Here is a 144,179-nt window from a genome sequence, read left to right as displayed (position 1 = left end):
GCTCAGCCCTTGGATCTCCGGGTGATGTCCTGCAAAACGAAAGCGTCAGATGTGGCCCGACCGCTGGGGTCGAGAGTCCACCTCCGAGGCTAAGTCAGTTGATGAACTTAATCACAAACGGCTCTGCTAGAAGCGCAGAGCTAAGGAATGAAGAACTGGGAAAGGTGATCTAGATAGCAAATCGCTGATAGTTTAGGTCTATCAGTATGTATCTGAACCTGAGTCTCAGATAGTATTCTTTTTGATCTCCCCTCACCTTGTATGGCAGTGAGGTTTATATAGAGTGTACCTTCGAATCTCCTTCATTGGATGCACTTGAGCCTTCTTCGGGTAGTCGTTGGATCTTATCAGTGAGATCCGTTGAGCAATAGACTTCTACTTGTTTGGGCTAGTAGAGGACTCCTGAGATAACCTAACTGATGTTTATCCCTTCGATAATGATTATCCGCAGCCGTCAATTCGAGTCTGCCATCATTAGGGTGATTACCCTAATCCATAAGTAGGATTAGGGCACGCTTGCAGCCGAATAAGCTTTCTTCTTCAGCAAGCCATCTTTTGGATCCGGTTTGCTCGGGAGCGAATCGGTTCTTTCCGTCTCGACCGGGGTCGAGGGTCGGACCAGGTATGAACCCGGTCTGATCATAATCCCTCCGTATCACGAGCCCCCCGCACAAGCGTTCGGTCGATCCCGAGGGCTTGGTTTTTAACTGGGTTCGTCGTCAGATGATAATCTCTGCGTGCTTCATTAAATGTCATATCACATTTAATGCGGTGGTCACTTTTCCTCGAGCATTGTGAGTGTAAGGCCACATATCTCCTTGCAGTTGATCTGTCGTGGCTCACGTCATCCAAGCGACGGTTTTCGAACGCCTATTTCGGATTCGTGAGTTCAAACTTTCAAAACATCTTTAAATCTTGATCGCTGATTTTGAATCAATCTCGATCGTTCAGATTCCCGAACACTCGTGCGGGAGTTTTAAAAGCGGTTCGTTGTCTTCATAGGTTTCATTCTTCCCGTCCGGAATTTGAACCTTTGTTGTCCGCTTCGTGCCTTCCTGCTCTCAAGCTTCCGTCTCACCTGAATCGGTAAGTTTACTTGGTCTTTTTCTTTTTGTAGTTTACTTGAAACGAGTAATGGCGGACGATAGGGCTTCTTTAGTACCCCGTGTTGGTAATAGCAGTGATGCTTTTGCTTCTCCTGCTCCCCGAACAGTCGGATAGTGATAACAAAACCCTAATCGTCCTCTGCGCGAGTTCGCTGAAGTTTCTCAAAAAGGTTTTGAAAGAAAAACCGAAACTTCTCCCCGTCCTTCTCGAGTCTGGATCTTCCAAGATTGTCGAGTCTTCTAGGCAGCCTCAAACCTCCGGGTCCAATGGTGGACCTGGCTCTGTTCCCTCCATTTACAATGAGGAAACCCTTCTTTCAGCTGTCCAAGATTTTGATCTTCCTTCCTCATATCAGGTTAGGGCTCCCCACCCTGATGAGAGGGTTGATTCATCCCTTTCGGGTGAATTTTCTCTCGTATATAGATGCACTGGAAAGCGGGGTTCGCTTTCCCTTTTTTAATCCTTTGTTCTCCGCAGTTCTGAATCATTGGAACATTTGTCCCGGAATGCTCCTCCCCAATAGCTGGCGTCTCATCGTCGGCTTCTTAGGTTTGTGTTTTGAGCTTGGCATTACGCCATCTCTTTCTCTCTTTGTACATTTTCATGTTCTTTCTATCTCTCATCCTCCCGGATGGGTTTTTCTGTCTAAACGCAATAAGGTTGAACTTGATTGGAGGGGCAGCATCCTTGTCAAAGGAACTTGCCCTTCTAACCACAAAAGATGGCGCGAACGATACTTTTTCTGTCGAGCGCCTCCATCAGATCTTAACTTCCCAACCACCTGGAGGAGGTGTACTTCTTCTTCCGAGAGTAACCGAGGCCTTCCCTTATCTAGAGAAGACGAGGCGGCCATCAGGAAGATCAAATCCATTCCGTGGTATCAAGAGATACATGGATTTGAAGTGGAGTATAACTCCATCCTTCAGTACTGGGGCTAGGCTCATTGTGAGCTTCTAACCATCATCCTTTAATTTGACTGAAGTGATATGTTTTGAATTCTGACTCTTGTCCTTCTTCCTTGCAGTGCCTCCAAGAATGAACCCTGAAAGCCTGCGGGTGAAGGCCGCTAGGGCCGTTGTGACAGCCGAGCAACGATCGCCCAGGGTCTTGACCGTAGATCAAGAGGCTTCTCTTCCCTCTCCCGATCCCTCTTATAGGGGTATCCGAAATGTCAGGCCTGTAGCTGATGCTTCGGGTAAAGGGAAGAAACCGATGGTGTAGAGGTCTAATGTCTCTTCCTCCGCCCGAACCAAGAGGAGGCATGACACAATTGATGCTCCCTCCAACAAAAAATCCAAAGCTTCAACGGATGGTGAGGAAGTCTTCATCCCCCAGTGGACCCTGAAGCTGACCGACAGGGTGACTCGGGATCCCGAGAAAGCTGCAGAATGGAGCTCCCTCGCCTCTTGCTCCTTCTGATCGCCAGGAGTTTGAAGCCCTGGATGACACCTCCCTTGTTAGTCAATCTACAAGGTACCGGTCTTCTTGCTTAGTTATTTTCTCATAATTCCTTATAACTTCTTCTGATATTTTCCGCCTTCCCAAGAATGTTGTGTTGAGCTTTTATCAACACATGGAAGCATTGAGCCGGGTTGGTCGCACCAGCTCCTTACTGCAAACCTGTGAAGAGAATTTGGCGAAAGCCAATTCTGAAATAGACCAGCTGACTGCAGCTGCCGTGGAGCTGCAGAAAAAGTATGAGGAAGAAGTGATCTCCCTCAAGGAGGCCCTCGAAGCGTCGAAGATTCGTGCCGCTGCTGTCGAGCGCGAGGCCAGGAAGCAAAAAGCAGCTGCCACGTTGTTTGGTGACAGCCTTGAAATCAAATGTAGGGAGCTCGAAGAACATCTGAAGTTGGCGATCCCTAGCAAGCCCGAGCATATAAAGCCAGAGCTTCGGAAGGAGTGCATTCGGAAATACCTGAACAGCATACCTTTCTCCGAACTGCTAGGTCTCTACAACCTTCAAGCTTATCGCATGGGGCAGAACGACGTTTGGGAGCGCATCCTTGGATCGATCCCTACCTTCGACACTGCTCCTTTTCGTGAGGTGTGCCACAAAGAGGTCTTCGGGAAAGTTGGTATGGATCTCCCGGACTGGGCTCAGGAAGAAGTTGATCCTTTTCCAGCTGACCCTCAATATGAGGCATACCTGACTGACGAGCCGGCACTTCCAGAGGAGAAATCACAAGCCGAGTCTCAAGTTGCTGCTGTAGAGGACTCAGCCGATGCCATTCTTGAGGAAGGCTCTTCTCGTGATCCTGAGAAAAGTCCTCCCGACCAGGGTCCCTCGGGCAACAATGAAGAAAAGGCTTAGGGAGTTATCTTTTTGTACAGATTTACCCTCTATTTAATGAATAGACATTTCTTTCTCATGTTGGCCTTTATATTTCCCCCGTCTCTGCCGAAATCTTGCCTTGAATATCAAAGTACTAATGATAAAACTTATCACTTAACTTTTCATTCCTCGCCGAATAATAATCTTGTAGAAATATTGTGAAGATGCGTTTCGGGAAGATGCATTAATCTTCCCCACTACTTCATTTATTGCAAAGTCCGCACGTTTCCCTTCTGCGAAATTCAAACGTTTTCCTGCCTTTGTATACCATTCACTGTTTCCAATGAATCGGAAATACATCCATTATTTTAATGGCGGTGCGACGATTGGAGGTATCTCTGCATCAGGTGCTCGCTTCCACATGTTTCCATGTGGCATCCCTCCGACCGTTGATCTTGCTTTCTGCGGATTTCGAAGCGTCATTTCGATCTAGGTCGTCGGTTGTCCTTAGCCTTCAACCGTCGTCTTAATACCTGAGGCTATTTAAAGCCTTCGTGGGTATTCTCCATCTATCCTGACTTCTACAAGTTAGATTTGCTAAAGTGCTAAAGCAACCTTTCGTCCTTCGGCCTGCTTCCGTATTCCTCGTACTCCAACAACAGCTCTATCAACTTCTGAACAAGTGAGTTTTTTGATTACTCATCTCTTTCCCCACTTCCCCCCTGAGTAAGCTGCATAGTAGTTATACTTGGGGTTTAGTTTGTTGTTTTGTCAAAAGTTATAGAAAACTAGGGTTTCCCCCCCCCCCCGTTGTTGTCGTTTATTTCTGTACTGATACGGCTTGTTTTTTTTTTTTTGCATAGTGGCTCCCAAGATCAACCCGAACTTTATCAGAGCAAAATCTAGCAAGAAAATCGTTCCTTCGGTGGTGGTTGGGGCTAGTGCGGTGGTTTCAGCTAGTGAATCCTCCAAGCGTAAGGCGACTGCTGCCGGTGAATCTTCAAGTCAGATTCCCGCAGCTTCTATTGATGTCGTCCCTGCGCCTCCTTTGCCCGAAGTGATCGCTCGTCTTTCCCAGGAAGATCTTGATCACTCCGTTGCCGATGGTGCTGCCGGCGCTCCTGCTGGTGAGCCTGTTGGTGCACCCCTGAAGGAGACTCTTCGGGCATCTGAGGCAACTATGTTGGCGTCTGATGAAGGTGTGGTCCCAGCAGGTGTTGCTCCTATTTCTAACTCTAGTGCTTGTTTGGCATCCTCCTCCTCTCCTTCCGAGTTGGAGGATTTTGCCACTAGGAAGCGCCGTCAGGTGACAAGTGATGAAGCTCATCCTTCGCCTGAATTAGTGTCAAACGAGTTTGACAGAGCGTTGGAATGGTGTACTGCTGCTCGAATGACTTCGAGAGCGCAGTTCTTTCCAAACTTCCAGATGAAGTCTTTACGAAGTCACTGGTGATGTAAGTCTTTCTTCATTATCCTCCGATTCTGAAAAATTACTTTTCTCGCTCCTTGCTAACTCGGAAGTTGTTTGCGGGAATCTTGCTTGGTAACTTCCACAACCAAGTGGAAGCGGTTTCTAGGCTCGATAGATTGAGCAATGAAGTTTCTAGGCTTCGGGAAATCTCCGAAGCTAAAGATATTGAGATTGCTCGCCTTCGGAATCTAGCTTGGGAGGTGGCGGGGAGAAAAAAATTCGATGATTGGTCGTCTTCGGTCAGACTTGGATGATGCCAGGGAGAAGATCCGGCGACTGGAACGAACAGTTGGAAAGTCAAGAGCCAGAGGATCTGAAACGTTACCTGAAAGGCAAGTTGTCGTTCCTTTGCCCAAATCCCTTCCAACTGATGTTCGCAGAGCCTGCGTCTTCAAGTATTTACACAGTAAGCCTTTTGTTGATATGCTGAATGCTTATAACTTGCAGGCGTACCGGGATGGTGAAAACGAAGTATGGGAATCAATATTAAGAAAGGATCCTCATTTTGATACGACTCCCTACAGTGTTGTTTGCCATCCTGAAGTATTTACCGACCTGGGTATTCCTCCTCCCGACTGGACCAAGGATAAGATTGATCCTCCACCTTCCGATCCAGATATTATGCAATACCTGGAAGATTCTCCTGTTTATTCTCCCCTGGAAGAAGTCAATTATGACGAGCTTGTACTGAATGCGAGTTTGGTCGAGGACCATACTTCTCCTGGACAAGTTGGACAAAGAGTATGAAATTGCGGAGGATTTTATGCATACCGAAATATTTTTGTAATCCTCATTTCTTCTCTTCTTTTCCTTGAATCCCCACCAATGGTTGACTCATATGTTTGTTCTAGCAAAGTCGCGTTAATCTTGTATAACTTCTTAACAGTCACTTATGATGACTTTCTTTTTTGATCGAAGATTGTATCCAGCTCTTGTAATTGTTTTGATACTGGCCTCTTTGGATCTTTTGAAGAAATAAGAAATTACTTTATCTTGAACTTTGCTAGCCACTTGAATCGCCGTTGCATTAGGTCTTAGTTGTTTGAAACAATGCCTTTACTTAAGGATTTTCGAAGAAATACAATAAGTCTGAGAAGGAACTCACTCGGGTTTTAAACCGATGCCTTTACTTAAGGATTTCCGGAGAAATACAATAAGTCTGAGAAGGAACTCACTCAGGTTTTAAACCGATGCCTTTACTTAAGGATTTCCAGAGAAATACAATAAGTCTGAGAAGGAACTCACTCGGGTTTTAAACCAATGCCTTTACTTAAGGATAATTCAAAAATTCAATAAGTCTCGAAGGAACTCACTCAGGTTTCAAACCGACGCCTTGCAAAAGGAACTCACTCGGATTTTCATCCGATGCCTCGACTTAAGAAAGTTCGAAAAATTTCCATAAGTGTTGAAGGACCCACACGAATTTTCATCCGATGCCTTATAGTTGGATCTTGTTCTTGAATGTGGTGTATGATGCCCCCCAATCAAAAGATAGTTTGTTGAAAGCCAAAAATTGCATTGATTGAGTTGAAAATGATTACATCGCGAACAAAATTGAAGTCATCCTTAAGGATAAAACTTTTTGAGATGCCTAGCATTCCACGAACGATCCAAATCTTTCTGGGTATTGATGTTCTTCAGCCTGTAAGCTCCTGAACCGACCGGTTTCACAACCATATAAGGTCCTTCCCAGGAAGGGTCCAATTTTCTTTGGTGACGTGGGTCGGAAGCTAGGGTGTTTCTCAACACCAAATCTCCGGCTAAGTACCGACGATTCTTCACTCGAGTATTATAATGAGACGCTATCCTTCTTTGATAATGTTGAGTTCGTGCTATTGCCTTTGCCCAAACTTCGTCCAACAAATCAAGACTATCAAGCAGTCCTTGTTCATTTGCTTTTTCCTCGAACTCACGATCCCGTAACGTCCCTGCCATTATCTCCACTGGTGCCAATGCTTCGGATCCATATGCCAACCTGAATGGAGTTTCTCCTGTGGGTGTTCGAACCGTAGTTCTATAAGCCCACAGCACATTATGAAGTTCTTCGACCCAAGAAGCTTTGTCAGCTTCGAGTCTTCTCTTTATTCCTTCCAGTAGCGTTCGGTTAGCAACCTCTACCTGTCCATTGCTTTGGGGGTATGCCACTGAAGACATACGATGCTCGATCATATATGTTCCACAGAATTGCCCAAATTGTGGACAGTCGAACTGAGTACCATGGTCAGTGACAATAATCTTTGGAATCCCAAAGCGATATATGATTGATTCAAGCACAAATTTCTCCACTTTTTTCTCAGTAATTGCCGCCGGTGCACCGGCTTCTACCCATTTTGTGAAGTAATCAATTGCTACTATCGATATTCCCGTCCGCTCTGATGCCTTGGTGAATTTGCCCATGATATCAATTCCCCACATTGCAAAGGGAATGGGATTTAGAATTGAAGTCATAGTTTCCGCCGGGCGCTTCGATCTTGTAGCATGAATTTGACAGTTACCACATCGACGAACTTACTCCATAGCAGCCTCTTGGACCTTAGGCCAATATAACCCAAGTCTTAGAATTTTGTGGGCCAGGGCTCGGCCACCCATGTGAGCTCCACAAATTCCTTCATGAACCTCTGCCAAAGCTGATTTTGCTCCTTCGGGGCCTATACATCTCATAAGGGGTCCAGCATAAGATCTTTTGTATAGTCTCCCATTCGAATGACAAATCTAGCTGATCGAATCTTGATCAACCTTGCCTCTCTTTGGATCCTCGGGTAATTTTTCATCCCTTAGATACTCGATTATTGGATCCATCCAAAGAACGTTCGCTTCAATATAAGAAATTTCTTTCTCATGATAACTTGGAAAAGTTATCTCTTCAATGTAGACCGAAGGGTCTAGATTCTTTTCCTTGGCATTGGCTAGTCGGGATAGCTCATCTCGCCACTGAATTTTCATTCCTCGAAATCCGAGAGATATCTTCAAATTCCGAAATTGGTTTTGAAATGCCCGCACTATCTCCCGATATTTTTGCAAGCGTGGTTCTTTAATGCCATACTCCCCCTGGACTTGGTTGACTATAAGTCGAGAGTCACTATAAATAGTAACATCTACAATAGATAATGCATTTGACAACCGAAGTCCCGCTATCGAGCCTCATATTCTCGCTTCGTTATTACTTGCATCAAATGCGAATCTCAAAGCATATCGAATAATAAATCCTGCTGGACTTTTTAATAGAATTCCAGCTCTGCTCCATCTTTATTACTCGATCCATCCACATATACCTCCCAAGTGGTTGGTATAATGGGATCCTCAATGGTGGGTTCCATCGGTGCGTAGTTTCTACTACAAAGTCGGCTAATGCCCGAGCCTTGATTGCAGCTTCGGGCTTAAAGCTCACTTGGAACTCGCTGAGCTCAACCGACCAGGACACCATCCTTCCGGACAAATCGGGTTTGTTAAGAACTTTACTAAGAGGAAAAGTTGTAAATGCCTCAATTGGATGAGCTCGAAAAATATGGCCTTAGCTTCCTGGCGGCCATCATGAGAGCCGAGCACGCTTCTCAATCTGCGAATATCTCGTCTCCGCATCTAGCAACACGTGGCTTACATAGTAAATCGGCCATTGTTTTTTATCTTTTTCCCGAGCAAGTACTGCACTGATCGCCGAAAGGGACGTCGCTAGATATAGCAGTAATATTTCCCCTTCTCCCGGTGCCCGGACAGGATCGGTGGTTGTCCAAGTGCTTCTTTTAATTCCTCGAAAGCTTTACGGCACTCTTCAGTCCACTTTGCTTCCTTCTTGCCCTTCAGGTCTTTAAGTGCCTTGAAGAAAGGCAAACATTTTTCTCCAAACTTGGAGATAAATCGATTTAAAGCACATCTCTCCCCCGTTAAACACTTGTACATCTCGAACGGTTTTGGAAGCCTCCATATCAATCGAGCTTGTATTTTGGCAGGATTAGCCTCAATTCCCCTCTCGTGATACCATGAAGCCCAAAAATTTGCCCGAGGAGACTCCAAAGGCACATTTTTATGGGTTTAGCTTCATTTGATGTTTCCACAAGATCGAGAAAACCTCGATCAAATCTGCAATATGATTTGCTTTTGTAAAGCTTTTCACTAGCATGTCGTCAACATAAGCTTCAACATTCTTTCCTATCAGCTCTTTGAAAATCTTGTTGACGGCCCTCTGATATGTTGCTCCTGCATTCTTCAGGCCAAAAGGCATGACCTTGTAATAATAGCTCTCACGATCAGTCATGAAAGCCGTATACTTCTCATCCTCCTTATTCATAAGGATCCGATTATACCCCGAGTAGGCATCCATGAAACTTAAAGTTTCATATCCTGCGATCGCATCTATCAAGAGGTCAATCCGAGGCAACGGGTAGCAATCTTTTGGGCAAGCTTTGTTTAGGTCTGTGTAGTCTGTACACATCCTCCACTTCCCATTCGCCTTTTTTACCATTACCACGTTGGCCAACCAAGTTGGGCACTCAATTGGTTCTATGAAACCAGAATTCTTAAGTTTTTCAACTTCGCTTCGAACGGCTTCATACTTTTCAATGGAGAAATTTCTTCTTTTCGTATCACTTGGTTTCGCCTTAGGGTCTATCCGAGTTTGTGCTCTGCAATGGCCCGATCGATTCCGGGCATGTCCTCGCAGACCATGCAAATACATCTTTATTCCCGTTGAAGAAATAACTTCAACTCATCTTTAAACTCTTCCAGCTGTTCAGACTCGATATAAGTAATCTTTTTCTCATCCTCGGTACACAGCTGGATTTGCTCCAGCTTCTCCACTGATTCGGGTCTTTGCATCTCTGTCTCTTCCAGATCATCTCGAACTTCTATGGGGAAGGCAGTTACCTTCCTCGGACCCTCCTTGTCTTTTAAATAGGCAACATAACACTGCCGAGAGATCTTCCGGTCGAGAGGAGACTTGACCAATTCCCATATCAGTCGGGAATTTTATCTTCAGGTGTTTTGTTGAAACAATAGCACCTATCTTGGATAAAGATGGTCGCCCGAGAATCATATTATAGCCTGGTAGTTCCCGAACCACCAAAAAATTGATTAGGACAGTTGTTTCCTTAGGAAAACTTCCAATGGATAAATCCAACTGGACCAATCCTTCCGCCACTGCAGATGACCCTGCAAAGCCATATAGATGTGTGGATGAAGGCTTCATCAAGTCCTAATCCACCTTCAATTTTTGATACACTTCGTAGGAAATTAGGTCAGCTGCAGACCCTGTATCAATCAAAACTCTATGCACTTCCCGCCGTGCAATCTCTACCTTGATGACTATAGCATCATCATGAGGTAAACAAACATCTCTTTCGTCTTCCTCGCTAAAGGTGATAGAATCTTCACCATTCAGCTTCTTCCGCTTCTGCGTCTCTCCGGTTCCAAAAAATTTGGATTTTGTTTTCAGACTCCGAAGTGATTCGGGCTCTGGTCCTCCGAAGATGGTAAGGATCGGTGACCGAGTAGCTTCAATCACCTCCTTGCCTTTCTTAGACTTCGGGGCCTGCCTTGATCGTTCCGAACTAACCGAACGATCCCTTTTTGGAGCAGCCGCACGTGGCTCACGTGGCTCCTCCCTTCTCCTGCTAACAAAACTGGACAGATGTCCCCGAGATATCAATCTCTCAATATCCGCCTCAGATGACGACAGTCATTAGTATAATGACCATAATCCTTGTGGAATCGGCAATACTTTTCCCGATCCTGCTACTCTCCGGGTTTCAAAAGAATTTTAGGCGGCCACTTTAAAATATTTTTTCTTTTGAGGATATTCAAAATATCAACCCGAGGAGCATTCAATGGAGTGTACTCACTTTTACCGGGGGACCTTTGGCGCCAAGGTTGGGATTTTCCAACCCGATCGCGAACATTTTTCTTTGGCTTCTACTTCTGCTCAAGAGCCTTTTGTTCCTTATTGGAGACTTTATTATCTCCTTGGCACGCATCTAGAATTTCCATGACTTCAGCCGCTTCGGCATCTCTGTACCAACTCGGCATAAGTCGCGGGGCATATCCCGTAGTAATAACTCCAGGAGTTTCCGATTAGTGAGTCCCGTGAATAGAGCAGTTACGGCTACTTGTTCATCCAAATTTTCTATCTCCATCGTCACTTTGTTGAATCTTTTCGAAACTCTCGATCGATTCGCTCTTTCCTTGTTTGACAAGAAACAAGGTTTCTTCCGTTTTCTTGACCTGTATCCCACTCTGGAATCGCCCTATGAATTGGCGCGCCAATTCGTCAAAGTTTGCGATCCTTCCAGAGGGGAGGTTAGAAAACCACTTTTGTGCTTGCTCCGAGTTAGAGATAAACCAAAAACCCGCATAAAATTTCATCGAATTACCACGAAACCGCCATGGTCCGTTGGTAATAGCCGATGTGAGTCGTTGGATCTCCGGAGCCATCAAATGTTGAGAAGGTAGGCAAACGGAAGTTATGGGGAAATCGATATCCCGCAATTGGCTCAAAGAAAGGGAGTCTTCCGAATGACCGAGTAAATATCCTCGCTTATTCTTCCCTTAGCCAACCGCCCTAATTTCTCATTGATGTTGGCCAATTCTTGACCAATCTGGGTCGGGTGATCTTCAGCAATATGATCATGACCTCGATTAACATGATCATCCCGTGCTACTCGATCATCACGAACAGCCCGTCCTTCCCGAGCATTCCTCTCGTCGCGAACCGCTCGATCATCACGAACGGTTCTTCGACGGTGGGTGAGTGAGTTCTTACCCTCGTATCCAGCCTTGTGTTTGAATCGGTTGTACTCTCTTGCGGTCTGTCGAACCGATCGTCTCGCCTCGGTTGATCATCGATCCTCCGAAGTCCTCGGTCTCCTTCACGGAAATTCCGATCAATATTCCGGTCTTCACCGATCTCTCGTCACGTGGCAATGCAAGTCTCCCTGAATCGCGCCGATCGGGCTTTTGTGGTAAAACTACTCGTCCGGTGAGCATGCGGAGTGCTTGGCTCACCTCCAAGAGTTGAATCTTTACCCGATCCAATTGATCTTGGATTGTATCGGGGAGGAGGATTACGTCCTCCCCGGCCACCATCCACCTCGATAGGATTTTGGCTTTCCCGAGGAATATCCGGATTATTCACTCCGTGGATCCGAAAACCGGAATTGCGTTGTGCGGCGGCTCCTCCCGATCTAGTCACCATGGCTTTTCAAGTCGTTTCCCACAGACGGCGCCAATTGATGCGTCCAAAATCTGCTCAGCCCTTGGATCTCCGGGTGATGTCCTCGCAAAACGAAAAGCGTCGGATGTGGCCCGACCGGCTGGGGTCGGGAGTCCACCTCCGAAGGCTAAGTCGGTTGATGAACTTAATCACAAACGGCTCGCTAGAAGCGCAGAGCTAAGGAATGGAGAACTGGGAAAGGTGATCTAGATAGCGGATCGCCGATAGTTTAGGTCTATCGGTATGTATCCGAACCTGAGTCTCAGATAGTATTCTTTTTTATCTCCCCTCACCTTGTATGGTAGTGAGGTTTATATAGAGTGTACCTTCGAATCTCCTTCGTTGGATGCACTTGAGCCTTCTTCGGGTAGTCGTTGGATCTTATCAGTGAGATCCGTTGAGCAATAGACTTCTACTTGTTTGGGCTAGTAGAGGACTCCTGAGATAACCTTTAGGTTATCTGATGTTTATCCCTTCGATAATGATTATCCGCAGCCGTCAATTCGAGTCTGCCATCATTAGGGTGATTACCCTAATCCATAAGTAGGATTAGGGCACGCTTGCAGCCGAATAAGCTTTCTTCTTCAGCAAGCCATCTTCTGGATCCAGTTTGCTCGGGAGCGAATCAGTTCTTTCCGTCTCGACCGGGGTCGAGGGTCGGACCAGGTATGAACCCGGTCTGATCATAATCCCTCCGTATCAGTAGTTACAATGTTTTTTTATTACTATGATTTTGAATATCGTAGTTAAAAATACTTTAAATTACTACAATACATAACTGTGGTTATATTTTTGGATACTGTAGTAAAAAATTGTTCGTATTACTACAATTTTTAGTTACACTTTTTCAATTACGTCTATAATTATATTTGTTACTGTAGGTGCTACCTACTATAGCAATAATTGTTTTGTATTACTGCACATGGAAAAACTGTAGTAAGAAGAGACTAGTAACTTCGGTTAAAAAAATCGTAGCTAATTATCTATAGCAATAAGGTGTTTTTGTTGTAGTGAGTCATTTCATTTTGTAAAAATCCCACCCACTTTATAGAAATCAAGAACTCAAATAATAAGTAGTAACATAGAAATTGCAAACTTATTCCTTAGGCTCCATCAGATAGTCTTGAAACAAATCTTCAAACCAAAAATCCTTTTAAACTATAACTTGTGCTATGATTGGGTTCTTGTTTTATGAGAATGTTGATTTTTTTCCCCCTTCTATACAGGGGTGAACCCATTCAGGGGCATCTTTATTCAGGGGCATCTTTATTTAATTAAAATACCTCCTCAATCCCTATTTATTCTCTCCTCTCTTCTCTTTCGCATCTTTTCTTCCAATTTATTCTCCTTCTATAAAAGGGTTAAGGGAAATTTTTGAAAAAAAGATATTATTAAATATTCAAAATGTCATTTCTAATGGAAACTAACTCCTCAATCCCTATTTATTATCCCTTCTCTTCTTTCTCACATCTTTTTTTTCTATTTATTCTCCTTCTATAAACATGGGTTAAGAGAATTTTTTGAAGAAAAATATTATCAAATATTCAATTTATTCTATAAACGGATTAAGGAAAATTGGGGAAAAAACCTTCTCCATAATTAGGTTCTCTCTTTCTCAATTTATCTATTATTTCTCTTTTACTCATTTTCTTTTGTTATTCTTTATTTAATTCTATATTTTTTATTTTTTTTATTTCTTCTGCAATTTTTTTATTTGATTTTATATTGTAAATAAAATGTCTATAGTTAATAAGGTAACTAATTACCATAGGTTTGCATTTCTTACCTAAAAAAAATAACTTTTTAGGGTTGGAAGTGTTTTTTTTTTTTTTTGTGGAACTGATGGTTTAATTTTCTTATATATGGTTGAAAAAAATATCATTACCAATAATTTACCTATTTTTGTTAAATATATGTAGGCCCCACAAAATATAAGTGGACATATTCCTTAATATAATAAAATAATTCATAGGTGCAGAGGGGCGGAACCAAGATTCAATATGGGGGGTGAATAATGGAAGTCCAGATCGAAAAAGCAGCTTATATTTTGCGGGGCCCACATATATTTGACAAAAATAGGTAAATTATTGTTAATGCTATTTTTTTTTTCAACCAGATATAAGTGTATTAAAGTATCAATTCAAAAAAAAAAAAAAATACACATGACTTTAACCCTAAGAAGTTGGTTGCAAACTAAATTTCTTTTTTTAGGTAAGAGATGCAAACCAATGGTAATTAGTTACCTCACTATCTATGGACATTTTATTTACAATATAAAATCAAATAACAAAAATTACAGAAGAAATAAAGAAACAAAAAAATATAGAATTAAATAAAGAATAACAAAAGAAAATGAGTAAAAGAGAAATAATAAATAAATTGAGAAAGAGGGAGAACCTAATTATGGGGAAGATTTTTTTCCCAATTTTCCTTAATCCATTTATAGAATAAATTGAATATTTAATAATATTTTTTTTCAAAAATTTCTCTTGATCCACATCGGCAAGTGGCCCAAAACTGACATCAGCTGGATTTTGCTGGAAAATCGCACAGTATAGCCAAAAACGGCGAATCGGCGAAAACTCGGCCAAAATCGACCGTAGAAGACTAAAGAAGAGGTAGAAGATGCGAAACATCCTCATCGTTCACTTCTTCTCTTCTCTCAGCACTAGAATCACTGAAACACTGTTGAAATAAAAATCTCCGCCAGAACCACCGCCTGGTTCTCCTTTTTTTATTTCAGTGAAGTGTGAACTGGCGCAGATGTGAAGAATATAAATTGTTTAACTATTGCACAGAGGAACCAAGTACAGAACCTCACCACCGAACAGAGAAATTGAGGAACCACCGCCTGAAATGAAATCCGATTATCCAAAAAGCATACGAAGTAAAGAACCACCGCCTGAAGTCACGCACCACATTGAAAAAAAATTGAAAAATGAAAAGTCCTCTGAGTGAGATGGGATTATGGGAATGAGTTGGGAAATATCTCTAACACATCAGTTTTTTAAAAAAGAAAAGACATTGCGTGAGAGGGGAATGGGTTGGGAACTTGGGAATTGAGATTTTGAAGTTTAAAAGAGGAAACTGGGATTGCGTGTCATAAAAGTAACAGGATATTTTAATTTGTATATGGGTTTGGGAATCGAGACTGGAGAATTAAGTTAAATGAGGACTGAAGAGATCGGTGATATTCGGCTAGATTTCTCCAGTTCGCTCCGGTTTGCTGCGATATCCAGCGAAATAGAGATTGAAGAGTTCGTTTCCACTAGAAATGACATTTTGAATATTTAATAATATATTTTTTTCAAAAATTTCCCTTACCCCGTTTATAGAAGGAGAATAAATAAGAAGAAAAGATGTGAGAGAGAAGAGAGGGTAGAATAAATAGGGATTGATGAGGTATTTCTAACTATAAATGACATTTATACCCATTAATTTACCTTTAAAATTTCTTTTCAATTTGGGGGGGCCAAATAGTGATATTTCACATGTGAAAAGATAAAAAACGAAAGAAATTAATATAAAAAATGAAAAAGTTAAGAAATTATTAAAAAAAAATTTAATCCGGGGGGCATGGCCCCCGCCCCTACATAGGTGGGACCTCCAATGGGTCTTATAAGGGCCCACACAATATGTGTCGCGAAAAAGCATTGGTGCTTCCCCAATCTGGACTTCCATTATTCGGCCTCTCCAATATTAAATCCTGATTCCACCCCTGCTTCTATGAAATCCGTCTCTTTTTTGGGTTGGTATTTAGTTGATATGCAAAAGAAATACCTCTCAATAAATATAATCATACTTGTTTTTTGGGTAAACAAATATGTAATCATACTTAATCAACATTCTCATACTTGATAAATATTTATATAATTTAAACAAACTTTGTACATTCAATGGACATTCATACTTAATTCTTCTAATTGTATCTTATAAGTACGTAGTAGAATGACTATTTGATCTTTGAATTCATGCACAATTTTTCTGATAGTCTGTACCAACTATTTAGCGATAATATGATGATTTAAACAATATTTAATGTTAAACTATATAATGGGTTGTAAAAAGGGTTATAACAAGTTGTGGTTTGGATTTGGGTTGGTACGGGCGCAGCCACCCTCAGCTCAAATACAGCCCATTATGGTTCGGTTTAGGCCGGTTAAGGCTATAACAGGCCGGTTCGGTTCAGTTTAACAGTTTGGGCGGTAGAATGACCCCTACATTTGATATATCATTTTGGAGTGTGTGTGAATTTTACCACATATTTTGGGTGTCCCTAAAATTTTTCTCATAATGTACTATGAACTAGAATCAAACCCACGATCCCTTCACTAAAAAATGTTGGAAAAATTACATGATTAGCCACTTTTAGGTTTTCTTTTACAAAAATAACCACTTAATATTTCACTTAACAAAACTGGCTAAAACTAAGTTTTAGTTTACAAAACTAGCCAAAATAGTAATTTTTTATTCCTTTGACATTTTTAACCCCTAAAATTAACCACAGTAAATAGGGAAAATCACTATTTTGTTCAAAAGGAAAAAATCACTAATTTTTCATTGACATTTTTACCCCTATATTGGGATAATTAATTTTAGAGGTAAAAATCTCCAAATGGATGAAAAATCACTATTTTTGCTAGTTTTGTAAATCCAAACTCAGTTTTAACTAGTTTTGTTAAGTGAAACTTTGAGTGATTACTTTTGTAAATGAAAACTTAAAACTAGCTAATCAAGTAATTTTCCCAAAAATGTTGGAGTTATCAACTAAGCAACCCTACCGTGCTAAGAGCCACTGTTTAGTTTCTTCAATATGTGCATCACTGGCCGTTCATCAAGTCCTTGAGTAAGTCCTTGAGTGAATTAATCTACTGGTCTGACGGCGCAACATGCAATACACCGTCCCCAGAGAAGTTATATACCAATCTAATGGTTGCAAAGGGTTGCCTGATGATGAAGTCGACCTCATGGAATCATTAACATGCAACGAGTCCTAATAGATGTTCCAGAAACACACGAATACAAGAATGAAACTAAAACCCTAAAAGCCTTCTTCCGCTTGTCGATTCTCTGCCTGAATTCCAGTTTCTAGGTGTGTTAGTGTTTGCGGTGATCATGGCGAGTACAGTTGCGAAACGTAATGGAGATACAGGAGCTCGAGTCGCTCCAATGGTCAGATTTGAAGGACACGGTGTCCTTATCGACTTGTAATCACTTCTCTCACAATCTATTTCCGGTCATTGATCAGTATCATAACTTGATTTTGATTCATATACCAGCTTTTAGTGAATCTAATTGTCTGATTTTTCGATTGCGATCGCCTCTTTACGTTGTGTAGTAAAGCGATACTTAATCGATTTTTTAAGAACGGGAATCAATCGAAAGAGACAGGTGCTGGCGCCGTGCAGCTTCTCATTGACGATGAAAGAGAGAAACTTAGGTTGGTTATGAGTCCGTCTACGACGCTCGAGATCTGTTCTAACACTCTAGGTCTGGTGTTTTACTTTTTTTGTGTCGGTTTGTTGTTCCGTGATTTTTTTTAAAAATATCGTTATTTATTTGTTTACTTATTTACTTGCAGGCTTGCCTTCGATTTCTGAGCAAGAACACGTTGGGAACTCTTACGGACAATTGAAAGATAATACCGTTTCAATCCGGTTTACTTCGGTTGAGAGTAAGCATCATACCTTGCGCTTACTTCTGTTTTTAGTTCTTCTCTTTGTCATCTTCATCTATTGGAAGACTACACCCATCGTTTTCTGGTTCAGTGTGGTATGAATCATGAACGAATCATTTTTTATTTTTTTTTTGTTAAAATTCAAGCTACGAATGTAATGTTTGGTAGATACGAGGTGACAGTAATTCTGAAGTTGATAAATCTACTGCATTTGAGATACAGAGAATCTGGAGATGTGTGGTCTCTAGTCTACATGTCTCATTTTAGTATTTTGTTATCATCCCATATGTGAATTATGAATATGTTCATTAGAATTCTGTCATCTTAAACGACTGTATCTGAAAAACACTGGGTTTTGATGCATTTCAGTCAATACATATTGTTCAGCCCATTTAGCTTAATCTCAGGTTCTAGTTAATCTTAGGTAATTCATGTTTACTCATGTAGTGTGTTGATGCAACCTAAGGGGGGGGGGGGGGGGGAGGGGTTGAACTAGTGGATTAATTTAATTGCACATACAAAATTAAGTAGGCAAATTTAAATGTAATGAAAATAAACTTAGTAAAATTTGCAAACACTAAAACCACAACACAAGGGTTTTATAGTGGTTCGATTTTATAAGTTGGTTACTCTAACAATCTTTGTTTATGGGCAAGTGCACCAAACAATCTTTGTACTTTGACAAGAACACCAAAACACCTATTTTAATCTACTAAGATTAGAATTCAAAGCTTCATATGCAAAGTTTGATAGTGTGTGACACTTTATCCCTTGTGTGTGAATGATGCAATGAGAGTGAATGTCCAACTTGAATGTATGCTCCACAAAGAAGTTCCCCAAAAATGCCTTTTATCAAGCTTTGCTTCAATGAGCTTGTTTGTTATCCTTGGTATGTACTTCAAGGGATGGTGTGGGTGAGAGGTAGGAACCCTGGTTAGTTTTGAGAATTAGAGAGCTTGAGAGCTTGAGAGGGTATATGGTTAGTGTATTGAATGTATAAGGAAGAAGCTATCAAATAGGGTGAGTTGGGCTTATATAAATGTCCTTTAAGTGCCTTAGCCCAACCCAATGGATAGATTTGATAGTCATATTCTGACTGAGACGGTGTGCCTTTTGGGAATATAGTCATTGAAAAAGTAGCTGTTAGACTTAAGTGATTTAGACGGTGCACCTTCTCATTTAGGTAGTGCACCATCTTAGCAACAGACGAATTGATCCATTTGAGCTAATGTGATGCACTCCTTTTCCCAGGGTTCACCCTTTGAGTTGCACCGTTGCTAGACAATGCACCTTCTTATTCAAGCGGTGCGCTGTCTAGAACAACATGTGGATTTGAAGGGGGGTTTTTGGTTCTCCTAAACAACCCTCAGTCCATACATAAACTCCCAACGTGTCCTAAGTCATTATAATGCACATGATTCCATTATTTAGATGTAATTACAAGTATGAAAGTGCATGAATATATCCTGGGGCTTAAGTGCATTAAGTCTTCATCTTGAGCTTGATTTGATCTTCATTCTTGTTCTTGAGTCTCCTTGTACTCCATGCTCAGTTTAACTTAATCTTCATGTTCATCTTGACTCCAATATCACTTGGACTTGGACATGGACATATCCTTTTGAGTTGGGCTTGAGTCATTGCATTCTGGCTTGGTTTAAAGCATACACAACTCAAAGCACACATTAGTATCTTGTGTTTGTTATCACCAAAACCAATGGAGGTTGACGTGGCATTGATGTGGCAATGTTGACAAGGCATTTTCTCGACTTGTCAGTAAAGGATAATATGGTCTTGATTTTTTAAATAAAAGTGGAAAATATAGCCTCAGATATTATGGGATGGTGGTAGTTGGTTAATGTGGCCAACTATACTGCTTATATTTCTTACTGTTACTTTGATCCTTGTATTCACTGACCTCACATCATATGTTTTGGCAAAATGTTGCAGTCTTGTGGTTTTAGGTGATTATTTATTTACTGTTGAACCTTTGTAAAATGAACATGGATTCAACATAGGTCGACTCTGCTACAGATCTGGTGTTCATGTTGCCAATGCATTTCTTGCTTTCTAAATGAATTCATGATGCATTACTTTAGCAAACCATGTAAGCTGTACTTGTTTTAGTGGTTTTAAGTTGGATGAGAGCCAAAGGTTCTATCAAGATTAAGTAAAGCTGATCATTCAGAGTTGGCTACTTATTCCAGTCACTATGGAGCTTCCTATAAGAGGGAGACATGAGAATTTGGCCCAGAGAGTTGTGGATTAAAAACTTTCTGGCATCTTAGAGCTCAGTACTTACCCAAAACCCCAGTTTTATTAGTGTCCTACGCATCTATCCCCCAGAGAAATTTGGGGGCCTTGTGCAATGGATACTAACTTTATTAAGAGTATTTGATGGATAGTTTGAATTTTTTGGGTCAGGCAATAGTTTTTATTCATTTGTTAAATAATTAGTATGTTTCTAGAGCAACACAGTATAATTGTTGTGAGATGGACATTTTTCTATATTAATAGTGATATTTTATGCCTGTCTACAAAATGAAATATTAGTTTAGTGCTCCAATTCCTTAATGTTGAATCCACTTGAGTATTATCCGATAGTAATATCATCTGTATTTATAAGCTCTGTTTTTGTCAGATTGCAATAATATCACAGAATTGATACCATTTCTACTACTGAATCTAGTACACCGGTTGACAAAAAATTGGCACAAGTGAAAGCAAAGACGAAGAAAAGAAAACTGAAGGCAAGGTAGAATATTTTGAAGGGCTGATGTATTAGAAGAGGGATCTGTGTAGGAATTGGTATCAAATCAGTCGGGTCAAGTGGGATTTTGGTTAGGTTTTTAATGACAATGGCTTCTCTCTTCCCTCTGCAATTGAAGATCTGATGTTGTTTGGTCTGGTATGGTCAAGATTGATCGGCTCTGTCTTTGTGTCATTGAAATCCGATTTAGTTTTATGTCAAGGTTCTTGTTTCTTTGCTGCAGGTGCGGCTTCAGTTGGTGCAGTCACACAAAAAAATGTTTTTAAATGATTTTTTTTTTGTGTCCAAGTATCAATTGTTTTTTTAGTTCTGTTGAATGGTATTTATTTTATTTTCTTTGAGGTGAAACTTGTCTTTTCCTTGTGTCTTTTTTGTGTTGGATTCAGTTTCCCTTTACTTGTGGTTGCATAAGAACTCAGTTTTTTCATTACTGGTTCTGGAGGTTTTGCTTGGTCGATGATGGGCTTGTTTAAAAACCTGGAATGGTATCTGGTTTAAGAGCTCAGTAGGAATCGTTTCTAAACGAGGCTGGTTTAAACAGAATAACGACTGGCTGATTCTGATCTCAGATCTGCATGTTTCGCTCAGGCATTGCCATGCATTGAATCATGGGTTTCTCACTTACAAGAGGAAACAGATGCGATTAAGGAGGGATGAAATTTTCATCTTGTACAGTTTGATGGACATCTAACTCATCATTTGATTAAGAAAAAATGCTGAAAGTGGAACCGAATCTAGAGGAACCTAATTTTATAGATTTGGCTTAGCACGTCTGCAATTTCATGTCACATTCTCACCATGAACAAGGTTTAAAATATCTCACAATACATACGATACTAGTCGATACGGATCTATATTTGACCAAATCGATACGATACGTCTCTCTATTGAATTACACTAAAATACAATAGTCAAAGCGATACAATACTCGATACAGGACGATACAGTCTCTTAAAATCACTTGATTGATACAATAGTCGATACCGATACTTTAAACCTTAGGAATTGTTAGCAATAGTAGGGCATTGAGTCCAAGAGTTCTTTGCCATAGAATCAGGTTCTGTAGGCTCTACTCAATGTAATTTTGCTTCAACAACTCGATAAGGTTACAAACATGGTTTCTAGATTGAAGAGGTGGGGAGGTTTCTGATGGTGGTATGAGGTTTCTGATGGTGGTATATAGACCGGCAAAAAAAAATGCAGGAAGGGCAGTGGATTTTCTTATAAAGGTGGGGGTTGACTCGACAGAGTTGGGATCCTCTCCCTTTGTAGGTAGACGATTGCGCTTCCTTCACATCACTACACCACATTTTTAGGAGGAAAATTCACCTTTGGTCTGTTCTTGTCAGTGATTATTAGTAAATCCATCTATTATGTACGGACTAGACGTGTGAAGGAAGCATGATCCTCCACTCCCATGGGGTAAATGATCCGAACTCATGGCTGGAAGGAGGGTGGTCCAAGAACAACAAACAAAGAATTTCAGGTGGGGTTGGATGGTGGGGGGGGGGGGGGGGGAATGAAATCAGACACGAAATTTAATTCATTATAAATTTTTAAATGGGATATGTATCCCTTTCATGTAAGCAGAGGGTAATAATCATCATCCCCTAAATGTGTTGCAACTTGCAAGCATCAGTCACACTAATGACTGAGAGATTCATCAAATATCAACAGAACACACAAGGCCTATTGTCAAGTCAAGGCCAATGCCTCATAATTGAATGAGATCAAGAGTTTGAATCACCTCAAGGCCAAGAACAAAACCCCACCTTGTACTTAAATTATATATAGAAGCTAACTTCTTACGAATGTAATCAACTTGTACACAAGTTGGCCTTGCACAATTCTCAGTTCCAGAAAAATGTCTTGCTTTTGACCAGAATCCATTTCTACTTAAAAAAGCATCCTGATTCATAGGGATACATAGTTGATAATGATCAATACCTCTTAACGAAAAGATCATTCAACTCTTTGATAGTATATCAGTATATAATAGTCTTTACCCCCTGCTATACAAGCTACCTTGTACCGACAAAGAAATATAATAAATAAACAAATAAGAAGGAAAAAAAAACAAAAACAAAAAAATGAAAGTTACCAGTTCCCAAAAAAGAAAACATCTTGATTGGTGATTCAGGCTCAAATCAGATTTGGCTGAATTCAATTTAGATCCCATTTACAAGTTTTAAATCGATTGGAAAGAAGCAGAAAACACAATGATTTACTGCCTTCATCCCACTTTTGCTAAGATAAGAAAAGAAAAGAAAAGAATAACAGACAGTAAACTAGGATGGCAATATCACTATTACAAATCATTAATCAACCATCGAAATGCAATCACTGAGTTTTTCTCCATGTTGTTGCAGAATTCGGTCCTTCCCGTACGATCATTCGAACCTGCAAAAACATGCTCGACCGGTGTGGTCGAGTTTTGTCTCCATACGGGAAAGACTGAATTCTGCAACAACACTCCAATCTGTCTCAAAAAAAATCATTCTAGTCTTCCTAACATAAATATGTTTAGTTGGCTTCTTAGATGTCTGATTAGTTCCATCTTTTTAAAAGAAAAAGCAAAAGGAGTAGGTTCTAAACCAAGAAACTGCCACAAGAGAAGGCGGATTGTTGGAGGTATATCAAAAGAGATTCTATCCCTCACCGTTTTCTTGAGGGATATCTTATGTGCTATTGAATTTAAAATTCAAAATGATTTCAATTAGTGATGAAAGATGTGATGTCAAGCTTAGGAAAGACATAGTGACTTTTATCTCACCAACCTTATGTGCAAAATTAGTTCTCAATCAACCCTAAATTATCCTTTCCTTTGTTGACAAAAATAAAAAATAAAAATTTTTTTATCAACTCTATTACTCCCTTTATTAATGAAGTATTTTTTGCGATTAAGGTATGTAACCGTTATATATGTTTATTACCATCAAAGATTATTCCATGGTTATTTCCATAAAAGTTGGTTTTCATTAGAGATCATTATCATTTTATCAAAGATTACCCCCTTTGACTTATTACTATTAAAGATGATCACAATTAAAAGTTTATTGCCATCAAAGATTCTTGCCGATTGTGATTATTCAATCAAAGATTCTTGTTGTTAAAGATTAAATAATCAAGGCTTTTTGTCATTTAAAGATTATGATCATTTTGGGCACTACCCTATAAATAGAGGGGTTGGTTCCTAAGATACCTCGACTCTTATTGACTCCAAAATGATTTCTATCTTCTCCCATTTCTTTCCTTCTGTCTAATCAAGGGACTTTCTCTGATGCTCCTGGAGTTCCTCTAACCTTGTGCTTGGATCTAAGGGGCTACTGCAGTTGAATCCTGGAGGTTGTTTCGGTTGAGACCTAGTAGCATCAATTCAAGGATCGAGGGCCAAAATATTCCTTAGGCTGCCTTTGTTTGCAAAGGTGGGGTGAGAAAAAAAAACATGTGGGTCACATGTGTAGTGGGGTGAAGGAGAAGGAAAAGGAAAGGAAAGAGTTTTGTGGAAAAGTGATAGGGGTGGGTCCCACTTTTTACTTTTCCCAACTTTCCCACAAAATCCCACCAAATATGTGGGGTTTTAAAATGGCATGGGGTGGGAAAGTTGGGCTGCCACATCAACAGACAAGTTTCCTTGATTCAAGGAAACGTGTCTCCCACTTTTCCACCCCAAGCAACCAAACAATGTACCATTTTGGGATTTAAAAGCAAAGTAAGAAATCTATGTTATAAAATAAAGAAGATATTGAATACAAAGAAGAAAGACAAGATGAGTTCAATCAAAAGTGATTCATTTAGTTGAGTGCATTACATATTTATAGTAGAAGGAGCATCTACTCTGATATGGAAATACAATATATGATTCTTGCACACAATAAGATATTCTTGATATGGAAAGATAGATTGCCGCCCAAGGTAGAAGATGCATGGAATGGAAATATTGACTGCCAACATTGTGTGTTGAAATCAATGTAATCTTCAATTAAGATGGGAATGTGAATCACCAAGATTGTATGCTGAGGTGGTTGAGATTTTCAATTGGAAGTATTGTCTATTGGGGGATGATGGATATCCACAATTAATATTATTTATAACACTCCCCCTTGGATGTCCATTAATAGATAATGTACCTCGTTAAAACCTTACTAAGAAAAACCCTATGGGAAAAAATCTTAGTGAAGGAAAAAGAGTATACATATCTAAATAATACGTATTGGTAGCTACCTCATTAAAAATCTTACCAGGAAAACCCAGTGGGTAAAACCTTGGTTAAAGGAAAAAGAGTGCAACACGTATTTTACTCCTCCTGATGATAACATCATTGAGTATCTTTGAATACGTACATTCTAATATCATATACCAACATCTCAAGATTTGAAGTATGCAACTTCTCAATAGATAAATCTGTCAAATTATCACTTGAACGAGTTTGTTGAACATCGATTTCAACATTTCATTGAAGACCATGAATGAAGAAGATTTTCGATGAAATATGTATCGTTCTATCTCCTTTGATGTATCTTCGCTTCAATTAAGTTATGCATACAACATAATCTTCATATAATATTGTTCAAACCTCTTCTTCTAATAGAAGACTGCATGCTTCATGAATGTGTTGTATCATTGATCTAAACCAAATATAAAATAACTAACATTCACTTGTGAATAAATAGCCTGTTTGAGATCTAGTTGTATATAAATCAAATAAAAATCTTGCATCTGCATAATAAGTAAGTTGATGTCCACATTCATAAAATAATATCATATCAATAATTTCTCGAATATACTGAAATATATGTTTTATAACATTTCAGTGTTTTCATATTGGAGAAGAGATAAATTTTGCTAATACACTTATAGAAAATGCTATATCTGGTCTTATACTATTAGCAAAATACATTAATGCTCCAATTGCACTAAGTATGGTACTTTATGACCAATAAATTTTTCATTATTTTCTTGAGGTCGAAATGGATCTTTCTTTATATTGAGCGATCTCACAACCATTTGGGTACTCAATTGATGTATTTTATCTAGATAAAATCTCTTCAAAATATTCTCTATATAAGTTGATTGATGAACGAATATTTCATTCGTCAAATACTCAATTTACAAGTCAAGACAAAACATTGTCTTTTCAAGATTTTCATTTCAACTTTCTTCAAATAATCTACTGCTTTTGAAAACTCTTCAGGAGTTTCGATGATATTTAAATCATTATCATATATACTTACTAAAATTAGATCCATATCCTTTAACAAAGGCACAATAATAAATTTGATCATTTTTATACTTTTCATTTAGTAAATATCCACTAAGGAGATTACCATATATGCCTTGATAATCTTTGAAGCCTTATTGAACAAACTTCCTAGGAATTTTTATATGCTTCAGTCATTTTGAATTCTTCAGGAATTTTCATATATATTTCACACTTGAGTGAGCCATATAAATAGGTTGTAATAATATCCATTAGACGCATGTCAAAATTTTCATATCTTGGTCGATTAATAAGATATCTGAAGGTGATTGACCACAAAAGAACATGTTTCCATGTAATCAATGCCAGGCATTTGCGAAAATTCTTGTGCTATAATTCATGCTTTATATATCACGATTTCATTCTTTTTCTCATTTCATTTTTCGCAGAAAACTCAATTGTACCCCACTGGCTTTATACCTTCAAATGTTGGACTATAGGTCCAAAAACTTTTATTTTCAAGCAAATTCAATTCTGCTTGAATTGCGTCTCTACATTTTGGCCAATCATTTATTGATTTATATTCATCAACAAATTTATATTCAAGATCTTCGTCTTGTTGTATTATTTCAACAATAACATAATATGCACAAATATTGTCGACAACTTTATCTTTTCGGTTCTATCTTTTTCCTGCAATGACAAGATCTCTTCATTATTTTCAGGTACCTAAACCTCTTCTAGGGTTTTATAGAAAGTTATGTCTTCATGATTTTCATAATCGTCTCAATTTTATGACCATCTTGATCATTTGCTCCTTTCTTTTTCTAGGATTTTATCCTTGGAACCGATTGATCTTCCACATTTTAAACGTGGTTTAATTTCATTTGCACTAATAGATTGTCCTGCTGGAACATCAATTTTAATTGGAGCATTTGCAGCTGGAATATGAGATTTAGTAACTCTTAGCAGTCAGCAAATCTGGCAGTTGATTTATAATATTTATTGCATTATCCTTTGAACTTCAAGGTCACAGTGCTCAGTGCGAGGATCTAATGAGATAATGATAATGCATACAATCAATCTCTTTTTCCAACTGTTTATTCTCTCCCTCTCATGTTGGAAAAACTAATTTATCAAAATAATACTCAGCAAGTATTGCATTAAATAAATCTCCTATCCTTAGCAATATATTGAATTATATAAGGAGATTTATATCCAACATATATTCCCAACTTTATTTTGGGACTCATTTTTGTGCGCTGTGGTGGAGCAATTGGAATGTAAGCTGCACATCCAAAAATTTTAAGATGAGAAATATTTGGTTTCTGACCATAAGCCAATTATAATAGGGAGAATTTATGACAACCTTTTGGCCTGATGCGTACAAATGATGCTTTGTTCTCATAAACAATGGTTTAGCTATTAATTGGAGACAATTAATAAATAATTTTACAAAACCATTTTGGATATAAACATGAGCAACAGGCTGTTCAACTGTGATCTCAATTGTTATACAATAATCATAAAGCCTGAGATGTAAATTCACCAGCATTATCAAGACAACTGTCTTGATCTTATAATCCATAAATTATGCTTTTAATCTCATTATTTGAACAAACAATCTCGCAAATACCAAATTGCGAGTTCATAATGAACATACATGTGACCACTTTATAGATGCATCTATTAAAATCATATATTATCTGAATGGTCCACATGATGGGTGAATGGGCCTATATATTTCACCATCTATACGTTTCAAAAACGTAGAATGTTCAATCTTAACTTTAGCTGGTGAATATTTAATAATAAATTTTTCTTGAGAACAAGCAATACAAGAAAATTCACTTAATTGAAGAATCTTCTGGTTCTTCAATGGATGACAATTGAATTTTCAATAATTTTTCGCATCATACTTGATCCGGGATGGTCCAACCGGTCATGCCAAATAATAAAATTATTGGAATCAATGTTCATTTGATTTACCCAAACATGTGTTTCAACTATGCGATATTCGTGTTGTACAAATTGGGAGAAATATCTAATACAAATTTGTATAGATATTTACTTATACCATTATTTGTAGTCTCAATCTGATAATCATTTTGGCAAATAGCTTTGAAACTTATAACTTAATTAGTTTCTTTGCGACTTACTACAAAATAATGAATTATTCATAGCCAATTTTATCTCTCAGATAATAATATATTATCTCTTCTAAAGGTTCCAATCAATGTTGTACTACCAATTTTATATAAACATTGACTTCTGCATCATCAAATAAGAGAAATATGTATATTCTTCTCTCAGTATAATATGCATCACAGCATATAAGAGAATATTCACATTCTTCATCAAAATGAAACAAAATATATTAAAAGATAAGGATAATTACTATTGCCCCCTTGTACTTTTGTTTTATTACTAATCAAACATCTTTCTTTATGAAATTATTGTTGCCCCCCTCACTCCTAACGGTGTTTAGTGGTTGTTAACATCAAATATGTAATATCTATTTTGCCTTCATTAAAATTAAGAAGTTAAAAAATATGACATTACCCTCATTTTTAGAAACTATATTGAATGTCAATTATATCCTAAAAATCTTATATTTTAGGATAAATTTTGGCTTTGGTGGGACCACACACTTTGTACAATGGTTAGCATATATTAGGAGATTTTTAATTTTCAACTTTGAATTACATTTGATATTTCCTAATATTTTAGTTTCTATTTTAAGTTTTATTTAATCACATATTTCCTTATTCGGCGATTTCTTTTTAGAGAAGAAAAATCAAGTCTTTTCTTTATTCGGTAGTTTCTTTTTAGATTTAATTTAATTTTTCTCCATAGTTAATTAAGGATAGTATTATAACTTGCAAAAGAGTAAATAAGTAAAAAGATAATTGTAGGGTTATTTTTGGATTTTTGAAAAAATATATAGATGCCACATCATCAGTAAACTAACTAAGCTTAACGGAAGGGGGCATTAGTAATTTTAGACAAAGTTAAAGGCTGGATTAGCAATTTTAAAAAGTAGAGGGAATAAATTAGTAATAAAATCAGAGTACAAGGGGGCAACAGTAATTATCCCTAAAAGATATATAGAAAGTCAATAAAAAAAATTATAAAGGAAAAAGATTAAATTTAAGATAAACTAATATATGAGATGAGATTTGAAGAAAAAAGAATTACATAATCAAATCTTCAACTATTATCTTCAGAGGAGTTTGTAGCATCTAGATGTGTAGTATCTGTGAAGTCATCAAAATAATCACTTTAATAGGCAAAAATTGCTCAAGTATCATGATTTTGAAAAATCCAATTTATCTCCACATTATTTTTATTTTTTTAATTAAGGCTTGACATAGCTTAATTAAATATTGTGGAGTATGACAGATGCATGTCTAACAGCTTTCATACCACATCGGTAACAAATATTATCTTCACTTCTTGAATTGTTATATTGAAAATCCTTATTGTTCTCTTATTTATTTCCATAATAATGACGATAATTATTCCGTCTTTTGCCTCATCCTCTTCCACAGTCATGACCATAATTTTAATTTTGCCTTCTTTCAGGCATATCATGAATTGCTACATTCACTTCAAGGAATTGAGCAAAACTAATAAGATGAGCTTCATGACTTTTCATTAATAGTCCATTATTTTACTCAGCCACAAATAGCATGATATCATTCAAAGTATTTCTTAAAACTCCTTTTACAATATTGTTATTGTAACAATAAATCTGAAACTTTAAAATTTGCTGGCATATTTTCATGAATAATATTTTCTCATAATTTCAATAGAGAATTAATTTCAAAAACTACAGAACTGTATTTATTTACAGTTTCAAATCTTGCAGTTTCAAATCTTGCAATTTCATGTGCATCTGCAGAACTGTATTCATTTACAGTTTCAAATCTTGCAACTTTAAGTGCATCTGCAGAACTGTACTCATTTACAGTTTCAAATCTTGCAACTTCATGTGCATTTGTAGAACTGTATTCATTTACAGTTTCAAATCTTGCAACTTCAGGTGCATTTAATAATATTTGTGGTGCAAAGCTAGCAACCACTATATACAATAAATAAAATCAATTGTTAATAACAAATCACAATTGTTAAGGAAATCTAATATCTTATTATTTGTTTGATTCTTAGATTCAATAAAACACATACATTTTTATCATTATGCACTTACATTTCAAGATAGACAAGGTAAATTCCATTGTTTACAAAAACGTGTGAAGAGGTTGATCATTGTTTTCACTTTGGAATAGAAAACATAATGATACATAGTCTGGTGTAATGATATATAGTCTGCTGTCTTTCTTCTCAAAACGCAATACTTTGAGAGGAATCGTTCACAATTACTTCGAGCGGAATCGTGCTGATAACGTGTTATAAAATAAAGAAGATATTGAATACAAAGAAGAAAGACAAGATGTGTTCAATCAGAAGTGATTCATTCAGTTAAGTGCATTACATATTTATAGTAGAAGGAGCATCTAATATGGAAATACAATATATGATTCTTGCACACAATAAGATATTCTTGATATGGAAAGATAGATTGCCGCCCAAGGTAGAAGGTGCATGGAATGGAAATATTGACTGCCAACATTGTGTGTTGAGATCAATGTAATCTTCAATTAAGCTGGGAATGTGAATCACCAAGATTGTATGCTGAAGTGGTTGAGATCTTCAATTGGAAGTATTGTCTATTGGGGGATGATGGATATCCATAATCAATATTATTTATAACAATCTACACTTTTTTCAAGAATTTTCCTACCCATCTTTTCCCACCACACCTTTATTTCAACAAACAAACGCAGCCTAAGGATCGTGAACTTCCTGCCTCAGCAAATAAAATAGGTTGTTCCAATTTAGTCTTTGATTACTTTTTTTAAGTTGTGTTTCTCATTTGCTACTGTTTTGATATTTGGATTGTCATCTCTAAGCCTTTTCAATTATAGTTAATATTCTAGTTATAATAATCTTAAAGAATATGGTTTTTGTATTGTTGATTCTACAATACTCACTGCCATTAAGCTTATACCAATTTAACTTGAATTGAACCATTTAGTGGCGAAAATTATGGCAAACCAAATTGTTGCTTGTTTTGGACATAGCCAAGGTTGGACATGTGTTAACCGAACCAAAACCCAATGAGCCAGAAGCAATGGATGATGAAAATGTTAAAATGGATAAATTGAAGAAAAAAAATTCAATGTTCTACTAATAAAATATGTAGGATAATTCTCTTAATGTCTTATCAGATGAATTATTTGATATTTACTGGGATTTGGGATGCCTTGGTCTTAAAATATGTGATAGAAGATGTTGGTATTAAGAAATGTCATATGTAATTTTTTTGAAATATCGAATGAATGATGATAAGGATGTATCTACACAAATTCATGAATTTCATTTGGTTGTAAATGAAATACTTGTTCAAAATTATTTTGCCTTCTACTTTTGTTGGGTCCTTGATTGAGAAGCTCCCTAATTCATGGTAGGAATATAAGAACAATATAAAACATAAAAATGAAAAATATTTTACTCTTAAGGAATTAATAGTTCATATTAGAATTGAGGAAAAAAATAGGAAATTACACCTAGCTGATAAAGCTAAGGAATTAGCCTCAAAAGACAACCTAGTTGAGGACAAAAGGAAGCCCCAAGGGAATCTTAGATCAAACAAGGGGAAAAAACAAATTTTCAAGCAATACCGTGATCATTCTCATAATCGAAGTATAGACACTAAACCAAACCATAGCCAACCTAAGAAGACTAAAGGAGTCTGTTTTGTTTGTGATGTTTCAAGACACTTCGCTGTACAATGTAGACTCAAGAAATGAGAAAATAGTAACAACCCTCAAAGGCAAATCTAATGCAAATTGATAATGATACCTTCATAGCCATGGTGCCTGAGCTAAAAATGGTAGAAGACCATAAGGCTTGGGTAGTAGACTTTGGAGCCACCAAACACATAGATAGCAATTGATCTGACTTTGTCACCTACACACTCTTAGAAGGTGAATATGTCTTTGTAGCAGATAACTACTCTACTCCTGTCTTAGGGAAGGGAACTGTGAACCTCAAGTTGGCCTCAGGAAGACACTGTCTCTCACCAACACACTCTATGTACCAACTATTAGACAAAATCTTGTATCTTCTACAATCTTTCTGAATGTTAGTATTAGAATTACCTTAGAGTCAAATAAGGTTGTCCTTACAAAAAATGGTAACTTTGTGAGAAAAGGTTATGCTGAAAATTGTCCAATTTGCTTGAATGTACTTGAATATAATTTGAATACAACTGCATCTTCTTTTGCTTACTTGATTGAATGTAATGGTTTTTGGCATGCTAGATTAGGGCATGTGAACTATTCTTATACTAAACAAATGAATGGTTTAAGAATATTAAAAGGTAAATATCACAAATCCAAAAAAATGTGAAATTTGTGAAAAGCCAAAACCACAAAGAAACCTTGTAAAATGGTTAAACATAGAGAAATATAAATATTTAGCTTAATTCACACAGATTAGCTGATATGTTAACAAAACACTTCTAGAGGACGAAATTATGTAACCTTTATAGATGACTACTCTAGGTACACACACATATACTTAGAAATAAGGATGAGATTGAATATAAGTTTTTAATTTATAAAGTTGAGTGAAAACAAACTTGAGAAGAATATTAAAAGACTTGGATCTAATAGGGAGGTAAATATGATTCTACCAGACTTAGTAAATACTATGAGGATCAAGGAATAATACATGAAGTAACCCCTCCATATTCACTTGAGTCAAATGGAATAGTTGAACAGAAAAATAGAACTCTAAAAGAAAAGAGCAATGCGATGCTCTTAAATTCTGGTGCACCCCTTAACTTGTGGGGGAAAACTATTCTAACTGTCTATCACATTCAAAACAGAATAATATTTAAGAAAACAAATTAAATACCATATGAATTGTGGGAAAAACATATAGCTAACTTGAAATGCCTCAAAGTATGGGAGTGCCTTGTGAAGGCTCTTTTACTTGAACCTAAAAAGAGAAAGATGGATACAAAAATTGCGAATTGTTTGTTTATTGGTTATGTGAGCCACAGTGCTACCTATAGTCTTCTAGTATTAAAAAGTGATGTGTTAGATACGAATACAATCATAGAAACAAAATATGTATAATTCTTTGAGAACAATTTCTCCCTTAAAACTAAGATTGATAAAAATATTCGCAAGACATCAAATGAGATAAAGAGATAATCCAAAAAACTAAAATTGAATCTAGAAGTACACGTGCTAGGAAAGAAAAGGAATTTGGAAATGTTTCCTTTGTGTATCTATTAGATAATGATCCTATAACATATAATGAAGCGGTAACCTCTCCAGATGTTTCCTTCTGGAAGTAAGCTATTAATAGTGAAATTGAATCCATAATGTCTAATCATACTTGGAAATTAGTTGATCTACCTCCTGGAATAAAGCCAATAGGATGTAAATGGATATTTAAAACCTAATGGCTCAATAGATAAGCTTAAGGCTAGGGTAGTAGCTAAGGGCTACAAACAAAAGAAAGACTTAGACTACTTTGAAATATATTCTCATATAGCTAGGATAGCATTTATAAGTACCTTGATTGCATGTGCTGCTATTTTTAATTTGACCATATATCAAACGAATATAAAAACAACTTTTGTTAATGGAGAGTTAGTGGAAAAAATTTACATGGAACAACCCCAAGGATTTGTTGTGAAATTTCCCAGATTTTTAACCCTTTAATCCATGGTTTCAGGACATCAAACCCGAAACTCGAGTCGGTGATAATTGTGGACCATTCTAGTCGAGTCCAAAAGTTTGAAGATGGACCCAATGCTAGTGGATGACTCTAGCGATGACTCGACACCTCTCAATGAATTTTAAGAGAAGGGAGAAGGTCAACTACCAAGGCATTAAAAGGCTATTTTGGCATGTCTAAAAATCAATGATGGAGAATCCAAATGATGAGGCAAATATACCCAAACATACATATTTGAAAGACCTTTAATTTAAGCCAAAAATCACTGGAATTGGACCTTGGTTGAGGGGTCAACCAATGGCCGATAGTTCGGACCAGTTGACGGGTCTGGGTTCGACCGCCGATCCCTAGTTTCGGGGCAATTTGGAAAAACGTGATTAAAACCCTATTTTAAGCCTCTTTTCACCTTTACACGCATTTTCTAATGTTAGAGTGGGGCTGAAGCTTGGAGAGGAGGAGAAACCAAGAGAAATCTTTGATTCCATCCACAGGAATATGCATTGGGACTCGGATCGTTGCAAGAACATTAAGAAATGTGAGTGTTCTTCAACCTCTCTTCTCTAAACCTAGGTTTGTGATGTTTCTTTCACAATAAATGTTAAATTTTGGTAGATGAAGCATATTAAATGCATTTAATGCCTGCAACTAGTTCTATTCATGTTCCCCTATAGTTTGGAAGTTGTTTGTATGATTCGTTACTAATGATTTCGCATTTTGACTCTCAGAGACGCCCGCAGGGACTTGTGAAAGCTAAATTTGGGGCTTTTTTATTGAGACCGAATTGGGATGAATTATTAATACCTTTAGGACCCTATTACTATTAATTAGGAGTTCCCAAAGTTTTGTTGCTATTCGACTTCGAATCGGAAGCGAAATATCGATTTTTGTCGAAACTAGGTTGGGAATGAAGGGTTTGAGACCAATTAACAAATTGGGTTCGGGAAGCATGATTATGGACCTCTTTTGAAACCCAATTGGTTCCCAAGTTAATATCTACTATTTCTCTTATGTGGTTAGGAATATTTTGAGTATAATCACCGACTCTTGAGTGTGAAATTTGGGACTTTGGAGAACGAAACCCAAATCAAAAGGTGAGGAATAAACTAACCATGTATTGTATGTTTAATGTTGTTATTTCAATTTCATTGATGATATCTTGCCTTAATTTTTATATCTACTATTATGTGATTGTGTGTGACTTTGCAAGAACGAAAGATAAGAATATGTGATTGATTATTGTTCTCTCTTTTCGAATCTTACATTAGTAAATGAGAATTATATGAGAATGAATTAGCATGTATGAAAATTAATGATATTGGTTGAGATTGATTTCCTTATTCTATTTTACCAACTATGGTTGTGGGTCCGCCCATTACCCTAGTGACTTTATGTGAATACATCTAGACCTAAGTACATGAATGCTAGGTATTTAGAAGTGTTGGGCTAGATATCCCTGTAAGTGTTACTACCCTTCCGGTAGGGGTATTGAAGCCGGTTAATCCATGATGTCAGTGGCTGGGTCTTGTGAGCACCAAATAGGCCCACTACTGTCATGGAATGGTAGAGTTGCTTATAATAGATAATGGTTTATTGCGCTCAAGATCGATAACTAACCTGTGAGAGGACATGGAGAGCATCTTGTCCATTATATGTGAATGACCATTGGGTTAAGGAATGAGATCCAACAGATGTCTCCTATTGAGGATACCATTCATAGGTGGGAAGGTTATCAAAACCAAAAGGGCACTAGGCATGAGAGAAGATATCTGGACCATATATAATATGAGACCATATGACTTTGCATTGGGCCTAGAGTTTTCATTGACACCACCAAATCTCATACCAAGCGGTGATGTGAGAAAGTGATGACTTATACCCCCAACCACTACTTGACGGACTTTACCTAACAACCGCGGAGGACCCAATAGACTTCTCTTGTTGAGGGAGAGTGACTGAGACCACCCAAAGGAGATTGATATTTTACTTAATGCTTGTCTACCATAGAAACTTTATGATAGAGTTAGGAGCATAACATTATAATCATGCATTTATCATACTAACATCATTACTTACATTATCACCTTATAAATGTGATATGAAAATTGTGATCGAATGCATGACATGAATCTTAGTTGACCTCATTGAGTTCTGTAGAACTCATTCCTTCATATGTTTATGTTTCTTTAGACTTTTCTGTAGGTTATGGGGACCCCACTCCAATGGACGATCCATTGCCAGTAGATTATCATGAGGGTAAAATTGGAGAAGAAGTGGATGCGCATGACGCTCATGCTCATATCAAGATTGTTCTTATGGAGTTGTTCCATTAGAGAATTCCTTAGATTAATTCTGCTGCAAACAAACTACTCTATCCTTTCAAACTCTAGTGTTTATTTTGATCAACATTAGTTAACTTTTAACTTTAGTTAATGGATGATTGTAAACTTAATATTTCAGATTTTATAATTTGATATTTGAACTTGATTTACTCTTGTCCTTGGAATTATGCTATATCATATATTTGTATGGAATTGTCACTGAACCTTGGTCCTGTAGTATATCACCCCCACGGGTATTTGGGTATGACCGAATCCTGTTGGGTGAGGTGTGACATTTGTATTACCAGGTAACCAAAACAATTTTGTAAGTTAGTTAAGTTTCTTTATGGCCTCAAACAAGCACCTAACAATGGTATAAAAAATTTGATAAAGTGATGATCTCTGGAGGATACTCAGCGAACAATGTAAATAAATGCATTTACACTAAGTTTGATAACAATGATTATGGAGTAATATTTTGTCTATAGGTTGATGACCTATTGATTTTTGGGACTAGTATTGATGTGATTTTAGATACTAAAAAGATATTGTCCTCTAATGTTGATATGAAGGACTTGGGAGTCATTGATGTAATACTAGGCATAAGATTAAAAAGAATTTGAAATGATTATGTGATTTTTCAGGAACACTTTGGGGAGAAAATTGTTAAGAAATCTTGGCAATTTGAGTCGAATCCTCTACACACCATATGACTCAAGTTTACATTTGGCGAAAAATAGTGATTCTAATGTAGCGCAATCAGAATATACACAAGTAATTAGGAGTTTGATGTGTTTTATGAACTGTACTAGACCTAATATAGTTTGGTGAATTTTGTCGAAAATAAATTATGAAATAAAAAATAAGTTTTGTGTCAAAATAAAAAATTGTTAGAAAATAATAGTGAACAAATTAAAAAAGAGGGAAAAAAATATGATTTCTATAAAAAAATGTGTATTGACTATTTTACCCTCATATTAATTATAAAAATTTAAGTAAACTTGTACATAAATGAAGAGAAAGAAATTTTCACCATAATCTATAATAGACCAAAAGTCTATTATGGATTTTGAAGGTTTTGCTATTATTTAAATAAATAAAAAAAGCGAATAATAGATGCCAAACAATTTAAAATAATGAAAATTTATCATAATTGAGAATGATAATTGACACAAAAAAGAACCTAAGATGTATTGATCTTTTGGACAAGGAGTGCAAGTTTGGCTCTAGCGGCCCTGACCTGCCCTAAGCCCGAATAGGGCTTGGGTTAAAGATTTTGGCCCTAAGGGTGGATTAGAGCCAAAATATTCTAATTCTGAACTAGAGCCAAGGGTGGGCTTGATATTACTCTCTGACCCGCCCAATCCGGCTTGACCCAAATCGTCTTTGATTTTGGCCCTAATTTTGACCCTGATCTTAGTCTTGATTCTGGCCTTGATCTATGCCCATGATTTTGGCCTTGATTTGAGTATGAACCTTCCACCCATATTGAGAGGAATTAATTCTAATCCACATAAGTGAATATTTAACATGTGTCAATTTAAAAACATGATCATGTTTTGTAGAAAATTAATAAAAATAAATTATATCCACATTACTAATGTAGTAAGCATCCATTTGATTTTGGCCCTAGTCCTGACCCTAAATTTGGTTATAGTCTTAACTCTTAAACTTAATTTAATTATAATCATGTACTAGATTTTTACCCTAGTCTTTATATTAACATTGATATAACTATAAGTCTTGATTTTGACTTTTAGTCATTTTGATCATACTAGACTATGAGTTCATTTTTTATATTATTTTTAAGGTAATTTTTATTTTTTGAACTAAATTATTTTTAGTTCCCAAAAAACATTGACGTTTTTTTTTTGGAGACTAAAGTGAAATAATATATTATAGATAATAAAAATTAGTATATAGAGAATTAATATTTAACAAATCTACACCCCAACTTCTCATCATGAATATTGACATCTTTCTTTTGCCTCCAATGTGATATTTCAGAAAAACTTATTAAGGACAGATAATTGTGTTTGTAACTAAAATATTATTTTTCTTAAGTACGGAAAAAATACCAATACTAAATTATCGTTGATTTACTTGTTAATAAGGTTTTGAATATGAATTTATTATTATTATTATTATTATTATTATTATTATTATTATTATTATTATTATTATTATTATTATTATTATTATTATTATTATTTGTTGAATAAAAATATCAATGTGAGAGGTTTTCAATTTCCATCACCAAAGCAATTGGAGACTTTCAAAGTTCAATATAGAATTATGGAGTGGATTTATTTATGTTTAAAATAACACTATCAACTTATTGACTATTTTATCATTTTGTAGGAGCTTGAATCATCTTAATTTTTTATAAATTTTATTTATAGTTTACTTGTGATATTTTTATGTTTTTTTATGAATTTAAATTTAATATTTTAAGTCCAATGATACGACCAACTAAGGTTAGGGACAATGCCAATCAGGGCCAGAGCCAAGATATGGTCAACCAAGGTCAGGAACAAGGCCAATCAAGGCCAACTCATCCCGACTCGGCCCAATAGGGACAATCAGGATGGGAATGAGCTTGGCTTGGGCTTAGGGCTAGGGACAACAATCCTGGCCTTGAACTAAGGTCAAGGCAGGAATGACCTTAGATTAAAACATATGGGCTGGGTTTGGGATTGCAAAAGCCCGGCCGTGTTGCAGCCCTTGGAAGTTGGACCAAGCAACTGTGATGGTAAGGGCCCACTGTTTAGTTTCTTTATTCTGTACATCACAGGTCGTCGATCAAATCCTTGAGTGAATCTACGGTTCTGGCGCAACATGCAATCGATCATCCTTGGAGAAATTATATACCAATGTAATGGTTCAATGAGGTCGATATCATGGAATCATTAACCTGCAACCCTAGTTGCTAGTTGAGACACGAATACAAGAATCCTGGTGGCGCCGAAAGTTGAGACTAAAACCCTTCTGCAGCCTTCGATTCTCTCTGCCTGAATTCCAGTTTCTAGGTGTGTTAGTGTTTGCGTTGATCATGGCGAGTAAAGATGCAGAACGTAAGGAAGAGGTAGAGGAAGAATCAACTGAAGTTGCAGCTGGTGAAGACGAAGATACAGGAGCTCAAGTCGCTCCAATCGTCAGACTTGAAGAAGTTGCTGTTACGACTGGAGAAGAAAATGAAGATGTCCTTCTCGACTTGTAATCACTTCTCATCGATCAGTATTATAGCTTTTTTTGATTCGTTTACGAGCTTTTAGTGAATTTATCTGATTGTCGGATTTTTCGATTTGTATAGAAAAGCAAAACTGTATCGATTTGATAAGGACGGGAATCAGTGGAAAGAGAGAGGTGTTGGCACCGTGAAGCTTCTCAAGCACAAAGAAACAGGGAAAGTTAGGTTGGTTATGCGTCAGTCTAAGACGCTCAAGATCTGCGCTAATCATCTAGGTCTGATATTTTACTCTTTTCTGTGTCGGTTTGCTGTTTCCCGTGGGTATTTTTTTAGTTGTGATTTATTTATTTAGTTGTTTCTTTGCAGTCCTTCCTTCGATTTCTGTCCAAGAACATGCCGGGAACGATAAATCATGCGTTTGGCACGCTACTGATTTCTCTGACGGAGAATTGAAAGATGAACTCTTTTGCATCCGGTTTCCTTCAGTTGAGAGTAAGCATCATAGACCTTGCGCTTACTTCTGTTTTTCATTTCTTCTCTTTGTCATCTTCATCTATTGGAAGATTAGATCCATTGTTTTCTAGTTCATTGTGGTATGAATTATGAACTAATGATATTTTGTTTGATTCACTTTTCTTTTTGTTTAAGATTTAAGCTACGAATGTAATGTTTGGTAGGTACCAGGTGAAAGTAATTCTGAAATTGATAAATCTACTGCGTTTGGGATAATGTTGAAATGTGCACAATCTCTAGTCTATATATCTCATGTGAGAGTGACTTTGAAAATTGTGCCTCGTATTCATAATTTAGAAGGGTTCAGTTTAGTATTTTGTTATCATCCCATATGTGATTTATGAATATGCTAATTAGAATTCATTCATCTCAAACGTGTATCTGAAAAACACTGGGATATGATGCATTTCAGTCGAGACATTAGCTTAATCTCTGGTCATGGTGAATGTTAGGTAATTCATGTTTACTTACGTAATGGTTGTCCCTGATGGACAATATGGTCATAGTTTGTCAAATAAAAAGGGGAAAATACAGCCTTAGATATTATGAGATGGTGTAATTTGGTTAATGTGGCCAACTATACACCTTATATGTCTTACTGTTACTTTGGTCCTCCTGTTGACCTCACATTTCAGATGTTTTGGCAAAACCTTGCTGTCTTGATAGTTTTAAACAGCCTGTGATTTTTTATTTACTGGTGAACATTTGTGAAATAAATATGGATTCAATGTATTTGGAAATTGCCTTTGATCAACTCTGCTACAGAGCTGGTATTGATGTTGCAAATGCATTCTTGCATTCTAAGAATGAATTCATGATGCAATACTTTACCAAACCATGTGCATTGTACTGGTTTTAGTGGATATAGGTTGGATGAAGCGAAAGGTTCTATGATGAATAAACAGAACTGATCATTGAGAGTTGGCTACTTATTCCAGTCAGTATGTTACAACCTATGAGAGGGAGACATGAGAATCTGGCCAGAGGTTTGAAGATTAAAAAACTTTCTGCCTTCTTAGAGCTCTGTGTTTTCTTAATAACTTGAATCCAACCACCAGAGGAATGAAAAACTGACACTTTGTGGTATCTATTCCAAAAAAATTGGTTCCATTTTAAACTGAGGATTTTTTCCCCCCCCCCGCGGGGTGGTGGGGGTGGAGTGTTTGTTTGGGGTGGGTTGGGGTTACGCTTTCAGAATTGAATCTCAATGTATCTTATGATGCAGCTTTTGGGATTGTTGTTGTCACGGTATATCGGCTTGTACTGTCATGTCTACCATCATGTGAACGAGAGAAGGACCCTTCCTACTTCGTTGATTCCCTCTTGGTATGAGTTTCTTGTTTGGGTCTGAAATGGTAGATATGTTTGTAGAAGAGATATCTTGGGTAGAACTGGGTGGGGGTTTTTTAGACGGTGTCCAATTGGCAGATCCATATTGGCAAACACTTACACGATTGATACCTGCTTGATTTTGTAGGAGTGGATCTAAATGGGGTAAAATCTGTGTCCAAAGTTGGTTAAAACCACAGTTGGGGGTAAAACCGTTCATTTTGGCTCATCTGTATTTTTGTTATATCTTTAATCAGTCGAGTCCAATAAACCATGGTAGGGCCATGTGGACTTTGCCGTACCTCTTGTTCAATGTCCATTATAACTACAAATATGGGATATCATCCGTCGTTGAGAATTCCAAGAACTGGATATGCATAGAGTATTCCATTTTTGAAAGACGAAAGAAACTGATATCTCCTGATTTTGATAGTTTGGGATAACTCCCACTAATTTGTGTTGCCTGTTCTCGTTGGATCACCTTTTATATCTCGTTGAATTGGATTTTTGTGGTTTTGTATTTTAGTATATGGTTATAGAATATTTGGTGGTTTGAGTCCTGGAAATTGCTTTTCTAGAAACAGTGTTCAGGCTGCATAGAATTGCCCCTTTTCAGACCCCTGCTAATTTTGGGAGCCCTTGTGCGATGGATACGCCTTTGTTAAGAGTATTTGATGGCTGATAGTTTTTATATTTTTTGGTCAGGGAATAGTTTTTATTATTTTTTTTATGCAGGGGATGATTTTTATTCGTTTGTAAAACAATTAATATGCCACTGTTTCTAGATCAACATTGTCTAATTGTTATGAGATGGACATTTTCCCATATTTATACTCACATTTTGTACCCTTTGCGAAACTAAATATTAGTGCTACAATTTCTCTCTGTTGATTACACTTGAGTATGATTAGATAGTATGTCATCTGTATTTATAGACCTTTTCTTTTTTATCGCCAGACTGCAAAACTTTCAAGGAAATGGTAGCAGAGGTTGCCGAATCTCAAGGAAAGAAAGGTGAAGAGAGTGAAGAGGCTAACACTGCTGCTGCCCTGGTTGAGAAGTTGAGCGTGAGTGAAAGCAAAGACGAAGAAAAGAAAACTGAAGACAAGGAAGAAAAAACTGAGGAAAAAGTGCCTGCCTCCACAGCAGAGCAGAAGGAAGAGAAGGCATAACCAGACACATAAATAGTTACTAGATTGTACTACAGTTTACTGCTCTTGCAATTTAATGGTTCCCCAGGGTTCTCTGCATGGTCTTACTGGCTTACTGCATGGTCACTCAAAAAGTTTGGTAAATATTTTAAGGCTGTTGAATTGGAGAAGGGATGATCTGTGTGAGGAATTGGTATCGAGTCTGTCAGGTCAAGTGGGATTTTGGTTAGTTTTTAATGACAGTGGCTCCTCCTCTCTGCCATTGAAAATCTGACGTTTGGTCTAGTCAAGATTGGTTGGTCCCGTCTTTGTGTCATTGAAATTGTTTAATTATGTCAAGGTTGTTCTTGTTTCTTTGCTCCAGGTGCGGCTTCAGCGTTGGTGCAGTCTTAAAAAAAAGTCTTAGATATTTTTTTGATGAGTTTTTCTGTGTCGAAGAATCAATTGTCTTTCACTTCTTTTGAATGGTATTTATTTTCTTTAATGAGATACTTGTCTCTTCCTTGTGTGCCCTTTATGTGTTGGATCCTTGGGTTGTGTAAGAACTCTTTCTCCTTTTTTGTTTCGGGTAAATAAATTTTTATCAAGTGAAATCGGGGAAGGGGTGCTACGTCACTCCACGGGCTACTCAGTTGAAACCAAGGTCCGAAATTTGGCGTTATTTGGTCGTGTTTCAGCTGAATTTTGACCTCTCATTTTGGGGATATTTTTATCATTTTGAGCCTGAATTTGATGTCAATAAACACAGTGGAATTATTGGTTTTGTTTAAACCTTACCTAAATTGGCGCTCTTGATGGATACATATCTGATTGTATACGGTTAAAAATGGAATTCTATAACATAATTTAAATAATTAAATTAAAATAAGTATGCACAAGGACAATAAACATCATTGTGAAATACTAATATACAAATTTATGCTGTTACCATTTGTATCATATCAATATCAAGTACTATGACTCGGTGGATGTATCTGTTGTGTGTCCTGAAAGTTTCTCCTCCATTATTTTTTTAAAGTCGCTCCATGCCGTTTCATGCTGATGGTTATTGACGTATAGAGAAACTAGAGCTTTGTAATTGGCGTCATCATGGATGCAAAACTACTCCCATTAGAAGGGTAATGTGAATAGACCTATAGAGGAGAGTCAAGAAACCCTGTTGGGTGTGGTGCTGGTGTTGGTACATATGATGGTAGAGTTACTTCCAAACAATATTGGTATACTGTCTCTAATATAGCAGTTGTCTCCCAGCCATTGGGAAGAATAATCGGGACACTCTGATGATGATGACCCCAACCATCATAACCCCCAGAAGTAGATGTGCTGCCGTCCTGCAAACCCAAGCTCATGGATGATCCATCATTATAATCATAGTAGTGCAAACTCTTAGAAGACAGGTATGTACCATCATGTCCATGAGCGGGAGAGACACCATAATCATAAGCCCCATAGCCATAAGCAGATGTAGAGCCTACAGACTCCTACAAGCTCATGGACCCCATCACTCCCAACAAGTTGTCCATATGATCGAAATGGCCGTATGAGCCATACAATCTAGTATTGTTATTATAACCATAACCACGCATGTGCTGTTGCTCCCCCCTCCCCCATGACCCTCCCCTCTCCCTGGCCAAGTGTAGGTCATAGGACGACCATGATGAAGCTCACCACCATGATCGTCAACTCTGGTGGCAAGCGTATACTGAGTTTCTCCAGTGTATCTCTCTAGGGGATGTTGTGCGTTTGATAATGGAACATGTAATCGCTCTTGTACTCCACCACCACCAAGACCATCGTCATCATCATCATCATCATCATCATCATCCCTCCAAGTATGCCTGGATTGGAAGCAAAGGTGTCATTTGGATCATCTTCGTGTGTGCCAAGCTCCACCATCCAATCCTCGTTCGTAGTGGTAGCAACCGGCTGTGCATGTGCCTACCCCTCTTGAGATGCCATGTACTCATCTACATCAACTCCTGTAGCTTGGGCAAGGACTGGGTCTGGCCTACCTCCAAGATGGTCTAACGCCAACTCACCCCTGTCCAACAACCAATCAGTAAGGGGATGTTGCTCATCTGCAGTGACCTCAAAGATATCGTCAATGTGGATGTCCTTGTCCATGTCACAATTAACATGTATCATGGCATGCTCTATATTCAACCTCATGTTGTAGTGGCAATACATGCAGTCATTCAGGCACTGACTTCCCAACATGTTCCTCCTCTTGGAGTGAATCATGCTAAATGTATTCCAATTCCTCTCACACCCAGAGGTAGAGGAAGTTTGGGAAAGGATCTTCACTGCCACTCTCTGGAGGTTTTCTGCATCGCCCCCATACAAAACCCACTACTCAACTGCATTTTCACAAATGCATTAGGTTAATACTTTAATGCTTAATTAAAAAATAGTTATATTTAAAATGTAATAATAATAATAATCATGCATCTAATTTGGATCATAATTTTGTCGATTATGTATAGTAGCATCTGAACCAAAGACCCAAAGTGCATCCCTAAACATCTTTATCTACGATCATTTGTATTGATGGTTAGCTAAATTCTTTCAAAAATAGAAAATAAGTATTAAGTTCTAAATCCTTAATATCTCACCTCCATGTGGCAATTTGATTGAACCACTGGGTTCGGCTCCAACTTCAAAATAACCTACATAACGACATTGAGCATGTCTAACCTCAACCCCAAATTTTCGCTATGCTAATAGTTGGGATTGAGATAATTGGTTGCACAATTCACAAACTCACAGGTAGAGACTTAGACCTATCATTAAATGAATGACTAATATTCAATACAATTCAAATTGATAACCCACACTAATTACTTACTTGTCCTATGCATCTAAGGAATTATATGAGCAGTCCATCGAGCGTGCACAATATTCATGTAAGGGGTGTGCTTTGGGGTTAGCTCTTTGTATGGCTATCTTCATGCGCTCAAGGGTTGCATAAATGTGGGGCATAGTGGGCCCCCTCAAGAAAGAGTCAACTATATGCAAAACCTTGATTATGGGCTCCAAGGTCTCCAACACAATAGTCACATTCCTCCAAAACTCATTAGATGAGATTGTACTGAATTATCACAAACACATTAACTTCTTATGCCCAAAAATAAATAAAAAATAAATTACTTTGCAAAAAAAAATTCCAACATCGTATATTCGTAGATTAGCTCTTAGTGTTCAACATAGTTTAATAACCATCCAACAATATTATGGCATGCATTTTGTCAAAAATCAGTTGGAGAACAATAGTTACCTATGAGATGAAGAAACTCGCAGATCTATGTGAAATTCCGTTTGATTGACGCAAACAACGTGATAGCCGACAATAATGAAGCAAGATCTATTGATAGATATTGAAGGTGGGAGCAAAATAAGGTAAGAATTCAAGAAACATGAGGGAGAAGCTCTGAGAAGAGAGAGAAAATGACAAAATTGAGTGTAAGAATTGCAAAAAAATAGAGTAAAAGTCTATTTAATTTTGCCCACCAAACCAAACAATACATCTGTCATCTCGACCAAAATCAAGGCTTCACTAAAATCATATGCAAATCCATCAAAATGTAGAAAGTTCGTAAACAAAAAAGTTGTCACATCCATCCTTGCCTATGAATTCAGTGAGTGTAACCTCTTGATCTTCTTCTTCCCAGAAAATCCTTTAGCAAAGGCTTCCACAATCCGCTGCTAGGACTCCAGAATCATTTCAATCTGCTCCGTTTCCGACTCCATCCGCATCCTCTTGATATCTCTAGCCACCTCGATCTTCATTCGCTCCATCTTCACAAACCCTTCTTGTCACATCCACGTAGCCAATATCCATTTACCCAAATACCCGAGGGAGTGATTCACAGTCACAATATCTGGTTTCAAGTCACATCGCACACCATTCCACATAATAACATAATCATGAGCAAGAATAAATCAAAAGTCCAATATTAAAAGAAAAATGTAACAAAGTAAACAGAGGATCTCAAAACAACAAGTGGAAGTGAAGTTAAAACTGGTATAAAGGTTGATCCTCAAATGGGAAATTAAACTGGAAAGGAAAGAAAAAGAAATCTCCTGAGGAATTACATCAAAAAGTGTTTTTAACTTAATGATAAAAATGAATTTCAAACGTCCGAGTTTCCTAGTAATCTTTATCTTCCCAAGGTTGGGACTACTTTCGATAAGCACAGTTGTGACATGGTGGCATTGTGTATGTCGTCACTCCCGTAATCCGGCATGTTGTACGCAACTACCGAGGGCATCTCGTAATCTTATATCGTCGTGGCATCTTGATCTGCAATAAAATCTAAAAACACAATTCCAAGAGGGATGAGTTCCGAAGAACTTAGCGAGTAATTCATAGAAATATGCATATCTTTCATTCATTCAAAAGTATTAACCATAATATGATAACATGGTTTAAAGTGTCAAAATTATGCAATGCGATGTAATAATGTTCCTATACTCTAACTAATGCAGGTCTCTATCTAGGTAGACAAGCATTAAAATGTAACACCAGCCTCCTCTAGGTAGGTCACGTCACTCTAGTCCCTCTCAAACACTAGGTAAGGGGTACAGTCCTTGTTTGTAAAATTAAAAATAACTGCAAGCGCACGGTATCGTGTAGCTAACGGGTCGATCTCAAGGAGATACATTACTTAGAATTTAATCTCTTAATGGTAATGCGAAAGTGCAATGATTCAAAGATTTTAACTAATTAATTAAATTAAACGAGCGGTCCTAAACCATACATCTAATGCAATCGAATTGAGACGAAAAATGAAGCAAACATAACTAACGCCTAATTAGTAAAAGGCAGAAAAAAATGCGAACAATAAATAAGTAAAAATAAAAAGGAAGTGATCCGAGTGTCAGCTCTAGATCTAGGGAAGGGGAGTATAATTATAATGACTTTGACCGTGGACCCTTTGCCGTAGCTTACAATCCACCGATCGAGGGAATGGATATTAAAAAAAAAAAATGTAGAAAGGAAATTAATCAAAGCAATAAAAGGGAAAGGGAAACCTTAACCAAAGAGAGGCATGACTGTAGGCATCTTTGATCAAGGACCCAGGGGAAGGGAGAACAATAAATAAACGCTGAAAGTAAATAACAGAGCAATAAAATAAAAAAGGGAAACCTTAACCAAAGAGAGGCACGACTGTAGGCATCTTTAATCAATGATCCAGGGGAAGGGAGAACAATAAATAAATGCTGAAAGTAAATTACAAAAAGTAAATAACGAAGTAATATAAAAGGAAAAAGGAAACCTTAACCAAAGAGAGGCATGACTGTAGGCATCTTTGATCAAGGACCCAAGGGAAGGGAGAACAATAAGTAAATGCTGAAAGTAAATCCTAAATTAAGAATATGGAGGGGTAGATAGAAGCAGGAATGGAAGGGGGAGAGAAGATTATTGAAGAATGTTACTTACTTGCATCTTTGAACTTCAAATAATAAAAAAGAATTGAACAAACAATTTGAATCTCAACCAACCCTAACAACCAGATCTAAATCTAGATATGCAATTGCTAGACCCAGATAAAAATGAATCCTCAAACTTGAAACTTGAACTTGAACTTCAAATTGCATTACATAGAAAAATTAAACCTAAACATTCATTCTAGAAATTAAAATCTCACGAAAGCAATCAAAGAAAACTAAAGAAAGCCTAAATTAAACTGAAGAGAAAAGAAAATTTGTTCTTCCTAAGCTCTAAAACACGTCCTCCCTTGATGGAGTATGCTCTCCTTTTATAGAGTTACATGGGATATGAATCTTGACAGAATTTGAATCAAACTCGGAGTTCCTATCTGACTCAACCAATTAGGGTTTTGGCGTATTGATCGGACTAGCTTATAGAGAGATCAAATGCACAATTACATCGTTGGATTTGAAGATCAAGAAGTCGTTAAGCTCTCCTCCAAAAACCAGATCGATCGGACACCGGATGACCGTTCGATGAAGGGCTTGATCAAAATTGAACAGAGACATTCAAAAACTAGATTTTCCCTCTTCCTTCTCTGAATATAATTATTTTTCCTCTTTTTCTTTCTTTGATCAAATACTAAATAGGAAATAAGATATTGAAGTATGCAAGGACTCTTTTCTCCATTAGGACTCTCTCAATAATATCTCTGTAGATTTGATTGATAATTCATAATCTCAGCCATAGATCAAAATTTGCTTCTTTATCTCTAAAATATTTTGGAGTTGGCCCATAATCACATCTCTAGCACATCATGCTCCAAATCAAGCCCATTTTCGCACTTGAGAAGTTGAACGGACATCTTTACGTGTAAAATTGCATGTTTCATATCCAAAACTCAAAATGTTTGCTTAAATCTTGAAAAGTCCTAAAATCTGCAAAAACAACATAAAACCCAAAGTAGCTCTACACTAAGTGTGTAAAATGCATGTTTTATGCCCTAAGATTTTACACATAAATGTGCTCATTAGTCCACATCATCCACCATGGCTAAGGTTTAGGTCACCACTCTCTCACATCACCATTGGCATGATTACTGGCACGTGTTGGAGAAAAGCCTAACCCAATACAGGTCATCTACTCAGTCATATCATTCTAGTTCCAGATACCTCCCCTTATGCATCTCGCTTTCTTGCTTCAGTATCCTTCCCTATCTAGGATCAATATATCCTATGGTTCCAATTAACTCAGACTACACATTCCCCTTAACCCTATTGGTCATCCACATATAATGGGCAAGAAGCTCTCATTTCCCCTCATGCATTTTGCCTTCTTGGGCTCGTGGCCTATCATATGCAACCATACCATAGAATGGCCCCCATGACCATGTCGTGTCTCCTCGCCTCTCGCATTCTTGGGTGCCCGCCAACCAACTACCGTTGCCACAGGTCAGTCGACCCCAATGCCCCTGCCAATAGGGTAATGACATGATGGGGTGTGTAACCATGTTTCATCTAGACCACTTAGAGATGTTCCCTATTCTATATGTTCCTTCTAAGGTTCCTATGGTAATGGTTTAACCACAACCCCATATCAAGTCCACTTTTGTTCTAACTCAACCAAAGCACCAATAAATCGTATAAACAATCATAACTTATAATTTTAGAGCTTTAAGGGAATGTAAACGTCTCCAAACAACATGTAATTGAATATACAACTCCAATATCGCATTATGAATTAAAGATAAGCATAGGTAATAAGTTGTATTTTTCTGAAAGAATCAAAAGGTGTCTAAACACATCCCAAATAGTCCTATGTAAACGTTGATTAGTGGTTAGAAATAGACTTAGAAGTCCCATGCCAAAAATAGAAGTAAAAACCAAAACTGGTAGGTAGGGGTCTCATGAATAGTAACAAGGGTTGCTTGAGAAGACCCTGACCAATCAACCCAAGGGTATGGGTCGCATGAATAGTAACCGCATGGGTTGGTTGGGGACACCCTTTTCAATCAACCAAAGGGGGTATGTATGGGTTGCTCAGGGAGACCCATGGTCAATCAACCCAGGGGGTATGGGCTGCTCGGGAAGACCCATGGTCAATCAACCCAAGGGGTATGGATTGCTCGAGGAGACCCATGGTCAATCAACCCAAGGGGTATGCATGAATAGTGTCTAGTAGGGGTTGGTTCAAGAGACCTCTATTGGGAGACCCATGGGGGGTAGGGGTCACCTGAACAACACCCTATACGGGTCACCCAAGGAGACCCTTGTTAGAGTACAGAAAGAAAGTAGAAAACTCTAAAACCATATAGCTACAGGATTTTATTCTAAAACTCTTCCAAAGCAAGTAGAATACTCTAAAAACATCTAAGAATAAGTTCTAACAAGGGTAGGCATTCAAAAACTCAAATCAAATTGAAAACCTAATGAAACACAAAAAGGTCTTCTCTGAAATCTATTTGGAAAGAAAGATAGATAGAGTGATTGTAGAATCACTCTAAAGCCAAGGTAGAGATAGGGTTTAGGTCTCTTTTATCTAAGGATCTCTCCACTAGGATCCACTAACGACAAAGAATCAAGAGAAGATAATTAGAAGAAGAAAGGATATACTAACCTTAGGAAAATTTAGTTGGTGAACGGAAAGTTCTCTGGAAGATCTCCGCAATGTTCTCCCTCTTTTCCACGAGTTCTCTGACATTCTCTAACATTCTCTGACAGCTTAGGAGTGAAATAACATGTTTTAGGTCGAAGAAATCATTAAATAGGACTTTAAAACACCAAAATCCCCAAACTAACCTTTTTACTCATGGGCTGTCACATCCACCCAGCCGGTACCCTACTTGACATACCTGGGTATGTGATCCACAGTCCCGAAGATCAAGTATCGAGCAACCATGCCTCCCACATATACGATAACATAATCATGAACAATAATAAACCAAGGTTATAGCATATACACATTGAAATCATGATAAGGATAAGAAACAATATAATCGAGCGCCAGAAATAAACGATACCAATTGTATATAATCAAAAGAAAGAGAGTAAGCGGAAATCACTCCCTCAATAGCAGCGGAAAGCATGATAAAATCAAAGTTAAGTGTTACAGATCCAAGTCTTGAAAAGGGAAATAACAATATAAACATCTACACAATCGTTTCCTCGGTCTTATACAAAATGTCTTCGTAAGTATAAACATATAAGACCAAGCACGACCGCTCCCACACCAATGTCGAACTAATCCTGGTACGAAGTGTAATCACCCTCGGGATCTTCACAGTGATCTTCATGGTAGCCAGTACCCTGAGGGTAGTATGCCTCATCGGGGTTTGTCTCGGTGTAGGGGCTATCAAATCCTTCTGTACCTGTAGAATAGTCTAACAAACAATTGCACAAAAAGGAATGAGTTCAAAAGAACTCAGCAAGGCAATTATTCCATAATACATAAGTCACATGATACAAAGCATAACATGATGCAAGATGATATGAAACAGATGATGCAAATATGATTGTAACTCTATATATGCTAGTCTCTATGGTAGACATGCTTTAAGTCATAGCACCATACTTCTTTAGGTAGGTCTCAATCACTCTTCCCTCAACCATTTAAGATATCTTGGGCTCACCGATGGTAATTGGGTCCTGCATCCCTCGGGACAATCCATGGCTGGGGTTTAAGTCACCACTCTCTCACATCACCATTGGTATAAGTATTGGCGCATGTCACGGTAAAGCCTAGCCCAATGCAAGTCATCTACTCAGTCGTATCATGTCAGATCTGGATACTTCCCCTATGGCTACAACCAACTCGGTTCGGTATCCTTCACACTAGAGTCACATATCCTATGGCACCAACCAACTCGAACTACGGACTCATCAACCCTATTGGTCATCCACTAATAATAAACAGGAAGCTCTCACGTCCTCTCACAGGTTGGTTACTGATCTTGAGCTCCTGTGAGCCCAAGTCTAGCCATTTGCAACCCTACCAATAAATGGCCTCTTTCGAGCATCTGCAATGTGATTTATGTCTTCTCACGGGTTATAATAACCCCCGTTTTTCTAACCCGGAATCCATATTGTAGGTCCGAGAACCCGAAGGTCAAGTCGGATTAATTTTGTGGAGTGTCCAGATAGGAGTCCATGATCCATATCCAGAACCCATGGATCTGGATTCTCTTGTTGAAGAATCTGCCTTACTGGGAAGTTGGATCTCCGGTAGAAGGCATATGGTGTTTGGAGATGTCCGGAATGAAGGTAAGCCATCCCCCATGTGTTGTTTAGGTCTAGGTTGTGTTTGGGTTTCAACCCCCTGAGCAAAGCACCCTTGTATAGCAATATACTTGGGGGAGGTTGCTAGTGGCGATTGATTAAACCAAGCGACCGCCCAGTTCTGCTTGCGGGAAAATGCCCTATTTTGCCCCCTATTCGTTATAAATAGCATCCCTCGCCCTATTAACGCATTATTATGTTCAGGATTGCTATTTTGGGCGATTAGGCGGCAGTGGAAACGTGCTAGAAGGTGGGCGAAGTGCTGTTAATGATATGGAACCTTTTCTCTTCTATTCTTGGTGATTCTGATTAAGGTAATGAATCTCCATCTACTATTCTCTTGTTTTTAACCTCTGATTGATATGAACCCATCCCCATTTTGTTAGTGGTTGCCCAATTGATTAGTTGTATTTCCCTTTTCAATGTTCTTGATGAGATCTTGTCCAGAAACGAATCCCCGTATTTGTTTAATGGATGGATCCCATCAAGGGGAATGATTTGGGTAATAAATCTTGGTTAATTTTAGGGTTTCTTGTTACCCCTTTGTTCTAGACCTATTAAGCTTGAAATTCGGACTAAGATCATCCCAAAACGGATTGAAATCGGATGATACAAAGTCTGATTTTCGAAGTTGGAAACTGTCTGAAACAGGGGCGGTCACTTGTGGAGGTCGCTTAACTTAAGCAACCACCACAAGTAACCGGCTGGTTTCCAGTGACAGTGTAGGTTTGATTTTGGATTTGTTTTGACTCTTGACTCTTATACATTCTTGTAACCCTATGCCTAGGTGTTCTCTGTTTCAAATAAAAGTCTTATAATAGTCTTTGGATTGCAAGTTAGAGGACTTCTACTAAATTACAGGTAAGGACATGCATTCTTATTTGTATGCAATTACAAATACATGATGATTCAGCTGTTCTATTTACTATTCTTTGATCATGTAACTTGTTGTAATTGTATAAAGCATGTGAATCTTATTGTATACTTGCTGTTAGTGGTGTTCTTTGATGTACTTCATCTTTTATGATATTGCACAACTGTTCATGGTATGATAAAGAGAGATGTAGTGTAGTTGTGATGGAAGGGGTATTCCATTGGGATATCTTGGCTGGAGGTATCAAAGAGCTGTGGTATGGGACACATGCTCATTGATGCCTCTAGCACTATCATGATTATTGGATGACATATCTAGGAGAGTCTAGAATTGCATGGCTAGGTACCCCACATGCTATTACCCTTTCGGCAGGGGAATTGAAGCCGAGTGACCCGTGATGACAGTGATGTGACGTTGGTCCACTGTTGGTCAGGCAATGGTAGGGTTGCATATGTTAGGGTTGGGCTCATGGACGTCCAAGGAACGGACCGGGTGTCGTGAGGAGTCATAAGAGCATCTGCCCCAACAATATGTGGATGACCATAGGGTTAAGGAGTGGAGTCCAACAGCGGTAGCCAGTCCGTGAGGGTTCTCACTCCTAGGTTGTGAAGGATACTGAACTGAGTTGGTTGGTGCCATAGGGGAAGTATCTGGACTCCATATAGTATGTTACCATTATGACTTGCATTGGATTAGAAACCCCGACATGCGCCAGTACTCATTGCCAATGGTCGTGGTGAGAGAGTGTTGACTTAATCCCCAGCCATGGTTTGAGAGCCAGGTGTGGACTTACCCTTTTGCTAGGATCCCTACAGAGGTTAACCAGTCCTTGCCGGATCAGAGAGACTAGACCTACCCAAAGGAGGGCTGGTGTATATCTTAAAGCATGTCAGCTATTAGAGACTTGCATAGTTAGATCTTAGTAGCATTCATATTTCTGCATATCATCCATATCATTTCATATATGCATTCGTGGATTGTATTGACATATATATGAGAATTGTCTGTTCCTTACTGAGTTCGTTAGAACTCACCCCTTTCATTGTATATATTATATGAGTTGTACAGATGGTGGCTCAACGTCGGAAGTTGGAGATGATTCATATGAAGAGCCTTCTCGTATGAAGCTGATGTGAGACAGACAGTGGTACATGGACTTGCAGAGCATGGAGCCTCCTGAAGATGCTTGTGTGCACTTTTAGCAACCCATTGATGGCCGACGGAGGCAGATTCCCAGGATTTTGATGATCGTGTGAAGAAAGATTGGAGGACATCTTTACTTGCTAATTTAGAAAACTAGTTTTTAGATTTAGAAAAGAAAACCAAAGAGAAGATTATCTAGTTTATTTATTTTGCTTCCGCTGAACTCGATATTACATTTGATTCTTAACTCTTTCCTTTGGCTATTTCTTGGATATTTATTGGAGTATTTGGACTCCTATAACCTTTTTATTAATTATTGCTCTATTCTTGCTCTTGATTACATGTATTTGTATTTATTATTATTGATAGACTAAAACCGTGGATCCTGTGACGGATCGCACCCATGAGTTGTCGGGCGGGTAACCGAGGCCGGCGGGCTGGGTGTGACACGGGTTGGTTACCGGTCTTGAGCACCCATCAAACCACATTACTACCACGGGTCGTTCGGTCTCAATGCCCTTCTGATTTGGGTCTAATACAATAGGGACATCCTAGCCAACACTGCTAGACAAGTCCTATATATGTCATCTAATAATCCGGGAAAGCGTCGATGGCATCTTCGGAGAACATCCCATACTATTCCTTTCGATGTCCAAGGACAGAAATGTCAATAGGACATTCCCCAATCCCAAATCATACTTATCCAATCACATTCTCAGTTTCATCATATCATACATAAGTGATACTTCATCATATTGAAAAGTAAGCCATAACATCACATGATCAATCATATATGTAATGACAAGAATGAATAGTCATGATAAGCAATAGTATATAAACATGGTACTACTGTCCTAAAGTATGTACAGCAGTCATATGATGTTCAAATACAACAAAGAAACTAAACCTACTAAGTTGCTAACATCAATGTAAGATTCATATAGTCTATGCATATATGGAGATAACCGTCCTTACCTTGAGTCGAGAAGAAGATAATCCAATAATCACAAGAGAATGATCCAAAGATAGTATTTAGACCCTAGACAAACATAGATGAAATATTAGAAAGGAAATCGGGAAAATTGGAGGTCGAACGGGTCAAATCGGCGAAGTACACAGTTCAGCAACCAATTGGTTGACTGACTTGGCCGACTGACCCAGTCAACCAAGTGAACAGTGCGGGGATGAATAGTGCATTTTGATCCGAAACCTAGCTTCTGGGGCCCGAATCGATCCAAAATTTGGAGGGATTGATAGTAATAGTATAGGAACACTATCTAGCAAGTAAATTAGCATAATCCAATTGTCTAAATAGGAATCCCCAAATTGAAACCCTAAGTTCTAAATACTAGAATCATAGTTTTCAATTGAAATCAAGAGCAATTGCAAGGAAATTAGGGAATCAGCTAGGGAAAGTGTTAAGCAATAGATTACAATCAAATGCTAGCATAGAATTAGACTTAGCAAACCTAATCAGCTTAGGACAAGAAACAAGATGCTAAGAAGAAAATCATGAAATGCATATTCAATAATCAAAATAAGAGTATAGCATAGGTAGAAATGAAAGGAGCTTATGCATTAGCAAGGAATGAACACTTGAAGTGGTGGTTGCAAGGTTGCAGCACCAACTTCAAGGTTACAACAGCAAGTAAGAGAAGGGATTAGAGTAGAATAGAGAGCAAGAGAGAGAAATCATACCTTAGAGATGATCTTGAAGATAAGAGACAATGATTGGCAATGATTGATGCAATATTCCTTCACCACTACCAAGAGAATGCCTTGGGAAGCTCTCCCCTCGTTCTCAGCAAGCTAAATGAGTAAAATAGGGTTCAAGTCACGAGGCTCACTTAAATAGAGAAGAGAATATCCAAAAAGCATCAAATTCTCGAATTTGGGAATCTTTTGGTCGATTGCCCAGGTCAACCAAGCTAGTACAGCAAGCTTGATCCAGGGAATTGAAAGGCTAGAACAACTCAAATGATTTTCTCCTACAAGTCAATCAACAAGTCTAGATCAAAGTATTACCTTTGAATCGAGTCTGGAAGTGCATTAGGTACTTCAACTAGACTTCCCCTCTTCTAGGTGTAGCTTCTCACCGAACACTGACAGTGCATCCAAGTAAGGGGCACCACTATCAATATCCATGGGCTAGAAATCAAACACCAAGTCTTCATCTAAGAGGGCCCACAAATCTTTCCTTCTTCCACTCTGGGTCTTCGGACCTACAAACATCAAGGGTTCCAGGTCAGGGTCAAGGTTAGAATAGGGCTGGGTTTCACATGGGCAGTAGGTAGGGGTCACCTAGGAGGGTCGCCCTGATTCAAGGGATTACTTGTGTAGGCCGGACTTGCAAAACTTACAAGACTTTTTTTATTTATGTATTACTATTTTAATTAAAGGATTGCTTTCTGGTTTTCTATTATATTGTTTTCCTATATGCTTTTGTTTGACTTGTGTATCTTGATTCCAGGGGGAAAAGCAAAAGAAATTGGATGTACTCTCAAATGAAACCACAACAAAGGATTATAGTGGTTCGACTATACAAGTCTACGTCCACTCCTCTCTTGGCCTCAAGAGAGTGTTCCACTAATGATCTCCTTCAATACAATGGGTAGAGATCAAACCCTTACAATAATCTTCGTTACGGGGCAAGAGAACCCTTTACAATCTTTATTTAGCAAGTAGGGCAAAAGCACCCCTTAACAATCTTTGTTTACTAGCAAGAGCACCCAAGCAATCTTTGTTCAAGGGCAAGAGCACCCAAGCAATCTTTGTTCACAGGCAAGAGCACCCAATGACCAATTCTAATCTACCAACCTAGACTAGAATTGAAACTATTACAAAGGAAGGATGTTACCTTACAAGAGATGTGACACTTTACCTCTTGTGTGAATGTGATGCAATGAGAGTTGTATGCTCAATATATGAAATGCATGCACCACCGATGCCTTCAATCATCTCAAGCTTGGCTTCCACAAGCTTAGTAAACACCTTGGTATGTTTCTTTAAGGTTGGGAGAGAGTGAGAGGCAAAGCACAATTGTTTGCTTGTGATTTGAGAGCTTGAGATCACTTGGGGAGTAGTTGATCAAGTGTGGAGTTCAACCCTCTCAAATGAGGTGAATTGGGCTTATATAGAGCACCTTTGAGTTCCTAAACCCAATCCCCAACGGATAGAAAACGGACATAATTTTTGTCCTGTTTTCAGCCTAGACGGACTTTCGTCTGAAAAAGATCCTTTAAAAACTAGCAATTATGGCTTAGTTAGGACCAGACGGTCAACCGTCTGGCTAACCCAAACGGAATTTTGTCTGCCAGACGGCGAGGCCTTTCTGGCCTTCTGTGACATGCATTTCTGTCAGCAAACCAGACGGTCGCCCGTCTGGTGCACAGTTTTGTTGTCTTAGTTTGGGACTTGGACTTGGCTTGGGTTTTTGGACTTTTTAGTCAAATCTAAGCCTCATACACCTTCCTACTATGTCCTAGGTCAGTCTAGTGACATGATATGCACATGATTACATACAATTACATGAGAGTGCATATGAAAGTGTCCTAAGTCCTAACTTTATCTAAGTCTTGATCATTGAAGTTCTTGAGTCTTCTTGTACTCCATTCTTCATGATCATCTTCATGTTCATCTTGGCATGATCTTCATATCTATCTTGGCATGGTCATCTTGACTTAGACTCTTGTCCATCTTCATGTCCATCTTGGCAAGATCTTGGCTTGGGCTTGACTTGAGCATATGGCTTTGTCTTGGAGTTGGTCTACTTGTTCTCATTTTGAATTAAAACAACACAACTCAATATAGCTATTAGTAATTCATGTTTGTTATCATCAAAACCCATGGAGGCTGATGTGGCAAATGCTGACATGGCATTTTCCAACAGTTCCAACTTTCTAACTTCTTGGTTAGGCTATCCTGACGTAAGAGAAAACTTGAGTCTAAGATATCCCTATCTCTGGAGACAAGAACTCAGTTCTTTCATTATTGATTCTATAATTGCAATTTTAACCCAATATAAGTAACTGACCCAAAACTTTGATTCAATTACAAATCCAACCTAATTATGATTATATGGACCCATAGAATACAAGACACCCAAACCTAATAATCTCCACCTTGGCTTGAATTTTACAAACCACCTTGAAGAAAATCGTTGATGATGTCTTTTTGCAATCACATGTCTCTGTGTATTTACCACACATTATTGTATGGCCCACATCCCCTCTAGTGATGCCTTTCTCACCACCATCACTAAAACCAACATGGTGTACACCCCCACACCAAGGAGTCCAGTAGAACTCATCACCACCGTACAACATGACATGGCTTCACCTCTCCTATTGTTGCAGCCAAATTTGAGAGATCTTTGCCAGTCACCAAGTTTGAAGCAAAACCTGCTTCCTTCCAAAATCTCCCTTGTTCAGTACTTGAACAACCTGCAAATTCTTCTTGCCTATACCCTTTGCCCGAGTGCCAACTGGAGCTCCACCGGTTTCCACACTCCCTGCAAACCTGTATGATTCACCTGATTTGTCCCTTTCATACCCCTCAATCACCTTAAAAACTTGACCGTTGATCTTCGAATGAAATCACAAAGATCAGTACCAACATAATCTGTGCCCTTCGTACCCATCATCAACCTAAGAGAACTTGACTATTGATCTTTGTAGCGAACTCACAAAATCAATATCAACGGAACAAAATCCCCTCAATCCGCCACTTCCCTGAGTTTGGAACGTCCAAAAACCCTAGAAACACATAACCCCGTAGAGAATAGTTTTAGTCAAATTCCTATGGAAAGAACCTGTATGCTACCAATCCGATAATAAAAAATAAAATAAAAAAACAAACAAACAAATTCTTCCTTTTTGTCTATTCTTCCACCAAATTATAATTTTTCTTTTCTCCACGGATCTTCTTCCCACGTTCTCCTTTCCACTCAGCAACTTTTCAAACGTTTATTTTATTTAATCACTCAAAGGTAATCATTACAAGAAAAAGAATTAATAAAAAAACTTCAAACCAAGTTAAGGATCAAGCTTCAGTCCTACGCATTTAATGTGCATAATGCGTTCAGTGAGAAACAAGCCATCGGATCTTGATCTCAACTGCTTGTTTTTCAACGATCAAGATCGAAATCTCGGTCAAAATTTCGACCAAGAGCTTGATCCAACGGTTCTTCTTTTTTTGCAGAAGAGTCCTACGCATTTAATGTGCTGGATTGAAGCAAAATGCACAAGTTAACCTTCTTCCTTCCCGATGATCAGAGCACCTATCTCTACCTTTTTTTTTTTCCTCAAACTTTCTAAATCGTCTTCTCTCACTTCAGCAAAAACCACTCGTACACAACACCGAACGAAAAATCCTTTTTTTCATTATCAAGTCATCCTTCTCAGCACCGATCAAGACAACCACCGAAGATCTTTGAACAATCTGTCCAAACTTTCTTTGTTCTCCTTGCACCACCATTCCTCTACCTAGACTTCGCATACCTTCGACAATGATCCACCAAACCTCGCTATGATACCGGTTTGTCAAAACAAACACCACAAAGTTCTACTTTTTGCTTGCCTCCAATTCTATCCTCGAGATGGGCTCCTCAATCTCCTACAGGGATTGATCCACCTAGGTTATCCCACATAGACTATTTATAGAGAAACGTAAAACCCAAATCTCCACATAATTACAATTTTAACCCAATATAAATAACTGACCCAAAACCCTAATCTAATTACAAATACAACATAATATAATTATATAGACCTATAGAATACAAGACACCCTAACCCAACATTTGAATTAATACTTCTGCAACTTCATTTCACATCTCACCATGATGCTTTTGTTCTACCTAGACATAGCAAAACGTAGGAGTTGGTAGCCTTCCTATGCAGAGCAACGAGAGGAAGTAGGGAAAGACAAGAAAATAAAGGAAGTAGAGAAGGTAAGATTGCACTTGCTAATCTCCTATCCAGTAGTAGGGCATTGTGTCCAAGAGTTCTTTGCCATAGAGTTGAAACTATAGGCTCTACTCAATGTAGTCGTGCTTCAACAAATCGAGAAGGTTACAGACATGGTTTCCAGATTGTAGATGGAGAGGTTTTCGAAGGTGGGAGACTAGCAAAGGTATATGGAGGCAGAGAAGACAGAGATGCAAAAGGCAATAAGGGGGAGTGGGACAGGAAGAGATGCATGACAAGGGCAATGGATTCTCTTATAAAGTGGGAGTGGCTAGACGAGTTGGGATCCACTACCTTCATAGGGAGAGGATCATGCTTCCCTCGCATCCTTTTACTGCATATTTAGAAGGGAAACTCACATTTGGGCCATGTTGTTAGTGGTCATAAGTAAAACCCACTCCTAAATGTGTGGACTAGATGCATGAAGGAAGTATAATCCTCTACAGTAAAGGATTCGAACTCACAGCGTTGATCGCAGTCAGAGAACAACACCACAAGGAGTTGGACCAGGGGGATTAAGTCGGACCCTGAATTGTAATTTTTAAATTGTATATGCATCCCTTTTGTTTAAGCAGAATGAAATAATCCCACCTCGTAGATGTGTTGCAAGCGTAACCCTCTATTTAAATTTTCCTAGTCACACACACTAATGATTGAGATTCATCCTACATCATCCATTGAACACGCAAGTCCGTTTTCAGGTCAACGTCAACATTTCATAATAATGAGATCAAGAATTTGAATCCACCAAGAATGTTGAGCCGGGTATGTAAGCCATGTATCTGGGAGGAACTTCGAAGAAGGGCTTTCGGTTTTTTGCACCCTGTTTTGGTCTTGCAGCTAAGAATTTAGGGGTTGTATGGTAACGATTCTAGCACACTTATTATGTGCCATTTGCCCATTTTGGCACAGAAATCACAAAAAACTTGTATGGTAAACCGGTCTAAAATTAGTATGCCGGTTCAGCAAAAGTGTGCCGAACCAGGCGTTGGGCACACAAATTGGTTGTGTCAGAGAAGCTCCAATTTGGAGCTGCTCTGACACAAAATCACTTATGTTGAAAACGCGCGGGCACAAAGGTTGGTTTACGGTGATGAAGGTTATCGATGTCATTTTGCCTTTATATTTTCAAAAGCCCCAACTCTCGTCTCTGCTCTCAACTCTCTCTGGTCTCTCACTTATTTTAAAGGTTCTGATGTTAGAGATCAGAGCACCGACGCTTATGGAGTTCGAGGAAGTACTGAAGAAGAAGCATCTGGTGATGTGGGTTTGATCAAAGATATTCAGAGAGTGTGACCAAGGAATTTGTAGATGAGGGTTTCGAAATTTGGATGTCAACCTGACATGGCGCTAACGCTGAAACTCGGTGCTTCTGATGTCGAAGAGTTGACAAACGAGGGATGAGTGACGCCGAGTATTCGCGATGATCACCGAGTTGACTTCCGAGGTAATCCACGTTGCTTCAGATGAGAGAGTTGCTGAATTGAAAAACTCCAAGGTTTTGAATTCCAACGGGGATGTATCGGAGCCAATGGATTTGGATGAGAATCCTTCTTTTTCGGATAAAAACCAAGGATTGGAGGTTGATTGGGTTTGCGGAGGCACTGAAGGTGTTGGTGCCGGAGATACGGATCCATCGAGCCCTAGCTGCAACTCTTCAAGCTGGTGCTGCACAAGGAAGGAAGAAGTGGGGAGACTGAACCCTAGAGAGAACTAAGGGATCCAAAAGAGAGGCCCTTTCAGGTTCAATCTACCTGCAACTCATAGGTTAGGGTTCTCTCATTTTTCTTTTCAAGTGTTTGTTTTGGTTTACCTTTTTTTGTTCTTTTCATCTGTTCTATGACCGTTGATTTTCATTCCAGCTGCAATTAGGTTTCTTTAATTATGGGATTTCCTTCTCTGTTGTCTTCATTAATGCTAGTTCTGATTTTTGTTTATGGTTTTAAGATGATGTTTCTAAACCAGCACCTCTGTTGTCAACTCTGTTATCAACTCTGCAATTCGTTCCAATTGTCTTGAATTTCTCATACATAATTTTATATTTATCTTATTAAATATTTTATTGTAAAAAATGTGCCCATTTTGGCTCAAAATTCGTACATACCATACAAGATTATGTGCCAAGATGGGCCAGAGAAACATGCCCATCTGTATCTAACCATACAAGATTATGGCAACCATTCTGTGCCAAATTTGCCCACTTCAGCACAGAGTCCATTTTTGTGTTTCTGTGCTGAAGTGGGAATTTCGACACAGAATGGTTGTCATACAACCCCACTTCATAATTAAATTATATATAAAAGCTAACCCCCTAGAGCATGTAATCAAGGTGCTCACAACAAGCTAGCCCTAGACAAACCTCAGTTCCAAAACTATTTTCGCATAGTAATCCATTTCTAGTAAAAAAAATTCTTAACCCACAGTGTTATTCAATTAATAATGATTGACACCTTTAGATGGCATACGTAGTAAGTCCTACCCCCTTCATATAGAAAATTACTAGTTCTGAGTGGTAAAGATCGATACTTCTCAGTGGAGAAGTCTTGGGTTCGACCCTTGCAGACAGCATTATATTTTCAATATTAAAAAAAACATCAGTACCAAAAAAAAATTACTAGTTCCCAAATATAAAAACATCTTGAATCACGATCGACTAAGGAATAGGGTGATTCATGCTAAAAATCAGAATCGGCTGGACTCAAATGTAGATCGCGTTTACAAATATTAAAACGCTAGGAAAGAAGCAAAAAACACAATGATTTACCTCCCTCGTCCCACTTTTACGAGGGGAAAAAAGGCAGGCATTAACTAGGACGAAAAGAAAGCATCACTACTACGGATCATTAGTCAACCATCGAAATGCAATCAGGAGTTTTTTTGGTCTGTCCCAAACCTCACAGATACTCAATACATATAAATACAAAGTATCAGTTCTGGTCTTCTTAACATAAACATATTTAGCTGGCTTCTTAAATGTCAGATTAGTTCCATCTTCTTAAAAGGAAAAAAAAAACAAAAAGGAGAAGATTTTAAACCCAGAAACTGCCACAAGAGAAGGCATGTGCTACTCAGCCAACCTGGGCAGCCAGGACATCAATAAATCATCTCATTGCTCAAGAAAGACTCCACTCTGTTTAAGTACTACCAATGCTAATATCACTGTTACTACCACTACCACTGAGCTTTGTTAAATACCTTAGACACCACTGTACACAGATGATGGCTCTGCAGAGGCCTGACTAAAAATAAGCAGGCATTTCAACCATCAACATCAGAGGGGCTCATGCGTCAGAGAATGCATCACTTAGCAAGACTCATGGAATCTTATGGGGTCATGCAATCACTTGAAGTAAGCATGTGTGTTTCTCTATCCTCTTCTGTGGGGTCCATAGAGTAATCCACCATAGAATCACCTGCAAAAGATGACCACCACCCATCAGTGTCCAACCAGAATTATTCGCAGTCATAATGTATAGATCAGTTAAGAATAGATCCATTACTCATTACGGAATCCAGAGACAACCGCATTGATGGCGCATTCTTCAGATCTACAACAGTCAAAAACAGTTGGAAGTGTCAGGGTTCTCTACCACATCTATCGAAAGACAAGAAAAAGAAATAATGCTGCTTTCGTATAAGAAAATCTCAGTGAACAGAAACCATAAGATCCACATGCGTAATGCTTATCAAAATCTTCCCCTCTAAAAAAAAATAAACAAATACATAAAAATTCAAGAGGAGAGTTACAGGCCTCAATAGGAATTGACGGCAGCCATAGAGAGGCATGCAAAAATGTTTGTAGCTCATCTTCTCTTCTCCTCCCAAATAACTGTACAAGTAAAGTTGAGGTATCTCATTTGTACTTTGTGGTTGAGACCAGCACAATTTGAAATATTCTCTACTTGTTTGGAGGCCATTTGGATTGTATTTATTTCAATATCCATGATATTCCATACAAAAAAAATGCCAAAGGGCCTGGGGAGGATCTCTGTGCATGTATACTCCTACTTTCGCAAAGAGACTATCTCCAGACTCAAAACCCATGAGCACTAGATCACAATGTTACAACCCTCCATTCCCTTTGAAATACAAAACCCTAGGTAAGGTAATAGATCACAATAAGTACCTGTGGTTTGTCCCAAAAGAGAAATCTGGGCAGGTGTTACTACTACTTTGGCCAAACCGGATTGGTTCCATTTCCTCCAGCTAATTCAGATGCACTGGATCTTTTGAGAAATGAATAAAACGACCTGGTTTTTGGAATAAAGTACTCTGGAAAGCAAAATGATACCCTTTGAAAAGGGACATATCAGCTACCCACGGTGTTAATAGGAGAAATGGAACACGACAATTCCCCGGTCAAGTGCCCAATGTCAACATGGTTGCTGAAAAATAAAAAATGGGTTCCAAGTTGCAAAATGCTGGAAAAGATGCCGAGAAATATTCAAATGGCCAACTGTTCATAAAACAGGTCCCTTAACATTTTCAGGCAAGGTGATACTAGAATAACAAATGTGGCTGCGACAGCCACCTTTGGAAATTGGGGTTCCTTAATCGTCCACTTTTGTGTTCCACAACCCTATTTTTTTGTGAAGTCTTATGAACAACTAGTTTGGTGTATCATATCATGGGCAGTAAAAAAAATTTATATAAATAAATAAATAAAAAGAAATCAGAGATTATATTCTTACCATTTTCCGAAACGTCAGAAAAAAGAAAAGTTTTACTACAGGCATCAAACGGGGTATTATTTCATTATAAAAAGTTGGAAACATAGAGCCATGGCCAAGTAAGACGAGAATGGGCATCCACAAATATCATGAAATACATAAAACCTTGCATATTTTTAACATGACAAAGACATGAAAAATATCAGAATAGACTATGAAAATAAAAATGAATTATGAGCCACGAACAAGGAGGAAGAAAAGCTCAATGATGCTTTCCCAATTAGCAAGCTTCACAATCTGGAATAGAAATAGACTTGAGGAAATAGAGTTCATAATTTAGACAATAACAAATGACCTAACCGGCAATACACTGGAAAGAAATCACACCACAATCAACAATAGCAGAAACAGAAGGGGATTGGAGCTGCACAGTGGAGATAGATTCATCATTTTTTCCCCATTTCTTCGCCTTGATCGGGTTGAAAGATTCTGGAGTTCCGACAATACCAACGCTTTCCAAACCCATAGAGGAAACCTTTTTTTTTTTTTTTTAAGGGGGGGGGGGGGGAATCACTTTGGCTTGATTTAGGATTCAACAATGCCAATGCTGTGCAAATGCATACCCAAAAAAAGAAGAGGGGGATGGAAAAGAACAAAATTGAACACCAAACTCGTACCGAGAGATTGAGAATGGTGTAGCCCTTTGACAGCTTCAAAATTCTTGTATGTGTAGCCAACAAAACTCAAATCTTTGGGAGTCAATAGCATCTGCACATAAAAGTTTAGAAACTTGTAAGAACCTTATTAAACATAACAGCTATAAAGGAGATGAAAGCCATGTAATGACAGCACATCCACGAGAAGAGAGACAAAATATATATATATATATATATATATATATATATATATATATATATATATATATATATATATATATATATATATATATATATAATATAAAAAATTGAAGGTAACATATTCCAATAACTTCATTTGGAGTTTCCTCAAATTTGATTCCATGTTTGAAACAAAATGATGCTTTAGATGATTGCTTAAAGACCAATCAACATAAACTAATTGTATACTATACGTGAAAAGTATGTAACTGATTGTATTACAGTTTCAAAATTGAAAAGAAGTGAACATAGGCCCATGCGTAGCATGTGGTAAGCAGATGGACCTGCGTTTACCTGCCTCTGGCATAATCTGGGAATCACCATAGAACTGTTGACCCATTTTGAATCAGAACTCAACACAGACTTAGCCCAGTCAAATCATGCTTGATATATCTTGACACAGGCCAAGACAACTGAAGATCTGGTAGAAACCCGTGAATCGAATACGAAAACTTATGAGATCCAATTACTGGAATAATGAAGAACAAATACAATGAAAGACAAACGGACAGTTATGATGGAGCCAGTCACCTCCCCCCCCCCCCGGCATACGTTGCCCTCAGCCAAAGGCTGCCCAAAACCACTCACAAAATATTTAATATCCTTCCTTTTCTCACAATCCCCCCCCCCCTCAAATTTTTAAAAACCAACCAGCAGTTGGCTACGGCAATTCCTTCTCCCTCCTCCACCTATCGTGATCCCAGGGCCTTAAAACTTCTGTCCCCTTGAATCACCATGTCTTGAAGGCGAAGGAGAGTCAGAAGCTTCGTCTTCCCATGCTTGCCTGCCGCACAACCAAACCGAGTCAGTGGCACAGGTCTTTTCAACACTGTTCCCAGGGACTGAGGCAGCATAAATATCACAATGTACCGAGGGATCTAGCTCATTTTGAGCATCCAGCCAATCAAGAATAATTGGCTCAGAAGCTTTAATCTGATATCGAATCAAATCCTAGGTATCATGGGATGGAGATCTATCTTCACCATCTGTGCAGCAATATTGCTGAGTAAGCTCAGGCTCTAACCTGTCAGCTACAGGCATCTTCAGAAAGAAATGAGGCTCCCTTAAGGAATGGTTTCAGTTTGTTACCATGAAGTGGCTATGACAGCGTGGAAAAAATTATCCTGGTTGTAGGGTACTAACACAATAAATCAGGTTTAAATGCAGTGGATTCTCTCCCAACATCATCCTTAGGTCATCAGCCTTCCCTTAGGCCCTGAATGTTTGAGCACAAATAGGTTGATAAGCAATAAGCCCCAAGAAGAACTCAAAAAGATGACAGCTATTCTTCTTGATTTCTACCAAGGCTTAAGTATATGCATAGTTGTCAAGGCGTCGCCTAGGCGTCGCCTAGGCGACGCCTTGGCGTCCGGGCGCTTGTGGAGCCCCTGAGGCGAGTGTCGCCTCACTCGTAACCCATAAGGCGGTCGCCTCGGGCTCTGAGGCGTCGCCTCGGGCGCCTCGGACGCCTTAGACCCCTGAGCGACCGCCTTTGTGTATTTAAAAAATAACAACATTTATGATTCCAAATCTAAGGTAGAAAAGGAATTGAAAATTAGATTCCGATTGAGAATCAACTAATGGTTGAATACTTAAGGTGTAACATGGGATCATGGTTAGTGTAACATGGGATCATTGTTACATTATTATTAACACCAAAAAAAAAAAAAAAAAAAAAAAGTTGGAGATTTAAACTCGACCAAATCGAGTCTAAACCAAAAAATCACTAAAGCCCTAAATCTCTTGGCCTCCTCTTCGTCTTGATTGACGATGGCGATGACAGCGACGATGACAGCGACGGAGAGGACGACGGCGACGGAGAGGACGACGGCGACGGAGAGGACGACGGCGACGGAGACGGCGACAGTGACCACGGCGACGATTTGTTGCAGCGACTTCTTCTGCTGTTTTCTTTTCTTTTTCTTCCGTCTGGTACAAAGTTGCAGCGGCAGCAGCATCTCAGGCGGTGGGAGCAGCACTCCGGCAGCAGCATCTCAGGCGAAGGTTCCACTGTTGTTTCTTACTTTCTTCTTCTTTCTTCTGCTTTTTTTTTTCATTTCCTAAAAAGTCTGGTACAATTTGCAGCGGCAGCAGCATCTCAGGTGATGGGAGCAGCACTCCGGCAGCATCATCTTAGGCGAAGGTTCCGCTGTTGTTTCTTACTTTCTTCTTCTTTCTTCTGCTTTTTTTTTTCTTTTCCTAAAAAGTCTACGAATGCTTTTGCAGTTGTAGCGACCCTCAAATCTGAAGTTGCAGCGGCAGCGGCACTCCGGCAGTTCTTGCATCGCAGCGTCTCAGGCAAAGGTTGGCAACTTCAACTTTGCGATATTGTTTTTCTTCTTTCTTCTGCTTTTCTTTTTATTCTCTGTTAACAGATTTTGTTAACACTAACAGCAGTAAACTCCGGTGATTTTGTTCACCATCTTCTCAGGCGACGGTATGTCGCCGGGCATTCTTTTTTTCCTTCTTTATTTTCTATGTTTTAACCATGTTGTAACTTATAACTTATTAAGTATAACCGAGACCAGTTTATTAGCTTATAGTCTACTGATTATAAAAGATATGATACATTTATAATGAATTAGAGAATTAGAGTGTATGAGATGTACACTAAAAATTTCACTTAAAACGCCTCGACCGCCTCAAAAGCGCCTCGGAGGGCGCCTCGTCGACTCATCGCCCCAACTAGCTAAAACCGCCTCGCATCGCCTCGTCGCCGTGACAACTATGAGTATATGTATCAACAGCCTGTCAACTTTGAACAGAGTCATGGCCGAGAGTATCTATATCAAGTTATCAACAACCTAAAAAACTTTTGGAACCAATGAGTCATGGCATTGCACAAGAGGAGATGCTGAGTTCCAGGCTCCGGAATCTGCTTCAAACAGCTCGAAATATTCAGATCTGTTTGTCTAGGCCTGCTGGTAAACCACTATAATTTTGGAAGTGTTATTTGAACTACAAGAAGGGCGAGCCTGGCGCAATGGTGGAGTCTCTCCATTGTGCGCTGGAGGTCGCAGGTTCGAATCAGCCTCTCTGCAAAAGCAGGGGTAAGGCTGCCTAGAAAGTCCCTTCCCCAGACCCCATAGTGTGGGAGCTTCGGCACTGGGTACGCCCTTTTTTTTTTTTATTTGAACTGCAAGCACTGACTGATTTCAGAGGAGTCTTCTCAACAAGGACAGAGTCAGGGAAAAGACAAATCTAATGTTTAACTTGCTTTATGGTATGATACAAATCCTAGAGCTAGAAGAGGTCAGGGAAGAACTGAAGAAGAAGGAAAGGTTAGAGAAAAGAGAGTAAATCCAGAATAAAAGAGGAAGGAAAGAGCAACCACAGTATTATCTTGTCAAATCAAATTTGCATTCATTCAACAATAATCTCTATTGCAGATCACATGCCCTTGTAAAATTAAAGAAAACAAATCCTATTCCAATTTGAAATAGAGATTACCTCTATCATGGACTCAACTGAAACAAACTGGGTCTCAAACTCCATTTCTATCCACAGCTGAACTAAATAAAATAAACAACAACAACAACAATAAGCCTTATCCCAACTAAATGGGGTCGGCTACATGGATTCTTGCCCTCCAATCAGTTCTGTTCAAGGCCATGCTAGATACAAGGCCTAAGCTATATATATCATTTCTCACCACTTCTCCTAAGGTTATCTTAGGTCTACCCCTAGCTCTTCTAATTCCTTCAATATGGATTATATCACGTCTCCGAATAGGAGCATTTATAGGTCTCCGTTGAACGTGGCCGTGCCACCTCAAACGACTTTCTCTAAGCTTGTCACTTATGGGAGCAACTCCCAGACCAATTCTAATATGATCATTTCTTATCTTATCCATCCTAGTTTTGCCACTCATCCATCTTAACATCCTCATTTCTGCTACACTGAGTTTATCTATATGATTCTTTTTAACAGCCCAACACTCTGCACCGTACATCATAGCTGGTCGAACAACGGTCCTATAAAATTTTCCTTTAAGCTTTAATGGAATACGCTGATCACATAAGACCCCGAACGCACCTCTCCACTTCATCCACCCTATTTTAATTCTTTGGGAAACTTCATCCTCTAAATCACCTCTTTTACTTATTATTGAACCTAGGTACCTAAAACAATCACTCTGAGGAATCTCTTTATCGTCAAGTATCACCACCTCATCATCTGCCCGATCATGACTAAAGTTACAAACTAGATATTCTGTCTTCGATCTACTAAGTTTAAAGCCTTTTGATTCCAAAGCTACTCTCCATGATTCTAATTTGGTATTAATCCCCACTTGGGTCTCATCAATCAACACAATATCATCCGCAAAAAGCATACACCAGGGGACCTCATCTTGAATGTCTTTGGTTAATTCATCCATTACCAGTGCAAATAGATATGGGCTTAAAGTTGACCCTTGATGTAGCCCAACTGTTATCGGGAATTCATTACTTTGTCCCCCCACTGTTCTAACACTGGTCACCGAACTATCATACATATCCTTAACTATATCTACATATTTACTTGCAATATTTCTTTTCTCTAGTACTTGCCAAATTAACGCTCTAGGGACTCTATCATAAGCTTTTTCTAGGTCAATAAATACCATATGAAGGTCTTTCTACATTCTCTATACCTTTCTATAAGTCTCCTAATTAAGTAAATAGCCTCCGTTGTAGATCTTCCCGGCATAAACCCAAATTGGTTCTCCGTAACTGTAGTTAAGTGTCTCAAACGGGTTTCAATTATTCTCTCCCATAATTTCATCGTATGGCTCATCAATTTAATGCCTCTATAGTTATTACAACTTTGAATATCTCCTTTATTTTTGTAAATTGGAACCACAACACTTCTCCAATCATCTGGCATTTTCCCTGTGCTCATAATCTTATAAACAACTTAGTCAACCAAACTAGTCCATGGGTTCCTAAGCTCTTCCATACTTCAATTGGGATTTCATCAGGACCTTGTGTCTTGCCGAGTTTCATCCTCCTTAAAGCTTCTTTTACTTCGGACATCGAAATTCTACGAATATAAGTTCGGACACTGGTGCCTTGGTGAAAAGTGTAATCGTCCGAAACACAAATGCTTGAAGAATGCTCATTTAGTAAACTAGAGAAATAGGTTTCCCATCTTTTCTTAATATCCTCCTCACAAACTAATACTTTACCATCTCCATTTTTAATACATCTAACATGGTCAAGATCTCTACTCTTCCTATCCCTCATCTTAGCTATCTTATAAATAGATTTTTCCCCTTCCTTTGTGCCCAACTTATTGTATAACTCTTCATACTTCCTTTCCCTTGTTTTTCCCGCAATTTTCTTAGCTTTATTTCTATACCTATACCTTTGAAGATCCTCAACATCCTTTGTTCTTTGCCATGTCTTAAAACTAGCTTTTTTATTCCTAATAGCAACTTGAACCTCACTATCCCACCACCACGTCTCTCTGTAAGAATGGATCTTTCCTTTTGATTCACCTAGAACATCTTTAGCCACCTTCTTAATACACATAGCCATCTCATTCCACATTGCATTGGCATCCCCTTTAAAATCCCATTTTCCTTGTTTGACTACTTCATTAACGAAGGATTTCGAGTACTCTCCTTTCAAATTCCACCATCTTATTCTGGGATAGTTTACCTTGGACCTTTTATGTGTTCTTGGGACTAAGCACATATCCAATACCACAAGTCTATGTTGTGCAGTTAAGCTTTCCCTCGGTATCACCTTGCAATCCTTGCACAACAATCTATCAATCCTTCTAGTTAGGAAGAAATCTATTTGGCTTCTATGCTGTCCACTTTTGAAAGTAATTAAATGTTCCTCATTCTTTTTGAAGTAAGTATTTATAATAGATAGATCAAAAGCAGTAGCAAAATCCAAAATTGAAATCCCCTCCTCATTCCTTTCTCCAAAACCATATCCTCCATGAACACTCTCATATCCTCTTTGATCTTTTCCAATATGTCCATTTAAATCACCTCCTATGATAATCTTTTCTCCTTGACGAATTCCTTGCATTAATCCATCCATATTTTCCCAAAATTCTAGCTTTAGACTTTCATCTAGTCCTACTTGAGGTGCATATACACAAATTATATTTACGAACTCTTTCTCCATTACAAGCTTGATAGCAATAATCCTATCACCCACTCTTTTAACATCCACCACATCATTTTTTAAATCTTTATCCACTATTATACCCACTCCATTTTTATTTCTTTTATCCCCAGTATACCAAAGTTTAAAGTCATCCAACTCTTTGGCTTTTTTACCCCTCCATCTAGTCTCTTGAATGCAGGCTACATTAATCCTTCTTCTCCTCATAACATCTATCAATTCTAAGCTCTTACCAGTTAAAGATCCTATGTTCCAAGATGCCAATCTAATCCTACGCTTATGGACTAGCTTCTTTACCCGCACCCGTCCACGGCGTGGGAACCCTTGCCTACTTATCACCGCATCCGGGCGCCGATGTGACGCGTCGCTTACAGGGGACGCCCTAGCTAACCCTTGCCCACTTATCACTACACCTGGGCCATAGTGTAGCGCGTCGCTTCTTTTTTCGGGGAACGCCCTAGCATAGCTTTTATCATATAAGGTCGAATCCATGAAAAAAGGTTTGGCTAGATTTTTTTCCGGTGCCGGCTGCCGACCTGACGCACCAACCCTCCTCCTTTACCCGGGCTTGGGACCGGCAGCAAAACCTGGCGGAATTTGAACTAAATAAAATAAATATCTTTTAATTCATCCAATGGCTATCTGCATCAATAGCCACATTAGGTTGGCTACCTGGATCTCATTGAACAGTTTTGAAATCTGCTTCGTAGTCATGAATCAGGACCATAGTTGTCACGGCGGTTTAGGCTAATTGAGGCAATTAGTCGACGAGACGCCCTCCGAGGCACTTTTGAGCATGGAAGAAAAATCAATCAAAATGGTAGAAATTTCGACCGAAATGCCTACAAAAATCCAAATCGAAACGAAATGTAGTAGTAGGCACGAAATGTATCCATATCGTTTCGTATCGACCAAAATTTCGGTCGATACAAGTCGATATTTCGGCCCGATACCATATCGGGCTGAAACGACACTTCCACATGTTATAAAATACCCAAAATCGAGTCATTTTCGACATTTCGACGCTGTTTCGACATTTCGAGCGATATCGCCCTGGAGATTTCGACCTCCTTTTGAAGATTTTGCTGATTTCTCTTGCTTTCATCCCATTCTACACCTAATTTCTAGTATTTCATTTCCTTCAAACACTTGATTTGCTCCTCCATTTGTGCATTTTCTCAAATCTTGCAAAGTGAGTAACCAACTTCCTCATTTTTTTATTTTTGTTTCATTTGTGCCTTAAATCATGTTAGATTGCTTCCAAATTTATATATGTTTACTTTAGAGTGTTGATCTATGAATTTGTAGTGTCAAAATTATTTTTTGATTCTTCCTACTATTTTTTTATTTTTCTGTTATTAAAATTATTTACTAAATTATGTATATTGCTAAAAATGTATATGTATAGTACATGTATAAGCTTCAAATGAATGTATGTGAGAGTTAAGACACCATATTGCTGTGATGCTGTTGAATTAATTTTTTTTCTGTTAATTATGTAATTTTACTGTATTTAATATGTATTTAAATAATTTTAAAAAATATTTATATATTAAAAAAAACCAATTAATTTCTGTTTTTAATTTTAAAATAGTGGAGTATTAGTCGAAGCATGTATGCTTTGGAGCATGTTGTGGATATTTTTAAGATAGTTTGTGTGTATTTTATATATTTTAAAATTATTTATATATTAAAAAATACTTATATAGTTATACATATATTTTTTTATATTTAAAAATAGGAGGTTATTATTAGAAGCATGTATGTCATTTTTGGAGCATATTGTGGAGCTTTTCAAGATACTCAGTGTGTATTTCTTGTATCAGGCACTCTATTTTAAAGATGTCAGACATAGCTTGGGAACATGGGAGGCCACTGACAGCCGATAGGAGGAAGAGCGAGTGTAATTACTGCAAGAAACAAATAGGAGGAGGTGGGGCCACTAGATTGAAGGTGCATCTAGCTGATGGCAACAGGGATGTAACAGGTTGCCCAAAGGTGCCTGTAGAGGTTAAGAGGGAAATGGCCTCATATATTAGTGGTGGAAAGCAAAAGAGGAAAGAGAAGAGAACACAGAGGGATGAGTTCGAGGATACCTGCTTAGATGACCTTCCAGATCCTGAGGGTTATGGTAGGGATGCGCCAGGAGACAGTGACCCTGATCCAGAGGCCGATCAGCTGAGGAGGGCGATGATGATGAGTAAGGAGCAACAGAGGATTGATGACATGAGGAGGCAACAGAGGGATCTGGGTTGTGGGTCCTCTAGAGAGCCAGTAGGTATGGGAAGCACAGGTGGCTCCCAAGTCCCTATGAGGAGGTCTCAGAGTGTGAGGCAGGAGGCTCCTATCCCACGGGCCCCTACAAGGGGTCGAGCTTCTTCAACACATCCTACAGATCCGAATCTTGAGATTCTTTGCAATGATCCGGCCCTATTTGTGAGGCCTGAGCATAAACAGAGAAAGTTGAAGCATTTATGGGGTGTGAAGGAGAAAGTGGGGATGGCTTTCTCCAAATGGGCGCATTACCATAGTGTTCCAGCACATACAGCCCAAGGGCCCTACTACAGAGATATGATTAAGCAGATAGGCAAGGCTGGGAGTGGTGTACAGGGCCCCACTCCATATGAGATATATAATGTGTATTTGCCTAACCATAAAGAGGACATAAATGAGTACATTAAGGGATTAAAGCCCATGTGGAATCATTATGGAGTGACTCTGATGGCTAATGGTTGGACTGGTCCCACTAGACAATCCATCATCAATTTCATGTTGAATTGTGATGGGAGGACATTGTTTCTGAAGTCAGTAGATGCATCCGATGAGAAGAAGGATGCAAAATACATTTACAAATTACTGAAGCAAGTGGTTAAGGAGGTTGGAGTGGAAAATGTAGTTCAAATTGTGACTGATAATGGCTCCAACTACAAGAAAGCTGGGTTGAAGATGCAGGAGAACTCCAGGTATCTAAAGTCTAAACATATAGTATTAATTTTCATTTGTAAATACATATATTTACATTACACATATACATGTACACTTTATAACTTTGTATTGATGCCTTGATGCCTTGATGGATGGACAGATATAGGCTCTTTTGGACTCCTTGTGCTGCTCACTACATTGACTTAATGTTGAAGGAGATTGGAAAGGTCAGGCTTGTGAAGAATACCGTGGACCAAGCTCGACATGTTAGCACCTTCATATATACCCACACCTATGCATTAAGGATGATGAGGGACAAGTGTCAGGGTGAGTTAGTGAGGCCAGGCATAACCAGATTTGCTACTAATTGGATAGCACTGCAGAGCTTTGAGAGTAGGAAGACTGGCCTTAGGAGTATGTTTGCATCAGAGAAGTGGTTTAACTGGGAGGGTTCTTCATCAGTGGGAGGAAGGAGAGCTCAATTGACTATCCTTGATGAGACTTTCTGGCACAATGTGCGAATAGTGGTGAAGATGCTTGAGCCTGTGGTGAATGTGTTGAGGATGGTAGATCAGCAAAGAAAACCTACTCTACCACACATATTTGCTGCGATGAGACGGGATGAAGCAGCAAGTTGCTCAGGTCCACCCACGCGGCAACAAGAAAGTCCTTCAAATCATCAACAATAGATGGGAGTCTATGTTGCAGCATCCACTGCATAAGGCTGGTGAGTTGTTAAGTCTAGTATTTAATTTAATTTTCATTATGTTATCAAACTATTAAGCATTAACTATTCCCTTTTATGACATACTTTTTCTTACACAGCATACTATTTAAATCCCAAGTACCATTACAAGGACAATATTGGGATGAGGCAAGATTTGATGGATCCTGTCCAAACTGTAGTGGAGAAGTTCGAACCGGAAACAGCTAAACAAGCAATCATCCTTATGGAGGTGAGATAGTGATTTGAATCATTTGATATTCACAATTCGTAGTTTTATACTAAGTCATTAACCTAGTAACTAGTTATTGTTTTTTCTCTTTATATATTAGATAAAGGCTTTTAGGGATGCCACTGGGAGCTTCGGTCGTGTTGTGGCCGTATCGGGACAGGAAACCGCCCCTGCGAGCAAGTTCATTCATTTATTTCATTATACATTTAATTATTATATTCTATCTTTAATTTAGTTATTTAAGTATTAAAATGACTTGGAGTCTATGTTTGTTGCAGCTGAGTGATGGTTGCAATTTGGACGTGACTCACACCACTTGAGTGTGATTGCAAGCAAAGTGCTCTCCCAGACATGTTCTGCCACTGGTTGTGAGCGAAATTGGAGCACCTTCAGCCTCATTCACTTGAAGAGGCGCAACCGATTGGGTGAGAAGCGTCTAAAGGACCTTGTCTACCTACAATATAATATGAGACTGAGAGAGGATCATATTAGACAGGGGATGGATAGAAGAGAGCACCAATATCGAGTTGGCCGACATATTTGAGATGGATGATGATGATAACCCAGTAGTTGACTGGATCAGGGATAGTGGAGACGGATTGCTGGATGAGGAGGGAGGTCTTCCCAATAGTCAGATTGCAAGGAGATGGGGGCTGATGTGGGGGACTTCATTGCCCAGGAGGGGAGGCCACATGCAGAGCCCGCCCGTCCCTTCGTGCCACACCTTAGTGCATCCACCCAGAGTGAGGATTTGATTTTCTCGTCCGACACTGCGGATGAGGTGACTCAAGCCTCCGGCAATGACGACAATGGTGGTGATGATGACGGTGATGATGGAGGGGATGAGGAGGGTGTGGGACCTCGTGATTAGGATTCAGCTAATCCTAGGGACAGACCATCACCACCACCACCACCAGTACATGAGAGTCAAGGGGGGGAGGACGACCACCAAGATTCACAGGAGAGAGTCAGTTCACCCATGCGACACAGGATTCAGACCATACTGGAGCTGCTTCTCGAGGCAAAAATGTTTCCTCTACATATTCGAGGAAGGGGAAGGGGAGACAGCACGGCTGGAGCACAGAGGACACGCCATCATATGGGTCCTACCGTCCATCCGATGCCGAGAGCTTGGTGGGATCTATGAGATCGATGAGCATTGATGATGCTAGAGACTCCTCCACCTCCAAAGGATCCGGATGGCATAGGCCTGCAGAGTCCTCATATGATACTGTTGTGGAGAGTATTGGTTTTACCGAGTCGACTTATGGTTATGGTCCATAAGGACCATATGGTGTCCCTCCTGGCTATCAGATTCAGGGTCAGGCCAGTCAGCCACGACTGAAGCCTTATGGTTATGGAGCGGCCTATGGAGCTTATGGTGTCCCTCCCACTGTCGATCATCGGAGTCAGCCACTGGGACCTTATCAGTATCCTTAGCCTTCTCCTGAGAGCCAGGGGCAGGGTGCTCTTTCATTTGTTGAGCAGATCTTTCACACTATTCCACAGCCACAAGGCCCACCACCACCAGTTCCTTTGGAGATTCACAACTTCCCACCGTTAGGGAATCTTATGCATGTGGATGAGGCCACATACAGAGGTGCAGTTCTTGACTATGTCCAAAACTATATGGGGCGGGGGCAAACATCATGGGAGTTATATTGTCATTTGTATGGGGTGCAGATAGAAGAGGGAGACTTTGAGGCTTGAATAGAATAGACTTGTAAGTAATAGCATTCCAGCTTCTTCTCTGATTCATGTACTATATACTTAGAATGTTGGATGTTACATTTTCAGTAGTTTTTTAGTAAACTAGTAGTTTTATAGTGTTTATTATGCTTGAAACAGCTAGTATGCAAAAATCCAAATCAATTTGAAGGCATTTGAGGCTCGAAATTGAGTTTTCAAAAATCAAGAAAAAGTATCCAGTTTCGGTCGAAATTTCAACCGAAACCTCGAAATTTCGACCTTTTCCAAGGTCGAAATGTTCATATCGATCGAAATTTTTACCTTGCTTTTGACGCGGTTGAGGTGTTTTAAGTGAAATTTTTAGTGTACATCTCATTCACTCTAAATCTATCATATCTTATATAATAAAAAAACTAAATATTAGACTACCTCAAGTCATCCAACATACTACAAACCACACATAATAGGTCCTAAATAAAAAGTCGCTAGAAGAAAGGAAGAGAAGAAGTTGTTTGTCGTTGGCCACTGCTTGCCGGAGTGTCGTTGCGGGAATGGAAGAGAAGAAGAGAGGTAAAGAGAAAGAGATTAGGGATTAGAGTGAGAGTGTGAGACTTGAGTCAAGAACTTATTCTCTTTTGATTTTGTTTGTTTTTATTTTTATTTTAACATTTGATCACATGTAGAGTCATTATACATATGCATATAGGTTCAAACAATAGATACTTTACAATCGGAATCTAATAAGTATTTCAATATATGCCTTCGATTAGGCATCTTTCTCGTGATTAAAAAAAAAAAAAAAAACGGACGCCTTATTGCCTAAAAATAAGGCGACGCCAATTTGAGGCGCTCCGAAGGAGCCCAGACGCCGAGGCGACGCTTAGGCGACGCCTTGACAACTATGATCAGGACTAGAATCTAGACCAATATAGTAGTATAGCTAATCGAGGTATAAGAGGTACATGACCCATATGTACCATAGGGATAGATACAAGGTCTAAGGTATCCTTCTGTATCTATCAATACTAACCAATAGGAATTGTATCCTTAAGGCCCTGATACTTCAAACCTTGGGTACAAATGTGTCACAGCACACTCATGCAGCATTACATCTTACTTGAGGTTGTCTTTCTTAGAAGTTTCAGGATAGATTCATGTCTTAATTTCTTGTCTGATTTAGTTTCCTTTTATATCTAGGATTTCAGGCTGTATAAACTTATGTAATTGTGGGGTGGGTGATGAGGCCATTAGAACTAGGGCGTGGAAGTTTCAAGTGCATAAGAGGTGCTGGCATAGAGATTAGCCTACTACAGCACTGAATCACCGATATGGATGGATGATGAGATTGCAAGGGTACATTGGTTCAACGAGGAGCACAGCCCCTATTTCCAGCCTTCTCAAGCCTATCAACCTACTGGGTCGACATATCTCTACCTGAATCGACAAAGTTCATATATTTCTTGCATGGAAAATGATGGAGTACGCGTTTGGTTTGATGGAAGGTTTTACTTAGTGCAGCCTAGTTATTCGGGTCTTAGGTAGCTTGATTGGGTTTTGATCTGACCCATGTGTCATAATCAGCATGGGCAATTTCAGTTAAAGGTGCACCCTTTTAAATTTACTAAAGGTCTAGCCTTCTTTATTACAATTAACTTATAGAGTATTCCTTATTCTTTCAATGTTTTCAAATATAAAAACTTTGTAATTGATGGAGGCAAAAAATAAGAATTAGGGGGAAAAGGCTCCACAATTGGACTCTCCTCCCTCTCTTGCGGGAAGTAGCCCCACCCCTTCCTAATAGATAAATCCCCTCCCTATATCTTGCCTGAAAACAACCCCCCCCCCCCCCCAAACCCAAAAAAAAGAAGTAAAAGTAGGCCTCACTGTTAGGATCTTTTCCCCTTTTGTTAGCCGCCTTCTATATTTTCTTGTTTCATTCCACTGCTGCCATGCAATCATGCTCACTCATGCTACATTAATACTATGCTACTCATAATATTGCTACCCATGAGACCATGAATATATTCACATTGACCATCCTGGTTTGTTTACTCCCCCCCTCCCCGGGCGGTTAGGACTTTACTTCTAATACATTATTTAAGATTTTTATACTATTTATGTTGCTTTCTCTGTTATTGTCTGCACACCTAATCAAGCATTGATTATCTTCAGACTATTGAAGGTGCTTGCACTTGACTACGTATTATGTTACCATGTTCCCCGATCTCAAACTGATGTCTTCTAATTAATTTTTGTTTGGCTATTGCAGACTAGCTAATTACTTGTTATTACTGTTTATGTCATGTATAACTCGTGTGTTTATCAGTCTATGTGCTGTCCCCACACCCCCAAACCCCTTCTTTTCTCTTCATGTGTTTAGTGTTATTCTTTGGGACACCAGCCCTACTAATATTCACCTAACCAGCCAGGTCCAGCCTTCAAGGGTTCACCCCTTTAGTGGGTTTACTCACTGATTCTGTTTTTGTCAATAAGCTGAGTCGCCTTTCTTACTTTCTACTAGACTACTACTGCTGGTTTATTAGCTCTGATATTTGCAATGCATTATAGAATGAGAGCAGTAGTGATCCTCTCCATACCTTTTGATTGTTTTCTCAAGTTACCCTGTCAGTTCCGGGCTGCAGCAGCCAATAGTGCCTACCAACCATATTTAGCCCCAAGTTTGTGATGGCACAAGGATAAACCAAGGCCTGCTCATCTATCTACCATTGCTTGTGAAGAATACAGGCTAAAGATTTCAAGCTTTTTTGTCTTCCCCAGTTGCAGTTTCCGGTTTTGGAACTTATTCTCTGGCATAGAGATCCAAGGGTATCTCTTATCCCACCACTTTACATTGGTAATATTAAGAAGTCCACTTATCCTGATTCCAGCAACTTTTGGCAGCACTAGTTCTATGGGTAGGAGATCTACCAAAAGACATTGTTCCTGGTAATCTAATCATGTGTAATCATGTGGCGCAGTAAGCAGCAAACATCTATGGCTCGTTGAAGCGCCAAAGCTGAGTAACAGCCATGGCTTATACTGCAGCTGAATTGATGTGGTTAAAGTCTGTACTGCAAGAGTTTGTTTTCCAGTCAGTAAGCCTACGACAGCCAAGCTACAAATTAAATCACCAGCAACCCAGTGCTTCATGAAAGGACAAATCACATTGAACTTAATTGGCATTTTGTGTGTAGTGTTTTCATGGAAAAGCTCATTGTTACACCCTTGGTCTCCTCTGCAGATCAGCTAGGCGGTTGTCTTTGGACTTGCCTTCTATAAAAATTGTTGAAAGTCCATCCTCTTGTTGTCTTTCTTAGTAGTTTCTGACAGGTTTGTTCTACTTTTTGTCTTATTAATTTTCCTTTTACACATAGGATTGTAAACTGAAATCCTCAAATATATATACAACCAAGGGTTGGGTTACACCAACCGATTTTGTTCTCTAATGAGGAATCTCCTCTTTCTATTTCATTGTCTTCTTATCATAATCCTCATCATGTACTATAGATAAAATACACACATGTGGATGCATTAAAGCATGAAAGACCAAAACGAAGCAAGCAATAATCTATATATTTCCTTCTCTGTGCATCAATTTATGGTATACCTTTCGTGAATGTCCCGAACCTGTTCTTGCAGTAGTGGGAGGATTAAGCTACAACATAAACCAAAGACTTTCTGGTTAGTTGACAAATTTATGGAGCCATCAACTTGAAAAAGAAATTAAAACAATCAAAAAGGCATACAGAAAATAAAGACAGCACACTCAACTAGTTCCCAGCATATATACAATCATAAAAACTACATGAAATGAGTCAAATATTGAAAGGATATTTGTTTTGCAATAGCATGCTCTCAGTCAAGGAAAGATTGAACAAATCCCCAAAGAGAAGCATACAAGCATGCAATAAGTAAGGCACAATAAGTCCATACTTGAGGAATTTAATTCTGGTCCAAAACCTTTGAAATTCTTCCAACCTTGGACTCAAAAGGCGAGCTATCAGGATGCTATTCAGAGAGGACAGGATAAGCAAGTAAACCATTGCACTAACCCTCTGGCCGTGGTGCAGGCATACATGGCTGCCAGACAAGATTGAATCTGGAGTAATGAAAAATAAAGACCAAAGCTACGTGGTAGCAAGTAGAGGGGGAAAGAAGGTTTTTGCAGTGGGATGAAGAGAAAGAAAATGCTTGCTGATTTCTTGGCAAAATTAGTGACGATAGACAAGCAGATGATAAATATCTGGAGATGAAGAGGGCAGATGACAGCCTAGAGTTTTTCTAGTTGCCCCACTAGAGGATTCTCACCTAGGACACTTGATAAACTCACCGGTAATCGCATAGAAAAGAGCATTGATAATTCTTGAATTGTTGTGCTTATTGAAAGAAGCCCATCTTGGTTTATAGGCTAACCGGTAGACAACAAACTACTACAAAGTCCATAGCATTTACTCAAATACCACCTAACTCACCTACCCTTTGACAATGAGTTTCCACTTTCAAAACGGGGCCTCCTTTAGTGGCAAACTCCCACCAACTAACTACCTACCACCCATACATAGCATATGCTTAACAATAGCAAAAGCTGCAAAACACAAAAGTCCAACCTGGACCAAGTCTATCATTTAGTTAGGATTGGACCTTCGTCAAGGGTATAGGCCAACTCATTACTTGGGCCGCGCCTTCATTCGAGAATACCTCTTAGCAAAGTATTGAACAGGACCTTTCAATGGTAGGCGTAACTTAGACAAGCAGCACCAGCTAGACGCTCTACATCAACTCTCCCTGGGTGAAAACATTCGACTCCGATAAATGTAAAAGAGAGATGAACTGAGGTCACAAAGATCTGGATCACACAACAAAAACAAGAAGAAGAAGTGATGTAGCCTCAATAGGATGAGGTCCAAAATCCAAGATCAACTAGGGAATCAACAGCCAAATTAGGGTTTAAAAAACCCTGCGGCTGGGGTTTTAGGGGCTATTTAGGGTTTATCGACCTAGAGCTGTTATAAACCTAAATCTCAACTTTTCTGTTTTGGTTTCAGATTCAAGTTCCACAAGCCTAGGGTGTTGGGAAGTTAGGGTTTCAATTTCTAAGATTTCTAGAGGGTAACAAGGGCTACGGTTTGGGTTGAGTGTTTGATGGACAGGAGGGGTTGTGATTCTAGAAGGGAAGGGATTTGGTGGAGGGAAATATGAGATATGTGATTCTAGGGTTTTGGGGAAGAAGTGTAGGGCCAAATGGGTTGGGGAAGGGAATTAGAGAGGTACGATGGAAGGGGGAAGAAGAAAGGGGGCTGGGGGTGTTCACTTACCTGTTTAGGAGGCTTTGATGAAGAAGGAATGGAAGGATGCCAAATAACTAAGCTGCTACAGGGATTCTCGACTAGAAACCCTAGAAACCTCAACTGAACCTAATTGAGACGGTACCCTTTTGTTTTCGGGATTTTTTGGTCTGGCAAGAAGAGTCTGCCAGGTATATTCCTGCTATACTTCTTCTCTGTTGTTGGAGTTTTTGCCCTGCTGTTTATAGCAGTTTTTATGAGTAAGTTGTGGTCCCTTCTTCTGTGCATTGGCTGATTAGAGTCTGCCTCTTTTTTCTAATAGTGTTACTGGTTCTGCAATTCTGCTTTGAGTGGTTTACTGGTTCAAGTCTGCCGCTTATTGTGATATTATTCTCTATTTTTGTGATTCTGACATTGGTGTTTGAGAAGATTCTCTCTACTTCTGAGAATTCCTTGAAGAAAATTAAGACTAAAAATTTGAAATTTATTTGCTGTCCTTGTTTAATTGGAGGTTTGACTATTAGGTTTGGGAGATTACTTTCTGTTGTGGGAATTTTTCTGTTTGAGGGCTGAATCTGTTTTTGGGTGAGGGAAACTTTCTCTTATATATCGGTGCTTATTGTAGTAGGGGTTTGAGAGATATTTTTCTTGTATTCATCAGGTAGTTCTTGGTTGAAGGCAGAAGCTATTGTTCCTTAGGAGGTCTATTATGAACTGGTTTTTGGATTTATCTACCTTGTTAATCTATGAGAGAAACTGAAACTGTACCTAATAAGAGGACCATGACTGATATAATCTCATCGGTTGACTGAAAGGTGTGTAACATTCATCAGTGAAAGGCTATAATAAAGGTGTTCTTAATAGATGAGGATAGCTAGATCACTTGGCTAAATCAGCCCTAAAGGTGATGAAACATGGGTGATTGCTGATGCACACATACTTGGACAGATGTTTAATGCTATGGCAGGCCATATTGGTGATCTTGTGACTCACTTGCAAGCGTAAAAGATTTACGGGAATGCCTAAAATGTGTCATATTTTGGTCAGAATAATCTATCCAGAATTTATGAGTTGTCACAGGATTTTTATCCACTTGATAGGAAGAGTAGAGATCTCACTCAGTATTTTGCAGACTTCAAAAGAATGTATGAAGAATTAAACTCTATTCTAGCTATTTCCTCTGATGAAAAACAATGCAACAACAAAGAGAATGACTGACTAGCTGTAATGATTTTTTGGGAGGTCTTGGAAAGGAGTTTGATGCTGTTCAAGCTCAAGTTCTTGGCAGCGATCACGTTTTGACTCTATGTGACACCTTTTCCAAATTTATTTGCATTTATTTGACAAAGAATCAGTCAGATTTATTTACAATATTCTATGAGTTTGTTGCTGAAATTTGTACTCAGTTTGGTATTTCTTTTTGGGTTTTTCGTGGTGATAACGCAAAGGAATATTTTTTTGACCTTTTTATAAGTTTATGGTTTCTATTGGAATTCTTTATCAATCTTCTTGTTCTGACATTCATAGATAGAATGGGTTGGCTGAAAAGAAAAACAGACATTTAATGGAGGTCACCCGCTATCTCTTAATTGAGATGAACGTGTCAAACCTTTCTAGGCTGATGTCGTTTTCACTGCTTGCTACCTTATTAACTGAATGACGTCTTCTGTTTTATAGGGTGGCATTCCATATTCTTTGGCATTTCCTTCCTAACCTTTGTTTGTTTTGCCTCCCCGTGTCTTTGCTAGTTTTGTTTATTCATGACCATTGTCTTGGGAAGTCTAAGTTAGAACCTCAAGTTCTTAAATGTCTGTTTATTGGATACTTTCATACTCAAAAGGGTTATCGTAGTTATTCCTTTGACTTAACAAAAACATCTCATCCCTATTGATATCTCTTTCTTCGAATTTTACTCCTTATTCTAATGAACCTATTAGTTTAACTAAGCTTAATGAAGACTTTTTATGTATCTGTTCTTCAAAATGTATTCCTCAGGGTACAACTCCACCAACACCCTGTCGCCAGCCAATACCAAAGTTTATGTTCGCCATCCACGACCAGCTGCACCCACGGACTCTACCTCTTTGCGGTCTTCATCTGCAAAGCCTGAGATTGTCCCCTCCCCCCCCCCCCATGCTTTTGATCTTGACATACCAATCGCTCTACAAAAAGGTACTCCCAATTTGTTCAATACCCAATTTCTAATCTAGTTTCTGCTCGTCTTTTACAACTGTTGAAATATACACAAGTTTGGGGTTCGTTTTACTATTCACATGAACAGTAACATGAATAGTGATGCTACTCTTTTCTATTTCTATTGCAGGAATCTAGCTACACAGATTTTTGGGAGTTTCTAGAAAGCATAGTTTCTATTTTCTATTTGTTACTAATTTCAGAACTTTCATTTTCCAATACTTTCTGTTTTGGACAGATTTTAAGAGTTAAAAGACTAGAAAATTCTGTCAATAAGTTGTCCTTTTTATTTCCTTTTATAGAGGGCAAGATGGCTTGCTTCTCACGTTGTAATCTAGACTATTGATATCTATAAATAAGAGGCTACGATTCTAGGAGTTCTAAGCTAGAATCGCAGGCTTATGTGATTCCTATCAATTCTTCTTTCTTCTTCTCTTCTCTTCCTATTTTTTCTTCTTCTTAGTTTTTCTTGTTATTGCGTTGTTTTGGTTGATTAAAGTTTATTTTCTAACAACAACCTCGTTGTCCACTATTAAGAACTATCCTCTTCCTATAACTATTTTTGGAGGCTCTGCCTGATCCTGGGTAGACTGCTGCATATTAACTGAATAGTTAATGGCCTAATAAGAAAATCAGAGCTGGGATCTTCAATCTTGTGCCTTTGCCCACAGTAAAGACTGCTATTGGCTGGTGGTGGGTCTTTGCCATTAAGGTTAATCAGGATGGTTCTTTGGCTTAGTTGAAAGGTAGACATGTTGCTAAGGGTTACACTTAGGATTATGGAGTTAATTACTTGGATATATTTCACCTATGGCCAAGCGTATCAATCATTGGTCTTTGTAATAGTTCGATGTGAAGAATGCCTTCTTCATGAGGAAGTAATATATAGAGCAACCTACTGAGTTTGTTGCTCGGGGAAGAGTGGTATGGTTTGTCGACTCAAGAAATCATTATGTGACCTGAAACAATCGCCTCGAGCATGTTTGGAGTTTGGATGGTTCACTACAATTATGTTAGAGTTTGGGTAGACACAGAGTGAGAACGATCATTTTGTATTTTTCACTCTTAACACAGGCATAATATTTCTTGTAGTTTATGTTGATGACATCATTATTAGAGGAGATGATCAGTCAGGAATTGACAGGTTGAAAACATATTTACAAGAAATTTTCAGACAAAAGACCTAGGTAAACTTAAGCATTTCCTAGGTGTTGAAGTTGCTCAGTCAAAGAAATACATCATTTTATCTTAGGGGGAAAATGTGACTGATTCACTGTCAGAAACGGGTATGCTAAGGCCAAAACCCATTAAGACTCCCATGAAGACCAACTTTGAAATTTATGCCAGACAATGTGACCACACTTGACATATCTTGAAAAATATAGAAGACTTGAGCATTAAGTTGAATCATCTAACAGTGACACAGCCTAACTTTGCCTTTCCCATCAGTGTTGTTCACTTGTTTGTCAACTTCTGTCCACTCCACAAACATCTCATGGAGATGCTGTTATCCAGATTTTAAGATATCTTAAGAAATCTCCTGAGAGTGGACTTCTATACACTGTTCATGGTCATAGTTAAGGGTTTTTAATGCTGACTAGGCTAGATCTCCTGTTGAAAGACGATCAACCACAGGCTACTGCACATTCTTTTGAAGGAAATCTTGAGTCAAGGAAAAGTAAGAAACAAACTGTCGGGGCAAGGTCAAGTGCAAATTCAGAATATTGATCCAAGGCACATGTTGACTGTGAGCTGATGTGGGTAAGATGGTTACTCTAGGAACTAGGGTTTGTTGATGATTTGCCTATGAAGTTGTGGTGTGATAACCACACTGCTGTTCACACAGCATCCAACCCGGTCTTTAATGAACATACCAAGCATATTAAGGTCGATTGTTATTTTGCTTGTGAGAAACTACAACAAGGTGTGGTATCTCTTAGTCATGCAAGTACTGGGGAACAGCTAGCATATTTATTCACTAAAGCGTTGGGAAATGCAAGGGCTGATAATATTTCTAACAAGATGGGCATGGACAATATATATGCTCCAGTTTGAGGGAGAGTGTTTGAGGGCAAAATAATCCAGGAAATAGCCAATCCAAAATTAGCGTCATGTGCTAATTCTCGATGAATATAGATTGGCTTCGTAGTGCCAATTGAATTAGGATTTAGTCTGTCTGTTTTCCTTTTCCTAGTTATTTTCTACTTGTCAATATTGCTCGTAAATAAAGGATTTGTGATCTAGAGACTTTACAATTCAACAATGAAGTTCCAAGAGTGAATCGTGGCTCTACTTCTCTCTTTCCTAATTTACACTCTAAAATCAGTTCAACTGATTATAACAGTTCATTCACTTTTGACTAAGAATAACTGGGATTTTGCTTGGGTTTGTATGCACTGTGGTTTATGCTGTTAATACACAACAAGGAAGGTAACTTTGTTGAGGACGTTGATTCAGTTAGCCGGGAGTGTCAAAGATCCTTGGAAAGTATTGAGGGACTTTAATGTAGCACACTGTTAAGGCAGTAGGATCGTGCCATGTGGAGGAGAGTCAGGAGAGAGTGTGTTCGTTGAGGGGGAATTGAGATGAGAGGGTATCGGATGTATATGCGAGGTTCTGGGCAGCCTATAGCTGAGGGGCAGCATTGAATGATGTGGGGATGACTGGCTCCATTAAAACCAGATAATTCTTGTTAATTTCTTGGTCTTCAGTATTAATTTTGATATGGATTAGAGGGTTTCTTATCATACACAATTATTATGAGAAGAAAGGAGGGAAGCAAGGTCATACAGCAGCCATGGATGACTTTAGTGTGTATCTTTGATGCTAGTCAATCTGACTTGAAGTGGAAAGGAGAACTGTTTGCTTGGCCAAAAATTCAGATCGGGAGTAAGTAGAATATGTTCAAACTTGATAGGGTATTGGTAAATAATGTCTGGTTGGATAAGTTAAGGGTACCAGAAGCAGTGTTCCCACAACCTGGCCTGTCAGATCATTGCCACATTCTGCTGAAAATTTTGGAAGAGTACTGTTGTGATTTTAAGTAAAGGGCAGAATTGTCTCTAGGATGCTACTATGTAATAATCCCACATCAGGAATTTCTGTTCTTTCAGTACTCTCTTATTACTATCAATTATGATTGACTGTGTCTCCCTAACATAACTCTACCAATGTTTTTGCTTCCGGTCCAAAGCCCGGGTAAAGGAGGAGGGTTGGTGCGTCAAGTCAGCAGCCTGCACCGGAAAAAAATCTAGCCAAACCATTTTCCATGGATTCGACCTAACACTATGCTAGGGCGTTCCCCGACCAAAGAAGCAACGCGCTACACTATGGCCCGGGTGTAGTGATAAGTGGGCAAGTGTTTTAGCTAGGGCATCCCCTGTAAGCAATACATCACATCGGCACCTGGATGCAGTGGTAAGTAGGCAAGGATTCCCGCACCTTAGACAAATGCAGATAAAAAACCTAGTCCAAAAACGTATGATTAGATTGACACCTTGGAACATAGGATCTTTAACAGGTATGAGCTTAGAATTAATAGATGTGATGAGGAAAAGAATGATTAATATAGCTTGCATTCAAGAGACTATATGGAAGGGTAAAAAAGATAAAGAGTTGGATGACTTTAAACTCTAGTATACTGGGGATAAAACTAATAAAAATGGGGCAGGTATAACAGTGAATAAAGATTTTAAGAATGATGTGGTGGATGTTAAAAGAGTGGGTGATAGGATTATTGCTATCAAGCTTGAAATGGAGAAAGAGATTGTAAATATAATTTGTGCATATGAAACTCCAATAGGATTGGATGAAAGTCTAAAGTTAGAATTTTAGGAAAATATGGACGGATTAATGCAAGGAATTCATCAAGGAGAAAAGATTATCATACGAGGAGATCTAAATGATACATTGGTAAAGATCAAAGAGGCTATGAGAGTATACATGGAGGATATGGTTTTGGAGAGAGGGATGAGGAAGGGGTTTCAATTTTAAATTTTGTTGTTGCATTTGATCTATCTATTGTAAATACTTACTTCAAAAAGAGAGATGAGCATTTAATTATCTTCAAAAGTGGACATCATAGAAACCAAATAAATTTCTTCCTAACTAGAAGGACTGATAGATTATTGAGCAAGAATTGCAAGGTGATACCAAAGGAAAGCTTAACTGCACAACATAGACTTGTGGTCTTGGATATGTGCCTAACCCCAAAAACTCATAATAGGTGCAAGGTTAACTATCCCAAGATAAGATGGTGGAATTTGAAATGAGAGTGCTTGAAATCCTTCGCTAATGAAATAGTCAAACAAGGAAAGTTGGATTTTAAGGGGGACAATAATGTGATGTGGAATGAGATGGCTATGTGTATCAAGAAGGTGGCTAAAGATGTCCTTGGTGAATCAAAAAGAAAACTCCATACTTATAGACAGACTTGGTGGTGGGATAGTGATGTTCAAGCTGTCATTAGGAATAAGAAAGCTAGTTAAGACATGGCAAAGAACTAAAGATGTTGAGGATCTTCAAAGGTATAGGTTGGCTAGAAATGAAGCTAAGAAAATTGCAAGAAAAGCAAGGGAGAAGAAGTATGAAGAGTTATACAATAAGTTGGGCACGAAAGGAAGGGAAAAAAAATCTATTTATAAGATAGCTAAAATAAGAGATAGGAAGAGTAGAGATCTTGACCTTGTTAGATGCATTAAAAATGGAGATGGTAAAGTATTAGTATGTGATAAGGACATTAAAAAAAGATGGGAAATCTATTTCTCTAGTCTACTAAACGAGCATCATTCAAGCACCTCTGATTCTGACGATTTCACCATTCACCAAGGCACCAATTTTCAAACATATATGCAAAGAATTTCAATGTCCCAAGTAAAAGAAGCACTACAGAGGATGAAACTAAGCAAAACACAAGGTCCTGATGAAATCCCAATAGAAGTATGGAAGAGCTTATGAACCCGCGGGCTAGTTTAGCTGACTAAGTTATTTAATAAGATTATGAGCACAAGAAAAATGCCAGATGAATGGAGGAGAAGCATTGTGATTCCAATTTATAAAAATAAAGGAGATATTCAAAGTTGTAATAACTATAGGGGCATTAAACTGATGAGTCATATTAAAAAATTATGGGAGAGAGTAATTGAAACCCGTTTGAGACACTTAACCACAATTATGGAGATCCAGTTTGGGTTTATGCCAGGAAGATCTAGAGCGGAGGTTATTTACCTAATTATGAGACTTATGGAAAGGTATAGAGAGTGTAGGAAAGACCTTCATATGGTATTTATAGACATAGAAAAAATTTATGATAGAGTTCCTAGAGTGTTAATTTGGCAAGTATTAGAGAAAATAAGTGTTGCAAATAAATATGTAGACATAGTTAAGGATATTTATGCTAGTTCAATAACAAGTGTAAGAATAGTGGGGGGACAAAGTAATGAATTCCCGATTACAGTTAGGCTACATCAAGGATCAACTTTAAACCCATATCTATTTGCACTTGTAATGGATGAATTAACCCAAGACATTCAAGACGATGTCCCTTGGTATATGCTTTTTGCCGATGATATTGTGTTAATAGATGAAACTCAAGTGGGGATTGATACCAAGTTAGAATCATGGAGAAAAGCTTTGGAATCAAGAGGCTTTAAATTAAGTAGAATGAAGACAGAATATCTAGTTTGTAACTTTAGTCATGATCTGGCAGACGATTAGGTGGTGAAACTTAACGATAAGGAGATTCCTCAGAGTGATTCTTTTAGGTACCTAAGTTCAATGATAAATAAAAGAAGTGATATAGAGGATGATGTTTCCCAAAGAATTAAAATAGGATGAATGAAGTGGAGAGGTGCATCTGGGATCTTGTGTGATCAATGTATTCCATCAAAACTTAAAAGGAAAATTCTATAAGACCGTCGTTCGACCGGCTATGATGTATGGTGCAGATCGTTGGGCTGTTAAAAATAATCATATAGATAAACTCAATATAGCAGAAATGAGGATGCTAAAATGAATGAGTGGCAAAACTAGGAAGGATAAGATAAGGAATGATAATATTAAAGTTGGTTTAGGAGTTGCTCCCATAAGTGATAAGCTTCAAGATAGTCATTTGAGGTGACACAGCCATGTTCAACAGAGACCTATAAATGCCCCTGTACGGAAAAGTGATATAATCCAGATTGAAGGAACTAGAAGAGATAGGGGTAGACCTAAGTTAACCTTAAGAGAAGTGGTGAGAGAGGATATGCATAGTTTAGGCCTTGTATCTAGCATGGCCTCCAACAAAACTAGTCGAAAGCAAGAATCCATGTAGCCGACCCCATTTAGTTAGGACAAGGCTTATTGTTGTTGTTGTTGTTGTTGTTGTTGTTGTGTGTCTCCCTGATATAAGGTGTTATGTCAGAATTTCTCAGAGCACCCAATGGTATTAAAGCCAAATTTCTTTGGAGTCTGATGTACGATGCATCCAACGATTTTTCTGGAAAAAAAGCATTTCACTTTCTATAAATCACTAGAGAACTTCACCGCCAACTTCAGTCAATCACCTAGCCCACCACTTCCAGCCATCACCGACTAGCCCTTCCGCAACCTTGCCACGAGACCTCTAGGGACTCACCACCCCCCGCCATCAACCTTCTGCATCTTGCCCTGAGTCCTTAGGGTATTGTCCTACCCTCACGACAATCCCTAGGGCCTCACGTCCCTCTACCACCCTGTTGCCACATTTGTACAACCCTTCCATTACCTCCACCTCCTTTGTTGACCCTTCTAGGTCTACACTCATCTCTTTGATATTATTTTCTTGGCGGTGAGCACTTTCTTCCACTAATAGTTCTTTATACCATTGATGGTGTGATTCCTTCTATATGAAGGATCTATGATTTGTTTAACTCTCTGTTTTTTCGAATTAGCACCATGTTTACCAAGTCTACTACCACGCTTCTACCGGTTCATCTATTGTTTCGTGAGCGTGATTTTTCCTCTTTCTTAATAAACTCAGTCGAACTCAACAAGATAAACTATTTGATATGATCTCGTTCTGTTACACTTATAGTGGGTGCTCATGTTCTTACCACTCAACTTCATGGTACAACGATTAAGCCTTAACTTTTAGTCCAGCTCAAGAAAAGTGGGAAACTGATGAATGTACTGTCATTACTAAACCTGCTATTGCTGAAAGCTATCTTCTTCTTCCTGATGCAGCTACTGTTTTGAAAGTCACCAAGGATACATATTCCAAGTCATGTAACAATGCGTAGTGCTTTGAGATTAGGAGAAAAATCCATCAATTATAGCATAAGGATCTTACCCTCTCTTAGTATTACAACACCCTATGTGGAAAATACCAATTACATTTTTATGGGAAATTTACTCCTACTTGGGCGATGGATGTTGTAGCCTATCAGAAATGGGAAAATAAACTCCGTTTTATGACTAGTTGGCGGGACTCAATGTGGAGTAAGATTAGATTTGTGCCCTAGGTTCTTTCCTTTTAGCCTTTCCCTTCTCTGGAATAGGCATATGCTACGGTTGATACTGAAGAAAGCCAAAGGAATCCCATGATTCACATTATTTCAGCACAAAGGTCAACTCTAATTGCTGGTTATGGAGGTTCGTCCCGTGGCATATCCTCGCCTCTCGAAATCATGATAATGAATTTGATGGCCCTTCTCGCACTCCTGCCAAATGTGTTATGGTGGGCGTGAAGGTCACACTTGGGAAAAATGTTGGAAACTTCATCAACGCCTGCCCACTTCACACGAAGGAGGCCATATTGATTGACACAGTAGGCTTCACAAGCAACAGCCAATCAAGCCAATGGGGAGGACCTAGTGCACCGACACCTCTCTCTTCAGATGAACACCATCAGTTGATGACCAAGCTTGAGTTGTCTTCTTCTACTTAAATGTTCAAAGCTAGTGATGCTCTTGCCACGATTACCCCTTCTAAGCCTTCTTCCAACTCATGTATTTTCCGGTTGCCATAGTGTCTCCTTGAGTCAATCCTCGTGTATTGACTCTAGCAAAACCAATAACATGACTAGTTCACACTTTTTATTTCATTCTTATTCTATTCTTTCTCCTAATAATACTATTTGTATTGTTGATGGCTCACCTTCTCTGGACTTCGGAAAAGGAATTGATTGTTCATCATCCTTATAGTTATTGTATGAAATTTTGAAATTTTGGCAAAAACTCACCATTTCAACAAGTGGCAAAACGAAACAGGGCCTAAAATATAAGTCTACAAGATCTCGCCAATATTTCGGCAAGATTTCACCAATGGTCGAAATCTCATAAGAATTTCAATTGAAACTCAAATAAAAGCCAAATTCCAACAAAAGGCTCTCCTTGTGCAATTTTTGCTCCCTAAGTGTGATTTTAGACTCGATCTTCATCATTTTCCACATGTTTTTATGTGGATCTTGCCGGAAAACACATGCACCAGGTGGATTGAGCATCGTTTCAGTCAGATCTTCAAGTTTTTCATCTTTAAGGGTATACCACTCTCTCCTAAACCAGATTCTTTGGCAACGCATGTTAGAAAGTTGTTAGATGGGTATGGAATTAATATATGTTGAACACTTTGGTCGATCTATGAACTCATAATGTCGAAACTTTTTTCTGCAAAGTGGATTATTTTTTTTATTTTTCAGTGTCAAAAAATGTATTTTCCTACATATAAAAGTTAAAAAAACCTAATTGATATACGTCTTGTATGGTGATGGAATAAATATATGTTGAACTCCATGTGCCAATCTACGATCTCACAAAGTCAAAATATTTTTCCAGACAATAAATAATTATTTTATTATTCAAAAAGTTAATAAATATTTATAAAAATTATAAATAATTATGAAAAAACAGGAAAAAAATATTTTGAAAATCAGAAAAATATGTAATGGCTCTCTATGTATTTTTTTTAATCTCCTTCCCCCTATTGGGGTTTCAAGAGAGTAACTATTTTGCATCCCTCCTTTCTCTAATCCAACATTCATTTATTAAAAAAAAAAAAATTTAATAAATCCTAGACTCGCATTAATCAAGTCAGTAAGATAAAGTGGCGTATCTTCCAAAGATCAACCAGCTGGTTACTTGATACCATGTGCTTGCAGTTACTATTTATTTCTAAATTTTTACCTTAAATATTGGGGAAATGAAAAATACTAATGCAGTAGCGTTTAACTGAAAAATAATAAACATCGAAGTCTTAGAGCCATACTTCATCAAACTTCAAGAAATTCCGAGTATCGAGTTCCCCGTTGACCTCTGGTTTAAAGGCTGCATCCATTTCATAAAGTTTGTCCCAAGCAACTTCTTTAAACCAAGGATGGGCCTGAATCACTCAAATAGAGAAGCATACGTGAAAAAAAAGTGGTTGAACAGAAAGAAATGAAGAACAAACTAAGATCAAGAACATACTTTTATTTGGTCCACTCCTCCAGTACCTAACCTATGTTCAACATCACATAGCAATCTACAGATAAGATCCTTTGCCTCAGGGGTCAACCTTGCCTCCTCAGGAAATTTTAAGTGATTTCTCCAATGCACAATCTGCAAACATTGAAAATAGAAAAATCATGAAAACATTGAAAACAGAAAATTCATGCAAACATCAACATATATTATGGCCCCAGGAAGTTACTGAATTAAGCAATGACAAGTAACACATTTAAAAGATGACAATGAACCGGAAAAAGAAAAACATCCCTACGTAAATAAATATAAACAGCAAAGAAGAAAAAAACAGAGGAATAAGTGTTATAGCTAATGGCAAGACATATATGAAACATTCAATGTTATTCCATAAACATAACAAATCTTGAATAACAACAACAACAATAAGCCTTGTCCCAACTAAATGGGGTCGGGTACATGGATTCTTGCCTTCCAATCAGTTCTGTTTGAGGCTATGCTAAATACAAGGCCTAAGCTATGCATATCATTTCTCACCACTTCTCTTAAGGTTATCTTAAGTCTACCCCTAGCTCTTCTAGTTCCTTCAATCAAGATTATATAACTTCTCCGTACAGGGGCATTTATAGGTCTCCGTTGAACATGGTCGTGCCACCTCAAACAACTTTCCCAAGCTTATCACTTATGGGAGCAACTCCCAGACCAACTGTAATATGATCATTTCTTATCTTATCCTTCCTAGTTTTGTCACTCATCTGTCTTAGCATCATCATTTCTACTACATTGAGTTTATCTATATGATTATTTTAAAAACCCAACACTTTGCACCATACATCAAAGTTGGTCGAACGACGGTCCTATAGATTTTCCTTTAAGCTTTAATGGAATACATCGATCACACAAGACCCCGAGCGCAACTCTCCACTCCATCCACCCTATTTTAATTATTTGGGAAACATCATCCTCTATATCACATCTTTTGTTTATGATTGAACCTAGATACCTAAAAGAATCACTCTGAGGAATCTCCTTATCGTCAAGTTGCACCACCTCATCGTCTACCCGATCATGACTAAAGTTACAAACTATATATTTTGTCTTCGTTCTACTCAATTTAAAGCTTCTTGATTCCAAACTCCAAAGCTTCTCTCCATGATTAAAACATAACAAATCTTGAATATTATTTCAAAATTTGTTTTAAGTATTCACAAGTTTTGGGCTGTTTTACTATTCACGTGAACAGTAACATAAACAGTATTATGCCAGTGATGCTACTCATACTCTCTATTTCTATTGTAGGGATCTTGCCACACAAGTTTTTGGGAGTTTCTAAAAAGCATAGTTTTTATTTTCTGTTAGTTACTAATTTTAGAACTTCCCTTTTGCAGTACTTTCTATTTGGCTTCGTTTGTTTGCAAAGGTGGGGTGGGAAAAAAAACATGTGGGCTCCATGTGTAGTGGGGTGAGGGAGAAGAGAAAGAAAAAAAAGGAAAGTGTCGAAAAGTATTAATTGTGGCCTTTTTTTTTCTTTTTTTTTTTTTTTTCAATTCCTCTTTTTTTTTTGGTTTTTTTTTGGTTGGTTTGGGGGGGTGGGTGTGGGGCCACCACCACGCATCTTTTCTTTTCTTGTTCCTTTTTTTTCCTCCCCCCCCCCCCCCCACCCACAACAAATTTTTTTTTTTTTTTTTTTTTTGTATGAGAAAGATTTTTTTTTTTTTTTTTTTTTTTCCCCCCCCCACCTTTATTCCAGCAAACAAACGCAGCCTTTTGGACAAATTTTAGAAGTTATGTTAGAAAAGGGCAATTTAGGAAGGGATTGATCCATCGAGAGTTAGTACTTTGCACTAACTCTCGATAGGAAAGGGTTGTAGGAATTAAGAGTTTTATACCAATTGAAATAGGTTTATGCTTTCCTATATAGAATAGACTTGTAAATTAGCCTATATATAGAAAAGTTACTTTGAGGAGTTCTCACAAGATTAATGAGACTCCACAACACAATCGTGGCTTCCATCCTCTCCTCTCCTCTCCCCCATTCCTCACCTTATTCTTTCTCAAAATAACATGGTATCAGGGCAGTAGGTCTTCTTATTCCTTTCGATTCTATAGGAAGGAAAGAAATTGTACCTGGAGAAGAAGCAATCAATAGCTGGTTCCTTTTGGTTCTCCTTCTTGGGAGAAGAAGCAATCGTTGCTGGTGTGGCTGCTGTCGGTTCTGCTTTATAGGAGAAGAAGCAATCGATAAGAAGCAATTGTCGCTGGTTATTGTCGGTTCTGCTTCTTAGGAGAAAAAGCATCGATTGTGTTGAGATTTCGAGACTTCGACTTCGAGAAAGAAAGCTGCGATCGATTGTTAAAGAGTGAGAGAGATCGATCATGTGTTGAGACTTCGAGACTTCAAGAAAGAGAGCTGCGATCTGTTTTCCTGTTTGGTTTTGAGTTTTGGTGGTTTTAAGGAGACTTCAAGAGTGATCCGATCGTGTTGAAAGACTTGCGATCTGGTTTCTTGGTTGGACTTGAGTTTCGGTGGTTTAAGGAGACTTCGATCGAGTTAAAAGACTGAGATAAGTTTTCTGGTTTGGTTTGATTTTAAGTTGAATCAACTTTTCTGGTTTGGTTTGATTTTAAATTGGTTTATTTATGTTTATGAGATTAATCTGAATCTGGGATTAATCTGGGAATAATTCTGATTCTGGTTTCTGATTCGGTTTCGATTTCGATTCGATTCGATTTCGGGATTTGATTTTAAAATTGTTTGATATGGGAGAAACTTCAAATAAAAATACTATGACTGAAATTATTTCTTCATCCTCTCATCGGTTAACTGAGAAGAAATTGGAGGGTGGATCAAATTTCCACCAATGGAGGGCTATAGTTAAAATTGTTCTTACTTGACGGGGACAGATAGATCATTTGACTAAGACTGTACCCATAGATGATGATGCTTGGGCAATTGTTGATGCACGAATACTTGGGCAGATGTTTAATTCCTTGGCAGATAACATTATAGATTTGGTGACTCACTTACAAACTGTGAAGGAATTATGGGAGTATTTGAATGTGTTGTATTCTGGTCAGAATAATCTAGCTAGAATCTACGAATTGTCCCAGGAATTTTATCGAGTAGATAGAAAAGGTAGAGATATTACCCAATATTTTGCAGATTTTAAAAGAATGTATGAAGAACTAAACTCTATTCTACCTATCTCCTCTGAAGTCAAAACTATGCAAAATCAAAGAGAGCAATTAGCTGTTATGGGTTTTTTGGGAGGTCTTGGAAAGGAGTTTGAGGCAGTTAGAGCACAGATTCTTGGTAGTGATCATGTACCCACGTTAGCCGACACATTTTCAAGAGTTCTTCGTGTTGCAAGGGAGAGTACCAATAACTCTACAGAAAATTCAGCTTTGGCAACAGTTTCTCGAGGCACCTCTGGAGGACAGGTCCTTGGTGGACAAAATATAGGACGAACTCGAGGAAATAATACTGGAAAATATTCAGGTTCACACAACTCTACTGACAGTCCAAGACAAGTTAAGACTTGTCATCATTGTGGTCGTCCAGGACATATTCAACGATACTGTTGGAAGCTTCATGGGAAGCCCCCACACATGGCGAATGCAATTATCGATTCTGAATCAGCGCCTACAACTACTAAAGTTCATCCTGAGGGTAAGACTGTAAAGATGACTAAGGAAGATTATATTCGTTTCACTCAGTTTCAGGCCACTCAACCACAATCAGCCGCTGCCACCCTTGTTCAGACAGGTAATGCTACTAGTTGCCTTTCAACCACATCTCACCCATGGATCATTGATTCAGGAGCTTCTGATCATATGACCGGGGCTACAGGTATATTTTCCTCTTTTGTTCCATCATCCTCTTTGGTTACACTTGCTGATGGTTCTCATATCAATGTTAAAGGAGTGGGTACAATTCAACTCACTCCATCCATTACCCTACCCTCAGTTCTTTACGTACCTAATTTGCCATTTAACCTATTATCTGTTCAAAAATTTACTTCCACTAATAACTGTTTGGTGAAATTCTTTCCTGGCTATTGTTTATTTCAGGATCTTACGACAAAGAAGATACTTGGTAGAGGCCGTATGTCTGGGGGGTTGTATCTATTCGAGGAGATATCCTCTACTGCTTGTTCTAGTATTTCCATCCCCCATCAAATACATTGTCGGTTGGGGCATCCCTCTCTGGAAACCCTAAAATTGGTAGATAAAAGTTTTCATTCTCTTTCAAAGTTGGATTGTGAGTCTTGTCAATTTGGAAAACTTCATCGTGTGAGTTTTCCTCCTCGTATAAACACCAGATCAGACCACCCTTTCTCTCTAGTTCATTCTGATGTGTGGGGATCCTGTCCTGTTAGTTCTACTTCAGGTTACAGATACTTTGTTACATTTGTGGATGATTTTTCAAGAGTCACTTGGCTTTATTTAATGAAAAATCGTTCAGAATTATTTGACATATTTTGCAATTTTGTTATTGAAATTCGTACTCAATTTGGTGTTCCTATTCGTACTTTTCGTAGTGATAATGCCAAAGAATATTTCTCTGATCCGTTTTGTAAATTTATGGCTTCTAATGGGATTCTTCACCAATCTTCCTGTGTTGATACTCCTCAACAAAATGGGGTTGCAGAAAGGAAAAATAGACACTTATTAGAGGTCACCCGTTCTCTCTTATTTGAGATGAAGGTTCCTAAATCCTTTTGGGCTGATGCAGTTTCAACTGCTTGTTATCTTATTAACAGGATGCCTTCATCTGTCTTAAAAGGTGGCATTCCTCATTCTCTCTTATTTCCTTCATCTCCCTTATTTACTTTACCTCCTCGCGTATTTGGTTGTGTGTGTTACATTCGTAATCATCGCCCAGGGATCTCTAAACTTGATCCACGTGCGCTTAAGTGTATTTTTGTGGGGTACTCTCGCACTCAAAAGGGATATCGTTGTTATTCTTCTGACTTACGAAGATATTTTGTTACTGCAAGTGTGTCATTTTTTGAGTCAACTTCTTTTTCCACTGAATCTCATAGTTTAACTGACCTAAATGATGATCTATGTATTTTTCAAAGTGTGTCTCCACAGGGTACAGTTCCTTCCCCTCCACCTCTGCCAGACATCACCAAAGTATACATGCGCCGACCAAAACCACCAGCTCCCCCCTCTGCACCTACGGTCTCTACCTCTGTGCCGACTTCGTCTGTTGATCCTGCGGACGTTCCTGCCAAATCTGACCTTGATATTCCCATTGCTCTTCGGAAGGGTACTCGTTCTTGTGTTCAGTATCCCATCTCTAACTTTATTTCATATTCTAATTTATCACCTGGGTTCTCTACTGCTTTATCTACTATCGAGAATTATCCTATTCCTAAGAATGTTCTTGAAGCCTTGTCTAATCCTGATTGGGTCAGTGCAATGAACGAAGAATTACAAGCCTTAGAAGACAATCAAACTTGGGATCTTGTGCCTTTACCCTCAGGAAAGAAAGCTATTGGTTGTAGGTGGATATTCACTGTGAAAGTTAATCCTGATGGTTCGTTAGCTCGCCTGAAAGCTCGTCTCGTTGCCAAGGGCTATGCTCAAGTTTATGGCATAGATTATGTTGATACTTTTTCTTTGTTGCCAAGCTTACTTCCATCCGTATTTTAATCTCTCTTGCCGCTACATACAAGTGACCCTTGTTTCAGTTGGATGTGAAGAATGCCTTCCTTCATGGAGATCTACATGAAGAAGTGTATATGGAGCAACCACCTGGGTTTGTTGCTCAGGGAGAGAAGAATAAGGTTTGTCGCCTCCGCAAATCATTATATGGTCTCAAGCAGTCACCTCGAGCATGGTTTGGACGCTTTACTACTGTTGTAATAGAATTTGGGATGACTCGTTGTGAAAGTGATCACTCTGTATTCTTTAAAAACTCTGATGCAGGCAAGATCTTTCTTGTAGTATATGTTGATGATATTGTCATTACAGGAGATGACACTTCAGGAATTGATAGGTTATAGACCTACTTACAAGAGAAATTTCAGACCAAAGACTTGGGCAAGTTAAAGTATTTTCTAGGAGTTGAAGTTGCCCAATCAACAAAGGGCATCTTCTTATCTCAACGGAAGTATGTACTGGATTTACTTTCTGAAACAGGAATGTTGGGATCAAAACCTATAGACACTCCCATGGAATGTAACTTAAAGTTAATGCCAGAAGATGGAACCTTTCTTGACGATCCAGAGAAGTACAGAAGGCTTGTTGGGAAGCTGAATTATCTGACTATGACTAGACCTGACATTGCCTTTCCTGTCAGTGTTGTGAGCCAATTTTTGTCTGCCCCACGAACATCACACTGGGATGCAGTTATACGAATTCTGAGGTATCTTAAGAAAGCACCAGGACACGGGCTTCTTTACACTAATCATGGACATAAAAATGTAGAAGGATTCTCTGATGCTGATTGGGCTGGATCACCTATTGGTAGAAGATCGACTACAAGGCTCTGCACATTCATTGGAGGAAATCTTGTATCATGGAAGAGTAAGAAACAAACTGTGGTAGCAAGATCAAGCGCAGAATCTGAGTATCGTGCTATGGCACAGGTAACATGCGAGATGGTATGGATAAAACAATTACTCCAGGAATTAGGAATTATTGATGACACACCAATGAAGTTATGGTGTGATAATCAAGCTGCGGTTCATATAGCATCAAATCCAGTCTTTCATGAACGTACCAAGCATATTGAAGTAGATTGCCACTTTGTTCGTGAGAAGTTACTGCAAGGCATAATATCCCCCAAGCATGTGAGGACTGGAGAACAACTTGCAGATTTGTTCACCAAAGCTCTAGGGAATACAAGGATTACCTATATTTGTAACAAGCTGGGCATGAGTAATATATATGCTCCAGCTTGAGGGGGAGTGTTAGAAAAGGGCAATTTAGGAAGGGATTGATCCATCGAGAGTTAGTACTTTGCACTAACTCTCGATAGGAAAGGGTTGTAGGAATTAAGAGTTTTATACCAATTGAAATAGGTTTATGCTTTCCTATATAGAATAGACTTGTAAATTAGCCTATATATAGAAAAGTTACTTTGAGGAGTTCTCACAAGATTAATGAGACTCCACAACACAATCGTGGCTTCCATCCTCTCCTCTCCTCTCCCCCATTCCTCACCTTATTCTTTCTCAAAATAAAAAAAAAAAAAAAAAAAAAAAAAAAAAATAATATATATTTTAATTAATAAAAAAAAAAAAAAACCAAAATTCAATTTTAAACAAATAATATATAAACTTAAAAAAATAAAAAAAAAAAATTTAATAATAAAAAAAAAAAAAAAAAAAAAATAATATATTATTTTCTTCCCTCCTCCCCCCCCCCCTCCCCTCTTTTTTTTTTTTCCCCCCCCCCCTTCTTTAATTGTTTTTTTTTTTTTAAAAAAATTTTATATATAAAAAAAAATAAAAAAAATTATAAACCCTTTTTTTTCTCCCCCGGTTATTTTTTAGAAAATCATTTAAGTTCCCCCCCAAAAAAAAGGAACCCTAGTTCAATGAAGATGACAAACTATTCATTGAACTGGGGTTCCTATGGAAATTTGACATTAATAAAAAATAAAAATAAAAATTTAAAAATTTAAAAATAAAAAAAAGGAAGAAGAAGAAAGGAAAAAAAAATCAATAGTTCCTTTTCTATTTTCTAACCTTCAATTGGAGGTTTTGCTTGGATTGGAAGCACCGGTTCTCTACACTTTATCTTCGTACTGAGTTTTCGGCAATTTGTTCTCTCTAGTTCCGGGAGGAAGAACATGAAGTTTTGGTTAGTTTTTGGTTCATATTCACTCAGTTTTGGGTTCAATTTTTGGACAATATTAGTTCAAATCTAGGTTTACTTCTTGGTTCAGTTTTGGGATCACTTTTGGTCAAATTCCTAGTTAGTTTTTATTCTTATTTCTGGTTTCAGGTTTTGTTCCATAATTCCCAGACTTGCTTTATTTTGTGTTTCCATTAGTATTTGTTTCCATATTTAATTAGCTCCCACTTTGTTTCCTAAATTTAGGCTTCCAACTCTGTCCTCCATTTATAAATCTAGTTCCTTTCATGTCCATCACTTCTTTATTTACAGCTAGCCTCTTGAAAAATCTGATTTATTACAGAATTGCCATTAGGCTTATATATTTACCAGTAATTACAAGTAACCCCTTGAAAAATTCTAGTTTATAACAATATTATCATTATCTTAATCTACCATGGGGAGAGTTTGGAAGTTGTTTCTTGGATTTAGACTTGCTAAAAGAATGAAGATTATATCTACCATAAAGGTCTCAGTGGAAATTGTTACTTGGGATCTTTTTTATACTGAATATTAGTTGTCATTAATTGTCTACATGTAATGCTACATGTGAGGGGGAGAATGGTACCTCATTTTATATCTACTCAAGGTGTGTTGAAAGATATTATGTGTGAAGATCTTTGTCCTCCTAAGATGGGATTCTACAACAATACAGTTACCTACCTACCATTACCTATCTACTTGGTTTGTAGTAACCTATACTACTTTTACCTCCCTAATTGTGGTCTATAATAACCTATATTACCTTTTACCTATCTGGTCTGCAGTAACCCATGTTGTCTTTTACCTATTTACTTGGTCCGCAACAACCAATATTGTCTTTTACCTACCTACTTGGTCCACAGTAACCAATATTGTATTTTACCTACCCATACTTTACCTACTGCCTCCCTTTTACCTACCCATACTTTACCAACTACTTGCCTTCTTGCAAAGTGCTTATATAAACATTGGAGCTACAATTTTGAAGAATTAGTATGGATATTCCTCCCTACTAATGGCATCATTTGGATAGTGTCTTTGATGCCGTTATATTTACGGATTGTCGATTGTTCTCATTATTGGTGGTTTGTTCGACATGAAGAGTTAAAAGTTTTTTTCGTTGGTGTTCTCATTAGACAGTTTTTTTGCAAAGCAGAAGAAAGCAATCCCATTGATGAAGGAGCATTGGCTTTACAGCCAAACCTCCTCCTCTACCCAGGCTTGGACCAGAAATACTGTTGAAAACATGGACTGAGGTTTCCTAATTAAAATAGGATTATGTTTCATCATAAGTCTAGACTTTTATTTCTATATTTCTTTTTCCTACTCAGTATAGGACTTAATTAGGTTGTAACTATAAATACCTTATTGTGGTCTTGTGAATAATAAACTTTTAGAGGAGCAATTCCTCACATTACAACATGATATTAAAGCAAGGTTTTGTTTTCATCCTGCAGAGGTGCTGTAGAAATTTTTTTTGAAGTCGCTATTCACGTGTTTGTTTTCTTTTCGGGTATCTTGGAACTGTATATTGGGTGATTAAGTGCATGTTTAGGAAAATTTTGTCTAAGGAGTCTGGTATTTAAGCGGATCGGTTCTATCCCTCCAATCTTTCCTGGAAATTTCCTGGTGTACTTTGATTCAACAATATACCAATTGGAGGTAACCTAGGGAGATACTTTTCACGTGAATTAGTGGGAGTAATTTTGAAAATATTTCAGAGACTTTTTCGTAATTCTGAAAAAATTCAGGGATTTTTTTGCAATTTGCAACAATTTTAGGGGACTTTTTCGTAAATTTTGAAAAAGTTCAGGGACTTTTTTAATTTCTCCTTGCAATTATGGTTGATCTCATATCTCCTTTATCTAGTACATCTAAAGAGTCTCCCATGTCTTCCATTCATAAGGATCGTGAGTTTTCTCCGCTTCAGATAACCACTGTGAAACTTAATGGGACAAATTATCTTAGATGGTCTCGTTCAGTTTCCCTAGCTGTTGGTGCTCATGGTCTTACTGACCATCTTGATGGGACTTCTACAAAACCTTCCACACCTGGTCTGCAACTTTCCAAGTAGTATACAAATGAATGCTTGGTCATGGGTTTTCTCATCAACTCCATTGAACCTAGCATAGCAGAGAGTTATCTCCTCCTTCCTGATGCGGCAACTATTTGAAAAGTTACTAAAGATACATACTCCAGAGTTGGCAATGATGCACAGTGGTTTGAAATTAGACGGAAAATCAATCAGTTATAGCAGAAGGACCTTCCTCTTTCTCAATACTATAACACTCTTCGGGGATATTACCAGACTTTAGATTTCTATGGGAAGTTTACACCAAAGAATGCTGAAGATGCTATCGCCTATCAACAATGCAAAGATAAACAGAGAGTTTATGATTTTTTGGCAGGATTGAATATAGAATTTGATCAAATTCACGCACAGATCCTTTCGAGAGACTTTCCCTTCTCTGGCTCAAGCCTGTGCCATGGTAGATACCGAGGACAGTCGAAGGACAACTATGGTACACGCTCAAACATCTGATAGATCTGCATTAGTGGCTGGTTATAGCAATAATAAATCTAGTTCCGTAATTTTCGCCCTCCAAGGAAAGTGCGAGAATTGTGGAAAATAGCGTCATACAAGTGTTGGAAGTTGCATGGGCGTCCAACAAATTCCCGTGGAGGAGGTAGAAATGGAATCAAGGGCAGCAATCAAACATCTGCAAATCAAGCTAGTTCTGACACCCTGAGTACTCCAACACTTCTTTCCTTAGATGAGCTCCAACACCTTCGTCAATTGATGTTCAGACTTGACTCATCTTCTCCAGTATAGACTTCTAGTACGAGTATAGCCTCTATCATTGATCCCTCTATTGATCCACAAATTACCACAGGTATTTTTGGTTGTCACAATGTCAATTTGACTTATCCCTCCTGGGTAATCGACTCTGGGGCAACCGACCATATGACAGGCTCTTCTACTTTGTTTCATACTTATTCATCTGTCCCTATTGCTCAGGATGTTCGAACGGCTGATGGTTCTCTCTCCCCTATCTCTGGGAAAGGATCTATTATCTGTTCGCCTTCCCTTACCTTATCTAATGTCATGCATGTTCCTAATTTTTCGGCTAATCTTTAATCTATTAGTAGCCTTACTCATGATATGAACTGCAAAATAACTTTCTTTCCTTCTCATTGTGTGTTTCAGGACTTGGAAACAGGGCTTACGATTGGCAGTGGTAGACAGAAAGGGGGGCTCTACTTAATAGATGGGTCCCCATCAGTTCTTTCTACGGTCTCTAATTCCACCTCCCCTGCACTTTTTACCTTATTACAGTGGCATTGTCGTCTTGGCCACGTTCCTTTACCTATTTTGTCCAAATTATTTCCTGATCTGATTAAAAGGTGCAATTTAAATTATTTTTATTGTGAGGCATGTATTTTGGCTAAACAGACCAGGCATGTTTACCCTATTTCAGATAATCGTAGTAAAATTCCTTTTTCAGTCATTCACTCTGATGTGTGGGGTCCTTCTCGGACTGTGTCTATATCTGGTCATAGATGGTTTGTTACCTTTATCGACTGTTGTACTAGGACCACACGGGTCTACTTACTTCACCAAAAAAAGTGATGTTTTCTCGTGCTTTCAAAATTTTCATAATATGATTAGGACTCAATTTGGGGCGACAGTCAAAATCCTTCTTACGGACAACGGAACTGAGTACTTGGGTGGCACATTCCCTTCCTACTTAGAAAACCATGGCATCATACACCAAACTAGTTACGTTGACACTCCACCTCAAAATGGGGTTGCCGAACGCAAGAATAAACATCTACTTGAGGTAGCACATTCCATCATGTTTTCTATGCATGTGCCTCTTCGGTTTTGGGGTGAAGCTGTTCTTACTACGGCATATCTAATTAACCAAATGCCTTCACGAGTCTTAGACCAACATTGTCCCCTTGAGGTTCTTTTAGGTACAGTAGTCTTTACAGTCTCACCTAAGGTTTTTGGATGTGTTGCCTTTGTCCGGAACCACCATGTTCATGGAAAGTTAGATCCCCGTGGGTTAAAGTGCATTTTCTTGGGTTATCCTCCTACACAGAAGGGGTATAAGTGTTATCATCCTAGTTCTCGTTGTTTTTTCGTCTCTATGAATGTTGTGTTCCAGGAACAAATTCCCTTTTTTCCCCTACACCTCTTCAGGGGGAGAGTTTTAGTGAAGAGGTTCCAATATTGATTCCTCCTTCTGATATTTCTCCTGAGATTCCTACAGATGATCCTCCTTTGGAAGATGGAATGACCGGATAGGAACGGCTGGTGGATGATATACAGGGGGAGACTAGACCTCTGAAGACCTATCAAAAAAAGCAACAAGTGACCCCTTCTGAACCAAGCCAGTTAAAAGCTTTGGTTCCTGGCCCTAAACAATCCGTTCCTCCAGGTGAGTCTGTCTTTGACCCTTCTTCTAATCCTACTTTAGACTTACCAATTGCATTAAGAAAGCAGCCTCGAACTTGCACCAAACATCCTATTTCCAATTATGTTTCATATCAGTCTCTATCTCCAGAATTTCAAAGTTTTATTTCCTCTTTGTCCTCTATTTCTATTCCTAACACTTGGCAGGAGGCATTATCTCACTCAAACTGGAAAGAAGCTATGGATGAGGAAATGCAAGCTCTGGAAAAAAACAAAACGTGGGACTTGGTGACTTTGCCCATAGGAAAGCAGACTATTGAGTGCAAATGGGTGTTTGTGATCAAGTACAAGGTAGATGGGACTGTTGAAAGGTACAAGGCAAGATTGGTGGCCAAAGGTTTCACTCAAACTTATGGCGTTGACTAGCAGGAGACATTTGCCCATGTTGTCAAGATGAACACAGTTCGTACTATTATTTCATGTGCAATTAATAAAGGTTGAATTTACAACAACTAGATGTGAAGAGTGCATTTTTGCATGGAGAACTCCAAGAAGAGGTATATATGGATATACCACCCGGGTATTCTACTACAGAGGCTTATAGGAAAGTGTGCAAGTTAAAGAGGGCTTTATATGGGCTGAAGCAATCTCCAAGAGCGTGGTTTGGAAGGTTCCATTAGGCAATGATATCTAATGGCTATAAGCAAAGCAATACAAACCACACTTTGTTTATTAAAAGAGATGGTTGTCACACTATTATACCTTTAGTATATGTGGATGATATTGTGATCACCGGCAGTAGTGAGGATGAGATTTCAGCATTAAAGACTTTTTTGGGAACTGAATTTGAGATCAAAGATATGGGAAAACTAAGATATTTCCTAGGTTTAGAGTTGGCATATTCTACTAGTGGTGTATCTCTATCCCAGATGAAGTATAAATTGGATCTTCTTGAGGAAACTGGAATGCTAGGATGTAAGCTGCTTGAGACTCCTATTGAGCCTAACCTACACTTGAAGGCAAAGGAAGGAGACCCAATTGACAAGATAAGCTATCAAAAATTAGTGGGAAAGTTGATCTATCTATCTCACACTAGACCTGACATCACATTTGCAGTTAGTCTTGTTAGCCAGTATATGCATGATCCCTATTCCTCACATTTGGATGTAGTATACCGGATCTTGAGATACTTAAAGACTACTCCAGGAAAAGGAATTTTAATTTCAGCTCATGGACATTTGAAGATTGAGGCATATACAGATGCAGATTGGGCAGGATGTCCAAATGATAGGAGGTCTACCTCTGGGTATTGTGTATATGTGGGAGGTAACCTTGTGACTTAGAGAAGCAAGAAACAGGCTGTAGTTGCGCGGTCCAGTGCCGAGGCTGAGTTTAAGGTGATTGCTCAAGGCATTTGTGAGGTACTATGGCTTAAAGGGCTGCTTCAAGAGGTTGGGACAGATTTGGAAGTTCCTATACAGTTATACTCAGATAGTAAGTCAGCAATCAACATAGCTCATAACCCAGTACAGCATGATAGGACTAAGCATGTGGAGATTAATAGACATTTCATCAAAGAGAAGCTTGAGGCTGGACTGATCCATATCACCTTTGTTACTTCAAATTAGCAACGGGCTGATGTGCTCACAAAGAGCTTGAGCACGAAGATATTCAATTACATTATGAGCAAGTTAGGCATGATAAATATCTATGCTCAAACTTGAGGGGGAGTGTTGAAAACATGGATTGAGTTTCCTAATTAGAAATAGGATTATGTTTCCTCATAAGTCTAGAGTTTTATTTCTATATTTCATTTTCCTACTTAGTATAGGACTTAACTAGGTTGTAACTATAAATACCCTATTGGGGTCTTGTGAATAATAAACTTTTAGAGGGAGCAATTCCTCACATTACAACAAATACAAAAACAGCAGAATGATAGACTACATAGAACAAATAAATGAAATGCAACAAATAAAATAATATAGCATAAAAGCTTCATTAAATCAACTGAATTGGCTTGATAGACATAACAAGCTAAGGTAAACAGTCAATTCACCTTTCTGCATGTGGTTATTGGGTCATCAGAGTAAAATGGCGGATACCCAACAAGCATCTCGTACAATATTGCACCTAGTGACCACCTGCACCCCATCCACGAGAAAAAAGAAGGCACATTATTCTATATTAACTAGTATAGGACAACAATTTTTTCTTCTTTTGTTTACTTACATTAAATACAGTTAAGAATAGGAAACACCCACAGAAGTACCAAATCAGAAGAAATAATCATGCATTTGGAAAATTTTAGGCCAACAAATTAATACAAATAAAGTTCTATTATATAGACTACTAGCAAAGAAATAATGAACACATTGGCATTGCTGCCTTGGAGTATTCAGAGACCATTATCGCAGGCTCATATTGCATCGTTAGGCATTAGTTATTAGAAGAAAAAAATGAGTGGGATCCTTGATGTTGGGATTGAGGCTACTTTCTACAAGTAGTCAACCAAGAACTGGAATTTGGAACCCCACATTGGCTATGAGGCTATGAATGTCTCCTTTTGGAGGCCAGGATCTAACATGTACAGTCACTATAGTTGTAACCATAATAAGGTGAGTTACATTATCATGGGCTGTCTGCAATAAGTGATGAGAGTTTGTCTGTGCTCGAGTAAGAGTTTAGGTTGGTTAATGTTTACATGTTTAGTTATTAAGCTGTAATTGTGTAACATAACAAGAGTCCGAAGTTGAAGTTCGATACAAAGTCTATAGCTAAACCATGATAAGAGATACCGAATTCCACTGTGTTCCAGACTTCCAGTATTCTTCCCCCTTCTCTCTCAGTTCCTCTCTCATGTCTCTTAATCTTTTCTATCTTGAAAAGCAAAATGGTCATATTAGACTGTTCAAGGGTGTATTAGAAGCCATGCCACATACACAACCAAGTGTACAATGGGGGTAAACTTATCCATGTACACATACTTATTTTAATTACAAGCCTGCACCTTTCCACTTTTCTTGGTTGACAAGCAATATCATATGATTCATATCTAGGATAGTTTTCTTTTTAGAATAGTTTCTTGCAGACAATATATACTAACTAATTTCTGTAAGCCTGTCTAGGGAAGACATCCTAGCTGATCTTTGACTAAGATATCATAAAAGTAAGTTTGGGGGGGGGGGGGGGGGGGGAGAGAATCTACCTTGTGCAAGATCTCCCTTCCCTCTTCTCCTCATTCTCCTCTCCTGTCTATCTCATTCCTTACTTCTCTTTTCTCTGATTCTGGGTTCCTAAATTGCTGCAAAGTAGCATGGTATCAGAGCTGTAATCAGATCCCTGGGCTGTTATTTTCCTTCTGCAATTTAGAGAGTCTTACATTGATTATTTGTGCCACCTTCTCTAATTGCAAATAGCTGACAGACAATCATGGACATGAAGTATTAAACCTTCTAAGTCTGATCTATCCTACTGCTGACCTGAAATGGGAGTCTTCATCTAATTAAACCTTCTTTTTTAGCCTGCTACCACTCGTGTGTGGCTGTTGCAAGTGCTGCTCTACCTCATCGACTGATCCTCTTACTGCCCACGGCTAGTCTGTTTCACAGAACATCCGTAACCAGCAAGCCCTTGTTCTGTCCCATATTTATCTGCTCCTTTTAGATCTTGTTCCACCACTGTGGTACCTCCTTTATTCCTAGCTACCATACTGGCCTGATATAGTCAGACTGTTTTTTCCTGAGAATCCCTCTCTTCTGCTGTTTCTACCTCTTGCATGCCTCTGGATCTGGAGTCTAATGCTGGCACAGCCTGAGGTTAACATACTCTGCTCGTGTTTGCTGTTTTTGTCCCTTGCTTGCCTCTGAATTTGGAATATACTGCTAGAACAGTCCTATGTTTGACATATTCTGCAGATTCTGCCCTTGTGATGCCTGGTGACTTGTACTGTCCTCTTGTTAATATCTATTGGATATCCTTTTAACGGTGTTATCATGGCTGAACCTAAACTTGCTGATAACTTGCAAGTACAAATCATCACTATCAAATTAAGTGGTGTCTCTAATTATTTGTTGTGGGCTTAAGCTGCTGAAGCTTCTAAGGTGAAGCTTCTAACACCGTTCAACAGCTTAAGCCTGAATATATCAAAGAGGACCCACCTAAACCTGACCTTAAGGATCCTGCTTCCATTGTTGCTCATGATGAGTGGATGAGAGAAAACTCTACCGTTAAAATTTGGTTACGGAATAGTGTTGAGCCCTCCATTGCTACCAATGTGATGTACCGATGTTTCATACATTAGATAAAGTGCAGGAAGACCTCTATGAAAGCTACTCCCAAGCTAAGATATCTCACCTACCTATGAATTGTACCCCGGCCCCCAACCAAAAAAAAAAGTTTTTCCAAAGGAGATAAATCCCTGAATGACTATTTCAGTACTCACAAAGGCTATCTTGAGAAGCTACAGTTTTTCTTCTTTTTTTTCCTCCAGTGTGTGAAAGAAACTACAGCTTTACCAACCTATTACTACTGACCTTGAAAATTTGAAGGACAAACAAGCTGAGTTTGTGTTGCCAAATCCTTGGTTGGTCTTCATCCTGAAAATGAGCCGGTAAAGGGTCAATTGCTTCCTAGAGAGAAGGTGACCTTCCCTTTATGAAGTCTTCTCTCAATTGAATTGGTAAACCCTAGCTCCTTCAAATCTTCTAATACTTATTCTAATGAGAACTCTACTTTTGTGGCAGGTCATGGAACCACCCTCCACTAGAGGACCTGGACAGACCCGTGGTCGTGGACTCGTGGTCATGGTTGTATTGGACATGGTGGACAGCAATTTGATAAGTCTCCCCGCCAGTGCACTTTTCGTGGAAAGCTTAATCATACTGTTGACACATCTTGGGCAAAGCATGGTAAACCAGATTGCGCTAATGAGTTGGCCAACACAAGATTTACAAAAAACACTTGTGAATCCATTGGCAACTCTACTAACTCTAAATCTGGAGAATCAATCACAGTTTATTTGTTTTTCAACCTTCTTATAATAAAATTAAGACCCAATTTGATGCTTCAGTCAAAATTTTCCATTCTAATAATGCCCTAAAAAATGTGCAAACTGAGATATCTGATCCAAGGGCATGATACATCAAACTAGCTATTCTTAACACCCCCCCCCCCAAAAAAAAAAAAAAAAAGGATGTAAAAAATGGGGTGGCTGAATGTAAGAACAAACATCTTTTGGACATTTGCTGATTCTCTTATGTTTCATACGAAGGTTCTAAATAATCTTCTATGTGATGTAAATCTTATTAAGAATATTCTGTGTGATGTAAATCTTATTGCCTAGTTTCTGATTAATCACATGCCTTCATCTCTGTTGAATGACAGAATTCCATTGATGTAAGTGGGCCTACCCCTCCCCGTTTTCTCGAACCAGAAAATTGGGCCCAAGAATCCAGCCCACTGGTGCACCAAGTGGGCTGGCCGAACCCTACAAGAGGTAGTTGGTCCTTTTCCCACGTCTTTTGAACACCAAAATGATCCGGTAATATTCCTTATATTTTTGTGAGTCCATATCTACTTTTTTTTTAATTGTTAGCATTGAGAGTCCTAGTCAGAGATGCGAGTCCAAATTGGAATCAATTTTAAAATGAGATTCCTTTTGGATAATGAGTTATTAATTTGGCAAGTTGTTTCTTGAAGCTTCCTTTTTAGAGGTTATTTATTTACTGAGTTATGAAGGGGATCCTAGTATATAATGGATTCCCTAGTTGAGGTCCAATTTAGTTTCCTTGTTTAAGTCCATGAAAAACTATTTAAAACCCCCACCTCCTTGTAAAGAACTCAGTTGAAGATTAATAAAATTGAAGGCTTGGAGTCATGGAAAGCATAGCCCACAACCTGGCTCGAGAAGTTTGTTGGTTTTCTGCAAATCAGCACCGTTCTTCCTCTTAGTGACAGCCCTCTTCAACTCAAACCAGCCATCCCCAACAAGTAAGAACATCACAGCCCCCTTCCCTTCCTATCCTATTCCTCTCTCCCCCCTCCCCCTCCCCCCAAAAAATTGCAGGCCCCTTCCTTTCACCTGAACCTTGCAGAAGCGAGCCCCCACCTCCCCACCCTTCCCTAACCCTTGCGGCAGCAAGCCCCAACCACCCCCAGCCCCTACTAACCCTTGCGGCAGCTACTCCCTCCTCCCTCTCCCTTCTTTCTCTTCTTGGTCTAGTGGCACAAAAGAAAAGAAAGAAAAGAAAGAGTAGAATGAAAGAAGAAAGAAAGATCAAGAAGAAGATGTTTCAAGATTCCATTCAAGAATTCAAGAGCCCATTCAAAAATCAGCCAAGAACGCCAAAAAAAACCAATACTTTCATCCATTCATCCCAAGGTGAATCTGGTTAACCCAAAGTCATAATTCTCCCAAAACCCATCCCATATTTGATTTTCTTAAAGAATTTCCATATCCCTTCCTTTCTTAATTAACCCAATCCATTTAGATTTTGTTAACCAACCTTCCCCAAATTTTTCACCAATACCCTAATCAACCCAAAATCTATCCCATCTTAGACTTGTTAAACTGTAGTTTTCCCTAACCCTTCCCATATTAGTTCTTTCTTTGTTGTTTTACTAGGAGAGGAGTAACCCTAATTTTAGGGATTTAATTTCACGTCTCAAAACCCTAGAATTTGGTTTACATCAACCATTTTCTATTTTGCATCCCTAATACCCCTTTGTTTTCCCTACCACATCTTTGGGTGTGTTTGCTTTGTTCACATTTTGCAACTTGATATAGATAAACTCTCACCGTGCAACAAAAGGTTTCCTTGGATATTGTCGCACTAAAAAAGGTTACGTTGTTTTGACCCATTTTGAAACCATCATTCTATGAGTGTTGATGCTGCCTTCTTTGAGTATACCCCATTTTACTCATCTCCCAATGATTTGACTATAGCTTTCCCTGACAGTGAACTCACTACTACAGCGCTTCTTGTTCCTACTACCAAAGTAGAATCTCTGCCAGTGATTGTGTACCAATGGCAGCAGCAATGGCAGGCTCCTCTAGTGCTACCAGCTCCTACCATACCACCTTAGGCTCTCCCTGTCCAGCCCTCCACTTCTTAAGATGCTGTTGACTTACCAATCGATATACAACAAGAATCTGTAAGATTTAACTGTAGCTTTTAACTGGCTGTACCATGATTCCAGCCAACAATCATCCAAAGAATAATCTGGGAATCACAAAATATACCTGAAACTTATCCTAGTGGTAACCAGTAAGAAGAGGTACATTGTTGGTCTCAGGTTGGTAACTCACAGCAGGATGATCTGGAAAAGATGAGACTCTAGGGCTAGAGTTGCCCTAGGTGAGTGATCAGCAATCATACTTTCCAGAAGAGAAGTGACAGGAGAAGCAAGATCAACTCTCTCTTGCTGATTTCAATGTAACATCAAAATAAACCACACCAGTAAAATGGGAATAATCGGAAGAAGTGAAAAGGAAGAAGGTCAAGACCACGAAAGAAGTAAACTGGGAGAAAAAGAACACTGACCACAACTGAGAGAGATGAGAGGAGTTGATCAAATAAGGAGGCTAGACCAAATGGCCAGTCTTGGGCCTCTTGGCTCCTTAGTAGGAACTCAAAATCAATCCATTCAATTAATACCCTGAAATTGTTGGTAACATCCATATATAAAACAAGAGAGAATGAACTCCCCAAAGTTAAGACCAAAAATAGTTCCAAATTAATATGGACTCTCACTCCTCCACAGCCAACAAGAGAAGGTGTTAAAGTAGGAAAAACAACTAACAGTTAAAATTTAAACCCCTAAATGTAGCAGCATCAAATTCTTTTACACCCAACCTTCAGTTTGATATATATATATATATATATATATATATATATATATGGAGAGAGAGAGGTAATCCCAAACCAATAATTTGGTGAAAAGCTAAATAACTAATGATTCATCAATTAACTACTTTGCCAAAGAAGAAAAAGATAGATGCAGCAACAACAACATAAAAAAGAGTGTAAAGCACACTAATAATTCAAACTACTACCACAGGACAGCTATCATTTTAAACAAACCAACCAGTCACATTCCATTCCATAGCCTTTTTTCAGTAGCACTTCTGGTGCAATGTAGTCTGGTGTGCCCACTGTGGAGAATGCCTGGATAAATAAAAACAATTAGTGATCTAGGGGAATTAATAAGGACATTGTTGACCACAGACAAAAACAGAAAACATGATCCCAACTTTGATGTTACAATAAAGTCTAAACAGTGATGAATCAGAACAACACTAAGTTAACATGTTGGTATAATGCTAGCAACAATTTCTATTTACAGAATATACAGGGCAGGGATGTGCTGATGTTGAGGGAAATTTTGTATATGTCAGTCCAACAAAAATGAAAAAACAGGTGAAGGGTTCTAAACATCATAAGAATTTATAAACTGCATTTGAAAGTTAATACCAATTTCCTCCGGTTCCTCTGCCAATGCTGAAGCTGTTCGTAGGGGCTCTTCCACCTGCATCCACCATCTGCTGCATCTGGGAAGCAACCATCAACATCCATTGATTCTCTCAGGTTTTCATCAGCCATTGGTTCATTTTCATTTATATCAGATAATTTATTGCAGTCAAGAGGCTTGCAAAGACCAAAGTCAGAGAGCTTCATGTGGCCATTTTTGTCCAATAGAAGGTTGTCAGGTTTAATGTCTCTGTAAACATAGCCGTCAGAAATAAATATAAGTGTCTGTGCACTAATAGCAATAGTCAAATTAGTCAAATTACAGACATTTAGAGCAACTTCTTAAGGTGAGCCCTTCCAGTCATATTATGAGCAAATAAGACTAGAAAATAAAAGACCAACCTATGGATGTAATTATGTTTATGAATTGACTCTATGGCAAGAACACTTTGAGCAATGTAAAACCTAGCCACACTTTCAGTTAAGGTATCTTCTCTAATCAGCAGTGTCATCATGTCCCCACCAGGCAGATACTCCATAATCAGATACAAGTACTCTGCATCCTGAAATGAATAGTAGAGTTTCACAATGCAGTGACTCGCAACTTCTGCAAGTAGATTCCTTTCAGCTCTGACATGTTCAACCTAAAGACAAAATTTTGAAAAACATTAAAATATATATTATAATAAGCACTTTGTCAGTGGCCAAGATAAAGTTTCAAGCAAGCAAAATACAATTAAACATTGAACATGGAAAATAATACAAAGACATAATATACTACTAACCCAAGAAAACAGGAAAACTTTGTAAACACAAGAATGGCTTTGGGCCAACAAAAAATATGACTTTGAATAGTGTTAAATGGAAAACATATTTGTACAGTAAACCCAAGCTAAAAGTTGACCCTCATCTCACAAAATACAACCATCGACAATTAGAAACACTAACCCTATGCCCATAACTGCCAATTACTGCTAAAAGGCAGGCCCCTCCTCCCAAGATGCACCATCTTTCACTTTGATCTATCTTGCCTAATGAATTAAGTCGAGTTTGAATGTTTCACCCCAACCAGAAGGCAAGAACCTCTCTAGAAGTCTTACAGCACTGTTATCCCTGAGAATTGAGATATGCTTTTTGTCCTAATACACAAAATGTCAATTTCAACCATTTCCTCCATCCTAAACGGTAAACCTCTCTTCTGATATTTAGGAGTAATATTCTTCAATTCCCAACAATGCTACAACATCATAGCTTTATCCCATGGTTGACATGGACCCTAGTCCTCCAATCAGTTCATTCAAAACCAAACGAGATATAAGACTTAACCTACGAATGTCCTTTTGCACCCTTTCACTCGAGTTATTTAGACATGCTCCTGGCTCTTTTAGTTCCTTCAATCTCAATCAAATCAATCCTTTAACTAGCATCCCAAGGTTATTGAACACAGTGATGGAGCCATGTCGGGGCCTGGGGGGCCATGGCCACCCCCCCCCGGATTTTTTGAAATTTTAAATATTCCTATTATTTTTCCATACTTCTCTCACTTTACATGTGAAATACCACTATTTGGCCCCCTCCAAAAATTAAAAATAAAAATTTAAGATAAAGATGATGGGTACAAATGTCATTCTTAATCATTATCTAATGGTTGTCATTAAATTCCTAATTTTAAGGAATAAAATGTTAAATTTTAATTAAAAACTAACTCACGGTCCATGAATTTCTCCCTATATATTCTCTCATATTTTCATTCATATTTATTCTCTCATGAATCTCCTCTTTTATTCCTATTTTTTCTCTCTTTTTTCTCACACGTCTCACAAAATATTGGAGTAGTTAGCAAGACATTGGAATTTTCTGAATCTTCTCCACAGTTATCAGGTATTCGCTCTCTCTTTCTCAAATTATTCCTCTCTCTCTCTCTTACACCCACAATTTTTCTAGTATTCTTTCATAAAGCATAATTATATTTTTTTCGTTATTCTTTCTTTCTCCTAAAATTTTGATTCTACTAATAGCAATTTAAATCTAGTTAGAATTCAGCCATTCATTTTATCTGATTTAATTATAATCATTGATTTTATTTTATTTTTTAATCCTTAACTTTCTCCTAAAATTTCATTTCCTATTAATGGAAATTTAAATCTCGTTTAAAATTTAAGCCATCAATTTTATCATATCTAATCGTAATCATTTAATTTTTTTTTTTTTTAATCCCTAAACTTTTTCATAAAGTTTCCATTCCTACTAATAGCAATTTAAATTTTAAGTTTTATTAGTTGGATGTTCAAATTTCTGCCATTAATATTATTATATCTAATCTAATCATTGATTTTTTTAATTAATTCATGATAAATTGTGTGCTTATCCCATATTTAGTTAATAGACTTCCATCTATCTTTTTTCTTATAATTTTTCCCACAATTTCTTTTTCACCTTTTTCTTTCACGATTTTTTTAAGTTTTTCTCCCATAATTTTAGCCCCTACTTTATTTTAATATATTTTTTATAATTTACTTATAATTGTGTTATCAATAATTCAATATTTTAGTCCTATTAATTTACCTAAATTTTTAATGTGGACCCCACATCAAAATATAATAAAAGATTCTGAGATAAGACCCACAGTGGCTCCTGCATTGGCCCACGTATATTCGCCCCCCCCCCCAATGTTCAATCCTGGCTCCACCCCTGATTGAACATGACCATGCCACCTCAAGCAACTCTCTCGTAGCTTATGGGGCAAATCCATTACCAAATTGGCCTTCCATTTCTTAGGAATAAGTCCAACGTTGGTTAATATACATGTTGGCCTTTGATCCCTAATTTTCTATGTATTAGGCCACCTTTGTGTGACAAGACTTTGGGTAGTTAGGTTGCATACAAAAGCTTCCATGCTTTGTTTATTTGAATGCTTTAAGGAACAGCTGGTTTTGCCAGCTTGGACCAGTGCTTCAATTTGAATTATCAGAATATTCCCTTTCCAAACTAAGGGAATCTTTTCATTTTAATTGTTTAGTAGAGTGGGATTAAGACTTTGTTTTGACTTTTGAGAGTTTATATTAGTTTCCGGCTTAATTTAAGTAAATGGGTTAAGGATTGGGTTAGGCCTTCCTATTCTAGTTTAGAAGTATTTTTGAGTGTTTAATATAAGGCTTTAATAGAGCAAGTATTGAACAAAAACTGTGATATAAATAGTGTATCAAATTGACTCCTTGACAAGGGGAACCCAAGAGGTTCAAATTGTGATATTGGTTTATATATCCAATCAACTCCTTGATGGTGGGAAGCCTAGGAGGTTCAAATCAAGGCTCCCCTTAAGCTTAGTTGAACTGTTGAAGAACCCCCACCCCTTCCTTCCTTCCTTTCTTTCTTTCTTTCTTTCTTTCTTTCTTTCTATCTTTCTTCTTCTCTTTTTTTTGGGGGGTGGGCGGAGATAATTACATTTGAGTCACTTATTATGGGTTGAAACTCATGTTTACATTTGGGTCACAAGTGAAACTAATGCCGTTAAGACCAGCTAACTTCCATTGTTAAATGACCAAAATACCCTCTTGTGAAATTAAAAGAGACAAATGTACTCAAATATCCTTGCTTGACTACATACCTTTCAAGTCTATGGGTGAAGGGATTCCCCTTCATCTTGCAAGAAACCACCCACCACCGGCCCCTGCCGGAAATCACCCACCATCGTCCCTTTCGCCTAAACCCTTAAAATCCATCTTCGTCTCTTCCCACATTTGCAACCTGAGGTAACCCTCATTTTCCACATCTTTTAGCTTAAGCAACAAGTTCTTTATTTCCTCTAATGTGGTGCACTTCTAGCACTTAGATACAGCTAAATAAAAACTTATGGTTTCCCTTGGCTGAAAGATTAGTGTAGGGACTTGAGATCATCATAGTAGAAAAATAAAAATTATAATCATTTGCAACCATTATTATGTGTGACAATGTTTATCCGGGAAGATTGTGCGTCATAAGGGATTATTGCAATATGTATCAAATTTTAATATCCATCAGCGACTTCCATTAATTGTGTGCAGACTTCTTTGCTTAAGCTTCGACTGTCGTCTTCTTTATCAGTAAGGCCCCATAAGCATCAACTTCTTTACCATTCAACTTTCATTTTATTACAAAAACATAAAGGAGAGCAGGAGAAGGGGAAGTACATGCATTTGAAGTGCAACACTGGAAATAGCAACTAGGGTTTGTTCAGATCTGAAATAAATTAGATTTCTAAAAATGAAGATGGGTTTTGAGGGTTAGGGTGAAAGGGGATGATGGTGAGCGATTTCCAGCAGAGAGGAGGTGAGGTGGTGGTGGGTTCTTTTTTTTTTTTTTTTTTTGGGGGGGCGGTGGGTGACTTCTAGTAGGTGAAGGGATCCACCTTCACCCACCTACATGAAGAGATATTTAGTCAAACAAGGGTACTTTGGAACATTTATCTCTTTAATTTCACAAGAGGGCATTTTGGTCATTTAACACTGGAACTTAACTAGGCTTTACGGTGTTAGTTTCAATTGTGACCCAAGCATAAATTTGGGCAGTTAAGTGACTCAACACAAGTTTCAGCCCATAAAAAGTGACTCAAACGTAAATAACTCTCTTTTTTTTCTTTTTTTTTTTTTTTTTTTGGGGGGGGGGTAGGGGGTGTTGTTGGGGAAGTGAGGTTCAAATTGATCCATCAACAAGCAGCTGCCAAGGTTCTACTTCAACAATGGTAAGTTGACTACAATCCCTAGAGCCCGCCAAAAAATAGCTCCCAAACTCTTCTTTCAGTCTTTTGTATCCCAAGTCTCCAATTCCTCCAATTTGATTTTGACTTCTTGATGTCAACCAGGATCTAGGGATAAGTAATTGTATTAATGTCCAAGATCCAAGCTCACCCCAGGATCCACTTCCCTCAGAATCAGCAGCAGTCTTCTAGGTCTGCAATCACCTTTGGTGGGGGGGGGGGGGTTTATGACAAATATATGGTGCTAGGGTTAGATTAGGGTTAGGATAGGTTTTAAATCATTAAACCTTGTTGCAACTGTAATTTTAGATCTGTATTTGAACTTAAGGTTTTAAGAATTCTAAGGTTACGCTTACCTAGTAATGGCGTTGCAGAATTTTAGGGTTTTAGGTGGGGGAAGGGACTGGAATTTAGGATCGAAGGTACAGGGTTGAGTTTAGGGATTAATTCTGAGGAGAAGGGTTTAGGTCTAGAGTACAAGGTCCTATAGCGTTTTAACTAGTTACAGCACTTCTGAATTTTAATTTTCTGGAATATCCAGAAGTGCCGCAGGTATTAGGAGAAGAAAAGAAGAAGAGAAAGCAAGGGGGAGGGGCTGGGATTACAGTTTAGGGAGGGTAGGCGATTAACTAAGCATTCAGGGAGAGGCTTCCTAAAGCAGCCACAGGGCTTCAGAGGGGCTGGGGATGTCTGTGATGGAGGGATAGCAGCTGGGATTCAAGAATTAAGGTTAGAGGGGTGGGGGAGACTTGGAGGTGAAAGAGAAGAAGGGGAAATGGGGCTGGGATGGGGACATGGGGTAGGGGGCTCTTACTTACTTGGAGGTTGAACATGAATGCAGGACGTTGAATATGAATGCTGGAAACCAGAAGAAATTGCTGAATTTAATCTCCTTGAACCAATCGCAGCCCCCCCCCCCCTTCTAGGGATCCCACAATCTCTGGCCTCCAACACTAAAACAATTTTCATTCATCAAGTCAATCTGTTGTTTAAAAGGTTTGAAGGCTTATTTATAGCCTACTGAAATAAATTAGACTAGGAGTCAACTATAGGAAGAAATCAAACTTGGACTCTAACTTGCAATTCAAATCAAACCAAAACTCCTAAAGACTTCAACTCACACAAGGAACGTTCATAACTTACTCTACAGAGATCCAATGTGAAAGCTGAGTAGACTTGGATTCCTTGCAAAGAATAGGACATCCCTAATGGACACCTTCACAAACTAGGAATCCCACTTTAATCAAGACTCTTTAATAACTTGCAAAATAAGGACTCAAATTTAAAAACAAATTTAGATCTAGGTCCCACTAACATGATGGAGCCAATTATACCTAACTTGGCCTCAAGAAAAAATTACAAAAATGACCAAATACCCCTATTGTTCGGTGAGATTGCCTGGGCCGCCAATAGGGCCGCATGGTACTGCCTTGGGCCCTCTTTGGGTGGTCATAGATCTGGTTCACATAACTTCCCAACCCATTACTCACTCACAGACCAAATCCACCGTCAAAACATCCCCAAATCAGGTTAGAATAATCCCCTCCATCCCCTTGAGGATATTCGATCCAAAGCTGGTCCAATTCTGTCCAGCAAAAATCCTAAACTTCCAACCATTCCTAACCTTCAAATTCATAAAACCAAAATTACCCAGCCATCAAAATCCTTCCAATCTTGCACTACATCAATCTCTAACCATAAAAAAATAAAAAAATTGAACCCATTTGCTGCCCAGTCTCACCACAAAGACCCTAACTTCCCCCATCTCAGTTCTTCTTGAGAACCCAAGTTTTTGACCACCCAAAGCAACCATCAGAATTAACTCTTTCTAATCAATTATTCCCCATACCCTCCTGCTAAAGGGCCAAAAAGTCAGAAAATAGGCCTTCGAGAATTAGCACCTGGCACAAATTCTTGATGGAGATAGCTTAGTTACAAATCCTAATTGGATTAGGACTTGGTCAGATCTCCTTTCTAGTTTGATTTCTATATTTAATCTTGTAAAGGATCCAAGGACTGAGGAGTAGGGACTCCACAATTCAACAGTGAAGCTCTCAGACACAATTGTGGTTCCACTAGGGGAGACTATCGCAGCTGGTTTCAAGGGCATATTATTGGGTTTCATTTTTTTTTTTTTTTTTTTTTTTTTTGGGGGGGGGCAGCACCTTACACTGCAGCTCTGTTGGTGATTTTGTAGTTGAAGATCTGATGCAGTAAAGACCTTCTTAAACGTCAATCGTTTTTTAGCAAGGCCATACAGAACTCCTGGTCTGTTCTTACAAATGTTAGTAACTTGGTATTTTGTGATTCAAAAACTTTTTTTCTGGGAGAGTGTGAGATAACTCTACACAGTTGTCCCTCGCCTTTCAAATTTGCTATTTTTCTGGAGATTAGCTAGTTCAAATCCATCTGGTAATTCTGGGATCAATTTAGTTTTTTGTTAAGTTCGATTTACCCCGGGTCTGCAGAAAGGATTGCTTCTGGTTTTTTGTTTAGTTTGATTCAACCCTTTTGTGAATGATTTACCTACTAAGTTTGGAAGATTTTTTTTCTGTTGAAATTTTCTGTTTGAGGGCTGAATCTTTTTTTTATGGGATAAGGGAAAGTTTTCTCTTGTATTCAGTCCTTATCGTAGTAGGGGTTTGAGAGACATTCTTTCTTGTACTCATCAAGTGGTTTTGTTGGTTTTATCTTTGTTAATCTACAGGAGAAACTGAACCTGTACCTAACAAGAGCACCATGACTGAAATCATCTCCTCATCCTCTCATCGGTTCACTCAAACGAAGATGGAAGGTGTATCTTTCATCAGTGGAAGGCTATAGTAAGGATTTTTCTCATTGGAGGAGGAAAGCAACGTCACTTGACTAAAGCATCCCCTAAGGGTGATGAAAATTGGGTAATTACTGATGCATGCAACACTAGGATAGATGTTTAATTCTATGGCAGACCATATTGTTGATCTTGTGATTCACTTGCAGACTGTAAAGGATTTAAGGAATACCTAAAGGCATTATATTCTGGTCAATAATCTATCTAGAATTTAATTACACAGATTTTATTTTATTTTTTTGAGTTGATAGGACAGGTAGAATGTTCCCTCTGATGTAGAAGCAATGCAACAACAAAGAGAACAACTAGTTCTGATGAGTTTTTTGGGAGGTCTTGGAAAGGAGTTTGACCCATTTGAGCACAAGAACTTTGAAGTGATCTGTTGCAAGAGAGAGCCCTAGAAATACTACAGATAGTTCAGCTATTGCCACTATTTCATGTGGTACTCTAGGACAGAATACAGGACACAATCGTGGAAGTAATTCTAGGTAGAAATTCTGGCTCTCAAAACTCTTCAGACAATTTAGGGCGGACCAAAACCTATCATCACTATGGACCTCCTGGACCATTCAGCATTTTGTTAGAAACTTCCCAGAAAACCACCCACTGCTAATGTTTGCGTTACCTGGTTCCAAGCTACTCAATCACAGCCCTCCACCGCCACCCTTATTCAAGCTAGTAACGCTACCACCTGCCATTCGTCCACATCTCACCCTTGGATCATTGATTCAGGAGCAACTGATCATATGATCAGGGCCACAGGTATCTATTCTTCCTTTAACTCAACTTCTTTCATTGTTAGTTTGTTACACTAGTTGATGGTTTCCATACCAATGTTAAAGGAATGGGACTATCCAACTTATTGATTCTGCAATTTTATCTTCGTTTACATACCAAAATCCCCTTTCAATTTACCATCTGTTAGCAAATTCACTCCCTCCTATAACTATTCTGTCACTTCTTTCCCTAGCTTTGTTTATTTCAAGATCTTACGAAAGAGAAGACACTTGGTAGAGGGCATGATTCTAGGAGTCTATATTTGTTCGGGACACGTCACCCATTGCTTGCTCCAGTATCTCCATTCCACATCAAATCCACTATCGGATGGGACATCCCTCTTTAGAAAGTTTAATATTATTCCATAGACGCTTTCATTCTTTTTCAAGTTTAAATTGTGTCTTATCAATTTTGGAAGCTTCCATCCTCGTGTTAATAAACATTCTGACCAACCTTTCCTTTTAGTTCACTCTGATATGTGGGGGCCTTGCCCTATTACCTTTGTTTTGGGCATTCGGTATTTTCTTACTTTTCTAGATGACTTTTCCAGAGTCACTAGGATTTATTTAACGAAGAATCGGTCAAATTTATTTACTATGTTCTATTAGTTTGTTGCTGAAATTCATACTAAGTTTGGTATTATTCTTTGTACTTTTAGTAGTGATAATGCTAAGGAGTAATTTTCAGACCCTATTCATAAGTTCATGGTTTTCAATGGTGTCTTGATCGATCTTCTTGTGTTGATACTCCTCAAAAGAATGGAGTTGCTGAAAGGAAAAATACACATCTAATGGAGGTCACCCGCTCTCTCTTATTTGAGATGAAAGTGTCCAAACCTATATGGGTTGATGCTGTTTAACTGCTTGCTACCTTATTAACCGAATGCCTTCCGCTATTTTATGGAGTGGCATTCCATTTCTTTGTTATTTCCCATCACCCTTGTTTGCTTTGTAATGTGAACACAGGGACCCACTTCACCGAAACCCTAAGTGAGCCCCCAGGATGGCTCCAAGAAGCCACCCTAACCTGGTCAAACCACTATTAGGGCGCATTTTTGGCAGTTTACCCCCTTTTTTAGGTCTGGAATTATTTCCAGATTAACTAAGAATTTTATTTGAGTTTAAATTAGTAAGTTGACTTGTGTTTGGATTGGACTTGGAGTTTGTTTTGATTAGAAGTTGTTTTGCGAGTCCTTAGTTATCTTAGGCACATGAGTTTTAATTAAAAAAAATTCAACATGTGTCACTTAACTTAAAGTCTAATTTAATCCTTGTCTATTAAGCTATCCCACCCAAATTAGAGTCTTTTGAAAGCTATAAATAGCTTAACAGTCTTATGTAATTTTCAGTTTTTTTTTTTTTTTTCAGTGCATATGTAATTTTCAGTTTTTGATGATTAATAAAGTTGATTTAAGTTTAAGGATCAAGGTTCCTAGTTGAGGGGGCCCTGGTTGAGTGAAATTTGTTCTAGTTCATCTTCTTCTTCTCCATTGCAGTCATTGTCCAGCAATCAGGCAACTTCCTTCAAGAGTTACAGCAGTGTCCTGTCAATCACAGCAGCCCCAAGTAAGTTCCAGACCTTCCCCACGCCTCCCCTGCCTCCCTCTCTCACCTGCAGCTCTTCCCCCACCCTCCCCTGCCTTGAGCACTAACCTTACCCCCCCCCCCCTTGCTGCTGCATCACAGCAGCAGCATTCCCCACCCTCCACAACTCCCCTGATCTCCCCTAAGCCCTACGACCCTCCCAAGGTTCTTGGTAGTGTTTGTTTTATTCGTGATCATCGTCCTAGGAAGTTTAAGCTAGAAAGTCGTGCCGTTAAATGTCTATTTGTTGGATATACTCAAGAGGGTTATTGTTGTTATTTCTTTGACTTACGAAAATATTTCGTTTTCGCTTCAAATCCACTCCTTATTCTACTGAACTATTAGTTTAATTGAGTTTAACAATGACCTGTCTATATCGATTCTTCAAAATTTGCTTTGTACGACTACTCCACCATCCCAACCGCCAACAATCACCAAGTTTAAGTTCTCCATCCACGACCAACTGCTGCCCCCTGCTCCCATGGACTCGACCTCTTTGCGATCTTTGTTTGCAGAGCCTGAAAGTGATCCCCCTATTCCAATCTTGGCATACCAATTGCTCTATGTAAAGGTACTCGTAGTTATGCTCAACACCCTATTTCTACTTATGTTTCCTATGCTGGTTTATTCTCTTGTTTATGCACTTCCTAAAACTATCTCAAAGGTTCTGTCTGATCCTACGTAGACTGCTCCAGTGACTGAAGAGTTAACGGCCTTAGAAGAAAATCATACCGAGGATCTTGTACCTTTATCCTCAAGGAAGGCTGCTATTGGCTACCACTGGGTCTTTGCCACTAAAGTTAATCCGGATGGTTCTCTGCCTCAATTGAAGGCCAGACTTGTTGCTAAGGGTTATGCTCAAGTTTATGGAGTTGATTACTTGGATACATTTCACTTTAACCAGGTTTACTTCTATTCAAATATTAATTGTTCTTGCTGCTATCAATCATTGGTGTTTGTATCAATTAGATGTGAAGAATGTTTTCCTTCATGGAGACCTTCATGAAGAAGTATATGTGGAGTGCCCTCCTGGGTGTGGTATGGTTTTTAGGCTTAAGAAATCATTATACGGCCTGAAACACTTGCCTAAGGCATTGTTAGACTTTGGGTTGTCACGGTGTGTGAGTGATCATTCTGTATTTTTCAAACACTAGCCTAAGGCCTGAATATTTCTTGTAGTTTATGTTGATGACATTGTTATTAAAAGGAAGGACCAGTCAAGAATTGACAGGTTCAAAACTAATTTAGAATAAAAATTTTCAGAAAAAGACCTAAGTAAAGTATTTCCGATGTGTTGAAGTTGCTCAGTCAAAGAAACACATCGTTTTATCTCAATGGAAATACGTGATATATTTACTATCTGAAATGGGTATGCTAGGGTCAACAGCCTTAGATATACCCATGGATATCAATTTGAAGTTAATGTTAGATGATGGGACCAACCTTGATGATCCTGAGAAACAGAGAAGACTTGTGGGTAAGTTGAACTATCTAACAGTGACTCGACCTAACATTGCTTTTCCAATCAATCTCTATCCACTCCAAGGACATCTCATGCTGCTATCCAAATTTTTAAAGTATCTTTACAAAGTTCTGTGGGTGGACTGCTCTAAACAACTCATAGTCATAGTCGAGTTGAAGGTTATTCTAATGCTGACTGGACTGGATCTCCTACTGAAGGAAGATCTACCATAGGCTATAGAACATCTATTGGAGAAAATCTTGTGCCATGAAAAAGTAAGAAACAAATTGTGGTGGCAAGTTCAGGTGCAGAATTAGAGTATCAAGTCTCGACACATGTCACCTCTGAGCTAATGTGAGTAAGACAGTTACTCAAAGAACTCGGTTTTGTTGATGATTTGCCTATGAAGTTTTCGTATGATAACCAGGCTGCTGTTCAAATAGCATCCAATCTGGTCCTTCATGAACATACCAAACATATTGAGGTAGATAGTCATTTTGGTCATGAGAAACTACAATAAGGGGTGATATCATCCAGCCATGTCAGTACTGGAGAACATTAGCAAATTATCCATTAAAGCTTTGGAAGGTGCAAGGTTGATTACTATATTTGTAACAAGTTGGGCACCAACCATATATAAACTCCAGCTTGAGGGGTAGTGTCAAAGGGCAAAGTAATTAGAGAAATAGGGCATCAAGAATTAGCACGAGATAGCTTAATTACAAATCTTAATCTATGTTAGATTTTCCTTTTTCTAGTTTGATTTCCATATGTAATCCTGTCTATAAATAAAGCATTAATGGACTAGAGATTTCACAATTCAACAATGAAGCTCATATACACAATCGTGATTCTCCTCTTCTCTCATCTATACTCTAAAGTTTATACCTCCTAACAAAAACATTTGAGTTTGGTCGCATCCTTGCCTCCTAACCAGCCAAACCTAGAATTCCATTTTTCACCTTTTTCGGAAGGCTAGGGAAAACCCCTTATTTTCCTGAAACTCTAAATTCAGTATTCTTAAAACCCTTCACTAATAGACTTCCTAGAACCCATCACATACTGGTGAAAATCCTACCATCAAACCCTAACATTAACTTAACAGCCTCAGGTTGACCCGCCACCAAGTTTTAATCCATTTGAACTGCTTATTCATTGAAGATTCCAAGTAAACTGGCTCTTAGTTGATCTCTCATCAATCTAGGACTAAATCAGCTACCCATCAGAGCTGCTCCCAACTCAGCTTTAACATGGCTATTTCTCATTGCACCCTTTCTAGTTTTGCTACAAATCCATCTCAACATTCTCATCTCCACTAGCCTTGGTATTTTTCGTTTATGATGCTTCTCAATTGCCCAACATTATGCACCATGCGTCATTGCTGTTTGGTGACAGTTCTATAAGGCTTTCCTTACAAGTTTTAAAGGAATGCGCCCATCACATAGCACCCCAAACACAACTCTCCACTTCTCTACATCATCTGCTATATTCAGAATAAAGCATAGCTATGTAAAATAATCACTTTGAGGAATCTCCCTCTATTCAATACTGACCAACTCGTTAACCCTTAACTGTTGTAGTGTGGAGAAAGTTACACACCACTGACTCAATCTTGATCCAACTTATCTTCAGAAATTATAATTCCAAGGTTGATCTCCATACTAACAATTGGCATTAATTCCTAATATAGTCTCATCCACCACACAATATCATCACTGAAAAGCTTAGTCAAGGAACCTCATCATGTGACTCTACTAAATCATCAATGACAAGTTCCAGCAAGTAAAGGTTTAAGGCTGACGCTGTTGTGCTCAAATGCTAAACTATCTAGAATAGCATACTCAAATGCTTCTCCAATATAGACATTGGCATTTAAATTAAAGCTTACAAGACTGCAGCATGTTACAGGCTACCACCAAACAAATGATGGTTTAATTCAGAATTTTCACTAGGAATATAATGGAAAAGAAAATGGAAAGCTACAAAGGAAGAAGCATACCCTTAAATTAAATAATTTCTTTAATGGCCATTACTCAATTTTCACATGATCCCACAAATCAATATGGGTAGATCAATATTCACAATATTTAAAAGAAATACACGGAAGAAATTGGAAAAATGTCTCCTTTATCCAGTTACGAATTCCACAAAAGTCGTAAACAAAAGAAACATAATGTACATGGCCAGTGGCAAAACGATAAATTCACGATACAAGCTTAACAAACGATTGATGAAAGATGCTAAGATGGTTGATCTAACCTGACCCCTGCTAAGCATTTCTGATTTCTTCAACTTTTTCATAGCATAGATATTACCAGAGGACTTCTCCCGGCATAACCTGACCTGCAGCATAACAAAAGAAGTATATCTGATATCTGACAAGGAACAAAAACGTATACCAGAAACACAAACAACGCAATAGACTCAAATAAGAATACAATAACCGTAATTGTACACAAGAAGAATGCAACATCAGAACCCAAGTTAGCATTAGAATGAGAATGTAATCTCTTCCCAAAAACATCAGACTGGGCACATTTATAAATATTATGAAACCAGCCATTCTCATAACAGCTATTCCACTACATTGCATGTATGCCACACACACATTCCTCAAAAAATTCGGTAGATGGACTCCATTTGGGTTCCCCCCCCCCCCCAATACCACATGCACAGACATAGAAAGAAAGAACAAATAAATAAATAATAATAGGAATTTAATAACAGCAAGTATTGGCCAGGCTTTCAAATGTGATCGCCAGGATGTGAAAGATGATGGAGGGCCCAATCACGGCCCACTATTTAAGGGAAGAATTGGGGTATCACTGCTTGAAAGAATATTCTTGGCTGGATAAAAGTTTCTACGTGAAGATAGAAATTCACAGAAAAAGAGATTAAGTTTTTACTTAGAGGGCTCATTGAAGGAAAAAGTTTATCCAATTCAAATACAAAAACACATGGAAAAATCTTCTAGAAAGTAAAAAGGATTTGAAAAAAAAGATTTGCTAAAAAGAGATGGATGTATGTTAAGTGTGCCAATGAGTAAGAAAGTGGTAAAAGCTACTTGTTTGCAAGGAAAGAGAAAAAGAGAAAGCTGCATTCTCATAGGACTTTGTTGTTCTTTTGTTTCAAACAGTCTTGAAGCTCTCAACCATACCCAACCCATCAATCATGAAAATCTAGACTGAACTAAAAATAAATCAAGCTTTTGTCTGACCTCTCCAAAAGCTCCTCTCCCAATGATGGTTAACAACTCAAAGTCATCAGCACAAATCTTGTGTCGTTTAAGACGCATAAACTCAGTTTCTTTTCGTTCCAAATCCTTGATTAAATTGATCTGTTCCTCTTGAGAGACATCTGAAGAAGCCAATTTCTTTTCTAAGACATAACGTCTGCAACAGAAACAAATTATTTCAAACAGAATATTCAGCTGTCCAAGAAAAAAAAAACCAACACAGATGAGTGGTCCATGTAAACCAGAAAACAAATAATAAATGAAAAAAATTTAATGAGAAGTAACTAACCCAGAAAACAGGCTACACAACACTGGAGTCAAGTTCTGCTTCCCTGAGACTCTGAGAATAGTGTATAACACTAACCCCCCCCCCCCCCCCAAAAAAAAAAAAAACACCACCACCATAAAATCAGGGAGGAGTCCCACATTGACAGATTTCAGAGGTGGGACCATGCATCTGATTGCGTGGTGAAGAGGGTGGAAGGTAATGTATAACTCTACCCTCAAGGGGTGGTGTTCCTAACTCTAATACTGGTGATGACATACAACAACATCAATAAGCCTTGTCCCAGCTAAATGGGGTCGGCTACATGGATTCTTGCCCTCCAATCAGTTCTGTTCGAGGCCATGCTAGATACAGGCCTAAGCTAGACATATCCTTTCTCACCACACCCCTAGCTCTCATGATGACATGTTCTCATTTAAATCTTACAATTCACTGTTTAAATTCTACAATCAAAATTCATTTTCGACATTGATAATCTCAATACTAAGTATCCATTCCATTGAAAAGAAACCTAATTTTTTTTTTCTCTTAATCATATAGTTAATCAGGAAGCCATTTCCTCCTTTAGTTCATGTCACCATGAAAATAAATGTTATATCCAGCTGAGGTACAGAGAGAAGAACCTGCATATCTGCTCAAGTTCATGCAATGGGAATACTTTTGTGGTGTAAAAAGAAAAATTCATGGATTACTCAACCAGATGGATCCACTAGTTTTTGCATCCAAACCTAAGAAAGCTAAAGAGATAATTTCCTTTACCATGGAAGTCTCTCTAGCTGGATAGCCACCTTTTTGCCATCCTAATTTCTTGAACTCAAGTCAGCTCTTATTCTGTATCAAAGAAAATTGCTTTCATTGGAGATATGGCTTTAGGGAGTTAAGTAAAAGTAAAGACCCCGTCAATTATAATATTGTTTCACATTTTGCCCAAAATTTTAAAATCTCTCTTAAGAAATTTTTTTACCTAAATTTCAAAGCTGCGTACAATTTTTTTCCCGTATATATTCATCATTCATGATGAGAAAAATGGCTGTTAGTATTTATAATAACAACCAAAATTTCCTAGTCAAGCCCCACTGGAACATATTGTTACCCGGCGAAGATAAAGACTTAAGAGCACTTCGACCTTCTGAAGTCATGATGCAAATAACATTGACCAGTCTGTACAATATCAATGATTAACATCATCTGGAATTCAGAATTCAATCTGACAACATATTCCATTTTAATCGCCCTTTCTCATGGTTGTTGCAGCAGTGTAATGAAGATAAATACATGCTACCTATGGCCTAACCTTCCAAGTTTTCCATTAATTTAGACTACTTTCATTGTGTATTGCAGTTTCTGAAATGTACTTCCAATTCCATATGGACAAATGTATGTCATTGATTTTCATTTAAAACATCCCTTTACAGTTCCACGTGCTCTTGAAAATGGAAGGGGCAGACAGTAATGCATATAATGCTAAAACCAAACAGATTATGAGCATCATTTAGATTTCACACCTGTGAAATGATTACTCCAGTGATCGAGGTGTTCAGATGATGCAAACAATGAAAATTATAAATAGTGAAATCAAAAGATAATTATACAATAATACTTGTAAGTTGTTGTAGGCCTGGAAACATCATCGTAGGAAGGGCACAAGATACAATGCCCTACCGCAAACAGATTATGAGCATAATTTAAATTCCACACCTGTGAAATGATTACTCCAGTGATCGTGGTGTTCAGATGATGTAAACCATGAAAATTATAAACAGTGAAATCAAAAGATGATTATACAATAATACTTGTAAGTTATTCTAGGCCTGGAAACGTCATCATAGGAAGACACAAAAAACAATGCCCTACCGCAAACATCAACACAGATACCAAGATTATAAGTCAGCATGTTAACTATCAATGCCATCACCTAAGCTCATATTCTAGCTGACTAGTATGGTGTTTTCAGAATGTGGCTACGATTTGAGATCATTTTCAATCAAAATGAAAATTAAATTCATTGCAATATCGAAGCCATATAATCTAGCTCAATTGCCAGATTATGTATCCATATTGCTGGATTTGAGGTCACTACAAAACGTAATGCGAATCATGGAACTGGCACTAACAAATTCAACCAAAAACAAATGCGCGATGGATCGGATGTCAGAATTGTAGCTCGATCAGATTTGTGGAAACAGAATCGAGATTGATACGAAATCTTAAAAGAAATGAAGGCAGAATCATTCAAATTTTTTTCCTCATTTTTTTTCCCTTTTCTTCTACCGGTTTACCTTTCTTTGCGCTCCTGTATGTTCTTCATATGCGACTTGTAATGGTTCTCAATGTACTGCTTGGCCGCGGCCACTCTTTCCCTGGTGAGACTTGAACCAAGCTCCTCCTCCTCCGGCTGTTCGTCGAACTTGTCTTCTTCTTCCCGATCCTCCTCCATCTCTGCACCTCTTTCCGTCTCTCTTCTCCTCCTCTGAACTTCCTCTGAGACCTCTCCAACAAAACCAGATTCTCTCTCTCTCTCTCTCTCTCTCTCTCTCTCCCTCTCTCTCCCTCTCTCTCCCTCCCTCCTGTCTTTAGAGTATGATTATCTATCTGTCAATATATATATATATATATCCATCTCTCTCTCTCCAGCTTCTAATGCAAACAACCAAGCGAAGTCAGATCACAACAACGAGGAAAATGGAAGGCTACCTGAGAAAAACACCTCTTCTTCTGTTCCTTCCTTTCTTAACCCTCACACTCACAAGGTGCCACCCCCACCACCACCTCTTCTTCTCCCTCTTCTCTCTCTCTCTCTCCCTCTCGTGAGAAAAAAAAAAAACCAAATCAAATAAATAAAAATCCTCTATTATCAGTCACTAAAATCTCTCTGTCCGAACAAAAAAATATTTATATAAATATTAATAAAAAAATCTCATCTATACATAATTTGCACTAATACATTTGCTTAAAAGAAAAATTGCACTCATACAAGCGTTCCTACTTCCTAGACATACAGAGAAATCTAACGGGAGATAATGGTTTAATGTATCTGTCCTTTTCCTCAAATAAAGTACAACGAATTTATGACCATGTCATCTTTCAGTTTAGAAGTGTTAATCGGTCGGTTCAGTTCCAGCTCAGGTTGAGTTGGACTTAGAAATAAAAATTAAAGAATTTGAATGAAAATAATAAGAAAAGTTTAATTTGGGTTTGAATTTGTACTGGTTTATGTTTTTATTTTTGATAAAATCAAATTTTATTTAAATTTGAATCCCGTAAACTTTACAACCCAGGCTATCAAACAATAAAGGCCTCATTAAGAAAAGGCGGTCTTAAATTTATATCACTATGTGTTTCTTTCGGGCAATATCGAAATTTATTTTACTTTATTTTCGTTTAACTTTACAACCCAGATTTTATCAAATAATAGAGGCCTTATTAAGAAAAGACGGCCTTAAATCTATATCAGTTCATGTTTCTTTCTGACAATATCAAAATTTATTTTACTTTATTTCCATTTAACTTTACAACCCAGATTACCAAATAATAGAGGCCTTATTAAGAAAACGTGTTTTTGAATATAAACCGGTTCATGTTTCTTTTTGGCAATATCGAAATTTATTTAAAATTTACAATCCCGTTTAACTTTACAACCCATACTATCAAATAACAGAGGCCTCACTAAGAAAATGTGATTTTGTATTTATATTGTTTCATTTTGGCAATATCGAAATTTATTTAAGTTCAAACTCCCGTTTTACTTTACAACCCAGGTTATCAAATAACGAAGCCTCATTAAGGAAAGGTGGCTTTGAACTTATATCGATTCATGTTTCTTTTTGGCAACATCAAAATTTATTTAAACCCGTTTAACTTTACAACCCAAACTATCAAATAACAAAGGCCTCGTTAAGGAAATGTGGTTTTGAATTTATACCCATTCATGTTTCGTTTTGACAATATCGAAATTTATTTAAATTTATACTCTCGTCTAGCTTTACGGCCCAGATTACCAAATAACAAAGGCTTTGAATTTATACATGTTCATGTTTCTTTTTGGCAATATCGAAATTTATTTAAATTTAAACTCCCGTCTAACTTTACAACCCAAATTACCAAATAACAAAGGCCTCATTAAGAAAAAGTAGTTTTGAATTTATATCGGATCATTTTTTTTTTTGGCAATATCGAAATTTATTTTAATTTAAACTCCCATTTAATTTTACAACAAAAAAATACAAAGGCGTCATTAAGAAAAGGTGGTTATGAATTTATATCAGTTCATGTTTCTTTTTAGCAATATCAACATTTATTTAGATTTTAACCCTCGTTTAAAATAAATGAATATGTCCCAAAATTTATAGAGTTCAGCGGAAGCAAAAGTTAAATTAATTTTAATTGTTGCTTTTAATCTTCTCATGGGCGATGGTCTATTTTTCAAATTTTGAAATGAAGGGAGTCATCCAGCCTTCCTCCACTGACTTCTTGAAATGACGTGCTATTTGCCTCCTCCTGCCATCAATGGGTGCTATAAACGCACTCCAAGCATTTGCAGGTGGCTTCGTAACATACATCTCTACTTCCCATTGGCACCTCCATAACTTCTTCACAGGAGTTATTCCAGTCACATGGAATTTATAATATAATTCAACACATAAAAATGAATGAGTTCTGATAAACTAAGTAAGGAAACACATAGCACATACATATCGACATTGTATCATAGTATACAACATATATAAAGAATGATATGCAAGTATATGGATGCAGCTATAAATCTAACTATGCAAGTATCTAATATGGCAAACATGCTTTAAGATATAACACCAGCCCTCCTTTGGGTAGGTGTAGTCACTCTGATCCCTCACTGACTAGTTACCTCTGTTGAGATCCCAGGCAAGGGGTTCAGTCCTCGTCAATCAACCATGGCTGGGGTTTAGTCCACACTCTCACCACGACCATTGGCATTAGTATTGGCGCATGTCAGGGTTTTTTATCCAGTGCAGGGTCATACAATGACATACTACATATAGTCTAGATACTTCCCCTATGGCACCAACAAACTCAGTTCAATATCATTCTCTACCTAAGAATGAGAATCCTCACGGACTAGCTACCTCTGTTGGACTCCATTCCCTAACCCTATGGTCATCCACATATTGTTGGGGCAGATGCTCTAATGTCCCCCTCACGACTCTCAGTCGCTTCTTGGACGCCTATGAGCCCAACCCTATCATATGCAACCCTATCAATGCACGATCAACAGTAGACCACTGAATCTTCGCACAAACTAGCTACCGTTGTAGGATGAAACAAAGTCACGTCACTATTATCACGGGTCATTTGGCTTCAATTTCCCTACCAAAAGGGTAGTAGCATTTATGGGTACTTAACAATGCATTTTAGACCTCCAAAGTATGTCATTTAGACCTCCATGATAGTACTGGGGACATCAGTAAACAATGTCACATATCACAGCCCCTGATATCCCAAGCAATGGATACCTAGTATGAATACCCTCTACCATAGTTACTTCACATTATCAACCATCATCATATAACTAAGCATTCAACATCACATAGCAATTGAAGTGTATCTAATCATCATTCACAACACATAACTAACTATAATTCACATGAACATATTGTTACAACAAGTTACAATAATATAAATACATTCAATGATATAGGAATTCTATATAGATCATGTCAACACATATATGCAAGAATGTATCTTTACCTGTTGAAGCGAAAAAATTACTATAATTAAAACCGAACTTCACAATTAGAAAGTCTAGAGAACTTAAAGACTACCTAGAATAGTGTTAGAAAAATACATAGAGACAAAATAGAGCAACAACCAACCTGACTGGGCTATTGTGACCCAGCCGGTCGCTTATGGCAATTGGTTGGGCAATCGACTGCCCTAAGCGATCTCCCCTATTCCAGACAGCATCATAAGTCTGAAATTTCGACTTTTGATCTCCCAATTTTAATCTGATTTTGAGATGATCTAAATCTGAATTTCGTCTTTAAGGAGCCTACATCACAAGCACAAACCATAATCCTATAATTTTAATGATTCGATAACCACATCATCTCCTTCAATCAGATCAATCATTTATTCGGATGCAAGGATCCATTTTAGGACATGATCCAATCAAGATCACTAATGGGAGAATAGAATTATTACAAATAACTAACTACAGAACCATGGGAGAATGATTCACACTATTTAAGAGAAGAGAAAATAGGTATAGAGAGCATGATATCAGCTTACCTCTGATTGATTCGCTAACTGACAAAGGATTGGATCTTCCTCACAAATCACGCGTCCTTCACCTTCAACACATGCTCTCTAACTCCTAACCGTCCACAACAGCCTCCACGAATATAATATTAAGAGAAAAAATCAAGGTTACTTATTTATAGTGGACTGGGGCAAAAGAGGTTTAATTCCCACAAGCAAATCTGGGCGGTTGCTTGAGGCGGTTGATTGATCAACCAGTACTTGGATGCTTTGGTCAACCAGTTGATCCCTAACACTAACATAACCCTAAACAGCATGTGAGGGTGTTCGTACCTTGATCTCAGACATTGTCAATCACAACTTGACTCTGACTGGTGATCCACTTTCCCCATTCTCCATTGTTCATGTAACTTGCTGTAATTGTTTAAGTCATTGAATTACTATTGAATGTATATTGTATATGATGTTCTTATATACTTGATCACTTTATGATATTGAATGAATGATTATGTTATGATGGTGGATGATGTGATGTAGTTGCGATGGAAGGGCATCCAATTGGATATCCATTGCTTGGGATATCAGAGGGTTGTGGTATGGGACACATGCTCACAACTCACTGATGCCTCCAACACTATCATGACTGCTAGATGACATACCTATGAAGTCTAAATTGCATGGTTAGGTACCCTTACATGCTACTACCCTTTCGGTAGGGGAATTGAAACTAGATGACCCGTGATAATGGTGATGTGACTCTGTTTCATCCTACAACGGTAACCAGTCAGTGCCGAGATTCAGTGGTCCATTGTTGATCATACAATGATAGGGTTGCATATGTTAGGGTTTGGGCTCATGGATATCCAAGGAGCAGCCAGGGAGTCATGAGGGGTCATGAGAGCATCTGCCCCAACATATGTGGATAACCATAGGGTTAAGGAATATAGTCCAACAACAGTAGCCAGTCCGTGAGGATTCTCATTCCTATGTAGAGAAGGATACGAAACCGAGTTGGTTGGTGCCCTAGAAGAAGTATTTGGACTTCATGTAGTATGATACTATATGACCTTGCATTGGATTAGAAATCCCGACATGTGCTAGTACTCATGCCAATGGTCGTGGTAAGAGAGTGTTGACTTAAACCCCAGCCATGGTTGACTGATGAGGACTGAACCCCTTTACTAGGGATCCCAACAAAGGTAACCAGTCCGTGAGGGATTAGAGTGACTAGACCTACCCAGAGAAGGGCTGGTGTTATATCTTAAAGCATGTCAACTGTCTAGAGACTTGCATAGTTAGATCTTAGTAGCATTCATATTATTGCATATCATTCATTTCATATATGCATTATTGGGCATGTTGACATATGTATGAGAAATGTGTATCCTTACTGAGTTCATCAAAACTCATTCATTTCTTTGTATGTTATATTATATTGTACAGATGGTAGTGTGATGAAAACCGGAGAGGTACCACATGAGTGCAACATCCTATATGAAAAAAATGTGGTACCATTAGTGGGAGATGGAGATGTGGTCCACAAAGCTTCCTGCAGATGCTTGGAGTGCGCTTATAACACCCATTGATGACTAAAGAAGGCAGATTGCCAAACATTTTGAGAAGTCGTTGGAAAAGAATTGGAGAACCTCCTATCTTGTTGTTTTAGAATAGAAGACTTTAGCTTTAGAGAATGCTATTGGAAAGAAAATGATTTAGTTTATTTTATTGCTTCCGCTGAACCCGATAACTTCTACAACTTGATTATTTTGATTTGATTATTTTCCTTGATTCATTCTTTGGAGTATTTGGACTTTTATAATCCTTTTGATTAATTGTTTGAACTTGCTCTTAATTATCTATTTCTTGCATTTATTATTATTGATGGTAAGACCATGGATCCTGTAACGGATTGCACCCACGGGTTGTCGGGCATAACCAAGACTGGCGGGTGGGGTTGTCGGGCATAACCGAAATCTTTGGGATCACATTTATATCTTGTAACCGTAGTCTTCACCTTTACGCAACTGGTGGGTTTTAATCCCAAATCAGTCCGATCATGCCAGGCTGCTACTAGTTGGGTTCAACGACCTGATCACGGTTCAACCAGGTTCGGTACTATTTTGTCTATATCACATACAAACATTTTCATATGTTGTATTTTCATGTTTTATATCTTTCTTTTATTGTTCATAGTTACTTAACAGCATGGGATGTATGTTGCCTATATATTTGAAGTTCTCTCATATTAAATCATTCAACAATTTTTCCTATTGAGGTTTTGTCTTAATAGATTCAAGTACCGCTAATATATATAGAAACGAATACATATTCATAAATAGATTTTAATTATCCATTCACAGTCCTAGTTTGAACAAAATTGAGCTGAATGAGTTGAATTTAGACTGCACCAGAGAAATGCAGGGCACATAAACCTACATCGAGGTCCAAAACTAAAAGCCATATATGTCAATGAAGAATGCATATCACAAGATCTGCATGTGCTTTTCCAATGTTGATTTGTGTTTCACTTAACAAGTCTAATCCGGCTGGCTGTGTGTTTATCTCTATCTTTTCCCTCTTTAGAACTTGGCTCAATCAAAGTGGGGGCAAAACATGCGAGGTATGACTAACAAATTAAATTAAACGAGGATGGTCCATGTTTCAGTTGAATTTGAACTCCAATTGACTGAACATACTAAACAGGTACAAAATTTATTAGATATTGTTAGTCAGCTCTTACATGAATATGGTCCATTTTACCAACACATAGGTCCAATTGTCTAGAATAATCCAATATAGGCTAGGTCACATTTGAAGAAGAAAGGTAATGAGGCAGCAAATGAATGGTAGCATTGTAGAACAGGAGATTATGTTGTCCCATTGGCTGAGATTGCATATGTTGTCATTGTTGGCAACTAAAGTACAGTGTGTTCTAAGAGTACATGACTTGTACTGAAGTGACGTTCCCATAGAATGAAGTGAAGCTTCCATAGAAGACTTTGGGCATTTGTTATATATTTTAGAGGGTGATTAACACTATTACAACAGTTTTGAGTGTTTTCGAGAAGATTTAAGTGTTTTGGTGAACGAAGATTACTTAGAATAGTGGATTTCATAGGTCACTGCACAAGGGTCACATTGGATGAATTTTTGAGTAGTCATCTAGTTGTTTTCTGGGTTTGACTTAAACTGAAGAAACGTAGTTCATGAAGTCTTCTTTCCAATGCACTTTTCGGATTATGATTTTGATATCAAACAAGGGAGTTATGAGGTTTCTCATGAGAGTGTGCGATATGGAAGCAAATCTGGGCATTGTAGAAGAAATATCAAATTTGGCTACTGTGATGTAATCTACTCTCAGGGGTTCAAAATTAATTTTTAAGAGTTCGGGGGTCTTTGTGAAAAAGTTTTACATCTCAAGGAGGAAAGTGTAATTTTGAAAGATTGAATGATACAATCTAATGGTCATTAGAAGGACGTGGATGAAGATCCAATTTTGAGGGTCGAGATTGATGCGCTTGGTTTTCAAGTGCCCAAGACGGAAAAGATTCCATCGCACGCCTTTTGGTTGGTCTAGAGCATGATAATATGGTGCACTGCAAAGTATAATGATCAACATGATCCTGTGTATCGCAGCTTAAAGGTAAGATTATAAAAGATTCCATTTGAAATAATCTGGTGATTGGTACTCTAATCTTACATCACATAAAGGATCTGATGGTCCAGATCTCACCCGCCTTTTTTAAAGTGGATATCCAACAGCTGTGGGATTAGATTATCTTTGGACTCATCTAGAAGATGAAATCCAACGGTTCCTGTGCATCAACGTTCATTCTCTTTAAAAGCTCGAATTTGAACGAAACAGAAGGGTTTTTTTTTTGAGTTTTTTGGCTTGTGGAGACTAAGAAAAACGTGGGGGAGAAGCCAAGAAGCAATATGGGTATGGAGAACAAGCTTGGATGCTTATTTTAATGAAAACGTTGAAGAAGAAGTGAGTAATCTATTGTAATCTCCCTTAATTTGAAAAGTTTCAACTTTCAAGTAGTTGCTTGTTAGGGTCATGGTGGGAGATCTCGCCGAGATCTTGCGAGATATCTCTCCTTTTTAGAAAGGCGAGACGAGATCTCTGGCGAGATCTGCGAGATTGCAGATCTCGCTCGAGATCTCGCCCATCTCGCGAGATCTCGCCAATATCTCGGCGAGATCTCGCCAACGGGAGGATTTTCCACACTTTAGGGGCTTTTTAAAGCCCCTATCTCGCTCGAGAGAGGCATCTCTCGCCTCTCTCTCTCCTCTCTCTCTCCTCTATCTCGCTGGAAGCCCATATTTGGCCGGAAAACTTCATTTTTGGCCGGAATTTGGCCGGAATTTGTTGGGGATTCAACATAGCAACATCATCAACTCATCCACAACAACAAATTGAAGCATATTTGTAGTGATTCAAGCATATTTCAAGGGATCTTCAAGAAATGTAAGATTTTCCCCCAAATTTGATTTTTTTCAAATACAAGGTTCTACAATAATTGTATGAGTGTGATATAAATATATGTTGATGTTCAAGCTTAGATCTACACTTTCATGGAAAAAATTTTAATTTTCTGTTATTAATTTTTTTTTTGAGTTTTCGTATTTAAAAAATATATTATCTAAAAAATTAAAATTAAAGATTATAAATAAATACTTATGATATGAATGTGATTATTATTTATGTTAAACTACATTTAGAGGGCTACAATCTCATGTATTAATATTTTGATTATCATGCTTGCTGTATTTTTTTAATTTAAATAATTAAATAAAATAATTATGAAAAATAATATTTTATTAAAAAATTATCTGTTTTTTTTTTTAAATGATGCTTATATTATGTAGTTTATTTTAAAAATACAAACATGTCTTATTGAGCATTGTATATATGTTATCTTAGAACAAAGTGTGTGTTTTGTTGTTTTATAAATTATTTTTACATAAAATAATTATAAAAAATAATATGTTATTAAAAATTTATCTGTTTTTTTTTTTTAAATGATGTTCATATTATATAGTTTATTTTAAAAATACTAACATGTTTGTTTGAGCAGTGTATATATGTTATCTTAGAACAAAGTGTGTGTTTTGTTGTTTTATAAATTGTTTTTACATGTTTTTATGTATCTAAAAATTATTCTAATGATTATTTGGGAATATTCATGATTCATGTATGTATTTCAGACTTTCAGTGCTGTACATTTGAATCTTAAATGGCAACTAGTGGGAGTGGCGGCACTAGTAGTGGGACTCAGGACATTGCTTGGCAACATGGGGATCCACTGACTGCTGACAAGAAGAAATCCCGATGCAAGTATTACCTCAAGACTTTGAATTCTGGTGGTTCAACCAGATTAAAGCAACATTTGGCTGGTGGTTATAAAGATGTTGCCAAGTGTCCCAGGGTTCCTTATGAAGTCCAAAAAACAATTGCAACAACTTTAAGGGGAGGGAAACAAAAAAACGAAGAGATGGCACAAAAGCAAAGGGAATTTGAGGATATAGTGCTATCTAGACCTACTCTTGATGTTGATGAGGAATCAAGCGATGATGAAGAGAGGAGGAGGGTTATGGGTGTTGAGTCACGAGCCGAATGGAGACAGATGAAGGCTGCAATGGAAGCTAGCAGACAGTCCTTACATGCTGATAGTGTGAGGCAATATGAACAAACAAGGGGAGCAGGTGGTTCTGGGTCAGGGGCATCCATGCCACCTAGACATAGTTTTCAGGGAACTGAGACTGAGAGGACCGAAAGGAGGAGGAGGAAGACTACACATTATGATTCCACATTTGACCAAGACCCCTCCTCTCTTCAACCAACAAGACATCTATCAAAGAAGCATTCTCTATATGTTTGCTGGAGGTAGAGAAGGCAAGAGGGAGGAGGAAGCTAGGTTATCAATCAGCAAATTCATGCTCTATAACAACATTGCACCCAATGTAGCCAAAACACCATACTATCAGGGGATGATCAATGCAGTTGCTAGGGCAAGTGTAGGGGTTAAAGGCCCAACAGCTTGGGAAGTAATGAATAAATATTTACCCAAGGTAAAGCAGGAGGTGGATGAATACATTGAATCATTAAAAGAACAATGGAGTACATATGGTGTTACCGTGATGGCTGATGGATGGACCGGTCCTACTAGACACTCCATCATTAATTTCATGGTGAGCTGCAATGGAAAGACATCCTTCCTCAAGTCGTTGGATGCCTCATATAAGATCAAAGATGCTGACTACCTTTACAAGCTTCTTAGGGAGGTGGTACTCGAGGTAGGGCCAAAGAATGTTGTCCAAATTGTCACAGATAATGGTGCAAACTTCAAAAAAGCTGGTGAAATGTTGATGAGGAAGAAGAGCAGCAGGATCCACCTCTTTTGGACACCATGTGCTGCTCATTCGATTGATCTTATGTTGAAGGACCCGGGGAAAAGAAAGTCAATCAAGATCTTGTGGTTGAGAGGGCTAGAAGGGTAAGTAATTTTATTTATAACCATGGTTATGTGCTGAAGATGATGAGGAACCACTCGTAAGGGTGATCTAGTCGCACTGGATTGACTAGATTCGCCACCAACTATGTAGCTCGAAAAGTTTCCGGAAGAAAGTGGTGGGTCTTCGGCACATGTTTGCAAGTGAGGAGTGGTTTGGTTGGCGTGGATCTAGCCATCCCGATGCAAAGACTAGCCCAACAAACCATTGCCGATGATTCCTTTTGGAGGCAACTGAATAGGACACCGGGCATTATAGAGCCTATTGTGTTTGTTTTAAGGATGGTGGATTCGGAGAAGAAGCCCACAATGCCCCACATATATGCTGCCCTCCAAAGCAAATGAAAGAGTTGGTTAGAGCTGCTGCCCCTAGCACCTTCAAATCCTACGAGAGGATCATCGATAATAGATGGGAGATGCACTTGATGCATCCTTTGCACTTGGCTGGTGAGTCACTTTTAAGTCTTTAAGTTTTTGTTGTATACTTTAATTTAAATTCTTTATTTGTTATAACTTATAACTTATAATTTATAAACAAGTAAGTTAGTAAACAACCAAATCACTAAGTCATTAACCAAATTTTTTATTTCCACAATGCAAGCTTACTACCTCAACCCAAAGTACCATTACAAGAATGATCTCGGGGCTTGATGTAAAGTTGATGATCATGGTGCAAGAGGTGGTGGAGAAGCTTGTGTCAAATCCCATCATGCAAGGGACAATTAATGGAGAGGTGAGAACTTATTCAATTGTTTCTTCAACTTCTTGCATTAGTGCATTAGCCATTAAGCATATACATGATAATAGTATAATACAATAATTGAAGAATTGGTGTACAGATCAGGGAGTTCAGGGATGCCTCTGGGAGTTTTGGAAAGCCTTCAGCTTGCAACTAGGAAAAAACTGATCCGCATGGTAAATAGTTCACTACTCTATAAGTCATTAAGTCTATAAGTCTATAACTTTATAAATGATAACTGATAAGTTATATAAATATAAAGATTTGCTTGCCTAATGCATTCTTATTTTTGGTTATGCAGCTGACTGGTGGTTTCTATATGGAATTAGTGCGCCAAATCTCAGGGACATAGCAATTAAAGTACTCTCACAGACTTGCTCATCCTCTGGTTGCGAGAGGAACTGGAGCACCTTCTCGCTCATCCATAGTAAGGTACGGAACAGATTGGGGAGTAAGAGGCTCGAGAACTTGGTGTATGTGCATTACAACATGAGATTGAGAGTAGGGCACATACAAGATAATATAGATGACGACAATCGTGAACCGATTGAGTTGACTGATATATTCCACGAGCTCCCCGCAGAAGATGAGGAAGATGATGTCATATATCAGTGGGTTAGGGATCGAGGTGGCCCAATGCTGGATGGGCCAGAAGGGCAGCCTGATCCTACCATTGCTGCTGCTGTGGGCCCAGATGCTGTGGCTGAGCACCTATCTTCTGATGAGGGTCGTGTCGTAGCGGCATCAGAAGGATCAGATGTACCATTTGTGGAGCCACCTGGTCGACTTCAAACAACTGAGGTGACAACTAGTAGTGGGGATTCAAATGATGATGCCGATGATACCACTCATACCAGACGGCCAAGTGGCCCAAATCAGACATCGAGTTCGAGTCATGGAGGCAGTCAGGCTGGTCGTGTTTCTGGTGGAAGTCAGCATCAACAAAGGGAGTCACCTGACTCACCTCCACCAGGTCCGAGTCATCCGACACATGTGAGCCACAGTTCCCCTATCTCTCGGACTTATAGTAGGAGTCGGAAGAGCAGATCAAAGCAAGGGCAGGGGCAACCGAATGATGATGCGAGCATGCATGATCTTGAATTGAACATGGGAAGCATGAGCCTAGATCAGAGTGATTCACAACAGCAGAGCCTGTCATCGGGGTACCAATGCGGGGATCACAGCACTGGGTCAGATTACAG

The 144,179-nt window shown here is 38.4% G+C and overlaps 2 protein-coding genes across 2 annotated transcripts; one reads left to right on the top strand and one right to left on the bottom strand.

Annotated features, from left to right (window-relative positions):
- Positions 1–38,757: 38,757 nt before the first annotated feature.
- On the top strand, positions 38,758–42,534 carry LOC149011792 (ran-binding protein 1 homolog c-like). Its single transcript, XM_089163625.1, has 4 exons — positions 38,758–39,050; positions 39,148–39,299; positions 39,391–39,516; positions 41,824–42,534. Exons 1-4 carry the CDS (start codon positions 38,887–38,889, stop codon positions 42,036–42,038), a joined length of 657 nt encoding a protein of 218 aa, XP_089019751.1. The 5' UTR covers positions 38,758–38,886; the 3' UTR covers positions 42,039–42,534.
- Positions 42,535–62,334: 19,800 nt separating this feature from the next.
- Positions 62,335–132,266, bottom strand: LOC149011791 (uncharacterized). Its single transcript, XM_089161970.1, has 13 exons — positions 131,769–132,266; positions 129,186–129,360; positions 128,228–128,311; positions 114,984–115,225; positions 114,585–114,831; positions 114,199–114,278; positions 108,170–108,254; positions 93,864–93,995; positions 93,664–93,777; positions 80,571–80,618; positions 65,053–65,143; positions 63,206–63,253; positions 62,335–63,118 (listed from the first exon to the last, which is right to left on the bottom strand). The coding sequence occupies exons 1-13, from the start codon at positions 131,924–131,926 to the stop codon at positions 63,030–63,032; spliced, it is 1,593 nt and encodes a 530-aa protein (XP_089018096.1). The 5' UTR covers positions 131,927–132,266; the 3' UTR covers positions 62,335–63,029.
- Between the last annotated feature and the right edge of the window lie 11,913 nt (positions 132,267–144,179).

The sequence above is a fragment of the Hakea prostrata genome, chromosome 7 (assembly GCF_041222555.1).
Source record: "Hakea prostrata isolate BN-2017 chromosome 7, UWA_Hpros_2, whole genome shotgun sequence".
Lineage (NCBI taxonomy): Eukaryota > Viridiplantae > Streptophyta > Magnoliopsida > Proteales > Proteaceae > Hakea > Hakea prostrata.
This window is presented reverse-complemented; position numbering and strand designations above follow the sequence as displayed.

Excerpts from the sequence above, each read along its gene's own strand:
- LOC149011791 (XM_089161970.1), bottom strand. The coding sequence starts at position 131,926 with ATGGAGGAGGATCGGGAAGAAGAAGACAAGTTCGACGAACAGCCGGAG. Across the intron at positions 80,619-93,663 it reads ATTTCTTGAAGTTTGATGAA|CTTAATCCTCCCACTACTGC; the intron begins GTATGGCTCTAA and ends TTTATGTTGTAG. Across the intron at positions 63,254-65,052 it reads ACACCATTCTCAATCTCTCG|ATCTGAAGAATGCGCCATCA; the intron begins GTACGAGTTTGG and ends TGACTGTTGTAG.
- LOC149011792 (XM_089163625.1), top strand. The coding sequence starts at position 38,887 with ATGGCGAGTAAAGATGCAGAACGTAAGGAAGAGGTAGAGGAAGAATCA. Across the intron at positions 39,051-39,147 it reads GAAGATGTCCTTCTCGACTT|AAAAGCAAAACTGTATCGAT; the intron begins GTAATCACTTCT and ends CGATTTGTATAG. Across the intron at positions 39,300-39,390 it reads GATCTGCGCTAATCATCTAG|TCCTTCCTTCGATTTCTGTC; the intron begins GTCTGATATTTT and ends GTTTCTTTGCAG.